At 37.0% G+C, this 144,179-nt stretch overlaps 2 long non-coding RNA genes across 3 annotated transcripts; one reads left to right on the top strand and one right to left on the bottom strand.

Annotated features, from left to right (window-relative positions):
* Positions 1-57,081: 57,081 nt before the first annotated feature.
* LOC147655518 (uncharacterized) lies at positions 57,082-119,863 on the top strand. 2 transcript variants are annotated; one of them, XR_015288251.1, is made up of 3 exons: positions 57,082-57,469; positions 59,422-59,536; positions 119,817-119,863. It is a non-coding gene; the product is annotated as an uncharacterized LOC147655518 (long non-coding RNA). The 2 variants fall into 2 exon arrangements; XR_015288250.1 differs by lacking the exon at positions 119,817-119,863 and adding an exon at positions 60,667-62,532.
* LOC147655519 (uncharacterized) lies at positions 69,089-81,804 on the bottom strand. The gene is made up of 3 exons (XR_015279475.1): positions 81,654-81,804; positions 79,642-79,767; positions 69,089-69,460 (listed from the first exon to the last, which is right to left on the bottom strand). It is a non-coding gene; the product is annotated as an uncharacterized LOC147655519 (long non-coding RNA).
* Positions 119,864-144,179: the final 24,316 nt, after the last annotated feature.

The following is a 144,179-nucleotide window of genomic DNA, read 5'->3' as shown; positions in this document are numbered from 1 at the left end:
GGGGTCCAGCCTGGTGCAGCTATGCTACCATGCAGCTATGCATTCGTGCAGCCATGCAGCAGAGCTGTGTGCAAATGGCTGAGAGGCAAGGTCCTCCCTTTCTTCACCCTGATCTACCCTGATCTTGCCCTTAGTCTTGCCAGAGCTGGGTGCCAGATATCCCTGAGCTCTTATTCTTCACTCTTGACCCTGACCACAGCCCCAGCCTAGCTTCAGCTCATCCCTGTCCCCGTGTCCCTGCCAGCCCATCCTGTGGCTGTGACCCTGCTCAGGCCCTGCTCTGCCCTCCCTTCTCAGGAGCCATGGGAGCAGATCCCCTGCTGATGAGGTCCCTGCCCTGCTGGCAGCACTGTCACACTCGGCTCTCAGCTTCCCCCGTGGAGCAGCTTCCTGAAAAGCGAGCTGACCTCCAGTCAGAATTTTAATTCCTCATATTTTTTTCCTAGGACTGATTTTGCTAAATATTCCTTGGAAAATTTTCTTTTATTTCAGACCTGATATTGTGTGGGACAATGGGACAACCTGCTAATGCCTAAGATGTCTTTCTTCCTTGACTAATTCCCAGCTTGACATGGTTCTTACAGATATCAGTGTCCAAAGTCCTGCTGTATTCAGTGGAGCAGGAAGAAACCTGTAGAATTTTACGGGATGAGCACTGTGTCTAGAAAGGGCATATTAAATCTAATCAGAATGTTTGATCACCTGAAAATTGTATTCTAAGTATTATAGTAGTAATTTATTACCTATATTTCAGCCAGGTTTTCATAATACCTTTTTTTTTCCATTAGCAATTTATCACCTTCTTCATTAGTAATATATCATGTGCATAATAAGTATTTATTACAGTTTCTCTTTGGGCTAAAATTATGCTTGAGAATGAAAATATAAATAATTTATTGACACAGAAGAATACTAATTACTGACAAAATCCATGGAAAATTGGGATAATATAGAGCTTTGGCATTGAGATGTTAACATCTCTGTCTCCAGTAAATTTTCAACCTTAACGTGTTCCTGTGAAGAACAAAGGCCACTAGAGAAAATGGGTCTCAAGGAAAAAAATTTGTAATGGAACTTTTGGAAGGATGAACTTGAGGTAAAATAAGAAGTCGATTTTATACTTTACGCGATCAAAAAACATTTTCTGTTGAAGAAGTTATCTGCTTGAAAGGCAGAAGTTCTTAAATAAACCTTGTTTCCTCTTCCTCATAACTTTATTCTATAATTTGCCTTTTAAAGTGTGAACTATTTGATACTTCTTATGGCTGTATCAATAGTGATTATTATTATTATTAATTATTTAGTAAAAATTATTATTAATTACTATGATCCTGCTTTTTAGGCCCCCAATGTACAGTATAAATAACTTACAGAAACCAGCAAGAGAAAGGGAAGACCCTTTCCAGTTAGACAGATTGCCTCAGTGCTGAATTTTTAGTGTTCAGATCCCCCAAATATAACCAAACACACCAATAAATATAAATTCCCACACAGTGAACAAAGGAAATTGTCTGACTCAAAATTATCCTATCCAACTCACCATGGTAAAGTACTCTGGAACTGTCTAGAGCAGGGAGTATGGATCAGAAGAACAAATTATGGAGGGCTGTAGGTGACTCAGGCTGAGAAACAGTATGATTTCACAGTATAGATGTTTTATACAGTACAGACCAGAAGGTGGAGGGAGCATTGATTCTAAGTACCACATCTATATTTTACCCAGTAACTGAAAAAGTGTCTAAGAAAACAAAAACCAGAAGATAATTTCGGAGTGCAGAGAGGAAAACAGGTTTTCTCTTCCTAGGCTAATACCTTAAACATTCAACTGCTCAGATGTTCTCATCACTTCTCTGTAGCTCAAAAATTTCATGACCTGTACACTTCTCTCAGTTCAGCAACAGAGATTCTAACTGAGAAGTGAAAGATATGTTAGATATGTTGTACAAAATAGCCTAGGATGAAGTGGTATATTATTTTGCTATTTGAGGATATTTCCCTCTCCTGTGAGGATGAGCTATTCAACAATCTGTAGAGTACAAGAGCTAACATCATCTCCTCCCCCTTAAAAGAAAACAGAAGCTGCACTTTACAGGAATATCAATGCTATCAGTGCCAAGTGTGTTAAAGAATGTTTAGCTTGTGGATCTTGACCTGGCTTTGGTACAAATCAGCTGCTCATGCTGCTAAGAGGGTACAAGTGGGATGTGCAAGATCCAAAGTTTGACTAGTTTGAAGAAATAAACTGGGGCACATACGGAATTACAGTGCCTCCAAGCAGAAGTCCTCAGAACTCTGCATGTATGTGCCTGCATTTGTCAGTGTCTCACTTTATGAACTTTAACCCACTGTGAAATACACCTTTATTTCATAAAAAAAATAACAAATGCTAAGGTGAATTCTGATGATGCGAGGTACCTGTGTATTTTCTTACTTATGCAGGAAATAGTATCTGGATTGTGAAATAACACAGTTAATTAGATTTTTTTAATATGTGAAAAATTCACAGATTTCTTGCTTCTTTTTTTAAGCCATAGATACATATGCTGGCATTGCTTTTTAACATTTCTTCATAACATGCAGTCTATGTGATATGCTTTTTTACTTCATATTTCAGTTGTTTTCTTCAAGCAGATTATTTTCATTTTGCTATAAGTAGCATGGTATTCATTTTAGCTGATATCTCCTTGGAGTGCACTCCAAATGGCTGAAGGATGATGACATTTATTTAGTTAGTTTAGGTCTGCATAAGATGGCACTACTACCTGAAATTCTTGTCAGTGTTTTCTTGACCCAAATACTGTCCCTTGTGCTGTAAAAAATAAAATAAAACCCAGCACTACCAGGCAGCTGAAGAAGGTTCTTTAAAAAACACCCAGCTGTAAGAAGGAGGTTTAAATACAGTTGATTTTTTTTTTTTTTTTTTTTTTTTCTGTTGGATTTTTTTCCCCAGGTTAATTATCTCAGATGACTTCCCTGAGGTAGTTCATGGCAAGGCCATATGACTCCATGTGCCTGCGGTCATGGGTGGAGAAATAATCACCCAGGAATGAGGGGGTGGTGGGATGACTCTGATGAGTGAGCTAGCTTATGGCATATTAAACTGGTTATGAAACTGCAGTGTAAAGCTACTCCATTTAAACACGATAGGCAGGATCTTTATAATTTATAGAAATTCTCTGTAAGTTCTGTAATTTGCACAGTAGTAATGAGTAAAATCAGGAAAGGTAGGGGAAAGCATTTAGATGAACATAGTTGCTATTAAAATGTTCCCACTATTACTTATTTCTGAATGGATTTTGGCAAATAGACATATATACATGAGGAGATGAAACAAAATGAAACTCAGGGGGGCAAATAATTGCACTCTTTTGATTTCTGTGACTTCAACAGAACTTCTCATTCAAACTTAGAGCTTTAATTTTTTGCTGGCAGGATACCTATGGAGTTAGTTACAGTCCCTCTTCATGAAGATAATTTTATTGGTAGTGCCTCCTCTGTGCTTTGGAGAGTCTACAGGGTGTGTTTACCACCATAAAATGTATCTGAACATTCCTCTGAGTCTAGTTATTTTTACCCAAACTGTACAGGAGATTTCCTTACAAAAATAAGAAATACAAAGCCATTCTCCCCCTCGAGGAATTACAAATAAGAGGTTTCATTGCAAATATGAGTATGTAAACTTATATACCTGTTTTACTGCATAGAATGTACAAAACCATCAAAAATGTTTTTGAAAACTCAGAAAAAAATCAGAAGTGCTTATTTTCTCTGTGCTCAGGCAAGTAGTCAGACTAATCTGAATGCTTTTGCTAACAAAATGCATAGAACAAGTGAGAGCAGGAAGTATTTGCAAATGTTTATTTGAATAAGTGAGTCTGAGTCACTTGGATAACATTTGCAACCATTTTCCTTAAACAAATACAGAAAGAAAGGGGGAAAAAAAATCAACAATGCAAGCAAATTTTAATCCCTGCTGTTTTTTCAGAAGAACTTGTTTGTGAATGTCCCTGTCATTAAGAACTTAGTCCAGATGTCTGTGTGTCCATCTTTGAATCTTTCCAATGTCCTTCCTCTGCTAATAAAAATTGTAGTTGCCCAGTACAGGAAAAATGCTATTTAATTAAGACAAATAAAGAATACGCATAACAGTAAGACAAAAATTACTCAAACTACTTTACTGAAACATGTTTATGTAATTTTGAATTAAAAAAAAAAACAAAACCAAGGAATAAAATGACTGATGCTTTACATTCTTCCTTTTCCAGGTAAACCTGTACTGGAGTATCAGGAAATAGGAGCTGCCTTCTAAGAGGCAGTCTAGCCTCCCTACTTCTGAAAAAGCTTCACTGAATACAGTACATATGGACCATGTTTTTGTGCCCACTAACTTTCCACTTGGCTCTTAAAAGTATGCCTGTGTGGAAATGCAAGTGAAATGGTAAAGTTGAGCAGTTGATGCTGAGAATCCAATATCCCAAAAACATGTGCTTCAATAGTATATGTGAATGGGTGGAGCTGATTTTCCAGGTCATCTTGCACAAAAGAAATGTTGTTCATGTGTTCCAAGACGACTTTGAAATATAAAGCAAAGTGCGTAATGGAGATTTGAGAGGTTTGCTTTAAAAGCACATCTCTGTCTCGTAATTCTAGTGCAAATACACACACTGTAAGCATAGGTGTACGTGTCACACAGTGATCTTGTACTTCTGAGCACTGTGCTCACTCCTGAACACTACATTCCTGAAGGCTTCTGCCCAGTCAGCTGGGCTGTTCTTTTTCTGTGCTTGGTTTCACTGTCCCTTTCACATGTAAAATATGAGATGAATGAAATATATCATTCCATGAATGCTTTCCAGGTTCTTCCCCTGCCTGCAACTGCAGAAGCAATTGTTTGTGATTGCTTGAATAGGCATGATTTTTCCTTATCAATTCCTTACATACCAGACTATGCCATGCTGCGTCCTCTCAGTGTGTAGTGGAAAAATGATACAAACTTATTCATTCACCAACTGGAAACACCGCATATGCCGTGCATTGAACTCACACTCCAGCCAGAAAAGATAATTTCAGTCAAGTTAAGGGCCTATCAATCACAATAGTTCCCGAGACACACAAACCTGTGTGATTTTTGTCAAGATTAATTCCTTACCCTAACTGAATTTTAGGAGAAAGAACCTGAAATAACCTAAGTATTTCATATATACACCATTTTACTGCAAACCTGGAAAAACCCATATGGCTTACATTTCTTTACCACTTAAACCTATACAATTAGGTCAAAAAACTATTAAGGTCAAGATCACATATCTAAGTCACTGGGAACTCCCTGTCAACACATAAACAATCCATGCCAAAAATCCCCTTCATGCTTCACCAGAAAGGCACAGCTGGAGTTAATATAGCTTTCCCAGGGAAGTTTATAAGCATCAGGAATTACAGGGTATAGCGTCACCCTAAATATTTCCATTTTATGGACATGACATATATTAAGAGTCTTCTCTTTTGGAATGTAAATACCACTGAGACTGGCAGCTCAGTTGAATCATCAAACAGGAGATCATCTACAATTGCAGAGAAACTGAACCTACTGCATGTCCTGCTTTGAGTATAATGTCATGCCAAGAGAAGGTGAGGGTGGAAGCATGATGGAAGGAAAAAGGTGTTATGTTGTATTCTCATTTTTTGCCTTTCCATGTATATAGGAAAAATCTATTTCCAATCCTCTTAAAACAGTTCCCACATTTATCATGTTCATCCCTGATTTTCTAGATATTTCAGCCTAAGACCAATGTAGATTTTAAAGCACCTTTAAACAGAGCAGTTTGCACAGATGTGAAATGATATGAAAATATATTTTGCAATTAATGGAGTAAAATGGATTTGATACACCCCAAAATTATGTAATTTGCTGTAGATTTTTTCTTCCAGTAAAAGCATATTTTTTTTCTCCATTAAATCAGTGGCAGAGTAAAAAAAGGCATGGAGACAACAAATGGTTATTAATCCCAATGCACCCAGTGGAACTTAACAGGGTTTGGCATGATGATGGTTAAGCTACAAAATGAGGGAGAGTATCTCCTCTAGCTGGCTGCAGCCAAGGTGCTTAACAGAGCATGGAGAGAAGGTGAAAGAAAAGCAATGAAACATAAAGCATCAGGGAAGAATTGAGACAGGATGACATGACAGCAGGTAATGACTGGGAAGGGGAAGGAAAGCAACGAAACAAATGATGTGTTTAAAGCATAAAATGAAGACAAGCAATGCTTCACATTCCCTGCTGACGGGCAATCCGTGTTTCATTAGGATACCTGGTATTTAACAGAGGGAGAAGGACTGGGGAGCGTGCAGTGTGGGACTGAGTTGGCAGGAAGGCTGCTAACAAGGTCACCTGAGGGTGTGAGGACCCAGCTGGGAGCTCTGGAATTGGCTTCTCTCTTGTGTTTTGTGAGAAATGGGGTTTACACACCACAGAGTGCACAATTGCACATGCAATCTGTATGTGTTTGTTCTGCGGTGCTATAAATTGGTTTCATTTCAAGAATATATGCTAATTTTGAAAAGCAACTCCACCTAGTAAACACACAGGACTTGATCTTTCAGCTTACCCAATAATGAAAAAACATAGATCTGTTTTTTACATAAACCAGGCTGTTGGTCCAGATCAAATAGACTTCCTGTGTTCTGTAACTGACAGAACCCTCCAAATGTCAGCATATAAATATCCAGGTTTTACTATGGAAACTTTTAATTATGGAAGCTTTAACTGTGGAAACTTCCCTCCTATAATTCTGATCCTAAAATCTCCTTTTCTTCTGATGAAGGAACAGATTAAATTTGCTTCTGCAGCCCTTCCCTTCTGTGCACTTTATCTTCTCATGCTGACAAATGCTGCTATGTGAACAGAAAGGAAAAGAATGACTGAGCTGGGACAATGGGTAGCTAAGGCACCATGACAGATGTTTGCCTACCATCTGTAACAGCTTTATATATCTAACTGTTCAACAAGGTGGGAGTACATTCCTCTTGGCACTAGGTGGGAACTTTTTGCTACATATTGGCTAATATTAAAGTGAGTTAGGTGACAATACATTACCCTCTCCTTTATAATGTCCATATGCTTTCTACAGGTTAGTAGTGGAGTTTGTCTTTTTAGCCACAGCTGCCATGCCGTTCTCAACCAAAAATTGCATGATTGGCCAAATGTAGGACAAATGTATAAACAAATTGTTGCAGATGGGGAAAATAAAATTAAAAAAAAAAAAAATTCTGAGAAGTACTAAGAGTTTTGGGTCTGCATTCCAAAAACATTTAATTAGGACTAAAATAAATCCTGCAAGAAGGTCTTTAGGGTCTGTTGTGGTTGTCCAGTTCAGATGAAAGATCTGCAGTGTTGTTTAGGACATTTCTATATTTCCTATTCTCATTCCTATAGCTCACACCAGCTGGCAGATTCAGGAAGGCGCTGCTCATCAGCCAGAGAAAGCCTGAATTCCATGCTTCCGTTCTCCAATACGCTTGCAGTATTACTCATGCATCCCTTGTAATAAGGAGGTCAGATGAGTTATTCTGCATCTGTTAAGATTTCCCCCCTTGCTGGGGCCACTCAGTATGGCCTTAATCAACAGATTTCTATCCCTGTGAAGCTTTAAATCAGTAAAATACTGTGGGATAAACAAGAACATCTGCTCAGATAGTTATTCAGGGTTTAGCTGAGTTTTTCAAAGTGCAATAGTCCCGGTGTTCACTGCATTTCTGCACAGTTGGTGTGAAGGGAAGGCCTTGGTGGAATATAGCTAAGAATGGAATTGAAATGGCTGATTTAACCTGGGTGTTTTTAACAATGATGGTGATTTAACCATGGTGTTTTTGTGATAATGTGATTTGTAGGAGTCTTACTCATTTCTTCAGCTTGGAATTTCTGACTGTTGATATATGTTGTTGTTTTAATGTAGTAGTAAGCAAGAGCTTTTTATTTGTACTGAATAATAATATTGTTTAAGCTGATACGGTATTTGATATAGGAACCAGAAGTTGTAATATGAGATCCTTTTATATTCTGTCTTTTCTACATACTTCTGTGGGGTGAGGAAGCTAACAGACAGCTAACACACCTAACAGAATAATTTGAAGTCAAAGCTAACTGGACTTTCAATCCTTGTAAAATGTTCATTTTTTTTTTTTTTTTTTTTTTTATTTTAAATACACGACATTCAAAAGTATATTGCTTTAATAGTAGGGTATTAAAGGTGAAGCCTTTTACACTTGTCTAAAAATCTTATATTCTTTTTGTATACCATTTAGTTTCAGAATTTTTAGACATATATCATACTGTGTATGACTCGTTGCTTGACTTTTTCCCTTAGAGATTAATTCTAACATTCAGTTACAAAGGATGGCCACGTTTGCAGTGTCTCTGCTGGTGCCAGGCTGTACCTCCTGAGGTGAATGACTGAGAACAGAGATAAGCCTTTTCCTCAGGAAGTCTTGGATGATGCTTTTGGAGGCTGGGATTTCCACAAAGTGTAACCCACAAATAAGAATCACAAATATTGTGTCTGACTTTTGCAGGGGACCATACTTGGCCATCCAGGAGTACTGAAAGATACCCTACAGAAATACCTTGAGGAATAGGCATATCCCAAATAAACCTTTATGAATTTTTATGTTGTATTTCATATCTCAAATGATAGCTTTTAAACAATATGGAGGCATAGTTGTTTTCTTTTTTTGCTTTTGTTTGATTTTTTTTCCCAATAAGAAGACAATAACAAGTTTACCTTACAGCTCTGCACAATTAGCTGCTCTCATTCACCTATTATGCCATGTGTGTTTTCCAAATGGTGTTGCTTATTCTGGAATTCTGGAATTTTTATTTTTTTTTTTTGTCCAAACTGCAGCATCCAAAATACCCTGTGTCCAGCCTAGAGAGGGTGTCACCTGACTACCTGACTGTACAGAAATCCACGTATCCCAAAAGATCTCACAGCAATCAGTTCACCCCGCCTTGACTGTGCTGCACACATCTTGTGATTTCCACCTCCTCCTCACACTCACTTGTAAATATATAAGGTAATATCCAGAGTTTTGGAGGCATCAGAGGTTCTAATTGCCCTGAATGGTCTGCAATGTCGTTCTTTTGAAGTCCCTGCCTCTGCAGCCTCTCCCAAAACCCCTTAGGGAGTTTGAAGCCTGTATACAAACTGGGCTCAGAGATGATACAGCTGTAACCTTGGAACATCTGAATGGTGCAGAAGAAAAGGGAGTGGGGGTTCTGGATAGCTCATCACACATTGCTTTTGCTCCTCCTAGGGGAGGACTCCTCACACTCCTCTCCTGCTCCAACATGGGATCATTCCCATGAGACAATTACCTCCACGAACTGCTCTGGTGTGGGTCTCTTTCATGGGTACAGTCCTTCAGGAACAGTGTGGATTCTCCATGGGGTCACAAGCCCTGCCACCAAACCTGGTCTAGCATGGCCTTCTCTCTCTAAGAGGCCAAGGTCCTAACAGAAGTCTTCTCCAGTCCAGGCTTCCCACGGGGCTACAGCCTCCTCCTAATGCCCACCTGCTCTGGTGTGGGTTTATCCATGGGCTGCAGGTGAATCTCTGAATCCCTGTTGTCCTCCATGGGCTGCAGGGGCACAGCTGCCTCACCATGGTCTCCATGGGCTGGAGCAGATTCTCTGCTCTGGTGCCTGAAGCAGCTCCTTCCCCTCCTTCTTCACTGGCCTTGGTGCCTGCAGAGCTGTTCCTCTCACGTACCCTGATTCTTCTCTTTGGCCCCAGTTATTGCTGCACTGCATCTTTTTTCCCCCTCTTATCTATGTTATCCCAGAGACATTACCGCTGATGTTGGCTGGCCTTGCCAAGTGGTGGGCCTGTCTTGGAGCTGGCTGGCATTGGTTCCATTGGGCAAGGGGAAGCTTCTGCCAGCTTCCCACAGAAGCCAGCTCTTTAGCCCTCCCCAGCCCCACAACTGGAACTTTGTCATGCAAACCCAATATATCCATGGAGATGGGGTAGCTCCGGCCTTGCTCTGGGAATGTCTCCTGGAAAAGCCGTGTTTACTTCACATCATCCAAGGCGGCTGAACTGCTGGCTGTCTACAGTCCATGGGGATAACGTCTGGCAGACACTCAGTTCCACACAGGCATTATCCACCTTCTTTCTCATGGTGAGTTTCTGCTTCAGGGCTCTGTCTCAGGTCCATGTTGGCTGGTGTGCTCTCTCTGCTGCCCCTTACAGTGCCTGTCTGGTGGTCCTTGCCAAGCAGTGTCACTTTCCTGGCTAGTGGAGGTCATTTTTGTCCCAATCAATAGTCAGTGACAATAAAAGCTCACAGTTCTGACTGTGTCATTGGCATTCACTGTCAGCATGTTCCAGGCATAAGACCAAGAGGTTTTCTTCCCCTTTCTCATATGGATCTTCTCAGACAAAATCTGCATGGTAACTTTAGCTCACACAAATAAATACATGCATTTGCCAGGAGCCTTTCACACCTCAATTGCAAGGACATTAGGAAGTAAATTGCAGCCAACATTATTATAATATGTTAAGTAATACAGGAATATTGTTTTAAATGTGGCACCTATCTGATGACACAAAGACTGTAGGGCCTCATACATGCATGGAAAAGTCTGCAGCCACTTGCAATGTTCTCAGGACCTGGTATGGTTTCTCTCTCGTTCTCTTTCTTCCTTAGTACAGTGCTTGAATTGGTTCCCCATTGAAATGAAAAGACAGTGGAAAAAAAACACATTGTAAAGGAAAAAAAATAATAGTAACTATAGCTGTTGTTCTTGCTGTGCTTTGAAATAGTGCATTTTCTATCAGCTATTTACAAGAAAAATATTAAGAGAAGCCTCAGTATATTATTCATCATGTTTGGACAGTGGTGGCAAAACTCTCACACATACTGAACTTTTCGGGACCCAGAGCTCATCAACGTACATAAAAGAAGTTTAAATTCTGAAGGCAACAAAATGTCTATTCTGCAAACAGTGAGCAAGCATAACGTACTGACACTGGCCTTGGCAAATGACCACAATGTGTTTGTAGACCTTACCACATCATTCACACTGCACTGCTCAAGTGCTTGGTCTCTTGGCAATGACTTTATGAGTCAAAGTGAATCGGTCCTGTAGTGAATCCAAGTCCTATCATTATCAGGGCAGTAACTCCTCTCAAGTTTGAGGGCTTCCTCACTTGATTTCTCCACTTTTGTGCCACGTTGTGTCCTGAATTTTACTTTATCTTCTCATGTGGCTTCCTTCTTCATGTTGCCCTTACTATAATAGTTTGCTATTTTCTTTCAAGCTTTCTGTTTTCAAGAAAGGATAAGAATTGCCTACTCCTTTCACTTGGTTCATCATATTTGCACTTAGGTTTTTTATTTTTTGTTTTACGTTGTTTTTTAAGATCACCTTTTACTCATATGTATAAGTACATAAAATCTGTGTATAGCAACTCATTTTTTTTAATGTATACTGCTGTGATTTTGCTGAAAGACTGAGAAGTAAATGAGATGAAAACCACTGAAGATTTAGGGTAAGCCAGTGCAGAAAATTTTACCTCTGTGCAACAATGTGACTAGATTCAGATCCTTTTTGCCTGGCAGGAAATAGGAAAACATTGTCTTTTTGTGCAGTTGTGGATGATCTCTGGCATTTCTCTTATTGCTGCTTTCATTGTTTCTAAAGGTCTTTTTAAATATGCTGGCACAGGTAGGTGGCAGTAGAGACACACATTTAATGACATAGCTGGTAGAGCACGTAACTACTATTTGAGTAGAAAAGTTGTGTATTTAGGCATCATGAATGACTTTTGATAAACCAATGTCCACCAGCAAATGTCACACCACACTGCAGATGCCAAACACTGTTAGTAATAGGTTGGCATTAAAGATTCTTGCAAATCTCAGATATTGACATAGGCCTGTAATCACTTAAACAGACTTCCTACCTCCCTGGAGTCTGTCTTAGCTGTTTCTTCCTTGGAAAAGGTAGAAATTCACTGTGAGGCTTTGGATTTCAAATCCAGATCCAATATTTTTTTTTGTTTTTTTAGTCAGTATCAAGGCCTGAGCTTTTTGCTCAGGAACATGAATAACAGAAGCATGTAGTGTTTTCACTCTAAAATACTGGACATATTTAAACTCAGAAGTGTGGAGCTGTTCATCATAGCTATAAATGAGCTTATTTTTCAAAATAAAAATAGAAGTATGTCTTTTTTGTTAATTCTTATGAAAATAGAAGTTTATAAAATTTCCCCATTTTAGAACCTTACTCTTGCTTCTCAGATACAAATTTATTGTGAGATAGTTTGTAAGAAGACATACATCTCATCTGCTTAAAAAAAAATCATCATGATGTCTGAATTCAGAATTCCATGTCTACAGACAAGGAAATGCATACTACACGAGTGAGTTCACTGTAATTACAATACATATGCAGAACCACAGTATTTTTTTTTCATTCTGTCTTTTAGTTTTAGTACTTATTTGAAAGCAATGAAATATTTGTATAGAATAGAAAGGCTACTCAAACAGTGGCTAATTTTCTAAAATGAAGTTCTGTCAAGAAAGAAAAAAGACGATATGGCAGTAAAAAAAATAGTAACAAAAGCAAATGTAAAACCATCTGCCAGCCTAGTTTGCCAAAGTGCCAGATGCTGCCTCTAGTAGACTCTGTTCCAGTGCTTTGGCATCTGGATGGTCCTTTGTAATTAGGCAAAACTTTGACAGTTACTGAATTTTGTGGATATATGTGTGCTTGGTTTAGCAATGATGGTATTTTCAGAAATTAAGCTTCAGCAGAAGCCATCTCATGCAAAGTAGATAGGTCCAAGCCTTCAAAAATAAACACAAAAAACCAAACCAATAGAAAATAAGAGTATTTATACATTATTTATAATTCTCTAGAGAAGAGATTGATGTAATTTTTGTCTCCTTGTAATAAGTGTCTATGAAAGTTATATGTAAACTATTCTTTAAAGAAATGTGTTAAATAAACAGGCAGGCAAAGAACAGAAGTAAACAATATTTGTTATTCTATTTATGTGATTTAGAGGACAAATAATAAGAAAAAAATTTAGGAAACAGTTATAATATTCTGCTTGTTCTGAATAAGAATAGCCGTAGGAAAAAAAATCATTAAAATGCATAAATAGTTTCACACAGACTAATTTTAAGAGTTAATCAAAAAACAATATGATAAGCATATTATTTTACTCTAATAAAAAGCAAAAACTTTGTTCCATGAGTTCCTTACAGATCACAATTCTTTTTGTGAATACATTTTTTTAGAGGATATTCATACCATGATTAAAGGCAATATTACACCATTATATATATATATATATAATATTATAATATAATAATATATTATATATTATATATATATTATATATGTGTGTGTTTATGTATATATATATATATATATACATTTTGTAGGTAAAGATATATTATTGAAGGAAAAATAATGCTGAGATTTAATATGTTGTAATATCATCCAAATTTTCGGAGCTTAAAATTCTGCAAGATCATGTGGAGATCCAAATAGCTGACTATATACCTTAGAACAGCTTTAAGGAAAATTTTTAAGGGAGAATCATGAAAATTTGTTTCTTGGTTGTCAAGTTGATAACCTTGAAAATCAACGGCATTAGCTACTTGAAAAATCTAGATATCAGTGTTTTTCATAAATGTGATTGCATCAATTCTTCTTACCAGTAAATGTGCTTCCACTGAAAATCTGAGCTGAAAAACAAAAAATAGAAAAGTTCTCAAATACTCTTTGGAAGTAATGCTGTAACTTTAAAATTTTCCAGAACTGGCCACAGTGGACCAAAGCCATCTCAGTGAAAAGATGTAGAACAATATTCTTTTGTGTAGTGTTACCTAATTTTTAACAGTTGAAATTTCCAAAATATACCATAGTTTGTGAAAGCCAGGCGTGCAGGTGCTCATGAAGCCTGAGAAGAGGGAAATTTCCCTACTGCCAAAAGGATGAGGAATCAACGCCTAGATTGTAGCTGAAAACACTTAAAAATGCTCTCTGAAAATAGCACTGCAGACTCTGAAAACCTTTCATATTCTCTTTCCATTTTCATTTTGCAAGACTTTCTATGACAAATAGAAAAAAGTTGTATTATTTCCTCTTCATGAAGAATGACTCAAGATGGACAGTCAATGTTGTGCATTATAAAAAAAAGCCAGGAGCAATGTATGGGAGCAGAGGCACCTGTTATTAAAACTGGGTGTGAGTGTCTCTGTGTACATATGTGTGAGATGTTTTTATCTTTTTTCAGTTCTGTTGTTCATCAGGTCTGGGTTATAATCATGTGGCACAGAATATGTTTCCCTACTAACAAACAAACAAACAAACAAGCAAACAAAAAAACCCAAAACAAAACAAAAAACAAAACAAAAAACAAAACAAAAAACTAAAACCCCCTGTCCTCTTTCTTATTTGTCTTCTTTTTTTTGTCCTGCTTATCAACACTGAAAAGTATGTGTTTAGCTTTGTTCATCATGCTCTAAGTAGAAATGAAAGGCTTTAACTCATGCAGAAGGTGGCATGCTATAAGAAATAAGTTGTTACATGTGAAAATGCAGAACCTGGACTCATTTTAGGGTAGTCAAAGTGAGTGTTAATGGAGAATTGAAGGACTGGAGTAAACAGCAAGAGTAAGGGAATCAATGGAAGCTATGAGGAATTTCACTATTTGGTGGCTGCAGATAGTCAAGCAAGCGTAGGACAGCTAAGGTGAAGGACAGCTGTTATGACATTTGTAATTAAAACATCTGCAATTTGTGTTAAGACAATTAAAGGGCAACAGTGGCATGTCAGCTTTTAAAACAAAATTACAACTAATTCAATCAGCAGGTCATTTAGCAGCTAACCTGGTCATTAGCAAATAAGGATGACTTGTACTGTTAGTCAGCAGGACATCATAAAACTTTAAAGAATTGTTTTAACTTTATGTTCTGTGTGTGGGTGAATATACCTTTTCAAAACAGTGCATCAAGGAGTAATTCTGATACCAAAAAGACTACTAATACTAGAAGCTATGTACCAAAAGACAATACTATTATGTTTCTATAGCCAAGGTTATGTTTTATGTTGGTTATATCCAGAGAATGCCTGGCTGCCCTTTTCATGGCAATATGTCAGGTTTTTTGCACTCAGTGTGTGATGTAGGGAACAAGCTGGTTAAACAGCAATTGACTGGCAAACAACCTTTTAGTGCATCTGTACAGTACTTTAGCTTAAAAGCACACCTTGTCCCTTTAAGGCTTAAATGTTAGCACAACAGCGTTTCTCTCCGAAGTAGCTCAAAGTAAATTCAGTCAGGGGTAAATTGCTTTGGTTATGCTCAGTTCTGCTAATCCTTCTTCTTCACCTCCTTTGCTCTGGTTTATGTATAAATCCTTCCCTCTCTGCTCAGGTGTCTGTTTCCAAGGAAGCTCATCAACATTTTTTGCAAAGAAATCTATTTCTTCCAAATGCTAGCAGGGCCCCAGGATAGCAGGGAGCAGGTTTTTTACTTGTTTATTTGCTTTTCTACATTTCTGTTGCCATTCAGATGTCTTGTTTTCCTGGATGAGAAAACAAGCACGTACATTGCACTGTACTGCACTGCACAGCATTAAAAAATGTTCCTTCAGAAATCACAATTGCAGTGCACTCTTCCCTTTCACCTCTGCCCTCTCTTGATGTATGTTAACACCTATGGAAATCAAAAAGTAAAGGGAGAGAAACTGAACTAATTCAATGAAATTTAACATTACACATGAAATTTGGAAAACAACCAACCTTTTCCAGAAGCTGGACTTTTACTGACATTAGTTATCCTGTGGTCAAGACTGGTTTAAAGGCACCTGCTTAGGAAACATTTTGTTCCTTTAAAGGCTCTCATGCTCTTGTTAAGCATCCAAAACTATCTAATTTCTTCTCAGAGTCTATGCCTTTGCAGGTCTAGTACTACCTTCTCTTCTTCAATTATTTAGTAAGCATATAAAATAAAGTCAGTAGTTTGGTCTTTTTTTCTTATATACATATTTATCTTACAGAATCTGCTATTTTCTCATTATTTCAGTCCTAAAACTCTGAGAAATAAATGCAGGGGTGAAAGGTCTAAAATGTTTTTGTGGCTGTTTGTGCCAAAGGGAATTTAATGATGGTGTCTTAATCCCCCAAAGCAACACCTCCAAAACTGACCTATATGGCCAAAAGTATGGTTTTACATTTTAAAAATATAACAAGGAATTCTCTTCTAGACTGTCAAGGCAGACACGGGTAAGCAAAAAGGGAATCATTTCCAAGCACACTAAGTTACTCACTAAGGAGCATAGAGTAGGATTAATTCTAATTGTAGAGGAAAGGTGGGTGTTGAAATCAATCATAATTACTGTAGTTAATTGGCAGGTTAAACATAGGACAGAGGTATGGTCTGCAACAATAGATATTTATTGCTTATATACAGCAAAACATTCAATTTAGTCTTTATTGTTGGAATTAATGAGTCTTTTCATCGATAACAATTTTAGTCTGGTAATTAACAGCAGACTATGTACAGGAATATAAAAGGCTTCTTGATTTTAAATTTGAGTGTGAAAAGTAGAGGTTTTTGTACACCAGGAGAGGTGTTGGAATGAAGTTAACATGGGGGAGTCAGACAAAGGATTTTTCCCTAAGCATTTGTTTAATTGTTTGAGTTTTTCTTAATACCAAAATAAATCATCAAAAGTTTGTTCTAACTGTAAGTATATTAAATTAAGTAAATTTCCTTTGTTGTCCCTAAAGACAACAGAAAAGATAGGACCCAAAGGAAAAATGCCACAAAAGATGCCAATAGTTTCTCCGTTAAAAAAGCTGAGTTAATTTGTCTAGTTAGTTTTTATCTGTCCCTGTGACGAAGCAGGATTTAGTGTGCTTTCTCTAAGGGTTGCACTTTGACCCTCACGAGCCTCTTCTGTGTCACCACAGACCCCTTGGAACCGTCCTAGCATCTGGCAGAACAAGGTGTTTGTGGCCAACAACTGCTCTGATTACTTCAACAGATGTTTTTCTCTCCAGCAAAGGCATGTTGTGACATAATCTTCCCATTTTGCCTCTCCTCATTTCTTACCACTTAGCCTGTTTCATCTACCGTTTCTTTTTTTTTTTTTTTATCCTCAATTCTCTTCTCTACCTGCAGATTTCTACCCCTTGATCTGTACCACCTATAATCTTTCTGTTCCCTCCTTCTCAGCTCGTCCACCAATTCCTCTTTCTCATATCTGTTGAAATGAAGCCCCCCCCTTTTTTTTCTGTACCTTCATTATCAGTCTTTTCATTTTCTTAGACATCTCAAATACTTCTTAGCTGAAAATGGGACAGGTGCAGCTCATCATGAGCCATTCAAAAGGGATACAGTGATTGCTGAACCTGCTCTTAATAATTTGTCTTGCTCCTTATTCCTTCTTCTTTCTCCTTCTCTCTATTTTTTTTTTTTTTTTTTTTGTCCCAGTGAATCTCTGTGATTTCTAAAGAAATAAAGGCAGAAATCACAGTCTTACACCTTTCTTATCTATCTGGGTTGACTAGAAGGATTTTAATATGTAAAGTACCTGTCAACCAGTAAAATCAGAGGGAAAAAGGATGTGAAATACAGATCTAGAGGAGGTTCCACTGTCTGCCTTCCTGGAGAAAATAAGCATTTTGACCTTGGTTAGTCACTTCACATGAATGTGTGACTTCTTGGATGACTTCTGTTGCTGTGGCCAGTTTCTGGGTCTCACTGAGTTGCCTCAGGCAGGGGTAGTGCCTGAAAACTAACACTCTCTGTGCTGGTTTTAAACCATTACATGCTCCAACCAGCAGAACTTGGATCCTGTCTGCCCTCTAATTACCTAGCTGCATCTACAGAGCTTCATTTTGTATTTTCTCAGTGGTCAGATTTCATCTTCCTAGACTTTCTTTCTTTTTAGAAGGAATAATAACCATGTAAATATTTTATTTTTTTTTTTTAAATGGAGTGATGTTATTTTCACCTGTTTTTGGTTTTTTGTTGGGTTTTTTTGTGTTTCTGATTAGACATGTTCAACCATAAAATGTTGGGATTATCCCAACCAGAATTGTCCCTACATCACTGGGGAAAAGAAAACCCCAGAGAAATATGGCCTTGCTGTCATTGTAAGTAATTGTTTTGCAAATCAACAACAGCTGTGAATGCCCCAGTGCAGTGTGTCCTAGTAAAGCAAACTGAGCCAGTGGAGGATGCTTCCACACAAAAAACTGTGGTGTCAGGACAATAAAATCAAGTGAAAATGTGATTCTTCTGTGAGGCTGCTTTCATAAAGCAGGTGCTAAAAAAACTGATTAAGCACTAGAGTATGAGTCTTACTTTCCACCAACTCAGTGAAAGGGTTTTTTTTAAGTTGTGAAGGCCCTGAGCTGACACCTGATGTTGATTTAAAGAGACAGGTGATTATCCACAAAGTGAAAAATAATGTGGCATTATTCCCTGAGGTATAAACTGCAATAGCAATCCAGAAGGAGATAGAAGGGTACTGTAATAATGGAGGGAGTGCAGTGCTGACTCTGGTGGAGATGAAATGAAGTTGACAGGAGTTTCATTTCGGAGTTGGCTGCACTGATGTGGCTTGGGTATTTCTCAGTCCCCATGTCAGTTGTCAGTACCACCAGTCACACCTGAGCCCCTCTCTCTCCTCCATCTTCTCCCCTGCTTCAAACTCCAAATTACAATTAATATTTTAAATTATCCTGCTAGTGCTTACTACACCCTATTTCAAAAGGTCAACAAATGGGCTACAAGACCCATCATTATTACATGGCTTGTGCTTTCTCCCTTAGCTTGAGAAGAATGACTGGTTTTATTGCAGGCTGCCATTCACTTTTCTGTGTTTCTGTTCTCTCTCTCTCTTTCCCTCACCCTTCCTCTTCCTCTTTTCTTTCTCTCCGTACCTTCCAATCCCAATAGAATATAAATTATGAACAATATTCCTGCTTCAAGGAAGCTAGCTAGTGCATATCTTCTGGGCTGGCAGGGAGAAAAGTTGTACAAGGAAATGAATGTGAGGAAAAAACGAGGAGAAGAAGAAATACTGTCAGAAAAAGGGGAAAATGCAAAAAGTGAGCATATTAAAATTATTCCTGTCTTTGCTCTCCTCCTTACATCTTATTTGTTACAAATATGTGGATAGGTGTACTAGTTTGAAATCAAACCAGTGAGAAATCGCAAGTCAGAATTATAATTTAATAGGAAAATGATAAAAAGAATAAATGCAATAATATCAAAAACACTGACAGAGTCAGAATACAGCCTGGAACCCTGTTAGGGTGATGGTAGTCGTCCAGATGAGGTGGTCTTGTTGAAGCGTGATCCTCTGGAAGAAAGGGGGTCTGGTCTTCAGCTGAAAGTCCAGCAGTAGCTCCTGTCCTCTGGAAGTCCCGTAGGTAAGGGCTGCTGTGGTGTTCGAATTCTCAGCTTATATCCAGTATGGAATGCTTGGCTCCTCCCAAGGGGAGGAGCATCTCACAATGGGATGGTGAGTCATGAGATAAGGCCTTGATGAGCCATTAACAGAAAACAGTCCAGGAGGAAGTTATCTCTGAATCATGCAGCAAGGCAGTGGTGGGCCCATTAACAGGGGACAATACAGGGGGAAGTTATCTATGAGTCATGGGGCAGGGCATTGATGGGCCCATTAACAGAAGGTAGCCCGGGGTGGGGGGGGGAGGCAGGGAGCACTGCCTCACCTGGTTTCAACAGTACATGAGGATGGTGATAGAATATACTGCAACCCAGGACATAATCCACCCCTTATTCTATTACCATCTACATAATTCCAAATCAGTACCTTCCTTAAACTCCACACACACACACACACATATATATATATATATACAATGGAACCTTACACACAGTTCTCACTTAAAATGAGGTCTCCTTGTGGCACACATCGTGTTTCCCCATCTTTCCGCATTACCCACCAAGTGCAACCAGGTCCTTGAGCGAAGACAATCCCACGGATAGGTTTGCTCTTGCCTGAGGTGGGATTAATCCAAACAGTCTTTCCTAACATACCTCTCATGTGTACCACAGGGACTTTATCTCCATCCACCGTGTGCAAGGGTTCAGACTGGGCAGGACCAGCTCGATTGATGGATCCTCTGGTGTTAACCATCCAGGTGGCCTTTGCTAAGTTCACTTCCCAATTTTTGAAGGTTCCTCCACCAAGTGCTTTTAGGGTAGTCTTGAGTAGTCCATTGCACCGTTCAACTTTCCCAGCAGCTGGTGCATGATAAGGGATATGATAGATCCATTCAATTCCATGTTCTCTGGCCCAAGTACTTACGAGGCTGTTCTTGAAATGCGTCCCGTTGTCTGACTCGATTCTCTCAGGGGTGCCATGTCTCCAAAGGACTTGCTTTTCCAGGCCCAAGATGGTGTTCCGGGCAGTAGCATGAGGCACAGGGTATGTCTCCAGCCATCCAGTGGTTGCTTCCACCATGGTCAACACGTAGCGCTTGCCTTGGCGGGTTTGGGGAAGGGTGATGTAGTCAATTTGCCAGGCTTCCCCATACCTGTACTTGGACCATCTTCCACCGTACCACAGAGGCTTCACCCGCTTGGCCTGTTTGATTGCAGCGCAGGTCTCGCAGTTGTGGATAACCTGTGAGATGCTGTCCATAGTAAGGTCCACCCCTCGCTCACGAGCCCATCGGTACGTTGCATCTCGTCCCTGATGACCAGAGGCATCATGGGCCCAACGAGCTAAAAATAATTCTCCTTTGTGCTGCCAGTCCAGATCCACCTGTGATATTTTCACCTTGGCAGCTCGATCCACCTGCTCATTGTTACGGTGCTCTTCATTAGCCCGACTTTTGGGTACATGAGCATCCACGTGTCGAACCTTCACGATCAGCTTCTCCACCCGAGCGGCGATGTCCTGCCAAATCTCAGCGGCCCAGATGGGTTTCCCTCTGCGCTGCCAGTTGGCTTTTCTCCAGCGATCCAGCCATCCCCACAGAGCATTAGCTACCATCCAGGAGTCAGTGTAGAGATAGAGCCTCGGCCACTTCTCTCTTTCAGCAATATCTAAAGCCAGCTGGACAGCTTTAAGTTCTGCGACCTGACTCGATCCACCCTCTCCCTCGGTAGCTTGTGCAACTCGTCGTGTGGGGCTCCATACAGCAGCTTTCTATTTCCGGTTAGTGCTTACAATTCGGCAGGAACCATCGGTGAAGAGGGCATATCGTCTTTCACTCTCCGGTAGCTCATTATATGGTGGGGCTTCCTCAGCACGTGTCACTTGCTCCTCTTCTTCAGAAGATAATCCAAAAGTCTCACCTTCAGGCCAGTTTGTTATAATTTCCAGAATCCCAGGGCGGTTCAGGTTTCTAATACGGGCACGCTGTGTAATGAGGGCAATCCATTTGCTCCAAGTAGCATCGGTGGCATGATGCGTGGAAGGAATCTTTCCCTTGAACATCCACCCCAGCACCGGCAGTCGGGGTGCCAGAAGCAGCTGCGCTTCAGTACCAATGACCTCTGAGGCAGCTTGGACTCTTTCATAGGCGGCCAAAATTTCCTTCTCTGTTGGGGTGTAGTTGGCCTCGGATCCTCTGTAGCTTCGGCTCCAGAATCCCAGTGGTCGACCCCGAGTCTCACCAGGCACCTTCTGCCAAAGGCTCCAGGACAGACCATTGTTCCCGGCTGCAGAGTAGAGCACGTTTTTCACTTCTGGCCCCGTTCTGACTGGACCAAGGGCTACCGCATGAGCGATTTCCTGCTTGATCTGGGCGAAAGCTTGTTGCTGTTCAGGGCCCCAATGGAAATTGTTCTTCTTGCGGGTAACCAGGTAGAGAGGGCTCACAATCTGGCTATATTCAGGAATGTGCATTCTCCAAAAGCCTATGGCACCTAGGAAAGCTTGTGTTTCCTTCTTGTTGGTCGGTGGAGACATCGCAGTGATCTTATTGATGACTTCAGTGGGAATCTGACGCCGTCCATCTTGCCACTTTACCCCCAGGAACTGGATCTCCCGGGCAGGTCCCTTGACTTTGCTCCTCTTGATGGCAAAACCAGCCTTCAGGAGAATCTGGATGATCTTCTGTCCCTTCTCAAATACTTCTGCTGCCGTGTTCCCCCACACAATGATGTCATCAATGTACTGCAGGTGTTCTGGAGCCTCACCCTTTTCTAGCACAGTCTGGATCAGTCCATGGCAGATAGTAGGACTGTGCTTCCACCCCTGGGGCAATCGGTTCCAGGTATACTGCACACCCCTCCAGGTGAAGGCAAACTGAGGCCTGCACTCTGCTGCCAGAGGAATGGAGAAAAACGCATTTGCAATATCAATGGTCGCGTACCACTTTGCTGCCTTGGATTCCAGCTCATACTGAAGCTCCAGCATGTCTGGTACGGCTGCACTCAGTGGTGGCGTGACTTCATTCAGTCCACGGTAATCCACCGTCAGTCTCCATTCTCCACTGGACTTACGCACTGGCCATATGGGGCTGTTAAAGGGTGAACGAGCCTTGCTGACCACCCCTTGGCTCTCCAGCTCACGAATCATCGTATGGATGGGGACCACAGAGTCTCTGTCGGTGCGGTATTGCCGACGGTGCACTGTTGCTCTGGCAATTGGTACCTGTTGTTCTTCAACTCTCAGTAGTCCCACAGCAGAAGGGTTGTCTGAGAGACCAGGCAAGGTACTCAGTTGTCTGATGCCTTCTGTCTCTAGAGCAGCTATCCCAAAAGCCCAGCGATAACCTTTTGGGTCTTTGAAGTACCCGTTCCTGAGGTAATCTATGCCGAGGATGCATGGGGCTTCTGGACCAGTCACGATGGGGTGTTTCTGCCACTCATTCCCAGTTAAACTCACTTCAGCTTCCAGTACCGTGAGCTCCTGGGATCCCCCTGTCACCCCAGAAATAGAAATGGGTTCCGCTCCCACATACCTTGATGGCATTAGAGTGCATTGAGCGCCGGTATCAACCAAAGCCGTATATCTTTGTGGGTCAGATGTGCCAGGCCATCGGATCCACACTGTCCAATAGATCCGGTTGTCCCTCTCCTCTACCTGGCTAGAGGCAGGGACCCTCTAATCCTGGTCATGGTGCACGTTGCTCTCCTCCGGTGAATATGCTCTTGATGTCCCTTCAAGAGGATCACTCATATCATCATTTCTATACCTTCTGATGTTCTGGCCACGAGAGACCGGAGCGGCGCTGGCTCTAGATGAGCTCCTTGTGGTAGTTGTCCCTCTTTTTAGTTCACGTACCCGGGCTGCTAAGGAGGAGGTGGGTTTTCCATCCCACTTCCTCATGTCTTCTCCATGCTCCTGGAGAAAAAACCAGAGGTTACCTCGTGGAGTGTATCCTTTCTCCCTGGCTGGGGAATGCCTACTCCTAATAGCAGAGACTCTTGTTGGTTCTGGGGAGACGTGGTAAATTTCTTCCTTAAGTTCCTTTTTTAGTTTCTGATGGCCCTCTTCAATCAAGCTCCGGACTTGCTCAGCCAGCCTTGTTTCCACAGATGAGACATGGGTGCGAAACGGGGCAGTGACAGTGTCCTCGTAGATTCTTAGTTTATTGGCCAGGACACCCACCCTGTCCTCACCTTCCCTCCATTGCAGTGTTGCCAGGTAACGGGAGTACATCTCTGGTCCAAGCCGTGCAAATCTCAGCCACATCTGTGACGTGCACTGGACACCATCTGGGCTCTTAGGAAATCTCTCATCTTCTGCAAAAATGATCTCCAGCACAGCCAACTCCCTCAGGCATCGGATACCCTGTTCCATTGTGCTCCATTTTCCCTGGTGCACCTGGAGGTCTTCTTTGCAGAGGTATCTGTCCCTTACACTTGTCAGCAGTCGCCTCCAGAGGCTGAGAGTTTCTTGGGTTCTCCCAATCCCCTGGTCAATGACCACATCCCGGGACAGCGATCCCAGTTGCCTGGCCTCACTTCCATCCAGGATGGTGTCGTTTGCTGCAGCGTCCCAGATGCGGAGCAGCCAGGTTAGGATGGACTCGTTCGTCTGGCGGGTGAATTCCCTCCGCAGGTCACGCAGCTCACCTAGGGATAGAGAGCGAGTGATAATCTCTGGTTCTGTCTCCTCCGCTGCGTGTGAAGGTCCTGCCTCACCCTCATCAGTCACTATGCGGACTGATTTGCTTTTTGATTTCTTTTTCTGAATGGGGGCAACTTCTACCGGTTTAGGCTGCTCTGGTTCGGTGACTGTTTGTGTGGAGGTGCTCGTGGCCCTTTTGGTTCCTTTCTCCTCTGTGGTAGTCTGCGTAGACATGGACGCTGTTGTTTTGCTCTTGGTTCCTTTCTCCTCTGTGGCAGTCTGAGTGGACACGGATGCTGTTGCTTTGCTCTTGGTTTCTTTCTCCTCTGTGGCAGTCTGCGTAGACACGGACGCTGTGGCTTTGCTCTTGGTTCCTTTCTCCTCTGTGGCAGTCTGTGTGGTCATGGATGCTGTTGCTCTGCTTTTGGTTCTTTTCTCTTCCTCCTCAAGAAGACGCTGTACCACACCAAACAGTGCTTTGTTTCTAAGCATGGTGTACATGGTGCAGGCCATGCAGAGAAAACAAAACAGCAAGACTAGGCTGTCCTTGGCATCCAGAGAGAACTCAATATTTTTAAAAACTGCTGTGCCTGACCTGAAAGGCTGGAAGAAACCACTCTCCACTCTTCCCACCAAGGGCAGGGTGCGATTGTTGAGAAGGTCCCAGATGTAGCAGCCCAGACTAGGACAAGCAAACAAAATTGAGTATATATTCCGAATGGTATTCATTGCCTCACAGGTTATCATGCCATAAGCATAATAAACCAATAAAGCAATTCTCATACCATTCCCTGGTCTCAACAGGAGCAATACAACAGGCAAGTAGTTCCCCATGTGAGGGAAAATATAGAGAGCAAGATACAGTACCCATATAGACAAGCCAACCACCATGGTGGATAGGTTTCTGTTAATATGAAATTGCAATTCTGACTTTCTCTCAGGTTAATGCCCCACGTTGGGCGCCAAAATATGTACTAGTTTGAAATCAAACCAGTGAGAAATCGCAAGTCAGAATTATAATTTAATAGGAAAATGATAAAAAGAATAAATGCAATAATATCAAAAACACTGACAGAGTCAGAATACAGCCTGGAACCCTGTTAGGGTGATGGTAGTCGTCCAGATGAGGTGGTCTTGTTGAAGCGTGATCCTCTGGAAGAAAGGGGGTCTGGTCTTCAGCTGAAAGTCCAGCAGTAGCTCCTGTCCTCTGGAAGTCCCGTAGGTAAGGGCTGCTGTGGTGTTCGAATTCTCAGCTTATATCCAGTATGGAATGCTTGGCTCCTCCCAAGGGGAGGAGCATCTCACAATGGGATGGTGAGTCATGAGATAAGGCCTTGATGAGCCATTAACAGAAAACAGTCCAGGAGGAAGTTATCTCTGAATCATGCAGCAAGGCAGTGGTGGGCCCATTAACAGGGGACAATACAGGGGGAAGTTATCTATGAGTCATGGGGCAGGGCATTGATGGGCCCATTAACAGAAGGTAGCCCGGGGTGGGGGGGGGAGGCAGGGAGCACTGCCTCACCTGGTTTCAACAGTACATGAGGATGGTGATAGAATATACTGCAACCCAGGACAATAGGATGCAACAAGAATTTTTGGAATAGATATTCATTACAGTTACAGTTAACTACAGACCTTTGTGTCTATATTTTCATTAAAAAATTGCTCAAGAATTCCATGAGATTCTATCAGTTGTAGTAACCTCGTATTTTTTTTGTTGCCACAGGTATCAGTATTTTGCCAGAAAAAAAAAAAAGGCTTTTGTTTTACATATCAAAGGAAATTTAAATATACAAAGATTAATATTCTTGCCTTTAATTCAGACCCTTTGTGAATCACCATGATTGCAGACTTTTCCACAGATCCATATAAGGTGGAGATCTCTTGTATTTTAGGTTTGAGCTCTAGAGTGTATGTAAAAAAAAAGGAATAATATTCCTTTAATTAATTTTTCATGTAATTCATATAAACATGACCTGCTGTGCTAAAAAAAAGCAGTTTTCTTATCCAGACAAGAAATACACATTTTCTTGTAATTGTATTATGTGAAATGTATATTATTATTTCATCAGTTCAAGGGAGGTATAAACTAAACTCTGTCTTCAAAAGGGGGGCCATAAGCATGTAGGATTCTGAAGATACCTGCCTCAATTTCAGGTATACAATTTATGTTTTCCCTTTTTATTTTGAATCATTTAACCTGCAAATTTCATCCAGTTATACACCTCTTACATATTTACCACTCTCATTCATAAGAAGTGTTACAGAAAGACTAATAATAATTTTGGCTTCCTCTAGTTTTCTTGTACCCTTGAAAGGCTTCGGATTTTCCCTTGGCATTCTTAATGTATGAGATATGTTGAGACACTGTGCAACAAAGGGTTATTGTTATTAGCAAATACAACTTCTGTTGCCCAGGTTTTGGGTATTTGCTAGGAACACTTTTTAACCAGTGTTGCCAAGGAGTGAATTTGACCTGTTTCATAGTCTTCTCACCTGTTATAGACAGAATTCTCATTAAGTTCTTGATATTTTTATTCCTGAAACATCTTGGTGTTGCTGGAAGCATATCAATTGATAACAGAACACCTTTTTAATAAATTCAGTACTGAATAAACACCTGTTCATGAAATCTGTAGCTCTCTCTGTGCAGTGTGAGAGCAGATGCTCTTGATGAGTATGATACAGACTGACAGGAGAGTTAGGTACTAAGGAACTGATGAGTCTGGATGCTCTGAAAAATTACGTGACAAAAAACTCTATTTCTCTCTGAAATAAAAAAAATCCTTTCTGCATGGAGGACTGAAAAATCCTTTTTAGTTTAAGACCATACTAAGAGTCAAAGTATTTTCTGGTATTTGAACCAAACTGAATTCTCCAAGGATTCTGGCTTTTCCTGTGCCTTTTATTCTCAGATGTGTATTCTTGCAGAAAAGGATTTCTGGTCAAGGGAAATGAAATTTCGGAAGCACAGGTAGGAAATTGAGTTTGTGCTGATAATACTGAGCTCTCTAGATAAACTGAGAGACACAGTTCATCTTCTGAAAAGTCTGACATGAGATGTTGAGACAGGTTTGTACAAATGCCTAAAGTGATCACAGAGTCAATCTTTCCTTTTTTTTTTGTTTTTGTTTCTTTGTGGGTTTTTTTGTTTGTTTTGTTTGTTTGTTTGTTTGTTTTTGTTTTCCTGTGGCCTAAGAAGTAGCTTGAAAGTCATAGGAAGGTTCAGTAAAATTAAATTTTTATGCCAAAGAATTTGTCATCAGCGTTTTGCTGCACTGATACAAAAATGTGTGGTGCAACCACTAAGGGAGAATAGAATAGAATAGAATAGAATAGAATAGAATAGAATAGAATAGAATAGAATAGAATAGAATAGAATAGAATAGAATAGAATAGAATAGAATAGAATAGAATAGAATAATTTCAGTGGAAGAAACCTACAAGGATCCTCTAGTCCAGCTGTGTGTGGGACCTCTAAGAGATGAATCAGAAGAAATCTCAGAGCAATGTATCCCTGGCATGAATTATACTGCCACTGAGAGACAGATCTATTGCTCCTATACCGACACAGTTTCTGTTCTTTTCTGGCACTGCCTCAGCAGCCTGTGATGGCAGCCACCACCTGCTGTGCTTCCAGCTTTTTGCTCTTAGTGAAAGTGAGCTAGGTCTGGTGACAAACACAGTTCATTACTTCAGCTGTGTCTACAGCCGGTCCTGAAAGCATTTTAAATGTCCAAACCCTCTTCTGTGCATAAAGCTTAAGAACGGATTACTCTTAATAAAGAGAGTAAAGTAATGTAAAGTTGTCTTGGTGGGAGCTACTAACAGCTACAAACATGAGATTCTTGGATTGGAAGTAAAGGTTCTTACCTGTGTGAATAATAGCATGCAAACCTGTGAAATAGGAATAAATGCATAGGAATAAATGTTCATGTTTCCCAAGAGAGAGATTTGCACTGAGCCTATGCTTTTCAGGATATTCAGCTATTATTTGGGAAATATGGCAAAAAAGGTGAAAAGGTATCATAACAATGTAAAGTATTCAAAGTGGGAGTAAGACTGTGAGAACCAATGAAAGGTCTACCTGAGTTAGCTGGGGACAAAATGGCAGAAGAAAGTCAATGTAGATGAGTGTGAAATGATGTAAAGAGAACTCCAATCCCAAAACCTAGCTTCAGCTGTGCAATGATGCAGTTTAACCAGCCATTTGAGACTCTGATCTTAGAATTGTAATCAATAGTTTTTGTAAAAGTCCATTTCCAGCAGCCCTCAGAAGCAGATAAGAGATTAAAAATTATTAGGAAAAGAATCAAGATAAAAACACCCCCATGTCTTCATTTCAAAACACTGAAATATATTAAACTGTGCCTTTCTTGTATTTTTATCTCCTGAAAAGTATTACACTTTCAAAGTGTTCAGGAAAGGGCAGTAATAATGATCAAAGGAATGAAATAGCTTCAAGTGAGTAAAGAACTACTTTCTGTCCTATAATTATGCCCTTCCCAAGGCATTTCCTATGGGCTTCTGTTGGGGACAGGATGCTGGGCTGTGAGGAGCTTTGATGTGGCCTGGTACTGCAGTGCTTTGGCTCTGCTGTGTCTGTTGTGGAGGGAGGAGGATGATACCAGGGCAAACCAGCAGTTAAATTTCACTGAAACACAGTACTCCCCACTGCTTTCCTTTGAAGAAGTGCTGCTTTCCTTTGACAAGGGAAATGTAAGAGTGAGTAAGGCTGCAAAGGAATTCAGATTAAATACTGCCTCATCTTGAGTAGTTCAAACACACACCTTCCATCTCTAAGGGGATTTCCTCCCTAAAAGGCTGGAATTAAAGCTATTCTCCAAATAAATATTTAATCTGGCTTTTGAGTTGCATTTGGCTATGTCTTCATTAGCAAGCAGCACAGCAGAACAGGAGCAGATCTTTAGAGTGACTCAAAAGGAGCCCAGCTCATGTGCCAGGGATGGCTCCAGGGATGAACCTAAGAGACTAAGGGAGTCAGTGGAGGGTTTCACTTCACAGCCATAACCCTGATACAGCACTACATGCTAACATGGGTGTTCTCTCTGGGAATCTAGTTCTTAGCCCTGTGTGTAATCAGGCTAGATATTAAAAAGACTGATGTACCTTGTGCTCCTTTCTTCTGATACAATATTTATCCTTTTACAGTTTATTTTTATTTTTAATTTTTAATATTTATTTATTTATTTGTTTGTTTATTTATTTATTTATTTATTCAATACAGCAAAATTTGAATGGAACAGAGAAGAAGAATCATCCATAAACAGGAGTCTAGGACTGTCACCAGAGGATGATAATATGGGTCTGAGTGCCTTTGGGTTGAGAATAGTGCTGCTCAGTAGAATCCTTGTGAGGTACTGCACTATTTACATCAAACTCTCCTCTCAACTGCTTTATAAATGAAGGTACAATCTCATCTCTTCTGCCAAAAAAAACATTTGAAGCAAAAATGACTAGGTGTTTATGAATCTTAAAGTGGTGTATGAAGCCCTCTAATGTTCATCCTAAAAGAGTGAAGAAATGCAAGTCGCTTCAGTTTCTTCAGTGCTTTTAAAAAATCTAATGCTTGGTTAATCTTCTTAGAGGTGCACAACTTTTTCTAAAATTACAGATGAACTCAATAGTTACACACAGCATAAGAACCCAAATTGTGAATTTCGCCTTATGGTTGTAAAATGGAGCCTTGTTTTGTCTTTAACAAAAAGGGAAAAAAAAACAAGAAATGAAAATAGCATTCTGTTGAGGGCTTTCTGTCATATTTGACATATTAAGATCTTCCAAACTCTTACATTATGCTTCAGATTATTCTTTCAGTTTATCAGACAATGAACTGCTAGAAAGAGATTTTTCCTAAAGAAAATGTAAGCAGTAACTTGTTTATCTTCACTTGTATCTGGCCTACTACATGTTGGATTTCAATGCTGACAGAAGCTGCACATGACCAAGGGCCATTTCAGTTTCCAGTAGCCAGAATATTACCATGTGATACTTTCTTCACTGACTTGGGTTTTGTTGCAAGGTGTTAAACCTAAAAGCCATTTTCACCTCTGTGAAAAAGTAATATCTTCTTCTGCTATTATTTTTGCACTGCTTATGCTGTAGTCTAAAGATTCATTTGGGGTTAAGCCCCTATGGACCCTATAGCCTTTAGACACCAAACAAATTCCTCTGACCAGTAACCCCTATCACATTTGTGGACATAGGTGCTGTCTAAATTGCAATAATTTCCTGAGAAAGAATGTGAAAGCAAGAGCTTTAGCCAAGAACACAAGGGATTTTTCAGCTTCTCATGTTTGGGGCTTTTTTAGTTGGTTGATTGGTTTGGTTTGGTCAGGGTTTTTATTTATTTTATTTTTATCTCACAGCAATTTTCAGACTGTTTTTCATATCACGGTTTATTAACTAGCTCCTTTAAAAAGTATCTCTCAAGAGTACTACAAACATCTTTTGGCTTAGCCATTTTGTGGCCAGGAATGGTGGATGGTTAACTGCAGCCAGAGAATGCCCCAAGTTCCTAACATATCCACAGGAGTAACAAGGGTTTGTTGCCTAGCAAAATACTCATTGCATTAAAAGGGAAATGGGTCTAACATTTTCTGAAGCCTTCCCACTCTAGGCAGCCATCTATCCTGTCTTATTACCTATTTTTTATCTGCTACTACTTTCTCCCTTGAGAGAGGAAGTTGTCTGGCTGACATGATAATGCAATCCTCAGCTTTGATTTCAGTGGAGAAATATTTCCCATTGATAAGTGCATGAAAGAACTCAAAGAATTTGCCTTTAATTGCTTTGTAATAATAGTTTTGAATGACCTGTAATTGAAAATACTATTCTCTCAGGTTTCCCCTTAATTAAAAGCAGCATTAGCTTTTTCCTCACAGTATAACCATGCGAAACAAGGACAAATGCTGGATTCTGCACCTGAGACAGTGTAATTCTGGTAATATATAAGTATGTTTTTATATATATATATATATATATATATATATATATAATTTATACATGATATATCATCATATATGATATATGATATATGATGTGTGATGTGTGATGTATGATATATAATATTATCTATATCTACATCTGTGTATCTATATGTCTATGTCTATATCTCTATCTCTATCTATCTATCTATCTATCTATCTATCTGTCTATCTATCTATCTATAAAAGTCTCTAAGTATACTTATATGGATATAAATTTAGACTGAGGGACATGAGGCATGCATGCAGCCCTGTAGAAAGTGATCTGGAGATTTTTGCTTGATGGGAATTTCATTATGAATCGTGAGCCTTCCCTGGTAGCCAGAATGGCCAACTGTACCCTGAAGATACAGAGAATGGGTCAAAAGAAGTGGCTGTCCTGCTAAGCCACAGCACTGCTGTGGCCTCAGCTGGAGTACTCTGTACAGTTTTGGCTCCACAATCCAAGTAGGATATAAGAATATAATGTGGTGACCCCATGTGGGCAGCAATGGTGAAAGGAGTGGAGGACATTGTACGGGTGGTTGAGGATGCTGGGTTTCTTCACTTTGGAGGGGATGGAGGGGTGACCTTGTTGTTGACAATTCCCTCATGATGGGGAAGTGGGGTGCTGATCTCTACTGTCTGGTCACATGATGGAATGGCCTAAATTTGCAGTTAGTAGTTCAGATTAGATACAAGATCACTATTCTTTACTGAGAGGATGGAACAAATTCCTCTGGAGCGTGGTTATGGCCCCAAGCCTAACAGTGTTCAAGAAGCAATTGGGAGATGCTCTTAGACACATGTTTTAACTTTTATTTTACCCTTTTTGAAGTTAGAAGTTGGACATGTTTATCCTTGTGGGTCTCTTCCAGCTCAGGATATTCTGTGGTTCTGTGATCCTTGTACAAAGGTCAACCTACCTTTAAACCCATCAGAAGGGAATGCAGCTCTTCTGTGTATTTTTTTTTACAGTTTTGCTTAATTATATCATTAAAATAGATATACATACTAATTACTGCATTTCCCGTTCTTTACAGAATTTTGGAATTTGGTAAATAAACATATTCGTAAAAACTTATGATAAGGAAAATGAAAATAAAACAATACAAAATGTACTTTTTCAACTTTGTGTTTACTTACAAGAAATACTTCTCTGTGTATTACTACTTATAGCACTTTCCCATAAGCCTTATTTACAGAGAAGCTTGTTCTAATAATTAACATAAGCCCTAAACACACTGAAGAACAAGCTAATGCTATTCAAGTTTGAATTATAAAAAGCTAAATGAATGTTGAGATAAATACTTTCTAATTTATAACATATTTTGCAACTTAAATCTTACTCATTTTAACTCTGTCCTATTTTAAAAACATTTGTATAATAAATAACTACTTTAAAATTCAACTGTTGTGAAAAATAAATTCTATTATACATATGGCTGTAGACACAGATCTTTAAAATTTGCATATTTCCATTGAAAACTCTCTGATATTAAACAGCTGAGAACTGGACCCTTGAAGTCCCTTTAAATTAGTCTACAGTAAATGAAAATGTACCCAATTAGATTATTCTAAAGCAGGTCATGCTCCTATTCAAAAACAGCTGTTTGTGTAGCAAAAGACAAAGAAGTATAAATCCTCAGAGTCCAGTGGATAAGATAAATTAGTAGTTTATGGATAAAACTAGCCTTTACATTGCAAGCCAGCATGTGAACTCCTTTGAAGTCCAAAAAATTAAATCCTTGTAGTGTCAAAGTCAAACTGTTCACAAAGAAAAGGTTCTTACATGAAAGATTTTTAATTAGATATGAAAGGACAGAGAAGGAAGACTGACAAGTGAATGCTTTTAAAACTTGCTTGAATTTAGGCAGTTGGTACCTTTAGCTGTGTCCAGATTCTCTTTCCAGTCAATCTCCAAAGGCAAGAGGAAAAATGGCTTTATTGTGTGTAATTCATGCTGGTTTGGAGAAAGCTGGACATATTTTGACTGCCATAGATATTTTTTAAATTTTTTTCTTAAAAAAATATTATTTCCTTTAGTTCTAGTCTGCCTGTTTTCTTGGTTGTCAGTTTTCCCCTCCACACTTGCATGATTGGACTTGGATCAGGGAAGACAAAAATCCTGCTATCTTTGTGTGTCACCTCTTTCTTCTTTCTCATTGTTGTTGACAATTTATCTTGCCTCTGAATATGAGATATCGTTGCAGTCATTGTGATTTTTCCATTCTAGACAGTCTGTTTAGTCCCACTGGGTACTTTTTAAATTATGTCTTTAAAGAAAGGTCTTTCTTTTCACTAACATCAGGCAGAAGAGACAGTAAAGAACAATTCAAAACAAGGGATGCTCAGGTCCTTGGTGTCAGCTAAGTGTCTTAGGAAAGGCAGAACTGTATCTGTTAATTTTAACCTGATTTATCTTCATACCTCATCTAACCATTTAACTACTCTATTCACATTTAATTTAATTATGTTCTTAAGGACAGCAATCTTTAGCCAGAGCAGCATTATGGTACTTCAGCACTCACCCACTGTGGAAGATTTGATATTTTTGATAGCTGAGTTTGCTTAAATAGTCTTTTATACTTGCAAACAGCAGAGAAGTCTGAGCATAACAAAGAGCTTAAAATTCCTTTATTACTGCAGCAATATTGCTATGAAAGCAAGGTCTGAATTTTATCTCCATTCTCATAGTTTTCTTTCCATGTTACTTGGATGTGCATTTAAAAAAAAAACAAACCCTTTTATAGTTTAAATTGTGACCTATTACCAAGCACATATCTAGAAATACCCTTTTTGAAAATCATTTCCATACATGTAATTCTAAATCAGGAGAAGATGACTTTTAGAAAGCCTAAAAATACACTTCATTTTTGCATTCCTTGTATATATTGGGTGAGTATTATGGTATGAACATACTAAAACTGAGTGTGGAATTAATGCTATTGAACTCTTGGGAGGCTTGTAACCTGATTTTATGAGTATGAAGGATTTCTTTATTGATTTAAAAGTACTTTTTTAGATGCTTGAGGACTGAACTGCATTCAAGAAAACTCAGGAAGAAAGGTCTTATTTTATTGCTTCTTGTTGCAAAGTAATTTTTAACAGTGGATTTTTCTCCTGTTGCTTGCAGCTGGGGTAATCTTTCAGAATATAAAAGCATGTATTAATAAAAGGAATAAACTGTATTTAAAATTTTGGATCTTCTGACTTATCACTCTCGTGTAAAGTTCATACACTCCTTTAGTTAAACTCTGGGAGCTACTGAAACAAAATGAGGTTCTAGTCAATTTGTGTTTTTTTGCAGAAGGGGAGAGAAATGAAGAGAGTTGTCAACCTACTGGTCATCTGGAAACTATGCCATCTTAAATCTTTTTAATCCTTTTTGATTCTGAATTCCTGAGCAAACCCAAAATATTTTTTAAAAAAAGGAATTTGAAGTGTCTGTTGGTAAAGATGGTCTACTTAATTATTGGTTCAGGGAAAGCATCCAGTGGAATTAGGATGATATCATACTGTTTTTCAGAAAGAGCTAACTGTTTTACAGACTCTGCTACATAGAGCCAAATGTTCCCTAGCCCTGCCTTTTCAGGGAAAAAAAACACACAGAGTCCACACAGCTGAACCCATTCAGCTTCACATCAGTGGTTACAAATACATATAATTAAGGAGAGGAGCTCCTCAGAGGATGCTATTGAAGTGCTGCCTCTATCTGATTTACGTGTAAGTGTAGGTATTAATGTTATATAGCAAGTAGAGTAGCACACAGGCTTTTGGTATTACTCTAGAGCCTTTCAGATCTTTACTTGAGAAAAAAAAAGAATACAAAACAGTAAAGAAAAATCAGTGTTTTCAGCCTATTAGGACATCCCTGTTACAGCATCCTAACTATTTAATTTGGAATTCTGTAGATAAAGTCAAATTCCCAGCTTCATAGTATCAGTTTCTAGAGACCATTTTAGTTATTAATAGCTAGATAATTAGACATCTGGAAGAAACCTGAATATATTAGACATTAGATTTTTATTTTTTTTTCCTATATCTGTGTAGGAAAATAAAAAGAAAAACTTTTATCTGAATCATGTTCTGTGTCACAGCATTTCAGCATGTCCTATACACACAACCTTTTGGGATGTCATCATGAAATCTGGATGTTCTATATAAATATCACCAGTTTTTTTAGAGTATTTCTGTCTGATGTAATTTTAAAAAATCACATTTTAAATTTTTTTTTAATATAAATATTTGTTGATTATTTCATGTGTGACTCAGATGTTCAGAAAGAACAGAAAATAAGAGTGAATTCTCTACCTTTCAATGGTTCCTTCCCATCAGACTGACTTCAAATTATTTGCTTCTGATTATGAGTGAAACACATAAGTATGCATGCTTCCTAGAGCACTGGAATATTCTGTTTACCTCTAATTCAAAAATCTATGAGACTGAACAACTGTTGTGATCCTGTTAGATATTACACTTCTACTTTTTTTTTTCTTCATTTGGTTTTTGTCTTTTCTTTTAAATTGATGCTAGTATTATCAGATACAACAGTAAGTTTTTCTTACAGGACTTCAGTACTACAGAGCTGATAATTTTTTGTCTTTGGCTTTTTTCTTTCGCTGGACATCTGGTGGCCATTAACAACCAAGCATTCTGATGTGTTATTCATCTGTGCTGATATTGCACAAAGGATTTTGCCACCTGTTCAATTTTTATTCACTGAATAAAATGATTATATTTAGATGAGAAGATTTAACTGCTTTGAAGGGCATAGGATCAGAATGTGAAGTTCAGCAGCCAGTGCTCACAGAACATACTAAATCCCATAATGCTGAATCTCAAGAAGTTTAATTCCTCAGGGAAGGTTTTCTTGCAGTTGTTTGGAGCTGCACATGTGTTTACAGACATTGCGTGCTGTGTTGAGCAAATTTCTGTCTCAGAAAGTATAGCTGAAATTTTTCCCACTGATTTTTCAGACCTTGCATTTTCAGAATAGAAGGGATCCCACACTCTGGCCCTACCATTGACAGTCTATGAGGGGACACTGATTGTTTCTTATTAATCTGAGATCATGATTACAAACACTGAAGATAACGAAGGAACAAGCCCACTATCAAATTTACAGGAAACAGAGTTACAGAGCTAATCTCTCTTTATCACCTGTATGGCGATAAATGGAACAAAAAGAGATTTTCTAAAATGTGTTTCAGGCATTTATAATGGAAATCTAGTCTACATAGCTCAAGTAAAGAGATGTCATTGTGAATTTCAAGGATCCAGTGTTATATCCAAAATAATGCTGAAATTTCCTAAGTAGTTACTAGATGTGAATGCCTTTGGAAGCTTCCAGAAGGTGATCATGCCCAACTAATTTTATGTTTCTAAATTAAAAGTTAGTCACACAGGAGGTAATGCTCCTTTCTGATCAATGCTAATCAAGAAAAGCTAGAAGTGGTTTAGAATGTACAAAGTAAGGTTTAAAGTATACAAATGCAAAAGGAGATGAGACGCACGCAGGTTTGTGCACAAAATGAGGTGTCACTGCTCTGCTTAAGGCTTGTGGCTATTCTGAGGTGCTCAGCATCAGAAGGACTAATGTCCTGGGAGAATGTAGGTCATGTCACCCTGTGTAGAGAGGGAAAACTATTTTGTGGGTTTGGAATAACATTGACTGCATGTGATACAATTGAACAAGCTTCTCTTGCCAGTGAGTTTTCTACAGCTGTAAATACGTTTGTGTATGTGTGGAATCAGGACATAGATGAAGATATTTCTTAGGTATTTAAAGCAAAGCAAACATCCCTGCCCCCTCCAAACTCTCAAATAACTATAATCTCAGAAGCCTAGATTTTTGCATTAAATTCTCATTTCAGTTAAATATATCTTAATTAATTTACTTTGAGCTCGTCTTTAGCTTTAAGATGAGGTGTAAGAACAATATGTATCTCAGTGAGATACATAATTTCACTTGGGTTTTGGGGTATGTTCTTCCTGCATGCTTACAGAAATTCCTTACAATTAAACATTATTTCCTGTAGGGACATGGCTGAAAGCTTTAGAGCCTATGGCATTTAAGATCTGTGTTACCCATTTAAAAAGTTCTAATTTTCTTTTAAATGTCACAGAATCATCAAGTTCAGCTGTCAGCCTAAGACCATCCTAATCACCCCTTAACCTATCCCCATATATAAGTAAAATAATAATACCAAATATTCTGTTCCATCTGAAAAAAGTAACCTCACTCTTTAAGTCACCTATGCAATAAAAAGGACACTTTTAGATTAAAATGGCTTCAGATGTTGTAAATGTGAAAGTTGTCTTCCATCTCCTGTTATATTCTTTGCTGCGTCTGTTCATAGGAAAAAAAGAGTTCAAAGAGGGGAAAGAGATATTATGGATCATCTAGTCCAAACTTGTCTAACTTCAAAGGTAAATTAGGATGCTCAAGGCCATAGCCACATAATAAGTGATTCCACTGTTACATTTCTTTGATGTTTCTATGTACAAAATATAACTCAAATTTACTGAGAATTTTTCAAAACCTGTTTGATATTTTAAAGGTATGAAGAAGGTGTGTTGGCTTCCTAAGATCTTGTTCTATTTTCCCTCTAACTGATTTCAAAATCCCACACAATAATATTCTTTGATTTGTAAAGATAGAACCATATTGTTATGACAAAAAAAAGAAAAAAAAACCCCAATAAACCAATCTTTCTAAAACAAATGATCAAGCACATAACAAAGTCCATAAGAAGTATAGTTCACCAAGGCAGCCAAAATTTGGTTAACTTTTGTTAACTTTGTCAAAAGTACAATAGGAATGTATCTTCTTTCTTTCAGGGTAAAATGGTAAAAGGTAAAATTTTATATTTCTTAGAACTGGAAAACAGCTATGTCAGTACAGACCTAAAATAGTGGAACACTCTTTAACTTATGAATGAGATAGAGAAGATACTATGAGGAATATAGATACAAAGTCTCCCTCTCTACCAACAGATGCATTTTATTTCTCTAAAGTGATTTTCACATGGCTCTTTATGTGCAGAATTAATTTTAATGTATTTTTGCCTCACATGCAATCTCTTGATCAGCTTCTAGCACAGAGCATATTTTCAAGCTTTGTGTCTGGCATCCCAAAATTTTCCATTTCCATATTGTCACACTGTCCTTCAAACACTCCTGTTTGTATATTAATAGGGCTCCTTAGATGCTTTCTTCCACTTCCTGGAACTTATGCTAAATCAGATATGTACTCATTTCTGGAGGAAAAACAAAGTTTCTCTGATCTTTTTTAACCTTTGAAATTTTAAGTGCTACTCAAAATTGCATTATTACTATTTGGTACAAGAATCAGTAGAATTTAAAGAGTTGCCTGGCAAATAATTTAGAATTTGTTTGAAAGGCTGGACCACTCCCATTTTTAATTTTCTTTCATGGTATTAACTTGGAGCAGGGGTACAGCTCTATTCACTCCACAGAACTGCATGGGACAAAATACTTTAAATTGGTAGCTAATTCTTTAAATTTCGAAGTATTTTGAAATCTAAATGTGGTTTTAGATTTCATTTTCTCTTCTCAGCAACCTACAGAGAGAACAATCTATTTATTCCACTTGAGAATGCAGGGATCTTACAAGGTATTCAAACTTGGATCATTGCATAACAGTACCTAGTTTTTCTCTCTCTGGAGCAAAACAAACTAAAACAAAAATTTTATTTGAAATAATAATTAATTACCTTTCAAGTGAAATGAAACATGAACTAACAGACTAAGATATCATAGAAGCGTTTTTATTTGAGATGACAATACTAGCATATAACGAGTTTTGATATGTAAAATAAAGATGGTATTCTTAAATAAAGGTGGCAGAAGATATTTATTTTAAAAAGTAATGCATTGACTATGAGAACAATACAATACAATACAGTACAATACAATACAATAAAAAACAATTGTTTTTTAATATTGCTTCTTAACTGGAAGGGATAATTCAGTGTGTGACACCTGAAGTTTTTTTTCCAGAAATTTGCTTTATACCACTGTATGTACTGTAACATAAACGTGGTCACTCTGGAGATACAGTGTCCAGAATCTTCTCCCAGTAACAACTACTTTGAGGAGCAACAGTGGCACTGGTGTGTTCTAAGGTCACATATTGGTCTGGGATTTTCTGATTATTTCTATTTAAATATTATATCTTCATTCATTTGAACTGTTGCACTGAATTGTAACCTCTGTCAACAAAATACATCTATCCTTGGTTTATATTTATTTTAAAAACAATTGGTTTACTTTTTTTTTTTCATTTATAGATAATATTAAACTTTTTAGTCTGTCCTGGATTCATAAGACTGAGTATGTTTTCTTAACTCATGTATTCCCTCAAGGATTTAGACTCCAACCAAGGAAAAATTAGTGCGGACTTCACTTGGAAAATTTGAACTTTAATAAAAATATTCCCTATGGATTTCACTAGCTTTAGCCTGGACTTTATCCAAGATCTTTCAAGTTCCCATGCAGTGAGTTTGGATGATAAAAGGACAGGCCACATGAGACCGTGCATCTCATTACAAGGCAACACAAATTCAACACAAAAACAATTTCAAAATAACTAATTTCTCCTTAGATGGCAAAATACCTTATTGAAAAGTTATTTCAATGATTTTGTATATAATAAAAAAAAATAGTATATTTACAGACAGATTATATTTATAATGCTTTCTTTGGCTTCATGGCTCTGCACCTTCAATTTCTGGGCTGAGAATGTCTTAAATATACATTCATGCTCTACCTCTTCAGAAATCAGCATTGATCTTCCTTTAAATGTTGTTGAGACTTGTTGGGGACAGGTACAAATAAATATATGATAATGGCACATGTCGGAGCAATTGTAGTTTCATCCATAGGGAGATTCACAACATCTATATTAAGTTTTCGATCCAGAACCCCACTCCCAAGGGCCACTGTCTCCACGATCTGAAGTTTTTACATTAGCTTGTCAACACAGATCCTCACTCCAGGACTCTCAGATCTGGTAAAAACCTCCTAAAAGGGTGTAAAACTTTGGAAGGGGAGTTGAAGTGGTGCAGAGGTATAGCTGCAGACTGTAACTCATTCCTCATATGGAGGTCAGCTACCATGCTCTCATGGCATAACTCTGATTTAAACCTACTTCTGGGTCCTGAAGAACCCTCTCTCTTCCTGTGCTCATTTTCACAGGTACAGTGAGGGTTTAGAAAGTAGAAAACAGAAGAGGAAGCTCTGTTTTTCATGTGATTGCATCTATTTTTTATTTTTTTTAATGGTTTTTGGCACCAGAAAGGCTAATTTTATAGCAGCTATATTTCTTTAAATCTTTCGTGACTTAAACTAGCGTTTTTTGGGTTTTTTTTTTCAAAAGTTGCTTATCACCGCCAGCTTTTCATTTGCTAAAGAAATCAAATTTGTTCTGCTTTCATAACAGTACATTATGAATACCACATGGTGTCTCTGGCATTTGCTATTTCGTAAATTAGTTTAGAAATACCTGTGGTGTTTCTTAGCAAAATGGTTGTCAATAAAAGAATTAGCAGTGATGACATTTAGATATTTATAGAACCCTCTGCCGTTCAATAAGATAAGATTATAGTAAAAAGAAACCCCTGTGGATTAAATGCAACGTGCAACTGATCTGTTATGTTCTAAAATGTCCCATTATTCCATAATATATATTCTGTTAGTATGTTCTGTCTTGCTAATCTATGACTAGCTGCCAAAGCATTTCATTAGCTAAATGAACCATAATAGAGAGTAGATGACGTGCATGTGTTGGTAATCATTTATGTGGTTTGAAGTGAGACGTGCTACCTTCCGAATGACCACATTGTTACGTGACTTTTCCTTAACACTTCTAATCTTTCCGAAAGCTGCTAAAAAATTTCAGCGCTTTTGGTAACAGCCTGATTACTTCCAGCATGTGGGACATCAATTAGTGCTCCACTTCGAATGAGGAGGGGAGGAATGAGCATGGCATTCTCTGGTAACTCAGCTAAGAGCATTGAATTTCCTACCCTGCCTGTGAGGCTGCACTCAGATAACTCTGCTTAAGGCATAAAGAGGAAGTTCTCTGGCCCTCAGCAGAAGCAGGGGATAATCTGCCCTGCCAAACCATTTAAGCATAGCCTGTTTTATTCTTCCCAGATACATGGAAAGTCTAGGGCTGAGCAGGAGCTGGGGACAGGAACCCAATAAAGTATTGGTCAGACATGCAGCAGTAATCCCAGAGAAAGAATCAACAGGAAAATTATCAATATTGAATACCAAAGATGACAAGACATCTGCCTAACTCCAAAGACTAAGATTTAGTAATACTTTACCATTTCAATCTATGTCAACACGAGCATATTCTAGTTTTCTGTTGTCAGTGTAAGAGGCAGTCCATTTTGTTAATTGAATGGAACTTTATGAACTATGTAAAACAAATGAACTTTGCTCAGATTTGAAATATACCACTGCAGTCTACCTTCTTTGTTCTTAATAAATTCTCAAGAGTTGCACTGCCTTCATGAAAAGTTTATATAGACAAAATTAAAATACCACAGAGTTGTTTGCTTTCCCCTCTTGGCTCATGGAAAACTGTCACTTTTAATAAATTCCTAACATGCAAAAATTTGGGACAAAGTTTATTATTTGCTGCTGATCGTATTTCTACCTAATATAACAGGAAAGTAACTCCCAGGTTGATACTTGTTTGTTATCTGACCATTTCTAATATATCAAGGTGTATATGAATTGTTTAAAGTTTATATCTGAATTTTTCTGATACTCTCTATGGATATCTGTTCTCAGTTCCTTACAACTTTATGACAGTTTAATCAATTCAAGCAGACATTTTGAAGAGGACATTTCTAAAATTTGCAGAACATTTCAAGGAATAGTTCAGATTAAAATAATTGACATTTCTGAGGAGCAGGTTAAGAGAAAAGTGTTCTTATATTCAAGTCTGAAAAAACAAAAAATAGTTCACATTTAAAACTTACATTTACATTAAAAAAGTTTTTTTTTAACTCAAAAATAAACAGTGTTTTATTAGCAATAATGTGACTTTCCCAACTTTAGTCACATTATAAAAATACAATTTTTATTTGTTACCTATAGAAAGATCTTTTTATAACTTATCTGAATTACAAGAAAATATAATTTTATAAGTGCTGATAGGAATGTAGAAGACTTGCATGGTATTTCCAGGCCTTTTTGTTCCTTTTCCTTCTAGTTCTTCATCTGACCTCTTAACATCTAAGCTGGGGAGGAAAAGAGCTGAAAAGGCTTGGTAAGAGTCTGTCTTCGTTAACCATTACATCTGCTGTTGATAGCTACCAAGCACGAAGAATAAGAGGATGGATGTGATAGAAAAGGTGATAAAGGAGTAAGGGACAGATTTGAGAGTAAAAGGGAGAAAAAAATTGCAAGGAAAAGAGTCAGGAAGTAAATGAGCATAAATGGTGAAGTGTGGTATAAAACAGTGCGAGGCTGAGAGCTGACCAGACTTAAAGCAGAGAAGACTCAGGACCTTGGGTGGGGTTGTGGGAGGAGGAAAGCAAATCTGCTGCATGAGGGCAAGTGCTAGAGACAGAGCAGAGACAAAGGGCAGTGCAGAAGGCTGTAGGGTAGGTTGAAGCATTGTTGATCTCTGCAGAAAATTCACCTTCAAAACCCAGAAATGAATGCACAACTGATTATATCTACACTTTGCTGCTCCTTGCATTGAATGATAGAAGGAAAATAGGAAGTGCACAAAATAGGATTTCAGGCTACAGTTGCAAATGCTTTAAAAACTTATGAATTTAAGAACTCTATCCCTATCAGTTCTGACAATTCTTAACAAAGGTCTTAATTTTGACCCCTATGTTCTTTTTTACTGTTTTTTAACTCTTCCTCTTAGTTTTAATGTAAAATACAGATTTGTATTTTGCCCATTTAGAACCACAGACTGAGATTTAGGTCTCTTGCTGTTCCTATGACAACACACCCAGCTCAGTGTTTCTGATGTTTTCTAGACTAATCAGAAGGTCCTTTTTCTTCCTTTGGTGGTTTACCTGTTACACAGTAAAATCAGTTGACATGTACAGATAGCCAGCAGGGGCTGTTCACTTCTTAAACATAGAACTCATAACATCAACAAGAAATATTAAATAATGTAGATGTAAATTAAATGCCATGGATGCTTGAGGATTTTGGTATCACACCATTCTTGTACAAGAAGTACCTTACACCAGTCAATTCTGACCAGTGGGGAAGCAGGTTGTATTGACTCAGTGTTCATCGGGTTTACTTGATGCTTCTCTGAAAAACCTGAAGTAGTGTTACTCAGTTATGGCCAGCTGGTATTTCAGAGTTGAAACCTTGGCTGAGTGTTCCTATTTTGATTTTAGAAATTAGGAGTAACACCTGTCAGGATAACACAATCATTAATTAAATAAAGAACATCAGGATGACATAATCTCCAAGCAACAGATAAATATGAAAAAATCTCATAGATCAATAAGGCTTCTGTAACTGATCTTTTCAGGGATGAGATAGAGATAATTCACCTGTAACATTTTTACAGGAAAAAAAATTTGCTTTAAAAAAGCACTATACTGCAAAACTGATATTATAGCATCCTGAAATAAAGTACTGAAATTTCCTTCTGTTTCTAGATTCAGGATCTATTTCTGTAGTGGAATAAGCAGTATAACATACTTAACAGATTCTGTCATTTCTATTGCAATAGAAATTATAATGGAAAATGTAAATATTGCTACTTTGATTTTTTCAGAATACAGGCCAGCAGAAAGGATTTTTTGTCTGCTCAGAACAATACATATTTAGCCTGATTAGGTTTAGATCTACATGAAGCAATCATATTCCTTCCTACCTTTTAATATATTTTTATCTCATATAAATGCAATTGAGTTGCAAGTGAATGCCATTTAGTGAATGCAAAAATCTTTGTACTGTAAGGACCTCAGCTTCAAGGGCTTCACCTTCTTGCTTTTTCAGGAACAATGCAGATTTTCCTCAAAAGCTAGTGGGACTAAAGGCCAATTTGTAACTCAGTCTCCTAAAGACAAAATTCTGCTAAAATGCTGTAGAAAGAACATTTAGAAGTCTAAAAAATAGTAAACCGATAAAAACCTCAATAATTAAGATGTCTTACCTTTACCTTTTTTTTTTTTTTTTTTTTTTTTAAAATTTAAAGTTCATATTACAAATCTGTTTTCCTAGACAGCTCATGACATAGCTGTGGTGTCTCATAACTAGTTTTTATTTGATCATCCAGGTTTTATTTTCATCTCTGTTACTGAGTTCTTTGTTACCTGGGTTAGGGAGAAAATTAAAAATGAAGAGATATTTGTCATCTCCCAGATTGGCAGCATTTTAATGGGTTTCGGCCTGATTGACAAAAGATAAATTACAAGAGTGCAGAGAAGTGGAAGTTGCCTTCTAATTCAGGCTATCTTTTCTGATGTTGTATTAATGATGTAGTACAGTGTTCCTGTCACCTGAAATATATTCTGGGAGTATCTCTATTTTTCACTTTTAAAATCCTAAACCAATTATCATCCAATGTCTTATCTAGGCCAAAGACTACCTGTATTACTTTTTCATTTGCAGGAATTTACTTTATCACTTCCAAATACCTTCTATTTCTGCACTGGTTACACATAAAGGTGTTGTCACACTATCTCTCAAAACAAAATCTGAGTGCTAGTTGGAGAATACATCTTAATTCCAGTCATCCTTGTAATTTACATATCACACATCCCGTTGTTATCTGTTACTGTTTCATCCCAGGTTATTATTAGGCTCTATCACTTTTGCCTTGGATATAGAATAGTAAGCTGCAAATTCTTCTTGTCAGCTGTTGAGAAACAAAAATATAGTTTGAAACTGGTTTTACTAAATAAAAAGAGCCTCAACTAAGTTTTGACTAACTTTTTTCTTATATTGGCATTAATTTCAATGTTATTATGGGCAGAATAATGACTCTTGGCTACATCAAGGTAATTACCCCATGCTTTGGCATATTCAGTTTTCCACTGTTTTAATTGAATTCTGTGTAGAGGTATTTAATGTGTGCTAAAGAATGCATCATAAAAAAGCCATTACGTGTTCTAACATCTGTTGATATCTAAAGATCTCATTTTTACTGCCCTCAGGGCAGTTCCATTTCACTCTTTCTAATTCTAATATAGACTAGAAATATTGCTTGACTGAGATCTTTATCTCCTTGTTTGTATTCTCTTAAATCTTCCTTAGGCAGTTGAGGTTCTTATCTTTAGACATACTGCAAACGAAACAATATCAGCTTACTTGGGATACAGTTGCAACCAGTTTTATGGGCTCTCTTGGGTTTGTCTCATTAGGTCTACATTTTGGAGGCACCAGTCCTAGTTTTTGATATGTGCCAATGTGGCTCCAGGCTAGCCATTTCTGGAATGCACCAACAACTGTGATCCCCAGGGAACACACCCTGATGGTACCAATTCCATCACCACTTCTGTTTTAACCAAAAATATTGCAATGAAGAGGTAATATATGAGCTAAGCATAATGGATTGTCATCGTCCATTTGTGAGTCAGTCACAAGCTTTTCCAGCCTCCTTCTCATGGGATTGCAAACTACAAATGATTTCAGTTGTGTCTCACTCTTCAAGACCCAGTTAGATGAGCCATTGCTGCATGATCAGGTCCTTCATTCTGGTAGAAAGAGTAAACCAGAACTTTCAGAATACAGAAATGCATTTCACAGATATGAACCCATGTGTCTGTGCATCATAAAGGATTGTATTTGCATTTGGATCTTGAAAGTAGTGATTTAAAATAATTCATATTTCATATTGGATCGTATGTTTGCTATGGCCATCAGTAGTTCTGGAAGTTTAGGGGAATAGAGAAACATTTGAGATCTTTCTGCATCTATTACTCAATACAGGTGTACCCTGTCACTGGGGAGTCTGTTCTAGTAGCAGGAGCACAGTTTGGGACAAGAAAGGCCACTATAGGCAGGACTGTGTATCCCCCACATATAGTTTATGGCTCTTGGATTGATGATAACCGATCTAAGTAGCTGGCACCCTGAAAATGGGATTTGTGATGTGAGTAAACTGGAAAAAAAAATATTAAAGAAAAAATAGGACAAAAAATGTGACAACACTTGGCATCAGTTCTGGCTTCTATTTATGCCAGTATATCTTCTTTACGAGAACTTTCATTTTTTCCCTTCAATAGCTTTACAGATTGCTCAAAGTAAAGAAAGGCATTATTATTCCAAAATGTATTTACTATATTTTAAAGTAAATCTGTGATTTAACAGTTCCAGATGCTTTACTTTTCTGGATGCTTGGTTTCCCAACTACATAGTTCCCCACAGTCTTTTATCTTCTATTCCATACCCACTGTTTGCTTGGATTTTCTATTGAATGCATCCTTCCTCAAGATGATTCATAATGACTGAGTGTCATCATCGATGTGAGATTGTGAAATTTAGATGGAGTTTAACACTGGTCTATCACTATTAATTTATATTTTTATTAAAATGTTTGAAAAAATGTATATATTCAGTGTAATATAAAAAATATTAAAATATTCATACATTCATAAATATTATTGTAAATATATCACCAGATGAAGAGTGAATATGTGTTTGGGAAATATATAGAGATGAGATGGCTTCCAAGGCAAAAACTGAAAGATTCACATGATCCAAATTTGGATATTGAAGTGTGGTGTAAGAAATAAAGAATCGTACTTTTTTAAAGTAGAAAACTCACAGCACAGCTGTGAACAATCATTGTGACAAGAAAATTGCCATACATTGCAAAGCTGAGAGGATATCTCACGAAACTATTGAGCATACAGAATATTTCTCATGATTTTTTGTTAATAGTAACTATTTCCTTTGCAAAGGTTCTTTGGATGAAGATGTTTCTGAAAATAAAATTATTTTTTTATATATTATTATGGTTTTAATAATTTGCAATGTACACATTTATATTCTCTTTGATTGACAAGCTTACTGTCTAGAAACACAGGTTTTCAAAATACATGAAGTGTATCTTAAGGGAAGTTTTTACAGCCTTTATTATATTTGTGAACTACTTAATCCAGTGTTCTGGAGTTGCTGTTAATGGTGTATGTTTGCCTGGATGAGCCAATGTCTTCAAATATGACGATAACAAATGGTGTTTATATGATTTATAATTTCAGAAATCTGAAACTTTGCTGACCTACTAAAATTTTCTAAAATGAGAAGAAATCAACCAGAGAAGAATAATTGCCACTACAGTGAAGAGTAATTTTCTGAATTATAGGAATGTTCTGAAGTGAGAGAACTGACAATTGCAGTAATTGCAAAAGAACCAAAGAAACACCGAAGACAAATGATAGAACAAGAAAAAAGGAAAATATAAGTAATTGCCATTTTATAGGGGTTTTTTTTGTCTTTTTTTTTTTTTTTTTTTTTTACTAAAAAATTATACTTTTTGAGCACTAGATTAAAGCTGTAATTAGTAAGACTTTTTCAGAAAAAGTGGACCTTAACCAAATTTGATAACTTCATGGATCAACTCGTTACAAAATGATAGCAATCTGTAACTTCTAAAAGAAGTAAAACAACAAAAATTATCCTCATAAAAACTTACCACATGTTATCTGATTTTCCTGGCTGCACTGATTCAATTTTGTTTTCTGAATATAGCAATGCTTATATTTTTTCAGCCTACTGCAGGATAACTGGGGTTCAAAGTATGTGGTAGCAGATGACCTTTGTAGCAATCGCAACAGACAATATATTGTCAAATGTGTTCTTGTGATAAGAAAAACCTTTAACAGCAGACTTCCCTTTCCATAGATCTGATTTTAGCACTTTCAGAAAGAAAACAGCTGCTTAAATTTAGAGATAAAATAGAATAGAAGATATATTATGAAACAGGATGCATGGTAGTAAATCATTTGTGCTTTATTTGACCAAAGAATATTTAGCATTCTCATTCTCCTGGTTTTCTTTCTGCTTTTTTGTCTGTATTTTTCTGAGGTGAATTCTGTAGATTTGAGACTATGTGCATTAACAATTGCAGATTTAGTAAAATAATTAAATCTAGACTACACACCGGAATCATTGTTTCCCTTTTCCTTGGTTAAGAGGCAATCTTTCACTTTAATGATGAAGCAAACACATGTTTCTGACCATGAATAAGAAAACAACATGAGTAGGATAGGGAAGCACACAGGGTGCATTATATTATCTGACCATCAGTATACACTACTGAAACACTACAGGCAAGCCCTTGGACATGTTGTTCTAGGCCATTAACACACAGTCAAACTGCTAATGAGTTATTCTGTCCTAAAAAGCACATGATGAATGTCAATACTGAAAACCTAAGTCACTTACCTCTTTGATGTGAGACTTTTTTATTGCTGGATTTCACATAATGTGTAACATAATATGAAGCTGTTCAATGTTTGGGGCCTGATTCTTTTAGGAGCAAATAAGTCCCAGAGCTTGGTTAGAATGAGCTGGAGGTATCTTTTTATACAAGTTGGATATCTTACCTAGAGTTAATTTTGCTCAGATTGCTTGTGGAAATTTAAGAGAATTGGACATTTAAAAAATACTAGATCTTGATGAAATCCCAAATAGACTTTGTCCAAATGCTTTAAAAATTATTTGTGACAGTCTACTGAGTCTGTCTGGGTGAAGCAGATTTTCTTCATAGCCATCTGTTTGGTGCTGTAGTTCCATGTTTTTAATTTGGGATTAATACAGTTATGATAACACACTGCTGTTTTTGCTGTTGCTGGATAGTGCTTGCACAGCACCAAGGCATTCTTTTGTTTATTTGTTTGTTTGTTTTTCTCACTCTGTCCCAATATCAGGTAGGTGGTCCCAACATCACAGAGGCTGGAAATATGATTTCAGTACAACCAGCTTGAGCTGACCAAAGGGATATTCCATATCACATGATATGCTTCATGACAGGCTTGGCCAAAGGAAGAGGAAATGAAGGCATTTGAAGATATGAAGTTTGTCTTTGCAAGTAACCATGATAGGTGCTGGGGCCCTGCTCTACAGAAAGTGTTTGAGCATCTTTCTGCCAATGTGAACTTACTTTGCTTTGTCTGGGTTTACAGCTTCACTTAACTTATTAAACTATCCTCTTGAAAACATTTGCAAGTAGCAAAAAATTAATTCATTCTTAGGCATTATGTCAAGTCCTACTCTCTCTTACAATTGAGTTGAATAATCAAATCAAACATTAAGGATGCATATCTTTGTCCATAAGGATTAGTTTTATGGGTATTTAAAGTATGGATTAAAAAAAAATAGTTTGCTACTTGTCAGATGCTGATTTTCACTTTTGAGAAGTCTGACTGAAGCTTCAGAAGGTATTCTTAGATTTACTGAAACAAGGACTCTGGTCTTTGGTCTTACAGTCCATTCAGGGCAAGAAAGGGAAATTCGGCTTCCCTGGTAAACTTTCCCTCAACTGGCTTGGCTGAATTCAGAAAGTATATTGTGTCAGGAAGGAGCTGAAGCTTTATTTTATTTGTCTGAATAGCTTATAATTAAGTTCTTCAAATAAACAAGATATTCCTTTAAAAAAAGAAAACAAACAAGAAACAACTCTGCAGTAAAGGGAATTCCACAGCTTCTCTATTATTTATTCTTATTTTAATAATTAGGAAGTTATTAAAAAATCTAGTAAAATCTTCACCATAAATTACCTTATACAAAACTAATTTACTACTGGACACAGAGATGTGGAACAAAAATAACAGCTTTTTTATCCACTATGTTTGGGGCTTATTTTGTGAAATCATATTTCACTCTTTTTTTTTGCTAGATCGCTTGTGAAATAGCCATCACAAAAAAATCAAACAACCTGATAATATCCCTGCATTTTGTTCTCTTACATTTTTGTGGCTCATGTAGATGTTTATCACCTCCTCTAGATCTTCCTTTAAGTGGATATGTAGTTCTCATGCTGAAGTATTAATTAGCAGGTTTAGAAAAGGGGATGATAGTGACTTTCCTCTGTCACTCATTACAACAATAGCTTCTTTCCTGCTGTGCTGCTTCCTCCTTACCTATGCTTTGGTTTTCACCTCCTACCTTAGGTAAAACACGGTAACTTTATCAAAGTTTATCTCATTGATCACTCTGTTGTGTATCAAGACAACTTTGAATTCTGATGCTGTCCTTGTAGTTGACACTTTATTACATTACCAAGGTTGTTAATAAGGCACTAAATGGCGCTGGTCCAAGGCAGGTTGTACACGATAGTTCTTAGTTTAAGGCATTGGAGGTCAGTTGAGATTCTTCCTCCAAGCAAGTAAAACAGTTAATACCTTGAAACTAAAATTCCAAGTATCTGTCATTTGATTTTTTTATAATGAAAAAACAGAGCCTTATATTGGAGTCACTATTGGCTTTTTCTTCTTGATGATGAAATTAAGATTGAAAATTTCATCCTGGACAGATTTAATCTTAAAACAACATATCATCAATGTAACTGGGAAGGACAAGTTCAAAGGTATGATATTTGTTCCAAATCAATTCATTACCATGGACTTTGTATTTACCTGTGAACAATATTGGAACAAATACAGAAACAGATGTCCCATTTTTGATCAGTATGTGCAGAAATCAGCATGTCAGGAATATGGATGCACTGCCCATTTCCTCCACTGAAATGGTTGACTAAAAAGCATACTTCTGTCTCGCTGGACCCCGAACATAATTTTCCAACTGAACAGCTTTGCAAAGAGATTGTTTACAGCAACAACAAATGTATAGTAAAATATTCTGTGCAGGATTTGTATCTGACATCAGGGCCTTCTAGGACTTATTTTTCTTTCTCCTTTCAACTAAGTGGTCCACATTTTAAACAGATTACTTCGATTTTATTTTATCTGTAATGAGATTTAATGCCATCCCCTACAGCTGAGCAGCAGTAATACAACACAAAATCAATTTATTGTTTTCTTAGGCATTTAGAACATAAAATGCCAAAGGTGTTAATGTGTTTGGAAAATGTCTTATGGTTTCACTACTAACAAAGTGCAACAATTCCTGTTTCAGTTTTTTTTTTCTCAAATAGTCAATTTCTCATGTTCCTGTTCTCTCCTCTGAGGAGAAGATAACCTTTTCTTTAAAAAAAACTAGACCTTTTGTTTTTAGCTTTTTCAAGTACTCCGAAGATCCTGACATTTAGATATTTACTTAAGAAATTAAGACTTTTTTAGTAATTTAGCATATGTACAAAAAATATCGTAGTATTAAAATCTGACAGCTGTGGTGACTGTTAGACTCATCTTCTCAGTGCCAAACAGAAAAACTCCTTTTCTGACTGTGTTACTTTCTATGAAATCGTCTACAAATGTGAAGAAAATACTTGCACTGATCCCTGTGCAGTTTTCTTCCCATTCATATCTCAAATTACCAAAGGATTCTGATGTTGAAATGGGTGATAGTTAGATACCAGGGTACTTGTAAAAGGCTGGCTCTGAGCATTTTGAAGTTGCAAGCCTCTGTTATACAACAAAAAAGACAGATCACCTTAGCCACTATCCTCTTTGGGAGTGTTGACATTGTAAAGTCACAGTTCAGGAATCTCAGATGAGAGTGATATAAATATAGCTCTTTTGTTTCATTAACCAAGGGCTGAATTTGTAAATAAAACTTCACAGGGTACCCTGGTCAGCAAAGAGGGATCACTGTCTCCTTCCTAGCAAAAGGAAACAGATGGTTTTGTCAATGACACAAATAGGTACTTCACACTGAAATTACTGCTGATGAGTGACGACAATGAGATGTCTGCCTCTCTGTCCAAGGAGGTAAATGCTTCAATGTGATAAATATAAGGGTAGCAAGTATGAAGACAATCTGTCTAAGATTAGGCGTGAATTTCCCATAAGAAATAGGGAGATTCTGAATTATACTAATATACTTTATGGACTGGTGATTTTATTTTCAGTTTCCAAGTATTTGATGTTACATCACCATCTTAAAAATGGCAAACAAAAAAAGAACAAAACAAAACAAATATTATCTATTAATTTGGGCAAATTTAAATATTCTGAAATATTTTTCAAAATTTACCAATCAATACCATTTTTCTTCCCAATCTTCACAAGTAATTTAGGGCCCCAAGTTCAGAATTCTTACCATACAGAAACATACAATTACCAGGCATCCACATGTAGGTGATTTTTTTATCCGGTAACACAGTGTATTTCAGTGGTAGATTTAGAGAAAAAGATGCAGCTTTTCAGGGCAGCACTTAACTTAATAATGTGTAAGACTATGGCTTCTTTACTTGTAATTCCTGCTTCATTCTGTATGCTCTTGCCACCTTTGGTGACATATAGTTCCACCCCAAAGCACAGTCCAATCTAAGTGTTGAATGAAGAAGCAATCACTGCTTCTGGAAAATTAGTGTTTGAGCACATAAAAGCAGGAAGAGCATCAGATACAGTACACTTAATTTTGATTGCATTGGAAATGCATTGAGAAAACATGTCTAATTCTCAGTTCATTTAAATATCTGCTTTTAATGTTTCCTCTGAAACATTGTGGCTGGAAAAAAGTAATATGCCTAGTCTTTGTCTTTGGTTTTTATGTACAAATTCAATTTTACATCTTTTCATACTCCCCTTGCAGCCAAGCAAAATTTCTTTGATGGAAGTATTTAAAAAGAAAGAGTTTCTTTCCATTTCCCCCCTTCCTTATTTCCTTAGGGGGTAATTCTACTGCTAGGCAATACTTTAAATCACCTTGACTAGCAAACCAATAGATTTTTGCACACCATTACAAACAAATTTTATAGTCACAGAAGAATGAGTCATAACAAGCCAAGGGGCTAAGAAGGCTGCTCATGAACTCACCATAACCTTTCATTCCTTTCATTGATTTCATGGAAAATGTCTAAAATATCTGTACCAGCACAGCAGCAAATACTGAGGACCATCAGTGTTGCAATTAAATAGAACAAATCACATTAATTGATTAAAACATTAGTTTTTACTTGCCTAGTGTTTCAAAATAATGTTAGACTAGCTCAATTTGACACTGTTAAGTATATATAAAAGATACAGGCAATTTTTATTTTTATTCCCATTTTTGGATAGAGCAATGCATTGGCATACAATAATAAAATCTGATTTCAATGAATATTGATTAATCTGTAACTTCTCAGGAGAAGCAAAGGAATTTGAATAACCAATTTAATAGCCCTTTTTTTACTCTCATAATTTATTTGAACAAAATTTTATCTACAAATTGTCTCTGTTTCAAAATCAGAAGTTTAGAAATGGAATAAGAATGTATTTCAGTGTGGAATATATTTACACACGTACTTGCTGTCTGACATTCAGAATCACAGAATCTCAGAAAATGAGAAGGCATTATTGAATCGAACACTCAGCCCTGCACAGCACCATCCCCACGAGTTACACCATGTGCCTGAGAGCATTGCCAAACACTTGTTGAACTCTGTCAGGCTTGGTGTGACCAACTCCCTGGGGAGCATGTTCCAGCACCCAACACCACTCTTGGTGAAGGACCCTTGCCTAATTACCAAACTGAAACTCCCCTGACACTTCAGGCCATACCCTTGAGTCTTATCCCTGGGCACCACAGAGAAAAGATCAGTATTTTTCAGTATCAGTATCTGCTCTTCCTCTTCCCCTTGTGAGGCACCTTTAGTGTGCAATGAGGTCTCCCTTCAGGCTCCTCTACTCCATGCTGAACAGACCAAATTAAGTCATTCCTCATACGACTTCCCCTCAAGGCCCCTCACCATATTTGTTGCCCTCCTTTGAATACTCTCTAATAGTTTCATGTCTTTCTTATTTTGTGGTGGCCTGTGCACACAGGACTGAAGGTAAGGGTGCACCAGTGAAGAGCAGAGTGGCACAAGAATCACTGTTAGAATTTTTTTCTCAATATTTTAACCCAAATGAAAATTCAATTTCCCTCCAGCTAATGAGAGTCGTGTGACATTAAGTGTTTTTTTTTGTGTGGCAAGGTTTTGATAGCAGAAGGCTGCAGTGGTGGCTTCTGTGAGAAGGCACCAGGGGCTGCCCTCATGTTGGACAGGGCCTGTTCTAGTTGGCTGAAGCTCCAGGACAGACCCACACTGGCCAGAGTTGAGCCCTTCAGTGATGGGCATAAGGCCACTGTAATAACATATATAAGAAAGTGTAAAAACTACTGTGAAACAGCAAATGGGAGAGAGGAGAGAGAATATGTGAGACAAATAACACTGCAGACAAGATCAGTGAAGAAGGAGGTGGAGGAGCTGCTTCTGGTATAGAGCAGAGGTTCCCCTGCAGCCCATGGGGCAGTCTGTGGTGAGGCAGCTGTGCCCCTGTGGCCCATGGAGGTCCATGCTGCAGCATATTTCCACCTGCAGTCCAGGGAAAACCCCACCCTGGAACAGGTGGATGCCTGACAAAGCCAGTGATGGAGCAGGGTCCTGGCAGGACCTACAGCCCTGTGATGAGGCACCCATGCTGGAGAAGGCTTGCTGGCAGGACCTGGGATCCTGTAAGAAGTCATTCTAGAGCAGACAGTTCCTGAGGGGTTGTACCCCTAGAAGATGACCCACATGGGGATGGACAGTTTGTAAAGAACTGTCTCCTGTGGCTGGGATGCCACACTCAAGGAAGGGAAGAGTAGGAGGAGAAAGGAGTGGCTGAGAAAACATTATAAACTGTCCCTGCTCACCATCCCCCTGCATTCTTTGGGGAGAGGAGGTAGGAAATCTTGGAGAGAATTTGAGCCTGGAAAGAAGTAAAGATTTAGTAAAGATTTTTTAGATTTGATCTTAGTTCTTATTATCATACCTTTTTAAATCGGGAATTAATTACATTAATCTTATCATATAATCATATAATTATTTGTGTTGGAATGGACCCCTAAAATGAACAGGGATATGTTCAACTAGATCAAGTTATTCTGAGTCCTGTTCAACCTTGGTTTTTTCCAGGAATGGGGCATCCACCACCTCCCAGGGCAATCTGTACCAGCGTTTCACTGAGTTTTCTCCAAGGCAAGACTGTTTTGCTGTAACAGTAACTGGTAAGGTATCTCCCTACTCTTATTTCAACTCATGAGCTTTACATAATATTTTTCCCCCTGTCCTGTAAAGAAGCAGTAGTAATAGAGTTACCTGGTATGCACCTGGGAGCCAGAAAAGATCGGCCCACCACCTAGGAAATGTTTAATGGTAAGTATTTTCATTTCTGCACAATAAAAAGTGAGGAGTAAGAGATGATATGGGGAGCTATGGCCTAAATCACAGAAGACTGGAGCATTCTTCTGTCTGGGAAAATCAAATATGAAGATTATTCTGTATTTTCTCTTCTTTTTTTTTTTTTTTTTTTTCATTTATCAAATCCCTTTCCAACAAAAGAATCACTGACACCATGTTGAAACTAAGAGAAACAATACCACTAAAATTTGCATTACAAAGACATTTTTCAATTGGACTTCACATTGGATTGTGAACTGGACCATAAAGACTAACTCCTCACTCCTGTAGCATGTATCCCAGAATATTTACTGAAAATTTTAGTACTACAGGTACCACTTGCAAGAGAATTTCTAAACTCTTGATGTTATCCAGTACATTCAAGACAAGCTTTTCCACTTTCTCTTCATTCATATTTGATAGTCTTAACAGAAAGAAGTAAAGTCTTCCTTGGTTTCAGCAAATGGATTTTGCCCACTAAGGTAACAGATGGGGATATTACCATACCCAACATATAAATACATAATGACTCATGCTTATTGTTGGTCTTTTTTTTTAGTTTCTTTGCAAATTCTATATGGACTATCTGACAAAACTCACAAAAGCAATAGAGCTTAGAGGAGATACTTCAATTTATCTTAATTAAATTATTCTACAAAATGTTTTGCAGTCCATATGGTGGCCTCCTGCTCTTTTCCATACACTATGGAGAGAGACTTGTGTCTTTATTTTCCTATTTGTCAGGTTTGAAATTAACCCCATTCTGTTACATTTTTTTTCCTCCATTTTTTTTTTGTAAGTTTCTTAAAGTATGTGAGAGACAGCCAACTACCTGAGATTGTGGATTCAGCCAACCAAGAGTAGAGAAAACTGCCCATGATGAACATTCACTTCCTGATGGTTTGCATCCTGATTTCAACTGGGAAAGATACTACACAAACAAACAGCTGTTTTTTAAGGGGAAAATAAGTGCATCATTTTACATACTGATTGTATCATTACATCCATTTGTACAATATCATAAAACTTAGTGGCACTGTTAGTTTATTTTTTTTCTCTTCTAGTCACTTTTAAACTAAATCACTCCTTCCCTTCCCTTCCCTTCCCTTCCCTTCCCTTCCCTTCCCTTCCCTTCCCTTCCCTTCCCTTCCCTTCCCTTCCCTTCCCTTCCCTTCCCTTCCCTTCCCTTCCCTTCCCTTCCCTTCCCTTCCCTTCCCTTCCCTTCCCTTCCCTTCCCTTCCCTTCCCTTCCCTTCCCTTCCCTTCCCTTCCCTTCCCTTCCCTTCCCTTCCCTTCCCTTCCCTTCCCTTCCCTTCCCTTCCCTTCCCTTCCCTTCCCTTCTCTTCCTTTTTTTATTTTAAGTCTGTTTCACAAATCATATTTGTCTGTATTTTTGAAGACTGTGAAAAATCTCTTGGCAAAAGCCTACAGAATCCATTGGATAACACTATGTTTCAGAACAAATCTTGTGATGTCTATCCTAATGTATACTGATGGTGATGTACTTAAAATTTACTGTTTCAACTCATAGCTCTAGATGGTGCAAATTTGTGACAGTTGTCATGACACATAATTGCTTTTCCCTAGTGTTCTGTATTATGGACATCAGCTCAGCTTATGATCTTACTTCACAGGTGATACCAGAGCTCCTACATTTCTAATTAACTCCTGGACTCTGAACTGCAGTCATTACTTAAGCAGCAGAATGGAAACAACTGGTGACAGACAACAGTCATTTCCTGACCAGGTTCTGGCTCTCTGTTGCCCTCCTCTTGTCATGCTCTGCTGGAGCAAGGATGTGGGAGCAGTGACAACAGTGATGGCCTCTTCAAGTTAATTGCAGCTGCTGCTGAACAGGGTAAGGATTGAAGAGTTCAGGAAGCACACTGAGTTTCCACTCAGAACAGTTTTTTTAAACACAGTTTGGGAATGTTCTGTAAAACAGAGAAGCAAATAGAAGCTGAAAATCTCATTAAGTTTGAAAGATGGAAATGGAAACTGTCTGCTAACTCCTGAATTGTTGTATGGCCAGGATTTGTTCCTGCAAACTGGTATGGATGTTTCTAAGAGATTGGATGAGCAGCTCCTGCTCCATGACTTTTTGAACAGAACAGGTAAGACAAAGCATTTATAGACAGGATTAAATGTTCTCAACTTTCTTCAGAATCTGAAAATGGATGACTTACTAGGGAGAGTGGGAGGAAAGGAAGATCCCTGAAATTACTAGCTGATTGAGCTATGTCTCACAGGCTTAATACCATGGACATATTTTCTAAAAGAGGGTTAAGCTTTAAAAAATTATTTTACATTCGTACTCAATCTTTACATTTATCTCAGTTTGAAGTTTTGAATGCTCAGCAAGCATGTAGCTCTGAATTTAGTGGTCTGAATATGAGTGCAAATGTGACATTTTTGTCCTTTATTTTTATCCCAGCTTTTGCTCCATTTGACTCCAATTTTAACATTTATGTCCTTTCATTTCATCCATTTATGATCAATTAGAGCTTTCAAGCCCCCAACTTTAATGAAGAACTCTTAACCCTCGGTCTGTGATATTCAAAAACATTTCTTCATCTTGTTCCATTTTTCACTCATAGTACATAGCATGAGAATCCAAAAATCTTCAAGGTAGAAAGAGTCAATAATACCTAGCTGCAAAAGTGATTTTTGTTTGACAATTTTCCTGAAGACTCGAGTGATATATAAATATACTGCAGAAAAATGGGATCCACAGGGACCCCTTTAAGATCTTTATGAATATTTGAAAGGGCACCTGGAGCCATGGCTACACAGGGCAATCAATTGCTATGAATTTTGATTTCCCCAAGCACTCAAAGGGAATGGCATGATAGGTATATGTATTATCAGTAAGACTCATTTAAAGAAACATGGGGCTTATTTTGATAGAACCAAGGGGGGAAAAAACTGCCGCTCATAACTAATCTCCTTTAAATTGAGGTTGGCAAAGCTTATTACTTAATTACTGGAATTGTTATAAAACTGAATGCTTTCTATTATTTTTAGACGCTGTATAGTCTTTTTTCTTAGAAATCTGAAAAGCAATCTCAGGAGCCCACAGAGATGAATAATGAAAAGAAACACTTTTTAAAATAAAAACTGAAAATCAAATTAGAAGTTGGAATTTTGGAGATGTCCTTCTTTCCTTTCTTGTTGGAGACTACTTTTCATAAAACCTTCTCCTCCTTCTGAAGGAGAAGAGTTCAGACTTTTAAGTTTATTTTGACAGTCATCAAGTATTTTTAAATTACATATTATATCAGAAACAATTATAAATACTGTTGTGTCACTGGAAATTCCATTGCCACTGTCATTTATGTATGTCTTTCGTGATACACGTATCAATAAGTGAAACCACAAAAATAATTATTCACGCTTGTTTTAAAGCTGTAAGAAGAAACATTATATCTATTTAAACTAAACTATAGCACCACCTATTTCTGTTTGGATTTTTTTAGAGGTCTGGCCAGGTCCCAAATGTTATTCTTAACAAAGCCCAAGTTCAAATGTTGCAGAACTAAGCACAGTAAGAAAATGTAAAAAAAGAGTAGATATACTGCAGAGGTACAATGGTGTACACCTGGTATAGAAATGAAAACTCGGGTTTGCTCGTGTGGGGACTCAACCTAATGTATAATCATAAAAGTGGTGTGTAGGCACCTTGCTCCTTTGAGAACTTAAATTCATTCTCAGAAACCCAACTATTTAATCTTTGATGACATTACTGGCTCCTGAAATTATTTGAAGAAGAACAATTTGAAGGATTTGAGACAGAAGGTGTCACTGCTATTTTAAGTTACTCTATGATATATGCTCCTTAGTTTTGACATATTTCAGTTAGCTCAAACTTTCAGGAAGAATAAAATCTAAATCAGGTAGCTATTGTATAATTTGCAAATAGTGTAAAAGTGATGGTAAATTCTAAGAAGCCAGTAGTCAGGGATTAATACATGAAATAAAATATTTGCTTGGTGATTACTCAGGGTCCTCAGGGCATAGAGTTTTTTCTGAAAAATCAGTCCTAGAGAGAACTGTTTTCTCTTTACAGTATTTCATATCCAGAGGCCACTGGTCATAAAAGGTGTTGAATCCATCATAAGCTTGCAGGATTTCGGAAAATCATGTCACAGCTGAGTTTCTTGCCATTTCCTCAGATCAATTCTGTAAGTACTAGTTCTGTAAAAGTAATTTTTAAAAAATGCCTAAAGCTAAAATACAGCTAATATATGCACAGTTCAGTGATCTTTGGTTAATGAGAGAAGAAGATTTAGTTTGGTGATTGTTTCTGAATATTGTGTACTGAGGTGTCAGCTCAAGCTATTTTTGATCTACAGAGAGTCATTGAAAGATTGTTGACCTATGTACACATGAAAACCCTGTTCAATAGTCAGATATATGACTGACTCAGAGGTCCTCCTGATTAAATAACAAATGAACTAAAAAACCCTCAATATCAACAACAGAAACTTTTAAACACCTATTCTCCTTCCCCTGTAGGCGACAGTCATTTAAACAGGAACTTGACTACCAGCCTTATTACTTGAATCTCTCTACACTCTTCTCCTTACTGTAGTTGACAACTTCATCTCCTTGTTATTTTCAGATCCTTACTTTCTGCTTTCTATTCTACATTCAGCCTGTGATTAGAAACATGTTTAACCCTCCATTTTCAATTATATTGATGTATGCCAATGATTCAAATAGCCATATTGCAATTACTCTGTGTGGGCAGAATTTCCCTTCATGGCTTCAATTAAATCTTATGCTATAGAGCTGAACAAGGAAATTTCTTCATTTCAGTGTATGTAGGGGACAGCTACAGATAACAGTGACTTATGCATATTATTCTCTGGAGGCTATATGTATATAAGATTCAGGCCTTAGGACAGTGCTCTCAGTTAAAGGACATGGAAGGAGAAGGTTGTTAATATTATTAACGTGAACAGAAAAAGTAAAAACAGTGTAAAATGTCAAACTTTTTGAAAGTTTGAACACTGGTGAAAAATATGGTCATGGTGGTCTCATCATTTTAAGTATTCAGAACTAGGCAATAAACTCATAGACTAAAAGCAGACTACGCATTTTTCTGTCATGTCATACAGATGGCAAGACTGGAGATGCCTTTCCAGTGTCCTTTATCTCACTGTTTTTACTTTAGACCCTTAGTTCCAGTTTCATGCAAGATGCCACTGATTTGCCAACCTTTCAGTATTCTCAGCATTTAGTCTGTTTCCTGATCCCTTCATTGATCTGTCTTTTCTGATACAGCTTTTCTTTATCCTCTCTTCCAAAGGACAACATGAACAATAGAATGCTGGTCTAGCCTGGAGGATTTGACTAGAAGGTTCCCCGTGGTAAAATATACTTGAATACAGAAGATATTTTTTCTTAATTTAAAATGCCAGTAGAATAAATAAAAAAATAGTGTAAAGGCAATGGATTGACATCTTCACTAACTAAAGTCAAATCCATTCACACTTTAGAAATGAGCAGTACCTAAAGTAAACATATCTGAAGTTTTCCTGGCTCATACTGAAATCTGTGATTCGCTATAACTGACAGATACTCAGACAAACAAAAGAGTCACAAGGATAAAAGAAACCACAGTGATACAGGGGAGTGACCAGTCCTCCTTGTAAGTAAGATGTTCTGGCTAGAAGTAACAGAATTTTACAGAAATTTTTAACAGAAATTTTATGAGTTGAATTTTCATTCCCGAGTGCATGTATAGTAATAAAAAGTTACTACATGGTCTGGTTCCTCTTTAAAAATATTCCATTTTTATAATTGTGATTTAGCTTCATTTGGTGAAGGCAGTTATCTAAAAGCCGCAGTAAAATCCTTGTTGTGGGACTGTAATAACACTACTTCTTCATTTATTTAAGTAAGACAAATGTACTATGTGCTTGTGTAATTAAGGACATCAGTAAATAGGATCCACCTGTCTTAACAACAGGCATTCTAGAAGAAGCTAGTTTAGGAGCTGCAGCACAGCAAGGAGGCTCAGTGGAAAAACAATACATTTAAATAAATTTGCAATCCAGAAAATATGAAGAAAAATATTTTCAGGGAGAAGTTCCTCAAAAATGGGTAGGAATGCAGGGTACTTGCTAGTTAAACAGGTGGATTGTTTTTCATACACTTGAACTGATAATGTAGCACGCCTTGCCAGAACATAGAGGGGCTTTTCATTAGATTTTCCCTTGCTCATCAAGTGGACATGTCCTGTCTTTTTGTTAGAGTAAACACAGAGAAATGTTGTACTGATATGGCTGTAATACTGAGTAGTCCTGACTGGGAGAAAGATGAAGATCCTAGGATTTCTGTTTGTTTTCAGTCTACATTTCTTTGCTGCAATTTGAACCTTCCTGAGAGTGTGTCTGGTCTTTCAAGGCCTTGGAAATCCCTCTCCTGCAAATCACCACTCTTTTCATACTGTGAAGTTTTATGCTCAGGCTTCAAGACTGTTTTCCTTGTCCTCTTTTTCTCTAAAATAGTTAATGGGAATCCATGCTGTATTTGATCTGACTGCTAATAACATCTCTGGAGTAAACAGAGGAAAGAAAAAATTTGTTTGCCCTGCTGAGTAACCATCTTCTGCCTCCAAGTCCATTCTGTTAAAGCAGACAGTCTTCTGCTGTCAGCTCTGTACATTCCTCATCATTCCCCCCAGGTTTCTGTCTTAAAAAATGAGCAGCAGAGAAGCGCTGCAGCAGTCAGGTGCAAATGCCAGGGAGGATCTGTGCCAAACCATACGTGTAAGCTCCACATAGACAAACTCTGCAGTTCAGGAGTGTGTCTGTGTATATGTATACACATGCACATGTGTCATATTTATGCACACCAAAAGATAGGGTGGTAGAAATGAAGCACAAGAAACAGGGAAATCCCCTTAGGATCTGCACATGATAAACACAACACATCACTAACTTCTTTACATATCATGGCAACAGCAGCCAAGTCACTACATTGACACTATACCAAACAAACCAGTGAAGATTTAGATAATAATTACCTAAATATATAAGATATGTTTTTGGTGATTTTTTTTTAATCCACAAAAAAAAGATGGTTTTGGTGTATTTATTAACACTTTAATTGTATCAGTTATTTTTTATTTATAATTAGTCTCCAATAAATTATTTTGTTTAAGAGGACACAATTAAGTCTGCAACAAACCATTAATTTCCATGTACAAAAGCTGACAATCTACAGAAATAATTTACAAGTCTAATGTAAGTTCTAGATTTGTTTTCTCTTTTCTAACCCCCTACCCTGTTTTTGACTTATCTCCAAACATTTTTCTTGAATTAATAATAAATAAACAATGGCTGAAATCTTGCATATTAATTAGCATAAAATGGCATGTGTTATAGAAACATTTAGCAAAGCGATCTGATGCGGAGGATTAGCACTGAAGCTAAGAAGTGAATAAATACATGGTAATTGAAACCAAATTCAGTAACCACACATAGGATCACACTTTTAGATAAAAGGTCTTGCATTTAATATGAGATAGTATAACTCTGCTGTGTGGATGATGATAAATTCCTCAATGCGTGTCTGCTGAGATGTGAGACGACAAGGTATTATTCTTAACCCTGGAACTGTCAAACACGATTATTTCCACAGAAGCTTGACAGCATTGGGAATGATAAAAGGAAACCTCTGTAGAAGAGGGCAGGAAGGAGACTAGAGGAACATTCTGCAGGTGTTTTTCATTGAATCATAGAATCATTCAAGTTGGAAAAGACCTGTTGAGCTCATCAAGTCCAACTGTTAACACAGCACTGTCAAGTCCATCACTAAAACCATGTCCCTAAATGTCACATCTATATGTGTTTTGAATATCTCTAGGGATTCTGATTCAATCACTTCCCTGAGCAGCTGGTTCCAATGTCTGACTAACTTTCAGGTGTAGAAATTTCTCCTAAAACCTCCCCAGTCCAACTTGAAGGCATTTCCTCTTAGCGTATTACCTGTTATTGGGGAGAAGAGACAAACCCCCACCTCACTACAACCTCCTTTATGTAACTCTACAATGTGATAAGGCTCCCCCGGAGCCTCCTTTCCTCCAAGCTAAACAACCCCAGCTTCTCCTCATCAGACTTGTGCTCCTGATCCTTCACCAACATCATTGCCCTCCAGACACACTAGCACCTCAGTGTCTTTCCTGTAGTGAGGGACACAAAACTGAGCACATGATTTGAGGTATGTCCTTACCACTGCTGAGTAAAGAGGGGCAATCACTGCTCTGGCCATATTACTACTTGAAAGAAGCCAGGATGCCATTGGCTTTCTTGGCCACCTAAGCCCACTGCTGGCTCATGTTCAGCCCTGTCAACCAGCTTCCCCAAATCCTTTCCTGTGGGCAGCTTTCCAGCTACTCTGCTCCCAGCCTTTTGTGCTGCTTAGGGTTGTTATGACCCAAGAACCAGACACTTTGCCTCATTGAAACACATGCAATTGACCTCAGCCCATTGATCCAGCCTGTCCAGGTCCCTCTCTTGAGCCCTCCTACCCTCCAAGCAGATCAACACTCCTTCCCAGCTTGCAAACTTACTGCAGGTACCCTTGATCCTCTGGTCCAGATCATTGATAAAGATATTGAGCAGGGTGACTCCAACAGTGAGATATGGGAATGAATGACTGTTATTAGAAGAGAAGTCTCAATTTCTGTGTGACAATTCACAGGCAGTTCTGTTGTTTCTAGCACATCAAAAACCCTTGTGTGTTTGCTGCCACATGAATCTTCAACCACTAATTTCATTGAGACATTCCTGTTGAGAAGAATGCAGAGCCTGTAATAATAGTGGTTTGATTTGTTCTGGGTTTTTTTTGCTCATGGAAAACAAATTTAGAAAAAATGGTATTGGCTACAGAAAGTGGCTTTTACAATTAACACCCATCCTATATCTGTAAAAGTGAAGAAAGAAACAGTTAATTCATAGCAGGGCTAAGTCCAGAAGCCTTTATATATAGACCACTTGTGATCTCAACAGATTTGTCATTGCCAAACACCATGTCTGTGAGATCCCTGCGGTAGAGCTTGTTTTACAATTGCTACAGTTGCTCTTGGATGTTGAATGTTGAGCAGGCTTTTCAGGAGCTTTCTGCCCAAGCTGGCAAAGGGGGTTTGTGGGCTGCTGGGAGAACTGAGAGTTCCCAGTTGCCAAGCTCTTGGAGGGGATGGAATGGGTAGAGGGTGGTGGCAGTCTGGTCTCAGACCCAGTGGCTGAGACAAAATTAGACCTTGAAAGACTTTGTTGCTGTGTGACATATGGTAGGAAATGTACAAAATGTTATGAGAAGAGCAAGAACAGGCCATGTCTCTATTAGGCTGGCTCAGCTTATTTTAACATAATACTAGAGGGAGCAGATGCTTGTTATGATCCACCTTTGAAGACAAGGGTAACCCAGGTTCTTATAAATAGATCCCTTGGGGTAGATGAGAGTGAAACAACACAGAAGTTGTTTCAGTGTTTATAAATAAATGAATAAATAAAGGTAGGTTTTATTTTAGAATAATTTGATTGCAATGCAAAGCAGGTATGGGACCTTTTTTTGTTTTATTATTAGGCCTACATGTGAATGTCCTGATGTCTGGTGTGAATGTGACCTTCCCAGAGGGTGGGGTGTAAGAGAGGACAATTGGCATGGTTAAGAGCACTATCCTGTCTCTTCAGGGCCTGCTTCTTATTTGTGTCTAAGCCTGGCTCGTGTCACTCTCTCTGTTTTACGCACATCAGAGGTTTTGCCACCACACACCAAAAATCTCACCTCCTCCCCCTTGGAGCAAACTTGAAATTTCTGGTTTTACAAATATTAACTCTCCTGGAGAGTCAATGCCAAAATTTTACCTTGTGCTCTTCTTGTTAGAATTTTGTTGGCTGTTGTAGTTGTCAGGAAAATGAAAGTTGACTGAGGACATTCTGTGCTGTGTGCCAAAGTACACCAGAAATTTAAGTTCACTATTTAGTGAAACTCAGTGGAGGGTTTAACAGAGCAGCAAGCAGCAAAAGGACCTTCAGAAGCATACAAAAAGGCCAGGAAAGGGCTGTTAATTGGGGCTTTATCACGTAGTGCAGAAAAAAGACTATAAGAGCCTGAATTCTTTGAAGCTAGTTGAAGATGAGTAAAAGGGAAGAGAGCCACCCATAGGATCCTGTCCTAGGTGTATTGTGACACTAGAAGATAAGAATTACCCAAGTATACATTTAGTCCTGAAAAGCATTAGCCACTGGTGAAAATTTTGGCTAATTTTTTTTTTGCTTTTCAGAAGAAACCCACCACTAATTACGTGATGCTCTTGTTGCAGTTACCTGCCATTACATAAAAATGGTCTAGTAAAAATTTTTGTTGTCAATTAATTAAAATGTAGAGAGAAATCAAACTTCCTCAAGATTGAATGATTTCCAGTTGCTAGTTGGAGAAAGCACTTCTCCTCTCTTACATAGCTAAATAAAGATTTCTTTTATTTTTGATGTGCAAGAATTACAGTAAAATTGAGCTATATTGTGCTCTTTCCTCTGGGGCTTCCTGGCAGATAGAACAACCCAAACACTGTTGTAAAACAGTATTAAGAATAAATGAGATAAAATGAATAAACCTAACATGACTTAGAGGAAAACCTGTGGGAGGAAAGTAAAGATGCAGTGGAAGTGCTAATGGCTATGAATTGGAGAAGAGGGTCCCAGGTAACATCTTTTATACTGCATCAGTGCTCTAGTCCAGGGAAGTCTGTCTGTACAAGGGAAATAGAGTCTGAGGAGAAATACAACCAATAAAGGAGAAGAGATGCATGAAGAATACAGCCACAGAAATACATCAAGAAACATATTTGAATAATGACATTTAATTTTTTGACTGAAAAATTAATTTAAACTTCGATAAGGAAAGTCGTATACTATTTTAATGCATTTATATGTTCGTGCTTGCCATGAAGAGAGCAATATAACACCTTTATTTCCCCTGTTCTTCTAATACTGAGTTGCCCAGGCTGATTATGTGTCTTTAGCTCTGGACAGAGATACCCTGCCTGAAGAAATCTCTGGCCTTACCTTCTACAGTATGCCTAATTTTACTAGCTAATTTTAAAAAGTTTGGATTTCTTTTTTTTCTGCAGAAATAGGAAATTTATGAGGAAGATGTACTGTTCTTGATTTTAGAGGTCAAGGAACAAATCCGTTAGATACGTGAATATGTTCCTTCACTGCAAAAAACAAAACTCAGCAAAAAAATCATGCTCTGTTTCCTAGCTTTTATGGGATCAGTTTTAATGAATCTTAGTTTAGTTTAATGAATTTAGTTTTTATTCCACGTGTAAAATTATGTTTGTGTGGTGCTTGCACAAGATGACTTAGACCTCTGCAAATGTAGACAATCACTAAATACACCCATATTCCCTTCACTTGGTAGGAAGTCTAGCTCTTTACTCTTCCAAGAATATAAATATTTTTTTCAGCTTTGTTTTAAACAGCTCTTCAACTGAGAAGCTGCAAAAGAGAAAAATATAATTTGACATGACACTGTTGGTTTGGGTTTTTGTTCTTCTATGCACTTTTCAAATATTTTTTAATGAGAACTGATATATCAAATAAGGAATTTCAAACATTTCATAACTATTATATGTAACCAATATATTTAATGCATATATACAATTATTTAATGAATCTTGAGGACTATGGGTATTAAAATTAGTATGATTGTTAGAACATGTAAAGATGTATGTGCCTTCAGGTTAATTTAGATGCAGAAAACATTTATGATGATTAAGACTTGAATTTCTGTGGATCTTTATTTATGGTGTATTTTACAGTGAATGGACCAAATTATTCTATGCATCTTTTTTTTTTGTTGTTCATTCTATTACATCACAGTAATTGCTGAACTATTTATATTTCAGATTTCAGAAAGCACAGCTGATTGAAACAGTCCTAAAACTGCAAAATATTTCCACCCCATCATATTTCTCTATTTCCAAATGTCATATTTTAATAGAATATTGTAGAAATTTAACCAAGAAATTTTGATCATTCTTGGGATAGAATCATAGAATCAAACCCATAGAAACCTATAGACTCAAATGGGATTGGAAGGATAAAAGGACAAATGTCATTCCTATGAAATTTGGGTCAGTTAATGTGTAACTGAACAAAAATTAAAAGTATCACCAATACTGAGATATTGAGTGCTTTCCCTAAAACTCAGTTATTTTCACTTTTCATTTGAAAACTGGAATATAATTTCATTAAAACTATCTTTCTTGGAAAAAAAAAAAAAAAAAAGTAGAGAAATCTCTCAAGCACCTTCATTTGTGCTATAATGATGCACTGGTTCAAGATGGCTGCTTTTATTGCAGCTTTCTATTTTATTGTTTGAATCCCTCATTGCTCTGGAAAGGATTGCAACATAAATCCTCCGAAGGTTGGCAGCAAATAGAAATCTGGAGTGCCAGATTTAGGGTTGTGGACATGGATCACACACTTCAGATTGATTTTGACTTAAAGAATTAGCAACACTAAGAATGATATTGTAGTCCTTAAAAGTTCAGCTCAGGGTAACATAAGAGCTAAGCTTCTAGATCCCTTAAATTTTAGAAAGGGAAGGCTGTTTAGAACCAGATTTGATTTCTAGATTTTTTTTAGAGATGCCAAAAACTCAGGCTTTGATGTAAAGGAGTCTTTGACCTTGGTCTGAAGGTTATCTTAGCCTTCTTATCCTTCTTTCACTCGTTCTTTCAGTTTTTCACCCCTTTGCTCTCTTGCTTTTTCCTACTCAGATTTGTTGTGTTTATTCCCAGATTAAAATGGAAGAGTGTGAGTACAAAATACATAGACATTTTGCCAAAATTTTGCGAGTGTGGAGGGGAATTATCCCTGCTGTAACATCCATGATGATACATGAAGATACAAGATGACTGCAAGAAATTAAGTTAATGAAGACTTAAGGAGCAAAACATAATGTCATATGTTTTACATAAAATAAATGTTGTAAAAATAACATGATATCTTTATTGTAGAAATTCAAATAATATGATGATGAAACACTGATGATAACAGTTACTACACAGGCTTCTGCTAATATTAGTATTGCATTACAATCATGATTTGGAAAACTGAATGATACAGCACCACAGAGTCACATAGATGTTAACAGACTAAAAAAAATGTTAAAAACATTTTTTGGAATGTATTCTCAAAAAGAAACACTCCATCTAATCCATGTCCATTGCAATTGCACTAGGAACTAATTAAGGAACATTTCAGATAATAAATGTTTTTAAAATCCGAGAGTTTTCTTTTTTGGATCACGTCTTATGCTGTAGGAGTTTGCATTTTAAAATCTATCTTTTGAAGAGTTAGAGGGTTTTATCTTCAGAAAACCTTTTGAAGTCTGGTCATCATCCATCTTCTGAAACAAATGTAGCATTTGCTTGATGCCATTGAATAATGGCTTCCTTTGAGCTTCCCAGTGACAATGTTTTTAATGATTTTGCTCCTGCATTTTGTCCTCTATGGAAAATTTCAAAAGTGGACTGCCTTCTCTATGAAAGTTTCAAAACTTTGAAGGGAAAGGTAATTTGAAGGTTGACTTAATAAAAAGTATGAAAGCACCTGACAAAGTGTCCAAGATGAAGGAAACAGCTGCAACTTCAAAAGCAAAGCTAAAAAGATTCAATGTACATGAAGAGGAAAAAGGTTCCCTTTTTTGCTGTCATAAAGCATCTTTTGTAGCAGGAAGCAATAAGAACAAGACTGAGAACTAAGCATTACCACAGAGTATACTCATACTTCTCAGTCACTGGAAGATTGCTGCAGTGGAACTGAAAAAACTTGTCTTTGGGCAGCCATATGGTCCAATAGAGGGAGGTTAAAAGAAAGAGCAAGCAAACCAAAACACAAACACACATCAACAGAAAACCAAACAAGTTATGTCAACGACAAATTGTGGTAGTTCTCTTACCTCTGAAAAATAAAACGTATCATCTGTCTTGTTCATCCTATGCTAACATAGTTCAACATGAAATGAAGACAGCAAATTTGACCTGATTCTCTCAACATCCAGTCAGTCACTATCCACTATACCTGGTTATAAAAAAAAAATACTTTAAAACTGACCAGGTGTTAGAAGAAATGGTAAATTTGAAAAAAAAGATGGAGAAAGAGAATTTAAAAGGTAGCGTAAAACTGGCCTGACTGGAATAGCTCTCAACTAAGTTATAATCGTTATAGTTTGAAGTATTTTCTAAAAACTATAAGAAAGTGCTACTATTAAATATGTTAGTGGACACTTGATCAACCAGTGAATTTATGAAATGTCAACTATGATTTCAGGTAATTCCCATATCATGAGTAATTCAGCTATTAATTCAAGTAAATTAACTTTTGAAGGAAAGCCCAGACTGTTGTTCATGTCCAACTGGTTGTTTTGCAAACAACACAAACTTGTTTTTCTCTTCCTGTGATGTAAGGATATAGCACTTGCATTGAACATCTTGGTCTACAGAGAATATTCTGCTGAATGTTATTGTAACTATTGATACCACTGTATCTCATTAGTTATTTTTAAAATAAGTGATTAGAATAATTTCTTTTTCTAAAATAAATCTATTTTCTACTTGGACTAGAGTTTTCTTGTTAAGCTCCTTCTCTTTTAATTGTTTTTTTCTGTAGCCTTCTAGCAATGTTACTTTCATTCTTTGGCAGAGATCTTTACATATACTGAGGAATTCATGTAATGAAGCTGTGATTGAATATCAAAATCTGAAGCCAAATGGCAAATTGAGTTCTTTGGAGCTGGGCTGAGACAAGTGGGTGAATGCTTTATTTATTAATGCAGGTACAGGTTCTTGCTTTGCAGAGCTATTTATGGGCACTTTTTCTACTCCTAGGAGGGGTGCAGATGCCCATAAAGCCACCAATTAGTACACCAGCAAGACCTTGGTGACTTTGCAAAACTAATTTTGTAAGGAGCTACGTGCTCAGAGTTCCCAAGAAAGAGTCCTCCTATAAACAGTTTAATATACAGCTTAAATGAAGCCAGGAAAAGAGAAAACCACGAATTATTACAAAACTCAAATAGCATTTTTGTAGTACCAAATGAGGAGATAATATATTCTGAAAATGTCTTTCAGTTTTATTGACTATTTTTGGTTAATGGCTTGACAATGGAATAGGGTGGAATGGGGTGTAGCCTCATAAAATTAGCTGATGATTCTCTTGTGGGATGAGCTGCACTTACTTTGAAGGTCAGTATGAGAACATAGAAGAAGAAAACAAGTTTCTTTTTTATATACCTAATTCCCTGATATGTATAAGTATCCTGTTCCAGATGGTTTGCTGTTCTTGGGTGAGAGAAAAGACAAATTCCTGATATTTTTTTAATTTTTCTGACCATAATGGTAAATGTTCTCCAGCTCTCAAGTGTGTAGAAATATTTGTAGTTTAGAATACATCAGATACTGGATGAATAAGCTTTTAGAGACCTACATTTTTTAATGCAATTATAAAATGTAATTAATGATCATTTTAGATACATATTTGGCTTTCTCCTTCATCCTTAATAATGAATGTTATAGTGCTTCAGTTTAGTAAATCTATACCTGCTTTTTCTTCCTCTTCACCTTAGTTATGTTACCATAATTAATTGTTTTCTTTTTAATATTGTAAATTTGACTGCAGTGAAACAAATGCAACATCATACTCACATCAACTCACACCTTCAGGAAAAACCTCCCTTAAAAATTAATGGGAGACAATGCTTCAGAGTAGGGAAAAGAATCCAATATTTTGAGAAACCTTTTAGTATAAATAATTTGAATGTATATTCATGCACATCATTGTGGCAAACTGAGGAAAGGATGTAATCTGAAAATATTTTCCATAGTCCATAAATTTTAAATTTTCTACAGTCCATAAATTTTAATAGTGCTGAAACCAAATGCCATAGAGAAGATGAAGAATCTAAGCAAAAGATGCAAGAAAAAGTGTAGTCAGGATGCACATATTAGGGAGACAGAGAAATTAGGGAGACAAGGAGGGGAAATTGATCATAGAGAATTATTATCCACATAAAATAAAAAGTGATTGGAACACTCTGCTCTATTTATCATGTGCTAAATCTGTAGGCAGGATTTTGCTAAAAATCTTGTACTTATTCTCTGAAGAGAGGGTTTAAATTTAAATTCTCAGGTCAATAGTTTTGCAGTATTAAATATGCCTTCAGCTAAATTTAACAAGTTATATTTTCAATTTCATTTAGAAGGCAAGGATGGAAAGTCTATAGATACAAATGGCAGGAATATATCTAGAGGCTCTAAGGACCAATTCAAATAAGTTAGCCCCAAAGTAGATTTTTTATTACATTACTCTCATGAGAATGTACAGTAAAAGCCACTTCTCTAGTATATGTCAGGAAAGTGAACACGACACATAATTTCAGTTTTTGTATTTGAAGAAGATGAATGAATAATATAATTCTTCTTCTACAAAGAAAGTAGATACCTGAAAGAGACATGGGCCAGAAAAAAAAAAAAAAAAAAAGAAAAAAAAGTTTGATCTCCCTGAAAAGTATTTGTGTTATTAATGTGCTTGTTAAGAATAGGTGAATGTCTAGTGAAGCACTGAGCACTGAGATAAGATCTGAATGAGCTGGACCAAACTGAAGAAGAAAGCAAAGAAATTTTAAAGTTAAGGCTTAAGTATAAAGAATATAGTGAGTAAGCTACAATAACAGCCTGTCCTTACACTGTGGTGGTCAGAGATACAGATGAGAGAAGGTTGTCTAGCCAGGATTTGCAGCCACTGTCAAATTGTAGGTTTTTCCAGGAGCCTTTAGCCTTTTGGGGGTATGCACCCCAAAGCATGTGACCAGGGGTGATATTTTTGAAATAATACCCAGAACTTCCCCTATGGACATTGATATTATGGACTTAGGCTTAAAAGAACCCACAATTCTAAGCATCTTGTTCACCTGATTCATTTGTATGTGTGATTAACCACTTTGATAATGAGAATCAGCCATTCAAACTCCTCAAAACAATGGAATTTTTTCAGGATACTAAGCAACAAAGCTAGGTATTTACAATACTTTCCCTACAAAAACCACTATTGCTTATTACTCTAATGCTGCGTTAGACTCTCCTAGCAAAGAGTTTTGGTAAATTGGACAGTATAACCAATACACAAATGGTATTAAAGTGCTCTTGTTTTAATTAGTTGCACTTAAAATATGAATTTTAGTGGTAGAATATTTTGTTTTTTCATTTCTTATGTGCAAATCCTGCTTACTTTCATAATACATGGGGTGTACCATGATGGGGTTAGTGCAGTAAATACTGCTTTTGACTAGACTAGAGCTTAGCGCAGCAAAGATGTCTAGATGTCTCTTACAATGAAAGAAAGATTAATCTCTAACATACTGTTCCTGGTCCTTAAGACTCTGAAATGGGTACATAATATTTGAAGTGTTTTTTCCCCTCAGTATAATTTATTTAGTGGTTTTCAGAGCAAGCTGTGGAAATGACAAAATGGGCAGGTGGTGCAACTGCTTAAACCCTACGCTGTCTAGAAATACACGAGCTTTTCAAGGGTTGTTTGTGGCTCTTTAGCTTAGGAGGAGAATGGCAATAATCAGAAGGGTAGCAGGCACAAGTAAAATGTTGTTGAGTGCTTCATAATAACAATTTCCATGAAACAGCCTTAAAATAAGTCCCTGATGAATTAAAGAAGCTTAATATTTACTCTAAATTATCCGCAAATACATAAATGGTTTTGAAGTTACTATATTTAAATCTGTAAAATGGAGTCTCTTTGCAGCTGTTTAGGGTTTTTTCCTAAATATGGCACATTAGGGACTTTATTTTTATTCTTTCTTTTTTTGTTATCCTTCAGGAGTGAGGACCTGCCTGCAGAGGCTAGATTATTACTTTGACTCAAAAAATCAATTGAGAACCTTTTCTTCTTGTCAATAGCTACACTGTACACCACAGATTTAGAAAAACCTCTCAGGTTTTTATTTCCCGATTTCTAAACATAATTATAAACAATCCAATTAATTATGAAATCTTTCCTGTCTTCAAGAGTCGTGCTTTACTCTATTTAGTATTTCTGAAATTATCTCCTTCCTGCAATATCAGACTAAACAAGCCAAAAACATACTGCAGACCTAAGAATTGCTAAATGTCTGTATGAGTAATGGGGTGGAAAGTGGAACAAAAGTATTCAGTTTTGCCTACATTTACATGCTTTACCCCTGTTCTAATTTGATATCTACTAAATTTTAGAGTATGCATGGCACAAGGCAAGTTTTAATCCATTTGTAAGGATAATTCACCTATGAGTACACAACCTTTAATGCTGTATTTCAGCAACAGCTTTCCAATGTATAAGCCTTAACATCAGGGACACTGACAGTCTTGAGAAGGGGGCCTGTGAAAACCACAAGAAGGACAAGTTTGAGGTCCTCCACCTGGATGGATGCAAAACTCATGTAAAAATACAGGTTGGGCAGAGAACGGATCGAGAGGAGCCCTGAGGAGAAGGAAGTGTTGGCTGGTGAGAAGCTTAACATGGCCCAGAGAGTTGTGTCCTGGCCTGCATCAAAAGCCATGTCCAGCAGGATAAGCAAGGTGATTCTTTCCCTCTGCCCTGCTCTGCTCTGCTCTGCCCTGCTCTGCCCTGGTGAGATCCCACCTGGAGTGTTGCACTGAGACCTGGGGTGCCCAGCACAGGAAGGACATTGACCTGTTGGAGTGAGTACAGAAGAGCCCAAGCACAGCAGGCCAGGAAAAGCACTCTTCTAACAAATCTTGAAAAGATATTTAGGTAATATTAGATAACAGAAGGACAATAAGGATGGTCCAGCAGAAGCCCACTGGCACACTGGAGAGAAGGTTAAAGTATATCAACATTGAGAATATCAGAGGGATCAGAGGATGGAGTGTCTCTGCTATGAAGACAGGTTGAGAGAGCTGGGGTTGTTCAGCCTGGAGAAGAGAAGGCTTTTGGAACACCTTATAGCAGCTTTCCAGTACCTGAAGGAACCTATAAGAAAGGTGGAAAAGGGCCTTTTTCAAGGGCATGACGTGAGGGATCAAGGGGAATGGCTTTAAGCTGAAAGAGATTTTTATAAAATATCAGGAGAAAATTCTTTACTGTGGCAGTGGTGATATATTGGAACAGGTTGCCCAGAAAACTTGTTGATGTCTCATCTCTGGAAGTGTTCAAGGCCAGGCTGGATGGGGCTTTGAGCAACTTGGTCTAATAGAAAGTGTCCCTCGTCCATGACAGAGGGTTGGAATGAGGTAATTTTTAAGGATCGTTTCCAACAAAAACTATTCTGTAATTCTGTGAATCTAAGGTTTTCTAAGGTTAAAGAAATTCAGAGGTAATACAGTAGGCCAGGAAAAGCACTCTTCTAACAAATCTAGAAAAGATTTTTAGGTAATATTCAATAACAGGAGGACAATAAGGATGGTCCAGAAGAAGCCCACTGGCACACTGGAGAGAAGGTTAAATTATATAAATATATTGTATCACATAAAGCAAGGGAAAGAGAAACTATCAACCATAAAGAAATTATTAGTGACTCTGGCATCTTCAGAGTACTGAATTCTCATTTTTGTTAGCCATTTATTCATTCACTATAAATTCTTCATCTTGTGCATTATGCACACTCTATTTCGATTTCAGCTGGGATGCAAATCCTTTGGATTTAGTGATTCTGTATTTATCTACTTCCAGATTACTTATAAATATACTGGTGTAAAAACTGGATTCATACATATATTTTAACTACAGTGCTCTTAAAGAAACTGCTCATATTAGAAAAAACTAGACATGCAATCAATGTAGCCAAAAGTAATTAAAGTGCATTCTGTTTTTTTTCTCTCTAATCCTGTATTTATAAAGGTAAAAAAGCTCTTATGTTTAGGGAGAAAAACCTTTTTATCTGTAGCTGGGTTCGAGTTGTTTAAATTTTTATCCAGTAGTTGTTTCCACTGACTTATTTAGCTTTTCTTATATTTGCAATAAACACATATTTACATAACTTTATGAAAAATAAACTATAAGTTACTCTTATAGTAAGCCTCTTCCTAAGGCTGATTTGCCTCTTACAGATATCTCTGCTTTGTATCATCCCTTGAATAGCTCTTCTATTAAATTACAGATAAATTCTGCCTAACAGGCAATTTACACTTCTCTATAGAATGCTTGTCTCATGTGTTATTAGCATTTGTCATGATGAGACTTTTCAATTGAAATGTTCTCTTTTGTCCTAAGATTCTTGATCTGAGCAGTATTTACAGGCTGATGAGCATTTGTATGGATTATTTTGGACTGATTAAAGTGATGCCACAAAGTACAATAGGGTGTTGTACTGAATGGAATTTTACTTGTCAATTTTATTGCAGTTCATTTGAACCAACCTTTGAACGGCCAGATTTATGATAACATTGAAATGTCTTATCAATAAAATCATGGTTTTGATTTTATTTTTCCTTTTTTCATATACTAGACAGCTCTCGAACTACTAAGCCCACGTGATTTATGAAGAGATTGGAAACTTGGTAAATAAAACAGTGAGAAGATATCGATGTTATTGAAAGAAGAGTTCTTAGAAATGTCTTACTGGCAGGCCCTTCCATCTGTCAATATTTCTGTTTCTTTAGCCATGTGTTTATTAACAAAATAAATAATTTTCTTTTGGGAAAAAATACCCCAAACCTTAGGAATCAAAAAATAAAAATACAGTTTTAAAATATGTTTATGGAAAATCAGAAAATAGTTCATTATAACTCAGACAGAAATCTTCTTTACATAAAAGAAAATATTTTGATGGAATGAGATCTAAATGAGGAGCCCATAAAATATTTCTGCTATATTAAATAATGTGGTAGTTGTATTATCATTATTTCACTTTCATTGCATACTACATATTTTCCAAGGGTCTTTCAGTGTAGTTAGCATTCTTCTCATGAGACAGAACATTAACTAGAGGGGCAAAGGTTTATGGGACGAGTATTTGTACCTTGGCCATGCTTGGGTGTGCAGGATGCTAGCCTAATTATTATAGAGACCTCATAAATGCCTGTAACAGTGTGGAAGACAGACAGACAGACACTCTTTTGGGTTCCCAAACATCAATGAATTCCATCAGTGTAACCTATTCTCTCAGTCCTTGGCACGGACAGCTTGGGAAGAGCTACTGTTGTTGAATGGAGAAACTCCTTTAAAATGGACATCGGCTTCTAATGTCTCATTATGAAGGATGAGTTGAGCATGAATTTCACCTGTCACATCTCCCATCACTCCTAAAAATCCTTCATGCAGTGTGTCTCTCAGAGCCCAGAGTGACACTTCTGAGTGAAAAATTGCCCCTCAACAGAGCATTGAGTATTTTGAGTGCAAAATTATGCAACACATAAAAAGTAAGGGTTTGGGGACAGTCTTTAGTAAGCAGAATTTAATAAGAAATTAAATCAAGTGTTGTGCTGATTATGTTACTCATTTGCATATGTAATTCAGTAAGCCTTCTTCACTCTCAAGAGTTTTCATCCTCCTCCAGTGACATACAGCACAAGGGCTTATTATTGGCTTCCTCCAGTCACCTACCAGTCAAACTAATCCTTTACACCATCATGTATTCCAGTTATGGCACATTTTGCAAAGAAAGGAAATTAATGACTTGGATAATATTTAATAGATGGAAAAAAATATTACTGTTTAAGGCAAGAGTCAAATTTTTCTTTAGTCTGTTTATTTTTAAACATCAATTTTTGAAACACTGCACAGGTTGACTAATGAAAAATAATTCATTTTTGATGCTATTCTGATGGTTTTGCCAGCCAAACCAAGCCTCGGGACTCTTAATCTTGTATTCAACAAGGCTTAAAGATCCTAAAAATATTTATGGGTTTCTATAAGCTTTGTTGCCAATGATTTATTGCAGATTAGATTTATTCACCAAATTTTTGGAATATATTTTCATATATGATTTTACCTGCAGGAGGAGGTAAGAGTCCTCATCTAGGAAAAAGGAAATTTAACTATCATTCCATTTTCTGTTAAGGAAAAAACTGTAACTTCAAAGTGATTTTACTGATCTGTGGAATCATTCTAGATATTTCAATGACTATGGATATGTTTTATATGCAAAGGATTATTTTTTAGAAGAGAAAGCTCTGTCTGTGAAGCTCAGTTGAAGGTATTTATTATGAGCAGTGAATAGACTTTTCTACTGCATGAGATAGGAACAGCTAGAACAAATTACATTGATCATCTATTTATTTTCATTTTCATTCAGCACACTAGTCTACCTTCTGAAGAGTGAGTAGTGGAGATGCTTGTCTCATCATCCTTGTTTTCAGTTCTCTCTTTGGTGAGAGAATCTTGGGTAATTATCTTAACTAATGATAATAATGATAATAAAAATTTATCACTAAGAAGAGAACCGGTACATTACTAGATGAAGCAGAGGTTGTTTCTTCTACAAAAATCTGTGTGTTTTTCACTCCTCACAGAATTCCCAAGTACATTTGTACTTGTTTAGATTTTTCATGTCATATGAAATGTTTCTTTCTGACAAAAATCAGTAAGGGAAGAAATGTTTCCACCAGGATAAGCTACATATAATTTGATTTAGGTCATCATTCTGTTTGGTTGTGTGGAGTTTTGTTTTCAGTTGTTTTTTGTTTTGTTTTTTGTTTTGAGTATGTGCCCTTTGGTTTAGTGTGGTCTCAGAAGGCAGATGGAAAATCATCTGAATTTTGTCTATTTAGTATTCTTCTCACATAAGACTACGGAGGGGAAGTTTTTGTGCACAGGAATATCTCTCCAAAAGACTTTTTTGAGGCTTGTTAGAAAGTTCACATAAACCAGACCTAGCTTTAGGGAGATGGATTGGTGGGCAGGGTGAAGGTTAGGAGACATACATGATGAACCTAATTTGTCTCATGGCTGTCCTTATCATAGATGCATACAACAAAATGTATTCACTGAGCATAATAAAACGCAGTCACCTTTGCAACGTTCCCCATGCAACAGCTGTTTAATTGTGCACAACAACGTAGCAGTAATGCACAACCACTTTAGTGGCAAAATATTCCCTTCACTATTAGAAAATTATGCAGAGAGTTAATAATGAGGGGCACAATGCAATTAGGAACATTCTATTTGAGTGCATGAAGCACAGAGCATCCAACCGAAAATATGCGTTGGGACATATAATGGCCATAATGGCCAGGACACCAATTTGTCTGAAAGAGCAGCCCTGAATGTGGTTACCTTAGGTAGTGTGAAGAACTCTTAAAATGGGCAGAATTCAGAGCACAAACACCCACACATTAAAAAAATGGGCAAAATGTCACATTGTGGAAATGCAGACCTTTCCCAAATTTTCGTATATATGCAATTAGGAAAAAACATTCTTAAACATGCACTTTTATATGACATTTTAGTTATATAAAAGGAAGTAGAATCTCAAATTCCCAGTGTAAAGCAGCTAAAAAAGATCAAAGTATTTGAGGTTATGCAACAGTGAGGTTTGCAAAATTAAGTAGCAGTTTGAACTTTGACAGCTTAATTTTTCAAATCAGCCTAAACTTCAAAGGATTTATCTTCTTTTAGAAATATATTTGAGGGGAAAGAAAAAAAAGCCACAGCCTGACATCTACTTATTGTCCCCATATTGGAAATTCCTTTTCTTTGACATGCCTTGTCTCTGAGGCTTGGATTTACAAGCAACTAGACACTGCTACGCAGCAATTTTCAAACCCATAAAACTTCCTTTGAGGGGAAACAAGTATGTTAGCCTAAAGTTTGTGCTTTCAAATGGACTTTCATCCTTAACTGTTTCTTTTCATTATTTGAGGGTAAGTACCTGACCTTGCTTTTCTGGAATGTGAATCAGGACTAAAATGATACAAATTGTTCAGGAGGTAATTGTCCAATTCATCGTAAGAATGCAATTATTAAATAAAACTGCTGTCTTAGAGTGTAAAATAGGTAGGTGTTATCAATGCTAAAAGTCATCGAGGATAGAAATTTCTTTGCATTTGTATCACTGTAACAAATATCTGGGGGAAAAAATATTCTCATATAATTCCAGAGAGCATCCTGTAAGCATAAAACCTAGAAACTAAAAAGTTACTTTTGGCAAATGTTAAATAAAGTCCTCAAGCTGACAGAAGGCACTTGATAAAACTGAAATTGGAGCTATTATTTACATTTACTTGCAAAAAAAAAGTAAACTGAATTCTACTTACAGTGTTACCAGCTTTTAGGGGCTTTGTGTCACCTCTGCTCAGGTCCCACTTCATCTTTGCTTTTACACTTTCAGCATTCTGAAAGCATTTTCTTTTGATGGGTTTGGGTTTTATTTAAAAACCTGACTAGAAGCAAGGAACAAAAAATATGCTGATTAAACATTCAAAAGAAGAAGTAATTGAAAGACTGTAGATTTCTTGCTGTGGAAAAGTTGGTAATCACTTAAGCTTAATGCCAAAAGCAAATTTGTGTGTTTATGTGGTGTCAGTGCACATTTATTTTTGTTTGCTACTCTCTGCAATCTCTAAACTTGAATTTTTGAATTAATTATTAATAAGAAGCTAAAAACCTTAGGTAATTCTGATGGCATCAGAAAAAGACAGGATCCAGCACTTAGTGCCATGGTGTAGTTGACAAGGTTGTGTTAGGTCATAGGCTGGACTTGACCTCAAAGGCTTTTTCCAGCCTAACTGATTCTATGATCTGTGATAGTGGATGGCAGAGGTGAGACCTGGCTCATAAGAATGAAAGAAAGGGATATTTGTGACTCTGACTGCATCCTTAAATAAATATCGGAGAGTAACAGGAGCAAAACTGTAGAGTGAGCTCTCGGTGTTGAGGATCCAAATTCCACGGTGCCTGTTGGGGACTTCAGATCTAGTATAACCTTGTCTGGCCTGTTGGATTTACCAGGAGTTGAAGCACAATAAATGAATTTCTGCAGTGTATCTTCCCTCTGAAAGGAAACCTGTTTATATGTCTCAGTTGGTATGATGTGAACCACAGAGAAGGAATAGGAAAATTCAGGATTCAAGAAAAAAAATCAAATTTGAACTGGAAATGGTGTATCTCTTCCACATTAGTTGAGTGCTGTTCCTTGAATTTGTAATACAGACATTTCATGGTTTTTCAATTCGGATTAGTTTTAGTTTGAATACCCTTTTGCATGTTCAGTCTATTAAGATGGACCCCTGCTGTGCATCTTCCAGTTTCATTTTATCCATAAGGAATTACAAATCAACGGACATCAAGTCAGAGAAGTCTGAAAAATAAGATTTAAAAGTGCAGCCCAAGTAGAACATCAATGGAGTAGCCTCTCTTATATGCATAACTCTATGAATGAAAACCAAATATATTTCCTGTTTGTAAACAAATTTCAAGTTTATACTGAATAAATAGAACTAGTTGCATTAAATGAATGACTTAAGTCTTGCACATATGGTTCCTTGATATTTGTTTCCTACTGATCTTTCTGTATTTTCTAAAATGTCACATTTGAAATATTGGCTAATAGTCTTAGCCTGATTGTAAAATGATAACAATTAAAATACACTTAATAGAAATACTTTATCAGATAAAATGAAGGCAGAACTGGGTATGTTGGTTTAAAGCTGAGAGGAATGCTGGAAAAATAAGAATGTTTTTAAGGGTGTCTGCTCTCAGCATAAGCTTTATTTCAGTGGATTTCTCTTCTCATTGTGTGAGCAATTTTTATGGCTTTCATACTCTCTAGTGAAAGCACCAGGGCTGAAAACCAGAACTGACTTTTGTAATCTCTATAAATTTTCAGTTCTGTAATATTGTCATGCATGATTTAGCAATTTATAAATTCCAATTTGCATTAACAAGTAGATTTCTTATATCAGTATAGAAGTAGGATTTCAGTAAGATTGTGCATAATTATTATATGCTTCCACTGATTCAACTGCAAAACATACTTATATATATATGTGTGTATATATACACATATATATTTGTATATATGTATAAATTTACCTTCGTTAACCTCTAAATTTATTTTAATATTTTAATCTTGTTTTCATCAGGAAACAATAATTTCTTAATTATTTTTAATTCCTAAAGAAGAAAGGAGGCTTCTCTTATACATATAGATATCAAATGTGTTTTTCACCTTGTAAATTGATTGCATGGATGTATTTTTTCATTTCAAGTATCTCTCATCTAAGAGAAAATATGGCAATTTTTTTTCAGGTGATTAGCCTGGACATACTTGCTTTTCACTTAGCTCTCAGTTGATACATGGGACCTGAACATAAATGTTCTCTTGCTGATTTCCAGACATTAGCTGTAAATTCTGTTCATTCCAAGTAAATTTTCATATCAACTTTGCCTGAGGACTTTGATACAGCAGTATTAAAGATAGATTTCTGAAAAAAAAAAAATCATTATAATGATGAAAGGCTCTTGTGTCTGATTTCTATTATACACTTAGCCTTTGTTCAGTTTCTACTGTTCATTAATAAACTTAGATTGATTCAAAGTATTTTTCAGATAAGAAACTAAACCCAAAAATTTTAATCCGGAATATAATATGTTGATGATAATCAGCATGATTGCTTTCTAACAGAGTATCCATGTTGAAAAGACAGATTAAACCAAAATCAGAACTCTTTTCTTTTTACTATCAACAGAAAGAGATTTGATAATTTTTGTTGTGCGGTTTAACATTTTGATTTTATATTAAACGTGAACATTCTGGATATAAGCCTTAAGGCAATATTAAAATAGAATACATTCTGATTTACATTTCCCATAAATCTGATTTCAGTGGCTTTTTTGTTATCCTTTCTCATTATTCTTATCACTTTGTAAGACTGAAATTCTCTGTCAGAAGCCTCAAGGGCCTTACTGGAGACATTTTCCCCTTCATTAAAATATTCCAGAATTTTTAAAGCCATCCTCTTAGATTAAAACTGGCAGAAGAAAGTCTAGATTAATTTAGGAAAATATTTATTTGAGGCTTGAATCTAATAAAAGAAAAAAAAAAGAAACTCTTTCTTTTTAACTTTTTTTTTAATCCTGTGGTAAATGCTAGTTACTGTTACTAGGAAAAAAAAAAAAGAAAGAATATGTAGATGAAACCTCCTATTGTCACTGATATAGTTTTTATGTTATTTTCCTTTCTTATTTTTTTAGGGCCCTTCTTTATAATCATTTTGCTTCTCACAACAGATGTTGCTGTTATTTAAAGGCAATAATTTCTATTTCAAAGAAGTATTGCAGAACATATTTTATTAAAAACTTGATTTGGTTTTGAAAGACACAGCTTTCTATTGGAGATTCCACTCTTGGCTGGAATATGGCCTTGGAAAAACCATGCCATGCCTTGTGTATAACATGTCAGAATTTGTCTGCCGTCTCTCCTAACAAATACAAGGGCTAAGATTTGATTATAAACATGAATGAACTTTTTGACTTCACTGGAGTGTGATAAAATACTGGAAGGGAAGAGCTGAGAAGAACAGTAATGATTCAGTCTGTTATTCTGTGCCAAATATTTTAAGGTCTCTCTCTTAATCATTTCTAAAATTGCCTACTGATGGAATTACTCAGAAGGAGTAGCAGTGAAATTCTAACTTACTGGTATATTAGTCAAGCTACTTCAACATGGCAAGATTTTCTTCACTTTGATTAGCTTCTTTGATGCCTCAATCAGTGGTTTTCCTCTGGAAGAAAATGGAAAATGTGAATGTAGATTAAAAAAAAATAATCCAGAAAGGAAAAAGAGGTCATTCACCATAAAAAACCCCCTCTATTGATTAGCTGGCATTAATGTATTTGAAAGTAAATAAGTCAGAATATTTAGAATATTTTATAATAAATGCTTCTTTTTAAAGGAGCTAATTCTGTAGAAAATATAATATTTTATATTTATAATTATTATATTATGTAAGAATAATTATAAACAATTGGATCTAATTGTTCACAGTGAGACACACCCCTTATTAGTCCCTCTGTATGTGCTGATCATGCTAATGTGAATATCAGTCCTGCACTGTGACACTGCCTGGAACGTAACCAATCAGCATGATACTCTCAGTCAACCTGATAGTGTTATATAATATATAAAAAGCACATCTTGACCATTGCCCATTAAAAAAATTGTACCATTAGCAGCCATCCTATCTCTCTTTTGACTATAATCTGAAATCTAATGATGATGAGAGATGATAGATTTACAGCTTCGTGTTGCAGCTTCTTGCTCTGGTACTGAATAACCAAAATAATATCTTTAAATTCTGATCTCTATATATGCTTATCCCAAAAATCACACATTGTTATTTGCACTTCTTATCAAGATATCAGGAAAAATAGTTTTTTCTCAGTAAGAGTTTTATACAATAAATTAAATAGGTTTTTTTTTTTGTATAAGTGAGTTAGATAGATCAGTCTACCTTATAGGCAATCATATTTTTTAAAATTCAGCCTCAGATTACATCTTCAAGGTTAGGTCTTGTCCAAATGTTCTTTACATTTGGCAGCTAGATATCTTCTCTGGGATGGATAAAAAGACAGAAATGGCTGTACATGGCCCTAAGGAAATGCTAATAAAACATACTAATGCTAAAATAAAAGACACTAATGGCCTCAGTTCAGAGTGATCATTATGAGATACTATAGTTTAGTCATTCAAATTTTGTTAATTGCTTCAGAAAGATGTACTCTTGTATTGAAAAAATACTGTTTTCTTCCTAACAAAGAAGACTATTATTTCTGGTGAAAAAAAAAAATTATTTTCACCTATGTCATATGAAGGACAAAAAGTAAAAGTATAAAGGGATTGCATGATGATCTGTTTCCAACCTCACCTCAAGAAAACACACTTTTCCATATACATTAAAAATGCCTGTAGACAAGGGAAATTACCTGTGAGCACTGAGTAGTAAACATTCTCTGGTAGAAGATGTTAAAAATTATGTTATGTTTTTGCATATTTTCACTTAAAGTTCATTATGTAATCAAGAAAAAAGAGCCACAGGGGCATTAACTTTGTCAGAGTTGCTATTGTGAAGCTGTCTAAGTGTTTTTTCAGATCATATTTTTTACTGTAAGAAAAATTGATCTGCACTTTTGCTGTCAGTAGAGGGTTGTGCATACTTTATTATTTTAGGGTGAATTGATTTCATGTAATACACAAGAAAAGAAATACCAGACATATGCAGTCATTCTGGTCCTCCTTTCAAATACACACTGTACTTAGACATTAGCCTTCCTTAGTTTTGTGTATATGGCCAGTTTATTTTTCACTAATCTATGGATATTAAATACAGATGAAATGATAAAGCAGTTGTATTTTTACAGTCTTAGGATCATACCCATCCAGTTAATGAATAATTTAATTTCCTTAACTGACTAACATTTGAATATCTTCTGCAACATTAGCAAAACATAAAATTGTAATGTCCTTTGCTTATGAAATGTTTTCTCAGTTTTAAAGTACTGCATTGTATCAAGCTTTAAACTATTCCCAGGCATTTTTCATGAACTGGAAGACTTGACCTCTAGAGGATGTAGAATTCTAGGCTTCTAGCCAATTTAAAGTACTTTTCCAATATACTAATATACTTCCTGAACACTTTTGGGTTTCTCATACATTGTGTGGGAAATAGGGAATCAGAACGGATTTCAGGCCCGAAACTGATTGACTGAATAATTTCAAGCAGCAAAGCAGTAGCCTATTTTTATTCCATAACACAGGCTCAGTAATAACCTTGCTCTAATTTTATTAAAATACTTAAAGGAGCTGAAGGTTCTCATTGCATGGCATAATTCTGTCCCCAGAATTTGTACATGAACCTTGGAAAAATTTCTACTGCCAGCAGGCTGACGTAATGTACAGTTGCCAGTTCCTCTATATTTTCCATCACAGAGGGAAAAGTAAATAACAGAGAAGCTCCAAGATAATATTTGTGTGATGAAACCTGTATTGTTGTCTTAGGTGTATTTTGAAACAACTTAAAAATATTATTTGAATATACTTTATTTTTTATCTTTAAGGTTTTGAGAGGAGAGAATTTTCACAATATTGTACTGCTATTAGTTAAAAAAGCAGGGAAAATTTCGTGTAGTTTTGCATCAGAGATACTACTTCATTTCCCAGTTAGGACTACTATTTCTCTTTCCCCAAATCCATCTTTCTCTTTAACTGATATTACAGAACCAAGTAGGCTTTCAAGAGAGTGATTGCTTAAAATAATCTATTTCGACAAAGGGACTATGAGCCCATAATTAGTAAACAATACATATATGAAAAAAATCTACTTAATGAAATTATCCCTTGCTGTTTTGTGTTTGTGGTGCAAAGTTATGGTAGTAGAGGAGGGTCTACAGGTTCTTCTGTGAGCAGCTGTCAGAAACTACCTCTATGTCCAGCAGAGCCAATGCCAAGCAGCTCTAAGATGGACCGGCCACTGACCAAGGCCAAACCCAGCAGTAACAGTTGTAATACTTCTGGGATGATGTACTTAAGAAAGAGAAAAATCTGCTGTACAATAGTAAAAGCCTCTGGAGAATACGAAGAGGAGTGAGACTATGTGGGAGAAGCACCTTTGCAGAGACACCAGGGTCAGTGAAGGAGGAGGAGCAGGAGGGCTCCAGGGTCCAGAGCAGAGGTCCCCCTGCAGCCCGTGGGGCAGACTGTGGTGAGGCAGCTGTGCCCCTGCAGCCTGTGGAGATCCACAGAGGAGCAAAGATCCACCTACAGCCTGTGGAGAACCTCTGGAGCAGGTAGATGTTTGATGGAGTCTATAACCCCATGGGAAGCCTGCCCTCAAACAGGATCCTGGCAGGACCTGTGGCTCTGTGGAGAGAAGACCCTGTGCTAGAGCAGGATCCTGGCAAGAATTTTGATACTCGTAGAAAGGGTCCACTCTGATTCGTGAACTGCATCCCATGGAAAGGACTTACATGGGAAAAGTTCATGGAGAACTGTCTTCTGTAGGAGGAACCCCATACTGGAGCGGGAGAATAATTGAACATTGCCTGTCCTGTAAGTTTCCCTTCGGAATCTGTTTCCAGAACCTAAGCAGCGACATCAAGACATCATAACCCAAATATGTAAACAAATATGTACACATCAACAGAGGAATCTTCAGTTTTCTGGACTGGAATCACTTGTGAATACAGAAACATTTGAGAATGCACAAAACACATCTTTTATATATATGTGGTCTATATTTTACCTCTTTACTACACACTAATGAGTTAAATTTTCCCTTCTAGCACCCCATGCAATATGCAATTATCATTCATTTAAGAGCTGTAAAATGAAAACTGTGTCCTGAAGAGAAGAAGACAGTTGGATTTCTTAGTCAGGAGATTTCATATATTTAATAAGACTCAGTGGAAAAATTATTGTAAATGGAGGAATAAAAACATCTGGAGGAACCAGCAGTTGGAACAATTGGAAGTCCTGGGGTTTGCTTTCAACTAATGTTCATTTACAGCATGAATCTGGCTTCTGACAGTCATCAGAAAAATAAAAATTAATTATTTTTCTATTTTTTTTTCCACTAACTGGTTCTAGGGCTTTTTTTCTTCATAAATCATCTTAAATTTTCCAAACCATGTGAAGTACCTAAACAGAAGAAGAAATATATGGAAAGATGATCTGTTTTGTTAAGAGGATATTTTTTTCTGGCTTTCAAGATCTTGTAAGCAATATGCAGTCAATCCATGCATCCAGTCATAGATTCATATTTTCAAAGTCAAATAAACAGAAAATCTAAAAAGAGTACTTGACAGAAAAGTCAAGATCCCAAATAAGCAGGGAAAGAATCCTCTCAAGGGATGTTTGAGGAAAATAGCATCTGCAGTAACTGGATTTTCAGGCAATAAAGACAAAAGTGACAGCTATCATTGTTTGATCTTACACAATGCTGTCAGAGCATTTCAGTCCAAAATTTCTATTTTGACCTATGCCTTTATAAAGGCCTTCAGACCTGATCAAAATGCTGATTTCATCATTAACACTTGACAGACATGTCAAGTGCTTTATTAGCAAAAACTTACAGTAAAATGAAAAAAAGTGAGCTAAGCCAAAATCCAATAAAGTCTGATGTCTAGGAGGTAAGTATAAATAAGTTTTGGAAATTTTTTTTCTACATAGTGCACCTCAGCTTCTTAAGTAGTTTGGTTGACTCAGAATGTTGAGCTGAGCAGTGCAAAACCATTCAGTAGAAAATGTGAGCAGGCTTATATCCTAAGATTCATCCTTCTCTAAAGTTTAGATGCTTAAAGGATTTCAGAAAATACTTTCATCCATTCAAGATCCTGACCTGAATGCAGCTAGTTATAACATTTGAAAAAGTGAGCAAACATCACTGCACCCATAGGGGGTGAAGAAATGGAACTTTGAGGCAGGAAATAGAATATTTTAAAATCTTTTTTTATCTTGAGCAAATTTACACTCTGTGCTGGTTAAGATTTGGATAGAATTAATTTTCTTATTAATAGGTCATATGGGGCTGTGTTTTGTGTTTGTGCTGAAAACAGTGCTGATAACACAGGAATGTTTTCATTATTGCTGAGCTGTTCTTAAATAGTCATGGCCTTTTCTGACCTCATCATCCCTGCCCTGTGAGGAGGAGGACAAGGAGCTGGGAGGGGACACAGCCAGGACAGCTGACCCCAAGTGACCATAAGGATATTCCATACCATGTGGTGCCATGCTCAGCTGCCAGGAAAAAAAGAAGGAAGGGACAACTTTTGGAGGGATGGCATTTGTCTTCCTAAGTCATTGCTACATGTGACAGAACCCTGCTGTCCTGCAGGTGGCCGAACACCTGGCTGGCAACGGGAAGTGGTGGATGAATTCTTTGTGTTGCTTTGCTTGTGTGTGTGGCTTTTGCTTTATCCATTAAACTGCCTTTATCTCAACCTATGGATTTTACTATTTTTGTCAATTCCTCCTCCTATCCCTGTGGGGTGGGGAGTGAGTGAGCAGTTGTGTTGTGCGAAGCTGCTGACTGGGGTTCAACCATGACACTTTCATGTCTGCTATATGTCAGGGTTCAGATGAAGACAGGATAAAACATAACTGTGACTGGTGAGATACTCATTGTTTTAATAACAGGTCCTGAAATAGTCACAGGTTGATATATTATCTTATATAGATATATATAAGATAAGATATATATATATATATATATATAAGATATATATATATGTAATATATATATATCTATATCTATATAAATCTATATATCTATATATATAATAGATCTATATATAATAATATAATATAATATAATATAATATAATATAATATAATAATATAATATAATATAATATAATATAATATAATATAATATAATATAATATAATATAATATAATATAATATAATATAATATAATATAATATAATATAATATAATATAATATAATATAATATAATATAATATAATATAATATAATATAATATAATATAATATAATATAATATAATATATATATATATAATAGATCCTTATCTATTGAGTTACTGATCTGCAGAATCACACTTTTCCCTGTATTGCTTTAGTCTCTTAACATCTGACTGAGTTTTCTGACTGAAAAAGGGTTAGAGTTTGGAACAGGTGAAGCCTCATTTTATCCTGATGGTCGCTTTCTAAATATTTCTATTATTTATAGTATTTCTACATTTTTAATAATTTTACAAATATTAACCATTAGAAGTCTGAGGCACTTCCAAAGGAAGTTGCAATGATCCACAAAGAATTTTTCAGCTGTATAGCGAATCTTTGCACATATATATTGTTGTAATTACTTTAATAAAGAGATACCTACTTTAAAAACCATGTATTGATTTCATCTGCCAAAGCACGAGAAAATTTTCAAATTTCAAATTGAAGAGGCAATGTATATCTCACTTTTCCTTAATTAATTCTTTAGTAGGACTGGGACAATTTAACATTTTATAACGGTTCTTCATTGATTGCTTCAACGTGTGTCCATCCCACAGGCAACTGTTCTCCACAAAATACTGCAATATGGGTCACCCTTCCACGAGGTGCAGGCTTTCAGGCTGTTCCAATGTGGGTCCCCTACAGCATCACAATTCCTACTAGGAAACCTCCGCTGTAGACTCCTCTCTCCATGAGTCTGCAGGTCCCTGCCAGGATCCTGTTCCAGCATAGGCCTTCCACAAGATCCCAGACTCCTCTCAGGCATCCCCCTGCTTCAGTGTGGGTCTCCTGCACGGGCTGCAGGCAGATCTCTGTATTCCAGTAGTCTTCTGTGGGCTGTAGGGGCACAGCCGCCTCACCACGGGCTGCACCATGGACTGCAGGGGAACCTCAGCTCCAGTGCTTGAAGCACCTCCTCCCTTCCTTTTCCAGTGATCTTGGTGTCTGCAGAGTTGTCTCTCCCACGTATTCTCACCCTGCTCTTCTCTGGCTGCAGTTACATCTCTGCAATACTATTTTTTAATCTTCTGTTTTCCTTAAATATTGCCACAGAGACATTGCCATAATTTCTTATTGTTCCAGCCTTGGCCAGTTGCATGTCCATCTTTGAGCCAGCTGACACCAGCTTTGCTGGGCATGGAGGAAGCTTCTGGCACCTTCTCACAGAAGCCACCGCTATAGCCCCCAGACTACCAAAACCTGGCTATGTGTCCTGGGTTTGCCTTAACTAAATTATTTGGTAAGGAAGAAAAATGACAGAGAATCCACAAAACACGATACACCATTAAATACAAAGAAGAAAGTTTTAAATTTACCTGTAAATGCATTCCCTTTATTTAAAATGTTCAAAAAGGTCTAATTTCTTTTTTACTGCATTGTTTTTAGGATGTTGTTTTAAAAAAATAGTGCCATGATGCTTACTGTTTTCTCACTACCTAGACTGATACTAGTAGACCTCATTTGCCTGCTGTGGGGAATTAACTATACATATATATTTTTGCTTCAAACTTTGCCCAAAAGATAAGTCTAGAGACTCTTGCAGATGAGGATATTCACTAACTCTTCTGCTTCGGCTCTGTGTCTATGGAGGAAAGAATTTAATGGTCAGTGGCCAAAGTGAGTAGCTGATGTTCAGTGGACCAAACAAACCTGGATCCTCTTTGCCCTGTTGGCCTCCTGTTTTTTCATCTGGGTTTGATTTGGATGTCCTGCAGGGAGACTATAACTGCAGTTGTCCCCACTTCTCCCACTTCTGACTTTACTGTATTTCCTAGACTTTCCCATGGCAGTAGAGGGAGAATATACCTCCCCCTGAGACATGGAGCTTTAACAAGCCTGTGGGATATGCCAGCTTGATCCATAGTTTCTGTTCTCCAGAAGGAAAACTTGGTGGACACTGAAGAATGAAAAAGGCTTATTGATACACTTGGGGGCACTCAACTAAAGTATGAGTGATTCAGTGACATCGACTTGCATATATATTTGTACAATCTGATGTACTACTTACATGTCTCTCAGTAAGGCTATGTGCTTAACTTCATCATGCCATAACTCTCACTAGTATATTTGTGCTATGGTATAAGCCTTTAGATTTCAATACTGTAATAACTGAGTTTCCTCCTTGAAGGGAAAATCAGGCCATGATGTTCCCACTATACAGACATGCTAAATTTGTGTAACACTGAAGTTAGGAGAGGACTCAAAGAAACAGCTGCTTTACAGGCACCCGAATCATGAAAGAACTTTCTAACTCATGAACATGCTATTTTTGCTGTACTCTCTTAGTAAATTTAGTAAATTGATGGTGTTGTACAAGTGTAATGTGATGCTTCATACTTTATATAACAAAGCAGTAGCAGTCATTTCATGCAATCTTTTTGTTATTAGAGACCATTTAGGGAATAAGACCACATTCAAATATGAGAAGTGTGCATTTTATGAAAAGAGAAAAAAATAATGTTAGTAACCAAATGCCCAGTTATTCTCAGGTTGATGCATTAATGCTGTTTGATGCATCAGTCTGTGTAGAATTTTTTGATTAGTTGGTGAGACCTCTATAGCACTTAATGCATGTATATGACAGGATTTTTTTATGTTTTCTCCTCTTTTTCATAGGAGCAATTTCAATCTCTAGTTACGTACTTTAGAAAAATGTTTACTTCTCCCCAGTGATTTTTCATACTGGTTTCGTTTCAAGTCTGTAAAGTATTGTTGCAACTTGTGACTTTCCTGTGCAGAAGTTCTGCTGTTGGCAGGTTTCTGCCTTAAATCACTTCCATCTGAATAGATGGTCCCCAAAGTTATTTTCCTTAGATGTTCTTAGAGGCATCTGACTGGAATGATTTTCAGTTTTCATAAAAGCAGGAATTCATTGCCACTATTGCCATTTCTTGCTATATGGATATCCAACACAAGCACACTGATGAAACAGGGCTCCAGGGACCATTATGAAGATTGAAGAGTCTGAATGAAAAACAAGTCTGGGGTTTGGGCTTGTTTTTTTGTTTTTTTGGGTTTTTTTTGTATCTCTGTGACTGTTCTTAAAAGCTAATTTGAATACTTTGGAAAACTGTATTTTATTGTCATCTCTCATTCAAAAAATATAAAGCCAAAGTTTAGTGTAATCCTTTAGATAATCCTACATAGACTTTAAATAATTACTATACAGGCTTTAATGGAAGCTGCAAAAGATGAAAGTGAAAAGTTAGGATACATTAGGATTGTAGCAGATATGTATGCAAGCTTAACACTTTAAATTTGATAAGAAAATTTTATTAAATATCTTAAAACTTTCTGTAAAAAAGTTTGGTTGAGGAATTTTCCAACAGAATAGCTGATACAAAAATTTCATCCTTAACAAATAGTTTATATTTTGCTGAGGTATCTGTTTGAACAAACTGCATAATTTAAATACAATATTTCAATTTTCCATTTGGAATTACTTTTGGCAGCTGCAAAAAAAGATCATTGTACAAGCATGTAAGAGGACATGTTTTATTCACTGAAGATTTTTTAAACATATCTTCCAGAATAAAGATCTAAATATTTTTTTTGGTTTTTTTTTCAAAATTAGAACAATGGGACAATTTTGATACAGGAATCTCTTTGAAAAATGGAACTTTTGATCTCAATAATTTGTTTAGGAATTCTTAGTTATTTTAAAGTTTTATCTAAAGCATTACAGAATATCACTTTCAGGGATAAGGAAATCTAAAAGATGTCTTCTTATACCCTACTTAACTCTTCCTTTATGTAGGAATTAGAAGACACTAGATTTCACTCAGATTTACATTATAGTCAGAGAGATGAAGTGTATAAATCCATTCAGCATAAATTTCACAGCTCCAGAAACAAGGTTGTGGTTGATGCAGTGATTTAAAACCCCATCCAGCAATTCTTCATCATAATTAACATAACATTTTAATTGTAGGGTACTAGAATTTTGAGACTTCCCCTCTGTTAACAGTCATTCACTGGTGTAATGAAAAGATGATCTTTGCCTCAAACAGCATAACAGTCACATAAATATAACGCAAGAACTGCTGAAGGGGGATGCAGAGAAACCCTGGGACCACACTGGTCAGCACAGTCTTCAGTATCACCCTGGGGTAACCACAGCTGTACAATATGATGACTTTTTTAAAGCACTGCTTCAAGGAGAGGAACAATGAAAGGAGAAAACAAAACATTTTGAACTGGCCTATCTGGGCTGAAGCATATAGCAGGATGAAAACAGAAATCTGGTCGTAAATTCTATGGTATGGTAAAATTCAGTGTGTATGAAACGCCTGTGTTTTCCTACAGTTTTCAACTTTCTTGTAATAAAACAAATCCCTTTCTGTGGCATGCCAGTACAGTAAAATTAAACTAATACAAAGAACTATTACACTAGACTTGCCTTCAAGTATTATCCAAGTTTTTGGGGTTTGTTTGTTTGCTTTAATAATTTCTTTGTACAAAAATAAATTTCAGGTGGCTCAGTTATAGAAAAAAGAAAATTTTCTAAATTGGGGTTTTAATGCCATAAACCCAAAAAATTTCTTGGAAAACTGAAATAATGTAGTGTGGGATTTCTTGGACATGTAACTTCTATGAGAGTTAGTTATTTCTTTGAAATAAATGTCAATATACTCTTATGAGTATAATTCTTGCTATTTAATTTAGTTAAGATGCTTGCAAGTATAACCAGGCATAGAGAAATTTTTAACAGAAGCATTTAGTCATGCAGGAAAGTTTAATGATTAAAAATTTCACCATTTCCAAGGTTTTGAGCATCAGAAACATCAGAATAACTATATTTCAGAGCTAAGCACCCAAGCTCCACTGAATTTTTGCTCCACAATTTAGGGTTTTTTCAGGTCTGGGGATATGAGAAATGTCTGTGAGAACTGAAAGGTTTCCTTTCATCCTTTAAATCTTGGTAAAATTACAACCTGTTCCTACCACGTGAATGTTGATTTAATTGATCAGCAGGGAGATGGCTGGCCCATCTTTCACATGACTGCTGTTCAAAGCTGGGTCTGAGACAGCAGAGAGAGGATTTAAAAGTTCATTCCTGACTCTGTTGTGATGTGAATGACTTATAACCGTAAGTACTTTAGTGATTCAGTTTCTAGTGAAGCCTCCTAAACAAATAGTTACATTGGCACAGCTAAGAAGAGACTGGCTGAAGGCAAGAAAAGAAATGGGAATGAGTGTTTGGGAGTGGTTGCCAAACCAGCTTTTTCATAGAACAGAAAGTTTATGCAACAGCTTGAGTTATTCAGTACTCTCAGGACTCAATACAAATGTGAAAAAAAAATGTCAGCCTGGAAATGAGAAGACTCCAAGATGACCTAATTTAGGAGATCTGGAGAGACCTTTTTACAGGACCATGTAGTGACAGGACAAGAGAGAATGGCTTCAGACTGAGAACATGTTTAGTTTAAATATTAGGATGAAATTCTTTACTGTGAGGGTGGTGAGATACTGGAACAGGCTGCCCAGAGAAGCTGCGGGTGCCCCATCCCTGGAAATGTTCAAGGATGGGTTGGATGGAGCTCTGAATAGTCTGGTTAAGAGGAAGGTATCCCTGACCAGGGCAGAAGGGTTGGAAGTATGTGATCTTCAAATTCCTTTCCAACACAGGCCATTCTGCCATTCTATGCTATGAAAAATAGACCTTACAGCAAGAATTTAGGCCTTGGACTTCTAAGGAAATTACTAGCATGTGAATTAATATGAATACTTGGCAATGAATAGAAAATACATTTAATCTTTCCAAAGAAGAGAAATGTGCATATTTTAATGGAGTCCGACGCTTTGGACATTCTGGATGGGTTTAATTTAATTTCTTCTTTTTCCTTTTTGTAGACCTTTTTGTCCTTGGTAGTCCAAGCTTTACCCATTGTTAAATCTACATCTAACTTCAATTTTTATTAAAAAAACCAACCAAACAAACAAACAAATGAAAACAAAAACCAACCAAAAAAAACCCCCAAAGAAACTCCACAACTCACTGTGTAATCTTTGTTTCTTCTTTTTTTCTTTTGTCTTTGCTCCAGAATGGAGAGCAGCTGTTAGCCAGTCACTGCACTACCAGCAACTATCTTAAGCCACATATTTCTATTTGATATTTTTATTAGCATTAAGACTGGGGGCTCTTTAGAACTGAATAGACTGTGACTGATTTGGTGCTGCATAGCATCAATAAGAACACATTCATCATTAATCTGAAAGAAATTCTCAGACCAAAGTGAGCAAGATATCTTCTCAAGACAATTGCAATTTCCTTTGAAAAAAGGAATGCACCATTTATTCTTTGTTTTTGCATTTCTTTCTTAATATAGTTTCTATATATTTCCTTTTGTCTTTCCAAACCTTAAATGAATATTGGACAAGTAACGTTAGAAATAGACAACTTTGTATGGAAAGGTAAGTACAATATAATTGAAGGCAAATTCAAGACTGTAGGACAAAAAACAAAGGAAAACCACCCACCAAAATAACTCCACTCTCTCCTGAGAAGAAAGTTTTGCTCTGAGGATAGGGGTTTCTAATGTGAAGTCAAGAGGTATCATTTTAAAAAGATAACTTTTGTGTAAAGAGAATTGTGTTAGTTTATTGATATTTTTCTGTTTTGACTGTGCCTGAAACCAAACTGCACATACCATCTGCTAGCATATGCTAGTTGTAAAGTGATGTGTGATATATAGTGGTAGTGAAAAGGCTTTATTCCACACCAATTAGGCATGCCTGGTTAAAGATACGCATGCAGTAAAAGTAATAATGGGTTCACAACAAAGACTGCTGTGTTCATCCAAATCAGACACCTGAAGTTCAAGGAGCTACTACTTAGAGGAAAGAAGTGGGGGGACTCAAAGAGAAACTGTTATAATGGGACAGTAATTATATTGCATCTCTGTGATCTGCCTGAGACATGGTTTTAGGATAAGTTAGCAAAATGTCATACATGCTATGGAGTAGAATATGCAGTTGAAAATTAATAGGAGGAAAAAAAAATATGTACTGAATATTTGACCTGGAAATGTATGAAAGCAGAGGGTTTAAAGAGAAATAAATGCTGAAACATCTGCTGTCTTTGTAATTTAGTACATACTTTTGTTTTTCAGATCATACAAATTCTTTCTGATTATTTTAGCCTTCTCTAATGTATAGCAGTAGCTGAAATGGTGAATAAATGTTTGTAAAATGTCAGCTTGTTTTCTATTTAAAAGAAGAATCCTTTTATGTTTCCTCAGCAGCTGCTACATTTAATAACTCTACCAGATGTCACATTTAAATTGTGTTTTGCATTTAAGGCTTTGAAAAGCACTGGAACAGAGAGAGCCTTTAGAATTCCAGCAGCTATACCACAGTTTCTTACAGTTATCCAACTTTGTAATTATAGGAAAAAAAAACCTTAATGGTAAAAAAAAATGTAAGGCTTAAATAAAATGTAAATATGCAACAGCATACTACAGATATGTTACAGGGTGCAATTTAGTTGAATCTAGTTTTCTGAACAACAGAATTCCCACTTTATCTGCAACTTTGGTAACGGCAGCAAGGCTAAATACTATTACAAAATTAGCTGGTGTAAGGGATTGGTAGTATTCAAAGGATTTTTCTATAAAAAGACATCACTCACAAAGTCAACCCCAGCTGGGTACCATTTTATAAACCCACTGAATACAATTGAAAATGGGGCAGACCACCATCTCATCCCACAGAATTTTTCTAAATAAACTTCAGTGGACTTCAAACTCCTTAGCAAGTGCCACAAAAAAGTAGAATTTTTAATTTTGATTAGAGAGATTTTTTACTGGGGTTTTTTTTTGGTTAATTGTATACATTCTCATGCCCCCCCAAAAAAATTCACACTCGAATTTTATACCTATTTTTGTGACATACTTCATGATTGGTGATGGGAACACTACTCCAAGTGTGAGAGAAGGGTAGCACAGTGCTAGAAGTGGACTGTTTACTATCTATTATTGTATGTGGCTCCCAAGTTGATGCCAATCCTTGTATGAGATCTCATTGTGACAGAAAGATGAGGTTAATTTCTTGCAGCCTGGGTGTTTGTTGTGTCCTGTCACACTCTACTGGCTGAGTGGACAAGCTGAGCCTACTGAAAGTTTTATAAATGTATTAATATATATAAAATACATGGATATGGCCATTTTACATGTGTGTGTGTACATATGTGTGTTGAATTACAATTGGATGAGTAACCTCATCTACGCTTGTGATGTCACAGTCCCCAGTGCTGCAGCAAAGGAGGGTGGCTTGTCCTACAGGTCCTCTTGAGTGATCTGGAATCAGTGCTGGCCAAAAACAAGACTGTACCACAGGGAAAAAGAAAGTAACTCTATGAAGAGAAGTGAGAAAATGCTTATTTTGTTTCTCAGCACTATAAATGCACACTGTGCCAGAGCAGAGATAAATACTATTTATGTATTATATGGTTCTTTATCCAAATTCCGAATAAACTGTCTGAAAGATTTCTTTGCGGGTGTCCAACTGCCAAAGCTCTGGATACCTAATTCAGTCTATGAAGTTCTGAGTCCAGAAATAAAGTTTAATATTTAAAATACATCAAGTGGTACACCTGGAGCATAAAATTCTGGTTACATTTTACTTGAACTTTACTACTATCATCAGTAAAGAAAGGGTATTGTCCTATTTTTTTGTTTTTAAACTGTCTCTTGTTTATTGGCAGAAACAAAATCTACCCATGAAACAATATCTATTTATATGATCAGCCAGAGGGGACAAGCTTGTCTCTGCTTGTTTTGAAGACCAGAACCTCTTGAATTTCCCCACAGAATTTCAGAGTTGGGAGAGAATTGCTAGGTTGTTTGGTTTATTTTGCTCTGGTTAAATGAATGTTTACTTTGCAGAGGTACAGCTCTGGATCTGGTAATGAAAAACTACTTTTACTTTTATGAAGCAGAGGAGCCTAGTCTGGTTTGTATCATCTGAATGCAGAACATCAAGACAAGCCAAAGTAGTTATGCTATGAAAGTGGTTAGATACAAGAACCTGGGGAAATTTCTTCATACACCTGTGCTTTATATATCTTAAGTCAGGGGAGAGTAATCCACTCAATAAAAAGAAAAGCTTTCATTTCATGAAGTACAAAATGTTTGAAATGTGTTCATAAGTTTTGAAGCATTTTAATGTATTTAAATTTGGGATGACTGTTCAAAATGCTTATGTTGAGAAACAAGGCCTTCCTCCAGTCTCCTTTATTTTCTCCTCAGTAGTAATAATATAAAATTAATTTACAATTCATATTAATTTGAATGTCTTTTAGAGTACATACTTTTACATCTGTGGAAAAAAAAATATGTACACATTTTTCTCCAGCTGGAGTTTACAGTTTTTAACACTTCTCCACATGGTGGCCAAAAAGAACTTATTTTAAGACTACTGCTGCTAGCTTTTCATGTTCACTGTCAAGATGCTATTTTGCTGTTACCTGAGAAGTTGTACATGTATATCACAAATGTGCTGGAAGATAACGAGTATAGACTGGATATGGAAAAATACATTTAATCAAACCTGTTACTCTGGTGTATGAGCACCAAGCTAGTCAGGTTCTGGCAGCTCCCATGGTTTTGGAATACATTTGACAATATGAAATCTCACAAACTTTGAGACTTCAGAACATTTTTCATAATAGAGTATTGAAACATTAATTTTCATTCATATGCTTAATTCCGTAACTTCAGTATTTATCTGAAAACAAATAATAAAATTTGCAGCCTATGAACTTAATTGGGTTTTTTAATCCTAACAGATGTTGGATAAGCACTTCAAATATTCTTCTTCTAGTGAGAAAGTAGGCAATGTATTTGTACTAGTTTGAAATCAAACTAGTGAGAGATCGCAAGTCAGAATTATAATTTAATAGGAAAATGATAAAAAGAATAAATGCAATAATATCAAAAACACTGACAGAGTCAGAATACAGCCTGGAACCCTGTTAGGGTGATGGTAGTCGTCCAGATGAGGTGGTCTTGTTGAAGCGTGATCCTCTGGAAGAAAGGGGGTCTGGTCTTCAGCTGAAAGTCCAGCAGTAGCTCCTGTCCTCTGGAAGTCCCGTAGGTAAGGGCTGCTGTGGTGTTCGAATTCTCAGCTTATATCCAGTATGGAATGCTTGGCTCCTCCCTCGGGGAGGAGCATCTCACAATGGGATGGTGAGTCATGAGATAAGGCCTTGATGAGCCATTAACAGAAAACAGTCCAGGAGGAAGTTATCTCTGAGTCATGCAGCAAGGCAGTGGTGGGCCCATTAACAGGGGACAATACAGGGGGAAGTTATCTATGAGTCATGGGGCAGGGCATTGATGGGCCCATTAACAGAAGGTAGCCCGGGGGGGGGGGGGGAGGCAGGGAGCACTGCCTCACCTGGTTTCAACAGTACATGAGGATGGTGATAGAATATACTGCAACCCAGGACATAATCCACCCCTTATTCTATTACCATCTACATAATTCCAAATCAGTACCTTCCTTAAACTCCACACACATACACACACATATATATATATATACAATGGAACCTTACACACAGTTCTCACTTAAAATGAGGTCTCCTTGTGGCACACATCGGGTTTCTCCATCTTTCCGCATTACCCACCAAGTGCAACCAGGTCTTTGAGCGAAGACAATCTCACGGATAGGTTTGCTCTTGCCTGGGGTGGGATTAATCCAAACAGTCTTTCCTAACATACTTCTCATGTGTACCACAGGGACTTTATCTCTATCCACTGTGTGCAAGGGTTCAGACTGGGCAGGACCAGCTCGATTGATGGATCTTCTGGTGTTAACCATCCAGGTGGCCTTTGCTAAGTTCACTTCTCAATTTTTGAAGGTTCTTCTACTAAGTGCTTTTAGGGTAGTCTTGAGTAGTCCATTGCACCGTTCAACTTTCTTAGCAGCTGGTGCATGATAAGGGATATGATAGATCCATTCAATTCCATGTTCTCTGGCTCAAGTACTTACGAGGCTGTTCTTGAAATGCGTCTCGTTGTCTGACTCGATTCTCTCAGGGGTGTCATGTCTCTAAAGGACTTGCTTTTCCAGGCCCAAGATGGTGTTCCGGGCAGTAGCATGAGGCACAGGGTATGTCTCCAGCTATCTAGTGGTTGCTTTCACCATGGTCAACACGTAGCGCTTGCTTTGGCGGGTTTGGGGAAGGGTGATGTACTCAATTTGTCAGGCTTCCCCATACCTGTACTTGGACCATCTTCCACCGTACCACAGAGGCTTCACCCGCTTGGCCTGTTTGATTGCAGCGCAGGTCTCGCAGTTGTGGATAACTTGTGAGATGCTGTCCATAGTAAGGTCTACCCTTCGCTCACGAGCCCATCGGTACGTTGCATCTCGTCCCTGATGACCAGAGGCATCATGGGCCCAACGAGCTAAAAATAATTCTCTCTTGTGCTGCCAGTCCAGATCCACCTGTGATATTTTCACCTTGGCAGTTCGATCCACCTGCTCATTGTTACGGTGCTCTTCATTAGCCCGACTTTTGGGTACATGAGCATCCACGTGTCGAACCTTCACGATCAGCTTCTCCACCCGAGCGGCGATGTCCTGCCAAATCTCAGCGGCCCAGATGGGTTTCCCTCTGCGCTTGCCAGTTGGCTTTTCTCCATCGATCCAGCCATCCTCACAGAGCATTAGCTACCATCCAGGAGTCAGTGTAGAGATAGAGCCTCGGCCACTTCTCTCTTTCAGCAATATCTAAAGCCACCTGGACAGCTTTAAGTTCTGCGACCTGACTCGATCCACCCTCTCCCTCGGTAGCTTGTGCAACTCGTCGTGTGGGGCTCCATACAGCAGCTTTCTATTTCCGGTTAGTGCTTACAATTCGGCAGGAACCATCGGTGAAGAGGGCATATCGTCTTTCACTCTCCGGTAGCTCATTATATGGTGGGGCTTCCTCAGCACGTGTCACTTGCTCTTCTTCTTCAGAAGATAATCTAAAAGTCTCACCTTCAGGCCAGTTTGTTATAATTTCCAGAATCCCAGGGCGGTTCAGGTTTCCAATACGGGCACGCTGTGTAATGAGGGCAATCCATTTGCTCTAAGTAGCATCGGTGGCATGATGCGTGGAAGGAATCTTTCCCTTGAACATCCACCCCAGCACCGGCAGTCGGGGTGCCAGAAGCAGCTGCGCTTCAGTACCAATGACCTCTGAGGCAGCTTGGACTCCTTCATAGGCGGCTAAAATTTCCTTCTCTGTTGGGGTGTAGTTGGCCTCGGATCTTCTGTAGCTTCGGCTCCAGAATCCCAGTGGTCGACCCCGAGTCTCACCAGGCACCTTCTGCCAAAGGCTCCAGGACAGACCATTGTTCCCGGCTGCAGAGTAGAGCACGTTTTTCACTTCTGGCCCCGTTCTGACTGGACCAAGGGCTACCGCATGAGCGATTTCCTGCTTGATCTGGGCGAAAGCTTGTTGTTGTTCAGGGCCTCAATGGAAATTGTTCTTCTTGCGGGTAACCAGGTAGAGAGGGCTTACAATCTGGCTATATTCAGGAATGTGCATTCTCTAAAAGCCTATGGCACCTAGGAAAGCTTGTGTTTCTTTCTTGTTGGTCGGTGGAGACATCGCAGTGATCTTATTGATGACTTCAGTGGGAATCTGACGCCGTCCATCTTGCCACTTTACCCCCAGGAACTGGATCTCCCGGGCAGGTCCCTTGACTTTGCTCTTCTTGATGGCAAAACCAGCCTTCAGGAGAATCTGGATGATCTTCTGTCCCTTTTCAAATACTTCTGCTGCCGTGTTCCCCCACACAATGATGTCATCAATGTACTGCAGGTGTTCTGGAGCCTCACCCTTTTCTAGCACAGTCTGGATCAGTCCATGGCAGATAGTAGGACTGTGCTTCCACCCCTGGGGCAATCGGTTCCAGGTACACTGCACACCCCTCCAGGTGAAGGCAAACTGAGGCCTGCACTCTGCTGCCAGAGGAATGGAGAAAAACGCATTTGCAATATCAATGGTCGCGTACCACTTTGCTGCCTTGGATTCCAGCTCATACTGAAGCTCCAGCATGTCTGGTATGGCTGCACTCAGTGGTGGCGTGACTTCATTCAGTCCACGGTAATTCACCGTCAGTCTCCATTCTCCACTGGATTTACGCACTGGCCATATGGGGCTGTTAAAGGGTGAACGAGCCTTGCTGACCACCCCTTGGCTCTCCAGCTCACGAATCATCGTATGGATGGGGACCACAGAGTCTCTGTCGGTGCGGTATTGCCGACGGTGCACTGTTGCTCTGGCAATTGGTACCTGTTGTTCTTCAACTCTCAGTAGTCCCACAGCAGAAGGGTTGTCTGAGAGACCAGGCAAGGTACTCAGTTGTCTGATGCCTTCTGTCTCTAGAGCAGCTATCCCAAAAGCCCAGCGATAACCTTTTGGGTCTTTGAAGTACCCGTTCCTGAGGTAATCTATGCTGAGGATGCATGGGGCCTCTGGACCAGTCACGATGGGGTGTTTCTGCTACTCATTCCCAGTTAAACTCACTTCAGCTTTCAGTACCGTGAGCTCCTGGGATCCCCCTGTCACCCCAGAAATAGAAATGGGTTCCGCTCCCACATACCTTGATGGCATTAGAGTGCATTGAGCGCCGGTATCAACCAAAGCCGTATATCTTTGTGGGTCAGATGTGCCAGGCCATCGGATCCACACTGTCCAATAGATCCGGTTGTCCCTCTCCTCTACCTGGCTAGAGGCAGGGACCCTCTAATCCTGGTCATGGTGCACGTTGCTCTCCTCCGGTGAATATGCTCTTGATGTCTCTTCAAGAGGATCACTCATATCATCATTTCTATACCTTCTGATGTTCTGGCCACGAGAGACCGGAGCGGCGCTGGCTCTAGATGAGCTCCTTGTGGTAGTTGTCCCTCTTTTTAGTTCACGTACCCGGGCTGCTAAGGAGGAGGTGGGTTTTCCATCCCACTTCCTCATGTCTTCTCCATGCTCCTGGAGAAAAAACCAGAGGTTACCTCGTGGAGTGTATCTTTTCTCCCTGGCTGGGGAATGCCTGCTCCTAATAGCAGAGACTCTTGTTGGTTCTGGGGAGACGTGGTAAATTTCTTCTTTAAGTTCCTTTTTTAGTTTCTGATGGCCCTCTTCAATCAAGCTCCGGACTTGCTCAGCCAGCCTTGTTTCCACAGATGAGACATGGGTGCGAAATGGGGCAGTGACAGTGTCCTCGTAGATTCTTAGTTTATTGGCCAGGACACCCACCCTGTCCTCACCTTCCCTCCATTGCAGTGTTGCCAGGTAACGGGAGTACATCTCTGGTCCAAGCCGTGCAAATCTCAGCCACATCTGTGACGTGCACTGGACACCATCTGGGCTCTTAGGAAATCTCTCATCTTCTGCAAAAATGATCTCCAGCACAGCCAACTCCCTCAGGCATCGGATACCCTGTTCCATTGTGCTCCATTTTCCCTGGTGCACCTGGAGGTCTTCTTTGCAGAGGTATCTGTCCCTTACACTTGTCAGCAGTCGCCTCCAGAGGCTGAGAGTTTCTTGGGTTCTCCCAATCTCCTGGTCAATGACCACATCCCGGGACAGCGATCCCAGTTGCCTGGCCTCACTTCCATCCAGGATGGTGTCGTTTGCTGCAGCGTCTCAGATGCGGAGCAGCTAGGTTAGGATGGACTCGTTCGTCTGGCGGGTGAATTCCCTCCGCAGGTCACGCAGCTCACCTAGGGATAGAGAGCGAGTGATAATCTCTGGTTCTGTCTCCTCCGCTGCGTGTGAAGGTCCTGCCTCACCCTCATCAGTCACTATGCGGACTGATTTGCTTTTTGATTTCTTTTTCTGAATGGGGGCAACTTCTACCGGTTTAGGCTGCTCTGGTTCGGTGACTGTTTGTGTGGAGGTGCTCATGGCCCTTTTGGTTCCTTTCTCCTCTGTGGTAGTCTGCGTAGACATGGAGGCTGTTGTTTTGCTCTTGGTTCCTTTCTCCTCTGTGGCAGTCTGAGTGGACACGGATGCTGTTGCTTTGCTCTTGGTTTCTTTCTCCTCTGTGGCAGTCTGCGTAGACACGGACGCTGTGGCTTTGCTCTTGGTTCCTTTCTCCTCTGTGGCAGTCTGTGTGGTCATGGATGCTGTTGCTCTGCTCTTGGTTCTTTTCTCTTCCTCTTCAAGAAGACGCTGTACCACACCAAACAGTGCTTTGTTTCTAAGCATGGTGTACATGGTGCAGGCCATGCAGAGAAAACAAAACAGCAAGACTAGGCTGTCCTTGGCATCCAGAGAGAACTCAATATTTTTAAAAACTGCTGTGCCTGACCTGAAAGGCTGGAAGAAACCACTCTCCACTCTTCCCACCAAGGGCAGGGTGCGATTGTTGAGAAGGTCCCAGATGTAGCAGCCCAGACTAGGACAAGCAAACAAAATTGAGTATATATTCCGAATGGTATTCATTGCCTCACAGGTTATCATGCCATAAGCATAATAAACCAATAAAGCAATTCTCATACCATTCCCTGGTCTCAACAGGAGCAATACAACAGGCAAGTAGTTCCCCATGTGAGGGAAAATATAGAGAGCAAGATACAGTACCCATATAGACAAGCCAACCACCATGGTGGATAGGTTTCTGTTAATATGAAATTGCAATTCTGACTTTCTCTCAGGTTAATGCCCCACGTTGGGCGCCAAAATATGTACTAGTTTGAAATCAAACTAGTGAGAGATCGCAAGTCAGAATTATAATTTAATAGGAAAATGATAAAAAGAATAAATGCAATAATATCAAAAACACTGACAGAGTCAGAATACAGCCTGGAACCCTGTTAGGGTGATGGTAGTCGTCCAGATGAGGTGGTCTTGTTGAAGCGTGATCTTCTGGAAGAAAGGGGGTCTGGTCTTCAGCTGAAAGTCCAGCAGTAGCTCCTGTCCTCTGGAAGTCCCGTAGGTAAGGGCTGCTGTGGTGTTCGAATTCTCAGCTTATATCCAGTATGGAATGCTTGGCTCCTCCCTCGGGGAGGAGCATCTCACAATGGGATGGTGAGTCATGAGATAAGGCCTTGATGAGCCATTAACAGAAAACAGTCCAGGAGGAAGTTATCTCTGAGTCATGCAGCAAGGCAGTGGTGGGCCCATTAACAGGGGACAATACAGGGGGAAGTTATCTATGAGTCATGGGGCAGGGCATTGATGGGCCCATTAACAGAAGGTAGCCCGGGGGGGGGGGGGGAGGCAGGGAGCACTGCCTCACCTGGTTTCAACAGTACATGAGGATGGTGATAGAATATACTGCAACCCAGGACAGTATTGTATTCATTAGCATGCAAAGAAAATACTAGTTTTAGTTTGTTTACTGCAAGTCGAAGTGTTAGCATTGGAGTCTTGGGCATATTTTCCCTGACAAAGAATGTATTACATGCTTCTAAGTTCAATACTAACACTAATTTCAATAGAAATTCTGCTTTGCTAAAGCTGTGATTTTCCCCTAACTATGTTTCTGTTGGTGAAAAGATATTGCTTTATATATATTCCAAAGACCTTATGAAGAATCATAAAAAATACTTTATACTCAAAGTACAAGCCAAGACAGAATGATTCCATCTGTGTTCTGCCTCTGTGCATGGAAAAAGTGAAAATTATTGGAAGAAATGCCATTGGACGAAAAGCTGGGAAACTGAATTCTCCAAAGTGTGCAGCACATAAACCATGTCAGCTAGGACCCTTACGATGTTTCTTTGTGTTCTGATATCTTTGAAGATTAGGTCTGGGCATCTCCAATCTCCTAAAAATGATAAAACTTTACCATATACAGGATTTTGTCAACTACATCTCTACCCATGCAGAGTGCAACTCTCTGAGGACTAAGCCACACAGGGGGAATAGCAACAAGTCTTATTAGCTGATTAACTGGTAATAAATAACTATAGATATCTCCGTAAAAGTTAACATTGTGAGAGTCCATCAGGAAAGTCCTTCTTTGTTGTTATTTTTACTAGAGAAAACAGTGTATTCAGACTTGTGTGGGATTTTTGAAAATTATGATTTTGCTGCCTAGCTTCACTTTAAGGTCGGTTTGGTTTGCCTTATCCTTAACAAGAAAAGCTAAGACACATGAACAACAATAATTGCATAAGGATATAAATAAGCAAATACATGTGAGTTGAAGAGAGGAAACAAATATTCATTGGATATTTATACCTGCACACACTAGCAATGTACTCCAGCTATGCACACATCAGCGCTGCTGCAGTACTCCTAGAAACATAGACTTCATGTTATACAAGCCACAGTTTCTAGAAAGGAATCCTATAATCTTCTCCCAGTAGCCAGCCATATGCTAATATGGTTAGGATTTTCCTTGTTTTTATAATAATTGTGAGAAGCATCCTGTGTATCTGAATTATGAGGTCTCTTGAACTTGAAGATTATTGCAAATCTATCAAGAACTTCTGAGGCACCAAATAATGCAGTGCTGCTTGATAGGTCTGGTGGGGTTTGCAATCCAACAAGGTGTTTAAAATGAAGAATTGTGTCTGGGGAGCTGTCATTGTAACACTACCTGGACCATTACACATATGCCTAGAGCATAGGTCATAAATTTATATGTAATGTAGAGAACGAAGGATGCATTTTATTGGATGTGTTTTATATAATTTTAGTAGGTGATTTTAAAATTGTTTCTTTTTCAAACTTCTAACCATGTGCTGCAACAACAAATGATAAAACAGGTACCATATTCTATATTTGTACTTTTTTGGGTTTAGCTGGTTCAATAGACTTTTTTTTAGGAGCTTGGATTTAACATTTGGCTTTCAGTATCCATATGGGAGCTTTCCACAAAACAACGTTAGTGGATTTTTTTTTTCTCCTCAGTTTTTTCATAATTCCATGCATTTAAGTGCTCTTACAGTGTGCATAAAATTAAAAGCACATGGAACGCATCATATAAAGTTTACACAAATTGCTCAGGACAGCTGAATAAACTTCTAATATTCACTTCCTAGATGCTAGTGCTTATGATTACAGAAAAGCCAGAAACATCAAAAATATTATGCAGAGAACAAGAAGATAGCTGAGTTTGTTAAAGCTAAAAAAAAAAAAAGATGCATTAGCAGTAAACAGACAGCAGTTCAATATGTCTTTTTTAAAAATTTTTTTAATTTCTTAATTTTTTTTTTTTTTTTTATTTTGTGATATCCTCTGCTTAAATGTAGCCATATGTTTTTTCACTCTTGGATTGTAGTGGAGAGATGAGCTTTCTGGTTAGGAATGTGCTCAGACCATGCATATCACAACACACTTTGCATTAACAAAGGGAGCTACTACCAAGGGTGCCAAGAAATTAGTATAGCTTTAAAATCTGGATAGTAAAATAAATCAACATATTATTATTGCATCTGCAAACAGAAGAAATGGGTTAGTAAGAAATAGCATAGGACTTTACATCCCATTTTGTGCTGGTATCTGGTATCCACGAAAGGAAACCTCTTGAAGGTGGCATTTAGCAAATGTGATATATATGAGGGTCTTCCTCCTCAGCTTCCAAAAGTGTACTAGGAACAGTGGTGTAAACTGCCCACCTGGCATGCTGGTCACTGTAGTGATTATCCAATCCTGGCATTGACTTCAGTCACTCCCATTTTTGTGTAGTCTGGAAAGGAGATCATGAAATTTTCCTGTACAATATTTTAACCACTTGGGCTTTTTTTTTTTCCCCCATAAATGGTGACATAGCAAGAAGATAAACAGCAAAGTTAGGATCAAATATAATTTCTTATATAAAAGATATATAATTTTTATTATTAAAATGATAATGAGACTACAAAACTAAGAAAAAAATATTTTAAAAAAATCAGAATTAAGCAAAACAGGTTATAGAGCCTTAATTTAAAGAGAATGAAAGATATATATGCAATAAAATATAAATATCATTAAAACTAAAAGGTATTTTTTAAAATTAAGTTATTCATAAACATGTATTCCAAGTATTATCTCAATAGAAGCTATCTGGAAGAATCAGGAGCCTTAGTTACATGGGTGTTTGTCTTATGGAAGGTTTGAAGTTAATGATATCATCTGTGATGTAAATTAAATCAGGGTAAATTAAATCAGGGTTTTAGTATCCCATTTATAAAACTACAAGAAAAAAATCCTCACAAAGACATGGCCTTCCCTGGTGACAATGCTTCTTAGTAATGTCATATTTTATGAGTGCCTTGAACACTCAATGATTCTCTCTGCTGCATTTCATTCTCTGTATTTTTAGCTATCTGTCCACCAGTAATACGGATAAATAAAATTAACTTTAAAGCTGAATAGAAGCAGAAAGAGACTTCTCTGTTCAATTTAGAAGCCTTCCAAAAATTTTCATAACACCCATTTCAGGTTAAATGCATCTGAAATTTGTCAACACAGCTCCACACTGAGTTAATCCATGTAACATTTTCATTAATATTTTGTCGGTTTTATGTGTATTTAAAACACTGGGGATTTTGTGGATGAACCTTCCCAGACAAACTCTTCAGTAGTTCCTTAATTTTTCACTTTTCTAATCCGTTTTCTGAAATTTGCTTTTGATTCCATCTGTCACTATAAGTAATTGAAGTTCTGTTGCAAGAAAGTACAAATGTTGTTTACAAAGTGATATTCTGGCTGTCATTACAGTATTTCCATTTGATTTTTAAAGAAAAGCTTTGAGTAATATTTTAAAAAGTATCTTCTTTCTCCTTTAGATAAACCATTTTTGAGTTTGATAAATAAACAACTTGGCTATTCCCAGTGCCTATTTTGATAGATATTTTGTATTGCAGCTGTATTGTTGTTTTTAATTAGTAACTAATTTAGCAACATCGCTGCAATTTTACATGGTAATTTTTAGCATTAACATTAGGGAGTTATTATATTACAAATTTTCATTTAGATAAAATACGTACAATTACATCTTTACCAGAAGAGAAATATTCTGTAATTGTATTCCTGAACTGAAAAATGAGTGGCATATGCTGTGGTATCTGTAGTTTAATTAAACTTTTTAGTAGCAATGGTGCTGTAGGCATAGCGATGAAATACAACTAGGCTTTTGAAAAGCCTAGCAAATATCTCTGCTTTTCTGGGTCTACTTTAACTGGTAATGGCATCAGCATTTAAGTTGTCATGGAAAGAGAACCCAGACTATTTTAGTCTTATTTCTGTGTCAATATAAGTATTTAATCTTATAAAATCATAATTAATGCATAAATAACCACATTTGTGTTTAATGTTGTGCACTTTGGGGCAGGACTGGAGAGGAATTATTTGGATTCTTGGGGGTTTGGTTTATTTTTCTGCCTAGATCATCCTTAGGCAGAAGCTTCTTGAGAAATTTTTTGGTAATTTGCATAGGGGAATAGGAAACTCCAATGTAGTGATCACATCTAATACATAGGATTACTTATATTAATTTATTTGGTTCTTGACTCAAGGGAAACAATTTTTTTCCCTTTGTTCTTTCTCCCCTGGAGCTTTTAGCAGATCTTTATTATTTAAGTACTACTAATAATGAACAAATGTCCTTGTCAGTATTTTGAAGACATCCAAAGAGCAAATCACCCTTCCAGCATCTCTCCCTCTCCTTCTGTGCCAGTGCAATAGTGGTTAATGCCCACCATTCATGCCTCACAAACTTCATTACAAGGCATAAAACACCTTGACATGTCAATGGATTTTTAAGAAAATGTTGAGGTAAAGGTGAAATATCCCAAATATTTAACACTGTTGGCTTGTTATGACTGATCAAAAAAAGGATATATCAAAACTTCCTGACTGGATTTACATTTTATTTCTTTTCCATTTGCATTCCAGTTTGATTGTAACTCAGCTGTAAATTCAAATTCACCATTAATACACCCTTCTATAAACCTTTGTCTCAGACAAATGTTTTGGATTTTACAGTTACTTTATGCCTTGAATAAGTTTATTTAATTCAGGTTAATTTATCTTTTCCATTTTGTTTTGCCACTTCAGTTTCCTTCCTTTACTTTTCCCAGCTGTTTTATTAATTTTACTCCATTTCTCCCCAAACCTCAGAACAAATGCACAGTACTGAATGTGTTACAAATTCAGTAAGTAGTCACAGAATATTCTGAGTTGGCAGGGACCAACAAGAATAATCAAAGTCCAACTCCTGGTCCTGTGCAGGACACACTCAGAATCACACCATGTACCTGAGAACATTGTCCAAATATTTCAAATATTTTTCTGACAGGCTCCTGCTGTGACCATTTCCATGGGGAGCCTGTTCCAGTGCCCAACCACCCTCTGGGTGAAGAACCTTTTCCTAATATCCAAACCTCATTTGACACAGTTTCAGGGCATTCCCTCGGGTCCTGTCCCTGGTCACCAGAGAGAAGAGATCAGTGCCTGTCCCTCCTCTTCCACTCATGAGGAAGTTGCAGACCACAGTGAGCTCTCCCCTAAGTCTCCTCCAGGCTGAACAGAACAAGTTAGCTCAGCCACTCCTCATATGGCTTCCCCTCCAGGCCCTTCAGAATCTTTTCTGCCTTCCTTAGAATACTCTTAGAAGTTTTATGTCCTTCTTACATTGTGGCACCCAAAGCTGCCCCCAGCACTGGAGGTGAGGCTGCCCCAGCTCAGAGCAGAGCAGGACAATCCCCTCCCTTGCCCAGCTGACCATGCTGTGCCTGATGCCCCCAGGACAGGGCTGGCCCTCCTGGCTGCCAGGGCACTGCTGACTTTGTTCAACTTGCCTTCAACCTTCTCTGCAGGGCCTCCCTGCCTTCGAGGGACTCAATGGCCCATTGATTCTCTATATGGTCAAATGCAAAGAAACTAACTTCCTTATTTTGTTGAGATAGGTGCAATCAATTTTAAAATATAGACTGATGTGATGTAAGTCAAGCAATAAATGAACAGATTATCTCTTTATTAGGAGAAGAAATACATCATCAACTCTAGGAAATAGATGGTTCTCCCAATAATTCTATATTAGGGGAGGAAAAAAGGAAAAAAAGAAAACAAACCCACAAAACCCACCCTACCAAATCATTAAATGAAATTTTTACCATTGTTACAGAAGCATCAAAATGAGATTACTGTTACATGGCGTGTCCTCTGGTGCAATGTAGTTAGTCATAGCTAAATAAGTTCTTGAACAAAGTGAAGTGCCTTTTCCAGATGGTATCTACTACCCTGACCTAATCTTATACTTAGGAGGTGTTTCCCATAACTGTGTAAAGAATAGGTAATTTCCCTTGTCTCTTTTTCAGACAGACACATACAAAAGAATGATTAAACTAGGAGCATTTTTACTGCTTTGTCACACAATGTTACAGCTGTTACTGTGCTGTGAGCAAAGAAAGCAATGTAGGAAACTTCTGCATCTGCATTACATCTGAATAATGTGAACAACCTGTAGGAAACTGATGAAGAGAGAAAGGATTTCTGTTTCACTTGGAATGGCAGCAAAGAATAACAGCTGTAAGTTGATTTGGTGCAATGTTTCCATGGCAGTGGTATGTTTTGGTGTTTTTTTCTGTATTTGTAAGATTTTATTTTTAATTAGAGTTTATTTCTGTCATCAAGATTGGAGATGTATGTTAGTGGAATCTTCAAAAAGTGCAATTCCTTAAAAAATAATTTAAAATGTACCTGGAATACAGTTCTCATGTTAAAATTATTCCCTCTGGTATTACCTGGTTTAGAGTTATATTTCTTCTTCACATCAAAGTAAAAAATGTTCTTTGTGATATGGCCCCCATTCAATAATTACTAATTTCTTGCAACAGGTGCACCTTCTGACTGGATTAATTTACATTAATCAATGTTGATTATTTATCCCGCAGTTATCCATCTCATTACCAGTAGTTAAATCTGCCACTGTACTCAGAAAGGCTTTGACCTGTGTTTTCATTGCCTCCTTAGATTACATCTGAGACAGCTTTTCTAACATATCTTTTCTTTTGGCCACACGTGGCTCCCTTAATTTTTTTCAACTCAAATAGCACATATTCTGCTCCTGTGCTGAAGGTTTGCAGCTTAGAGCCCAGCAGGAGCAGATTGCTCTCATTTTAACCAAATTGAAGGTTTCAGTCACCTCTAAGTTGAGTTTGGTTGAGTTTAGCAGCTCAAGTACCTGCTGAAAAGGTGGACGTGCCAAGCATTCACTAAACTGGAAAATGTACTTTGCTGTTTGTAAAGGAGTGAGGAAAGGCACAATGATATCATAACCTTCAAACTAAGGAAATGGAAAGAGAAATACAGTTCTGGCAGCTCACCTAGACTTTCTTAATGTGTCAGTGTCACTCGTTGGAGGCAGAGATCTCTGCTGGAACCAGTTTTCTGACACAAGTGCAGAAAACAGTCCTGCCCTTCCAAGGCAGGATGTTTCACATGTCCCTGTCCTCATCAGCATTTCAGAAGAGCCAGAAGTGTCAACAAACACAGACAAAGCTATTGTCTGTGACCAAAAGCTTCTTATTCACATTTCAGACTTATTCACGAGTCTGAAAACAAACAGCATGAAAACCTTTAGATAACATTGCTTGACATGCAAGGAAGCTTCTTCTCTTAGTGTTTATCTGCAAAGTGCTGCTTCTGAGCATGCTTGTCTTACGTTCCACAAATCAGATAATCTCTTGAGTAACTTTAGTGATAATAAGATTAGTAAGACATTACATTAAGGGTGAATTTGACCCAGAAGAACACAGAGCAGCCTGTCCTGAAACTGCATTCTCTAATTATGTTTTGCTTTTCTTGTATGGGTGTTGCTCAGTAAGCAGTTATAAGATAACATGTTCTTGCAGCTCTGTATATTTCACAGTCCTTTCCATTTGCACATCATAGATGAATATGCAGTCAAAATAGCATATGAACATTAAAAACAAGAACATTAATTTTTTGAGTATTTTTCTAAAAACATGAATCATGGAAATATAAAATTATAAAATGGAAATTTATTGGAATGGAACACAATGTAGTCACTAAGTATTAGTCTAATGATTATATTTAAATCAATCAAAATGTGACAGTACATTGTATGGCTAATCTAATTTTAACACTGCTGCACACTGGAGGTAATCAGGATATCTCTAAAGCATTTACTAATTCTTCAATTAGTTTTGTTTCCATTTCTTTTTAGATAGGAAAGACACTGGCTTTTTTTATGTTCTCTGGATAAAGAATAAGAAAAATAAACACCAGGAGAAAACAAAGATCTCAGTATAAGCACTTAAAATTTCCCCCACTCTCACCCATTCATTCCACCCTGAAAGGTGATACAATGACGGGGGGGAATATGTATATATTTTATTGTAGTATTTTTTTAGTAAGTTTATTAATCCACTTCATTAGTCACACTTCCCTCCGTCTCTGATTGTAGGGGTATATCAGTGTAGATGCCAAAATTGATGCTGCTGGTGTGTGTAAAATGACACTTCTTGTCTCTCAGATCACTGTTTCTATTTCACGATCTGCATCAGGTCATTAGGCTATTCTCTGAGATATTTATGATTCTTTATCCTTACATGCAGTGATTTTATAGCAGTTATTCTTAATTTGACCAGTGTACAATATTGCATTTAACAGAAAAGCTTTCATTAGTATTGGCATTATGTTTTTCTTAGTTTTATAAATTTAATGGACCATGTTTTCAGGATTTATTTTATCATTAAATGAACACTTTCATTTTCATAGAGTTGGATCCAGAGATATATTTGCAATGTCTTTAATAATCCATTTCTGCCTCTTGACTAGTTGCTGCTTCCTTTTCTGCTCAATTTCCATGTTTGATTCCCTCTTCTATGGGACTGAGTTTTCATTGCTGTTTTTTGCTCAGGAATTTCAACCTCCTATCACCAAATAGGCTTGTTAATGGTTTATCCCAGGATTCTTCAAACACAAATATTTATGGTTCTTTGTAGGTCTCTCATCATTTTCTGTTCCCTAGTTCTGCCCTGCCCAGATCAGAACCATTTTGTGCTGTATCCTGGCAACTTGAATCAGGTTTGGATTTAGTTTAGCAAAAAATTTAGTTACAGATGGGTGTTTAAAGGCACACATTCTGCTTATTTTTCTTACTCTGAGAGGAAGATATTTGATCTGCTGGTGGAACAGGTGATGTGAATTGCTTTCCAAGATTCCCCAGCTGGTGTACCTGATTGCTCTTTTTTTTGACACCTTTCTACCCCAATATTTGAAGTTACTGAAGCCTGAGGGGATGCACAGAATAGTATATTTTTATATATCACTGTATCAAGCAATTTTGAATATGCTTTTACATACCTGACTGAGCATTAGATCTATAGATTGGCTTCTGAGTAGAACAAATGACTGTGGGCTTTACTACAGTAGCATATAATGAGGAAGAGCTGCATGTATAATCCTCCTAACTAATCTCCTTGACTGTGGGGTTCACAGTCAATAATTTGTCTAGTCAAACATAATTTTTACCATTTGTTGAATGTCTAGAGTCTTACATAAAATACAAACTTCTATGAACTCTACTTATAAGTTACTCAATTAAGTAACCAAAAAATACATTATATATTGTTATAAAAACAATTTAACTTTAATGTACAATGATAGATTATTAAAATGTAGCACACAGTTCTGCAGTTACAATGCCCTGTGAGCATAATGTGTCTCTTAAAAGTCATTAATATTTTAAGCCATCTGAAATCTTGAAACCTATATGCAAATAAAGCCTTACTTTACAGTGTGACCTAGATTTCTGTTTGTATAAAGAAACTGAGCACCTTGCATATTCAGATAGTCTTTTAGAGAGTTTGTTTTATCTTTGCTGTTTTGGGTTTTTTTTTTTTACTTTTCTTCTTCCACTCAACTTGGATGATGCAGGAAATGAGAATTTAAAGAAAATGATGAACTGTTGATAGGATAATTTTTATGTTAATTTCCAGGACAGCATTTAGTAATGTGGAATACACTGAACACAGCTGAGAGTGTAGGTGCCTTTGTTTTTGCTTTTATCCTCATCATATGTTTGACCTCTTTCTCTGCTTTGAAGACTTTATGTCCCAGCTTTCAGAATTGCAAGTTCTTAGTCCTTTGTGTGAATAGGAATGCTTTGTCTTATGGTAGCATAAATGGGAAATGTAACAAAACCCAGCAGCTTTCCTTTCTGCTTTTAAAACAGAGAAGTTTAACCTTGTTTCTTGTATCACATTTCCCTCTTTGTATGCAGCTTTATAGGAGTCTTGTGATTTCTCTTTTATAAAAAAAAATTAGCTTCTGCTCTCTGTATTTGGCATGCCCTCATTCAGTTCAAAATTAATGCTCTGAAGAGCTCTAAGTAAAACCATTAGCATACTCCTCATTAAGGTTATGCTCACATCTGGCATGCTGGTTGTGTTGTGCCTGGTGAAGGCATAAAATATGTAACAGGTTTTTCAGTAAAAATGTTTGTCTTTAAAAGGTAAAGAGATTCTCAGAATTGTGATTTTTTTTTTTTTTAATTCTGCATGTATGTGTTTTGTGAATCAGAATACTTTGACCTTTCCAGCATGTTGTGCACATTTCTGCACTTCATATTATCACAAAACTAAGAGTGAAAGAAAGAGATCAAAATTGTGAAGGCACAAAATGTTCCTCTATTTAACAGGTTTCTCAAAAAGCCAATAATGGTAGCTCACATTCCTCTTCTGTTTTCAAAACACAGACGTCAAAATCAAGAGACATTGTGCTATGGTATTCTTTCCTTAAGAGTAAATCTTGCTTTTCATGTTTTATTTTTCTTTTCTCAGATGAGTGAAAAAAGAATTCAATCCTAAAAACATGGTATTGGAAAGGATTTCCCATGAGCTGAAGTGTAGCCATGGGCGCTCATAAGCAGCACCTTGGGTAACACACAGCATTGCTTTATAAACTTCCATTTAGAAGTACTGTTTTTATTGCACTTTTACCATCTCTTCTGTCTTTTGTAAGCCTGTAAGAGGTTTGTTGTCAGATTAAATTTATTTATGGTCAATCTGTACACATTTGTTTCTGTTCCAGTATTGTTGTCTAGTTAAATAGTTTATCTCCCCTGCAGCTCTTGTGTGTTCTCAGCTGAAGCACTTATAAAACCGTAATCATATTCCCTCACATCTTTTTGCTGAACTAAGCAAGAGCTTTTAGTACATTGAGAAAGTAGGTCCATGACTCTCCTTATCGTGATTAACCCTTTGCTGCTGCTTTAAAAAACATAATTTATATAACCATATTCAAAAGTGGTTGTTTTGATTTTATTCAACATGTGCTAGAGCAACAATATTGCACAGGAAGGTGAACTATGAAAGTGAAAAGTGCATTTGGATTACAGTCTCTCTGCACAGGTTTTTCATCTGTTTGAGGAGACAAGGACACCTGCTTACTTGTTTGCATTTTCCCTCTCTCAGGTTTTCCCTTCCTTTTGTAGCTGCTTAGACCCTCTGAATGGCACCATGGTGCAGTTCTATAAGGATTTCTACATCCCACCCCTCTAATAACCTTTTTCCCCTCGCTCCAGAAATATGATCACTGGTGAAATGCTGGTCAACACTCATAGTTTTCCCTTCTCCTGCTTCTATGACATACTAAAAGCAGCTAATGATACATGTTATTAGTAAAAATCAAACTGTCCAATTGTTGTAATACTTTTACCTTTTCTTTTTTTTTTTTTTCTTTAAGGGGTAGAAATCAGTTACTAAGAAGATATTTCTTATTTAGTCTTTGTTTTTTGAGTTCTCTTTGTTTTTGGTTTATTTTTTTCCTAGCGTGTAGTAGTGGAAGGCTAAACTAAGTGTGAACTATAATCACATTTTATGTCAGGTTTTATTTTGAAGATAAACGCTCTAGCTTTTGCTACAAATCACAAAACTGCATGTTTGGTGAAGTACAGAATTAGATACAGTTATAGAATATTAGATGTATTAGAAGAAATGTACAGGAAAATTTTAAAATTTTAGTACAATGTCTTATTTTGTTATAAATTAGTTGTCCTGGTAGATAAGTATCACAAACCTGGGTCTTGTGAGATTTCTTTTGATGGTCCCTGCTGGTTTATAATTATACAGTCAGAAGTTAATGCAAGAAAGTGCCATAATAGCACTTTTTAACAAGGAAAGGAGGAAGCTGAGCTGCAAAATATGCATAAAAAAGATTTTTTCCCAACCAGCAGAATATTTATATTCATGACTAAATTAGTTCCTAATAAATTATGCATAGCCTTTATAAAGTTAAATGAAATCCTGAACCATACTGCTATAGATATGTTACCAGAACCAACTGCTTTGCAGCAGTTTCCACAAACCACGATTTTTGTTTCTTTTGATAATGGTAATATAAGCATTTATTTGTATTCTCAATGCTTTCTTTCTCAATTTTACCTTAATATTTTTAATAACCTAATTCAAATGCTTTGCATTCCTCTTTTTTTCATTTGAGAGTAAGACTTTCAGATATTCAAATTCCAAGACAGTGTTTAATACATCTTATAAATTATTTTTTTATGAGATTTTAATAAAAACAGCAAACCAACCAAATTAGGTTATATCTTAATTACTTTAAAAAATCAAAAGGGCCAGGGGAAAGAGGGCCAAAAGCCCTTTATCCTCTTTTACTACAAGTGGTTGATTTTTATTTTTTTTTTAAGTTACATCTTTTCTCGTCAGAGTTTACTAATAATTTATTCATTAATTAGATAATGCTGTCTATTCTCTATATAACTAAATTAGAGCATATCTCTCCCCTTTCATTATCTCAATGGAATGCAAAAATACAATTACATTCTGCACAGATATACCCTGATTCATCACAGTGTTTTATGGGGAAATAGTTGTGGCTTTACAACTAATGGCTTTTCACCTTTACAGCATGACCACTTCTTGAGTACTGAGAATGAATCCAAGTACTGTATTCTTATTTTTAAATTTCTAAATAAATATTTCTTCTAATTTCAATGATTCTACCAAGCTATTATTTTCCATTATGTGCTTTTCCTTTTAAAAAAAAATGCTTTTATAAAACTTTCATTGAGAAATGACTTACTCTTGATTGTAATAATTCAGCTTTGAATAGTATGTATCAGGCAAAAGTATTAAATATTATTAAAACTGTTATGTAGGGTTTTTTTGTTGTTATTTTTTCGGTTTTAGGGGGCTTTGTGGGATTTTGGGTTTCTTTGTCTCTCTTTAGTTTCTTATTTGGTTGCATCTGATGATAATATCAAATTTCAAAAGCAGTTTTGTCACAGTTCAGTTTGTTGGTTAAATTTGCTAGGACAGAAGCCACCTCTCTTGAAGTCACTTTTTGTTCTTGAAACTGAATACAGAGAATTCTCCTTCATTAAAACAGCTCATTTTGGCTTGTGGAGATGACATTGATACATATGGAGCATATGCACAGAAAGTTAGAAAATTCTTCTAATAATGACACCAGGCCATGTCCTCTGGTCTAAAATTCTGCTTTTTATTTTCGTTGCTGTTAGCACAGAACTGATGTTCCTAACATAGAGGGGATCTTCATAATGTTGTAACTTCATTATTGCTTAAAAGCTGTATGAAACAGGACTTTGCAATAAGATATATGTTTCAGCACTGGGTAAAATAAAAGTTCACAGTTTTTGGCAATTTTTGGTAATTTTTTACAAGTTTTGGTAATTTTTTTAAAAAAAATTTAGATACTGAAGTGATGGGGTTTGGCTCTTCTACTGCTGAATTATGAGAATCCTTTCTGTACTTATACATAGTTTTTAAAAAAATGTCAGAGAAGATTCTAGGGATAAAATTACTGCCTCCTCAGAATTTTATATTTAATTAACTCCCTTTTTACTGTTGCTATGTAATGCTGCACTTCCATTTAAAATACAAATAAATACCAGTTATGTAAGTGAACATAAAAACAAGAGATATACTATAACAATGATTTTGGCTAAACAATGCAAGGAATAAGAGGAGAAGGAACTTGGGGAGGTAAAGGAAGGACTTAGTAATCAAAACTTTCATGGAATTGTTAACCAATATATTTTACTAAGAAAAATATCTATGATGGGGAGAACACAGCCAACATTTGTCAAACTGAAGGGACTGAAGAATGCTCACCCTGATTTTGCAGCAAGTCTTTAGACAGAACAGTATGCAGCACATAACTCTGCCTGTTTTAATGTAGTTGATCTTTGACACTTTCAGTGATAATGTTGCTAGCTCAAAATAACCATACTGCACTGCCTGCTCTAACAGCAGTTCCACTGGATTATAGAGCACGTTTCACAGAACAAATGGAACCATGGTTTCCCCCAGGCAGAAACAGTATTTGCAGGTCACTACCTTTTTTGCAAAGGAGATACTTTGTGGAACTTTGTACTTGTTCTTGCTGTCACTCCATTATTTAAAGTGATGTTAAGAAAAATATGTAAGATGTATTACTCTCTTCTGCTAGATATCTAGTGAGAAAAAGTTAATGAGAGATTAAGAATTCAGGTTTTTGGAAAGGATAAAATGTTCTTATTTTGGTGAAAGAGGGAGTAAATTTAAGAAGTATCATAGAATCAATATCAGAGGAGTTATGCTTTTTCTTATGAAAAATTAAGTAAATTTACAAGTTATTAGTTTAAAGCACAAATGAGAGTAAATACTGTGATAATTTCAAGACAGTATTTTTCAATTAATCTCTTTTAATAGATCTCTATTACTCTTCTACTGCTTCCAGAAAACCTTTGTGTACATCTGTAAAATGGGATACTAATGTATAAAAATCAGATTTCTAACCTTGATCATTTATGTATTTTAAGGTTTTGGTAACAGGAAAAAAAAAGTCTGAAAGCAGTCCTTCTTGTGTGTCTGGGCATAACTGAGAAAGATTAGATATTTCTCCTGAAATAGGATTCACATAAGAAAAATTTATGAATTTTCAGTGTCTGAATATTTGACTCAGGCCCAGTTAAGGAAAAACACTTTCAGGACGTAAGTACTGTCTGATTAACTCCTTGTATTTCTCTTTTTGTTTCTCAGATCTAACCTCGAAACTAGTAAAACAATATTTTCAAGGTTCTAGGAGGAAAAAAGTAAATGATATGATGATCATGATGATGATTGATGATGATGATTGAGGATGATGATGATGATGATGGTGATAATGATGAAATGCTATACAGGATGTGTTTTTCTTCTTCCCCCAGAAGAACCTTTTGCTCTTTCATTCTGCTCTTGCTCTGGTAATTATCTGAACTAATGCAAAGGACGTTCTGTATGTAGACTGAAACATCTATAATAATGAGCCTTCTAGTTATGATATGCATATATGTATACATGTATCATATGATATCTAGTTATGATATATAAAGTCTGCTTGCTTAAAATGAGTTAGTGCAATATATGAATTGCTGTTGTGCAGAAAGTGGTGCTCCTATGTACACTGCTGGGTGCACACAACAAAATGTGTCTCAGTTCTTGTTATCCAGTAGTCTGGACTTCTACAAACAAAATTAAAATAAGAATATTGAATAATGAAGATAAAAATTAACGCTCCCCACCTGAATCTAGTCCATTCCTATTTATACTATTTGAATTCAAAGTAACTTCACTAAACACTAAAATTCTAAAATTGTAGCAGTATGAAACTCATGTCCAGTAAGCTCTGGCTAACCAGCTAAATATTGACATCTGAGTAAAAAGCTCTGTGTGCTTACAAATGTAGAGCAAGACCATTTGTCAAAGGAAAGGAAACCAGGAGACAGTGTCCTTAGAAATTGCTTCTTTTTCCCTGCTAATTACAATCATTAGTTGGTTAAAGATGGTGAAAAGCACCAAGTTTTTAAAATGTTAATGTGTCTTAAAGGGTGTTTCAATTTTGGGGGAATCTGGGGCTTTCTTTTTTAGAGGTTGGTGTGTTTTGTTGTGGGGTGGGGTTGGGTTTGGTTGTTTTTTTGGTAGCTATGATTTTTCACAAACTGAAAATTGCCTTGTGGTTTTCCTGTCACTACATGGAGAATTCTCTGAGGTGACCTTCTTCTGAGTAGACTGAGGGTAGAATATAAATTGCATATAAAAATGACAGGACTCTTTAAGTGATACATTATGATACATCTGGTATATTTACTTATTTAAATTAAAGCCTGTCACTTAAAATTCAGTCCTAATTGTCACCTATTTATTTGGATCAGTCTGATTTAGGGGATTTAAAGTTCTGTCTTTCAAAGATATTGAGTGACAAGTAATCAAGAATATAGAAAAAAAGGAAAATTATATCTAGGAATAAACATAAACGTGATTGTTAATGTTTAATAATTAATACTGAATTTTCGTGATACTTACATGAATATTTAAAATGTTACAGAATATTTTAAATTAGACTATTGATTACTGTTTTTTATGGTAATAAGCCTCATGCAATGTTATGTAATATTTGACAGGCAGGGAAACATACAACAGGAGGGAAACTGATTTTTTTTTAAAGTAAAATATTTAACTTGTAGCATAAGTCATAAATTGTATTCAACTTTATTAGTTGAAATATTAAGCAGCAAAATGAACTCAAGATTCACAAAAGATGACAAATTAGGCTCACTGCTTAAAGAATGAACAAGGGAATAATGCGTCACCAAAACAACAATTTCCTGTGAAGTTCTTAAGGATAAAATATAATTAAAACAAGGCTTGATTTACTGTCTTTAAAGATTTAAGATAATGAGAATGAGCAGTTTCAATAAATAATGAGAATCAACAGCATGGTATTAATTACCCAAAACATTACACACATCTCCAAGGAATAAGGTACTTTTCTGTTATGCTAGTTGAGCTTCTTCAACATGATATTGCAGCAATAGTATAAAAAAAATAAATACTCTGAATGTGACTAATGTAATATTTAAATTCAATTTCATGCTAGATTTTTACCAGTAGAAAAAGGCTTTTCATTCAGCTAATATTTTAAAGTTTTATTTTTAGTTTCAGAAAAAAAGTGGTATCTGAGAATTTGTCATATGCAATTGCAGTTGATTGGGCAACTACAAAATGCCCAGAATTTTAAATAAAATATCGTGGACTTTTTTCTTAACATAAAAATGGTACAAAATATCAGTCAATAAATGGCAAGGAGCGCTTTGTTGTGTATGAAGCTGAACTGCATGTTTTGAAACAGACTAACAATTGGTTTAAGAAATGTATATTAATTTGTCAAAGAGCCTCTTAGAGCAGACTACCAGTGAAAGAACACTGAAAAATATCTAAACTATAGAAGAAACTATAAATCGAAAGTACATGAAGGAACTCCCAGTTAGAATATAAGAGAGAGACTAAATAATAAAATCAAAGTCTATGAAAGTCAAGTTAAAAGTATTGTTGTAAAATTATTATTATTTTGGTTAAAATTTTGATTGAATAAAAAAAGGAATTTCAAAGTACCTAGTTTTTATCAAACACATGCAGCATGAATTAAATTTTCAAGAATAATATAATGTCTATATTTCAGAGATTGTTTACCACAGATTTTACAACAACAAAAAATCTTTAAAGGAAATGGTTCACATTGATAAGATCTCCACCTGATAAGTCCTAAAGACGATAAATTTGAACACAGCAAACCTAATAATTTGTCTGAAGGTCACAGATTGTCATTCATTTAATATACATTATTTATATTATATATAAAACTCAAAATATTTTCTTGATGCATTAACTTGATAATTTCTAAGTTAGAAATCAAAATAACATATTTGGTGATCAAATTGCCCCATGGATTCTGCAGATTAAAGGTCTGAATTATTCACAGAAGGAATCAAGTTTTATGCCGTAAATTGAATATTTGTTTAACTCATGTTTTTGTGTTTAGATTTTGCATGTGCTTGACAAGCAGGAGAAATGCACTGTGCTAGACTGTAGACTTGGTCAGATGGAACGTGTTTGTCTCTCCAAGATTCACCTGGGTTTTGTACATCATTTGTAATGCTCTGTCACAGAATGCAAACTCCTTTGGGATTTGCTGTAAATTATGAATGCCTGTACAGAGATTGATAGTAAGCTCTTGCGGGGCAGAAAAAAAGTGAATATGACAAAACTTTTTTTTTTTTTTTCCCATTGTGAACAAAATCCTGGCATGCATCTCATTTTTGTCATGTGTTTTTATTTTTTCACTGCAACAGTAGCAGAAAGACAAGCACTTTCTTCCACATATTTTTTTCTAAGCAGCTTCAGTGTATCTTAATGAAGAAACTTTAGATAATGAAACTATGTATGTAACCTCCACAATTTCATTATTTGGAGGCTGTGCCCAATCAGGAAGGCTCCTGATTAATATGATGCTGAAAAATAACATTTTCCATGTAAAATGAGACATGCCAGGATTACACTGCAGGAGTGCAATAGAAACTTCTTGCCAAAAACAATTGCAAAACCATGAAATCAAATGACAGTGGCAACCTTATCTAAAATTCTTGATGGAGCTTCTTATTACTGAGTCTGATTACTACAGATAGTTATATCATTAAGTGTAGAAAAACAGTATTATTGCAGCAAAGAATAAAAATATTATTACTCACAGTAAATTACAAGGATGTGGTATATGTGTCCTTTAATGATATCTTTTTTATTGTTTTCAGCTCAACAAACTAAGGAAGTATATTTTCATTTGTAGCCTGTGGAGGGTTAACCACAGACAGATGATAAGTCCCCACACACACCTGTGCACTCAGGTCCTCAAAGATTGGCATGGAGGAGAGAATAAGAAAAGCAAAAAACAAGAAAATTTTTGGGTAAGGACAGTTGAGTCCAATAAGGAAATAAAAAGAATAACTGGTACAAAAGCAATCCCTCTCCATCTTTCACAAGTGGACCAATGCCCAGACAGTCTAAGTAGCAGTCACTTTGGGAAACAATCCCTGCTGGTTTGGTTATTTTTTAAAAAAAATAATTATTTAATTCCTGAGCATGATATATGGAATATCCCTGTGGCCAATTCAGATCAGCTGCCGTGATTGTGCTCCCTCCCAATCTCTTGTCTACCCACAGCCTATTTGCTGGGCAGGGGAGAAGAGTGAGAAAAGTAAAGGTGGAAGGGTGGTACTTCTGCTTAGAGAAATTGCAGATAATGGCATCAAAACCTTAATAAATACACTTTTTCTCCTGAGCACGTGCTTAAGCTTGAGGGAAAATGGTCTCCAGGTGTGTTATACCCTTTTTGTAAGGAAAATGAAGATTCATTTTTGGGAAAATGAGAGCTCATATATTGGATTCCAATGGTAATGGGAAACTCTCCCAGGAGCTGGGAAGCCAGATTGTTCCTAACTTTAGGAAATAACTATGTCAAGCCTTCCAATGCAGATTGATAACAACATGACTGCTGTCTTAGGGGTATTTTCCCTAAATGCACCTTTTGTGCATTAGTTATACTTCACTTTCAGGAAGGTGACGCTGGTTACCTGTCCACTCCCAAAGAGGATGCTTGCCTTTCCAGCACCTCCAGAGGCAGTGGTGGCTCTCACATAGAAAATGAAGAAGGACTTACTTTGAGAGAGTGAAAGTCTTGACAGATATGAATGAAAACTCCATGACAATACTTCAAACCAGAAGAGACTCTCTGAAGGGACTGAAAGTACTAATTTATGATGACTGTCTATCTTCCATTAGATAATTTTGAAATTATCCTGTCCTGAATCTAACATATCTTTATTTCTGAAAATGGTGTGTTTGCCTCCTAGTGTTCTTTAACCATTTCAGGTCAGAAGATACACTTAAATAGTTGTCGGCAGTGGTTTGATTTCTGTTTGCCTTAAATTAACTCCTACAGAATTGTGCCTGGGTTGGTTTTGGATGGATTTACCATGTGAATGACAAATCAGTAGCCTTTCTCCTGTCTTAGTTAGGAAAGAAGCATATTGTTTCTATGATACCAGTTGGGAATGGTGACTTTTTAGTGGTGATTCCTCTGGAAAGGATCCAGAACAGTAATTTGCAGACAGTAAACTGCAGACAATTTTCTGAGCTGCCCTCTCTTTTTCTATCTCTGCTTTATTTTTTATAAAGATATGTGGTCAGAATGAATAACTTATTTTAGACCAGTCAAGAATGACTTATTTGTCCAATATGCATTTTCACATATTAAGCTTTTTATTTTTTCTATCCTTGTATTTTCATTTAGTCTTTTCTTATTTTATATTTTTTTATTATTTTTTTAATTCTCAGAAATGTCATTTGTCTTTGTTTATGCTGGTTTAGTTTGATTATTTAAAACCTAAATTTTAATCCAAGCATTAGAAGCCTCCAGAGGTTGGATTTTCAGCTAATAGCATATTTTGTGTTAATGGGGTAGTGGTGGAGAATCAGTTTTCAGATTCATTTAAATATTCTATTCTTGTTTGCACCCTGTTGCTCTTTTTGAGATAGCCATAATTTAAATAATTGAATCGATGAAAAAAATCCAGCAGTGTAAAGCTTAACAGTCTATTCCAAAAAGGTCAGATACCAATTACTGTAATTTTGCATAAAATGAAATAAGAAAGCCTGTTCCTTTCACTTCCAGAGAAAATGTTAGGATAATCAGAATTCTCATGGGGCCTTTCAATCAATAAATGTTTCAGTGAATGATTGCACCAGCAAAATTGAAAAGCATTGTTCTCCCTCCTGCAATTATAATAATAACCCCCTCCCTTGATCTGATTGGGAGGGGTGAAAGATGGGCAGCACAAGAGAGGAAAGAAGAAAAGACAATGGCTTATCTAGTTTATCCCTAAGAAAGACTGTTTTTTTGTTGCCAACAATGCTAGTCATTTTGCTTTTCTAACATTGTATTATAGTTGTTTTTAACTTTTGTAAGTTCACTTATCTTTGAACTTGTGGTTTCACATTTTCAAAATATTTTTGTATGGTTTGGCAGGCAATCTTTACCTAGTTTGGGTACCTGAAACATAAACAGGAGATAATATGTTTTGTAAATTTTATTTTAATCCTTCATGCCATTCAAGTCCAACTATACATCACAAGGCAGTGCCATCTGGAGACAGCATAGCAAGCTTGGAGCCAGCTTGTTTTAGTGTCAGGAGCAGTCTGGTCATGCCAGCGTGGCATTCTGCCTGGTTCATTAGCCTGCTGAGTCGTTAAGCGTGTTGTTCAGGTAAAGCACGGTGCTAAGATAACTACACAACTTCATGCAAAGCACTTCCAGCATCTCAGAGAAGTGCAGGATTGTGACATTAACATATTCTGTGCTCGCCCCTTGGCTGGGGATGGTCTTCATCAGTTCATGTCATACAACTGGCTCTCTGGCAATGTTTTTACCTGGTCCAGAAATCCTACCACGGAGGAAGTTGAATTTGGTCATCATTTGGTTTGTTCCATTAAGAGCACCTGGAATTTATCTGCATCCCACAGACCTCCAGTAAAAGAAGCTTACTTGTAGCCTTCCTACTGTTCCTTCCTCCTGCCTGCCTCTGTTTCCACTCTCTTTCCAGAAACCTGAATAGAAGATTGGGTAATTAATGCATGGGTCTATTTGCTTTGCAAATAAGATATACTGGTAGGAAGATTTAGCAGTGACAGCTGCATAAAATATAGCCAAAGAAGATGCCATATGTAGTTTTAGGCTAACCAAGGATTATCTAAATATCTAAATAAAGAGTACTTTTCTTTGTACAACCTGTTCTGCCTGATTCTTTCTGAGTGCTGTTTTTCAAGTAGTTTTTTTCAAGCTGATTGTCCTACATGCTGCACAGTATTTGTTGCAGAGAGCTGCCAGGACCTTGACACTAGCATGTAAATGTGGCTGAGAGCATTTTGTGGACAGTTTCTCTTCAACTGTGTAGAACACAGGAAGTTCATGGGCTTTTAAACAAAGGCCAAATAATTCCTATCAATAACTGGTATGTTGCAAAATATTCTGATCAAATGCACTACAGGATGACAATTCATACACTGTCTTGTGGAAAGAGCACAAAAGAAAATTTTTTCCTTCAAAATATTTGACTCTTCATACCTTTCTTTCTCAAGCCTTTTTTCCAAGGCCACTGTTACAGAGTCAAAGTATTTCTCTAGTTGAAAGTGACGCATAAGGATCACTAAGTCAAACTATCAGTTGGATTTCCAGTCCAGTCCTCACAGGACTGTGTAAAACTAAACCACAGGGCTAAGAACATCATTTGGGTACTCCTTGGACTCTGATAGACTTGATGCCACAACCACATTCCTAGGGAGCCAATTCCAGTGACTGAGCAACTTCTTGGTGAAGAATCTTTCCCCAGTGTCCATTCTGAACTTTCTCTGATACAGCTTCATTCCATTTCCTCACAGATATCCTACTGCCTCATGGATATCCTACTATCCAAATTCAAAGGAATTTGATCCTAAACAAAGTGGTATTTTTAAGAACTTGTTAGTAGCATTATTTTTTCTTGCACGGTGGCTATACTGCTTGGTTTTATGAATTATCTTTGATTCAGCATGTTGTGTTTTCAACACCATGTCTTCACTCAAATTCTTATTGATCTCAAATGAACTTCTGAAAGTTATCTGGAACCACCTGATCAATCATGTGTGTTCTAATCATTTTATAAGGTCTTTTTTTCAGGTCTGATTGTGGTTTTCCATAGGTGTTTCCTCATCTTCATATCAGTTTTGCTCTTCTCCTCACTTTACTGGGATTCAGATCTGAGAGAGAAATAAGGAGAAAGTTTCTGATTAAACAGCTCTAATGCAGCTCATTGAATGTACAGATAGGTCCATCAATGAAATTTCTATTTTACACAAAAATATGTATGACTTTCTGTAGCCTATTCAGCCAACAATTTCTGGTCATTTCTAATATATTTTTTTCACACTTTTCATTACTCCTGTTCTAATGTACTGACATTTTTCTTATGCACTGATCAGATAACATTTTCCTTTTCCTTTTCATTATTTCTGGATAGCTAACATGTCTGCTTAAAAACCCCCACCAAAATCAGATTGTCTGAAAATGTCTATTATTAGGGATCCACTGATATCAGGAAATATTATGGAAAATAATGAAGCAATAGCCATTTACTCTAGCTGTGCCTCATTAAACTTGTTTAACATGGATTTTTCATTCACTTTATTTTGTGAAATCACATCAGTGTCAGTGATAGCAGAATGTAAAGAATGGTTTTGATTAATAATTTTTAAACTGGGAAAAAGAATTATAATTCTTAAAATAAAACAAAGTTATAATAAATATAATGTCAAAAGTTCTCCCCTCTCTAAGCAATGAATTTTTGGAAAGAATTTAAGTCTTGAACCAGAGCCACCGGGTGTGGAGTTGAAATTGGTAATGTGGTAACTACACCTCATTTAATTAAACAAATATCCCCATGAAGAGCCTGCAGTACATCTTTATATTTACAAGTAGTTTTGCCTGAAGAGATTTTTGTGTGTGTTTCTTTTTGCTAACCCACAGTGCCCCTGTTCAGTTTCATTCAACTGCCTTTTTTTTTTTCTTTCTCCTGTTTCTACCTAAATCTTGGAAACTTTTACAGTATTCTTAGTTTTGTTATTGATACCCACTTCGTTTCTTGTTGCAGCAAAACACTTCTTTTCTGCAGTGTGTGAGTGAATGGAAAAACATCCCATGAAAGAGCAGGGATAGGAAAAAAAATTGGAATTAAAATGCTACTTAAAGAATATAAAAAATAGCACATGAGTCTTGTCTCAATGCAGAATGATTCTGCATGTATATTTAAAGCAAGCCAGATGGAGGAAAAAACCCAAACCAACAATGGAGAAAACTAATCAACCAAAATAACACCAGCCAAGGAAAAAAAAATCCCCCAATATTTTCTTGAAATTTTAAGTTGTAGATTCTTTCTTTGTTTTTAAATATTTTGTCTTATTTTCTAATTCTATAAAGAAAAAAAAAATCCCCAAATATCTGAAACAACCTAAAACTAACAAATGAGACTGTAACATATTTTCTGCATTTCTTGATTTGATGACCTGTCAGTATCTGAATTCATAATTTCATTTGCTTAGGAGGATGGTGTTTGCTTGTCACCTTCAAATATTAGCTTACAATTAGTTATATATATATATATATATATATATATATATATATATATATATATTGCTAATTTTGCTAAGAATTACACAACTCAGATGCTGTTAGTTTAAGCAGCAATACATTTACTATAAGTGTACTCAAATATTAATTATAGTGAATTTGGAAATCTGTTTTAAGAAATGGATCCATAAAAAAATTTGTAGTTGAATATACAAGTTGATATGTGTTTTTTTGCAAGGTGCAGTGTCACTAATTATTTAGCTTGCCTACATGTAAAATAACAATCATATATTCCTACCACAGACATAGCTGTAATAATTCGTTAAACTTGAAGAAAATATTTGTGTCTCTGTGTAGAAAAAGGCAAAGTCCTTTGCCTCTTCAGACATCCCATGTGGAAGAACTTATTAGAAAATATCCTGTCCATGCCAGGGAGGGAATTGTAAGAATGAAAATGTGAAGTCTGTGGCTTGAGATCAAGACAGTTTAATAGGGAAATCAAAGGCCACATACAGGCAAAGAAAAACAAGAAATTCATTCACCACTTCCCATGACAGGTAGGTGTTCAGCCATTCCCTGGAAAGCAGGGCTTCATCACCTGAAAAAGTGACTTGGAAAGAAAAACAGCATCCTCTGAACACTGTTCCTTTTCTCCCTCCTCCCCAGCTCTATACGATGAGCACAACACCATACAGTAAGGAATGTCCATACGGTCATGGTCAGTCGGGGTCAGCTGTCCTGGCTGTGTCCCCTCCCAGCCCCGTGTGCACCTTGAGCCATCTCATTGGAGGGGTGAGGGACAGAAAAAACCTCTGTGTGAGCACTGCAGTAATGGAAATAATTCTCTCCTAACTCCAAAAGGCATTGCTGTACTCACTGCAAGGAATAAAACTATCCTAGCCAGAACCAGCATAGCCTTTTCTAAGGATGATGGCAGTATGACTTCCATCAGGCTGCTTTTTCCTTTCAGAGGCAGAAAACCCCTGTTGGCCTTATGATTTACCAAATATCTTCAGTGCTAATTAAACCCATGTCTCTTAAAATCTTAAGGAAATTCTCCTAATTTACTGTCATTTTAATAGATTTGCTTTTTCTAAAATTTTTGTCTTCTTCTGGAATTTATTTCTAAATTTGCCTTAAATTGGTGATATCACAATAGTAATGCATGATGATACTATGACAAATACTTCGACTTTGACAGAAAACAAAGAGTGCTAGTGAGACTTTTGTCTGAAAACCAAAATAATGAACAAATATTTATACAGGTACAAAGCCAGAAGAAGCATGTACTTTTGCAATCAAGAAAATACTTTAAAACCTTTTGCAGAGTAATTATTTGATGGAGAACACTGGAAACCAGACAGCTGAAAATTTTTATTGTCACTTTTTCTAAGCAAACATTAATGTTTCTAGTCACTAACCCTGCAAGCTCTTAAAGGGACACATAATAAGTTGCAGTTCCTTCTTTCTTAGATATCATCATAAATTCAAAGGACTGATAATAATTCAACTCCTGTTTTTTGCTTTTACTTATTTGGCTAACTGGAGGATTCTTCAGGAAGCACAGGACTAGAGAAAGAAAAAGTGTGAAAACTTTTTCTTCTCAGGAAAACATTTCTTGATGTCAATACTTAATACCAGTAAGACTTGGCTGTATGGTCATAGTTGGTGACTTTTCTGTACACTTCCTACACTCAGGAACCTACTTCCTGGGATAATTTTCCAGTCTGCATTTTTGAGGTCAATGAATTGGAATTGCTAGATCAATTTTTAAAAAGAGAAATTCCCTGGTGAATTCAAGTTTTCTCTTTTCCTTAGTTTGCGAGAAGGATGTGTCATCTCTGTGCTCATGTGGTCTGTGTGAGTCACAGAAATGCTTAATTATGTTAAGATATGAATTCCTTGGGCTCTGATACAGTCTTATTAGCATGCTGAAACTATTATGAAGCCCTAAATAATAAATTTGCTGATTTTTTGGTAATGTAGAGGGTTATGAATGTCTCTATGATTGCCTTGGGGATTCTTGCTTTGTGTTTCTAGGATGGGGAGACATATCTCAGGCCAGCAAGTTGTGCAGACCAATCACATCATAGGTACCAGTGAGTAATGGGCATTAAGAATATTAACAACTTTGTAGGATATTGTTGTTGTGCTTTGATTTCTTAATGTTGCTTTGTTTAAAATGTTATCACTTATCACGAGGCTGTACACACCAGTCTGAGATGTCCTGCCATGATAAAATACCGCCCTGGCCTATGCAGGTGTGCAGAGACAAAAGACATTCTGTGTAATCTGCAGAGCTGGCTATATTTAGAATCTCTTTCTTCTTGGCATTCAGAAAATTTCTAATTAACATCACAGTATGTGCTGCACTGCAGCTGTACATGTTGCAATGGTTATGATTTTCCCCAAAACCATGAGGTATGCTGCTTCTCCAAGAAAGATCTATAAAAGCAGTACAATTGTAGGTCAGGTGGCAGGTATCATACCTAAAAGTTTTTGTTTTGTTGCTTGGTTTTTCAGTCCTAGACACGCTTCTTAGGATGTTGGGGGTCTTATACAGGTTTACACACTGTAACTGATGCCATTATCTGGCAAACAAAATCATAAGATGGGTGTTTGTTAATTTGTGACAAATAATACCTTTTTATTTTTAATTTAATTTAATTTAATTTAATTTAATTTAATTTAATTTAATTTTCAGGAAAAAGAGATTTTGCATCTGGTTATTTGCATCCCTAAACCTTTTGTATTTGAAGATTCTTTTACTTATATGTAAGTGAGGGACAACACATACTATGCAGTGTCCTGTTCATAACTGACTGCAAAAATATATTTTCACTTCTTCTGACCGTTTGAAGTCCAACAGGAAAACTATCAAACTATTCCAGAATCTTCTGCTTCTGTAGTTTGAAAGGAACATGGAAGCCTGTGGACTCACTTCTATTTCTAAATAGAAAACAGCACTTTCAGTGAAAGCACTTTTGTCCTCCAACAACACTGGGTGTTCAAGATTCTGAGCTCTTTGCTTTTTGTGATTCAGCAGGACCTGCAGAATCATGATGGATGGCTGAAGCACTGTTCAGTCTTTCCTCCATATGTCTTGTTGATTGCATTGAGGTTCAGTTAGCACAGTCAGGAACTAGATACATAATACACTAGGATACAGCTGAACATATAGCTATGATGATGAATCGTTATTTTTACCTTCTCTTAATAAGACAAATGAGTGAAATCTTCCTGGTTTGTACCTATTAGTTGACACTTTTTGATCCAGTACAAAAGACTGCATAGCATGCGGTCTTTTCAACAACAGTCTGATTTATCTTATTTTGCAGAAAAGTGATACAATGGGCTCCTGCAATGTAGAAGGATGACTGGCCAGGAATGAACTATAAGTGCCCTGCACAGGCAACACAAATATTGATGTATGTATGAAATTGTATCCCTATAATATGGAAACTGTACTCAGTTTAATAGAAAAAAATGACACCAGTAAAAATGCTCTTCTGCTTATTTTTTTGTTAATCAGAATAGTCTAAGCAGATGAAAGCTTTGTGAATGGTGATAATGTGAAACAGTGACTCAACACTGTATTTTTTTGAACACCTCAGTTTTTCATGAAAAATTAAATTTATATTGTACTTTTTTGTTTGTTTATTAATTTGGGTTTTATTTGTTCTTAAATCTACTCATATAAAACTCAGGAATCATTGCCAAGACTAAACAGCTGCAATTCACAGACTCACAGGATATTCTGAAAGTCACTTGCAAGAATCAAGCTTCCTGGCCCTGCAGAGGAACACCCCAAGGATCACACCATGTTCCTGGGAGCATTTTACAAATCCTTATTAAACCCTGGTGGGCTTGGTGCTGTGACCACATCCCTGGGGAACCTGTCTCAGTGCCCCACCACCCTCTAGGGGAAGAACCTTTTCCTAATATCCCACCTAAATCTCCTCTGTTGAAAGTTCAGGATATTTCCTCAGGTCCCATCACAGGTTTTCAGACAGATCAGTGTCTCCCTCTCCTCCTCCCCTCATGAGAAAGTTACGGACTGCAATGAGGTTTCCCCTCAGTCTCCTCTCCTCCAGGCTGAACAGATGCAGTGACCTCAACCACTCCTCATACATCTTTCCCTCAAAACTTTTCAGTATCCTCATTGTTGAGGATGATGTTGAGCATCCTTTGGATGCTCTATAATAGTTTAATGTTTTCTACTGTAGCACCTAAAGCTGCCCCCAGCACTGGAGTTGAGGCTGCCCCAGCTCAGAGCAGAGCTGGACAATCCCCTCCCTTGTCTGGCTGGCCATGCTGTGCCTGATGCCCCCCAGGACAAGGCTGTCTCTCCTGGCTGCCCGGGCACTGCTGACTCAGGTTCAGCTTGCCATCGACTATGTCCCCCAGGTCCCTTTCTGTGACACTGCTTTCCAGCTTCTCATTCCCCAGCCTGTATGCACATCCAGGCTTGCCCTTCCCAGCTGCAGTCAGGCACTTGCCCTTGTTAAATTTTGTACAACGGGGGATTGCCCAGCCCTCTATTTTGTCAAGGCTTTTCTGGAGGACCTCTCTTCCTTCAAAGGAGTCAACAGCTCCCAGTTTTGTATCATCTGAAATCCTGCTTAGTATTCTTTGGAGTTCTGTGTCCAAGTCGTTAATGAAGATGTTGAAAGAAGCACAGGGCTGAGGATGGAGCCCTGCAGAGCCCCACTAGTGAGAGGTTCCCATCAGATATCACCCCATTCACCAGAATCTTTGTTCCTGACCCATGATCCACTTTCTCACCTATCACATGCTGTGATAATCCAGCTGTGTGCTGGACATTTTGTCCTGAAATATCCTGTGAGAGATGGTACCAAAAGCTTTCCTGAAATCCAAACAGATTTCATCAATTGGCTTCACTTGGTCAACTGGGTGGCTTACCTTGTCAGAAAAGTAAATCAAATTTGACAAGCAGGACTTTCTCTTTGTGAAGCTGTACTGGCTGTATTTTCCTTCAGATGTTTCTCAATATCTCCCACAATAATCTTCTCCATGACTTAACCAGCCACTGAGGTGAGACTGACAGGCCTGTAGTTTCCTGGGTCATCCTTCTTGCCCTTTTGAAAATTGGGATGTTATTCAGCTTCCAGTCAACTGGGACCTCTCCAGATTCCAAATAAATCCTTTTGAATGAGGGAGGAAAGGAAAAAAAAAATTTTTCCCCTCAAGTCCTCTAAGCTGAAAGCCTGATGTCTTGTTTAAAAGGCTCTCACATTTTGAAAGCAGCAGCTGCTTGTTTCTTAATCCATTGGTAGATCAGGTAAATTGTTGAGAATAAGTGAAAGTTCTGAAGTCAACAACTTTACTCCCAGGTAAATGGGGTATCAGCATTATCTACTCACTTCCTGTGTCTTCACAGCCATCCTCCTTCTTTTTCCATGATGCACTGAAGCTTGTGCTTTTTTCTGCAAGTTGCTTCATTTCCCCAAGGGCAATGGAGCGTGACTCTGGCTGAAATTAGATGATGCTTAGGGAACTGTTGTCAAAGGCATGAAGCATCTTAGGTGAAAACAGATTTGAAACAGAGCTGCTCACCTTAGGATAAGTGTTCTGACAAATAGATCTATCCTCCTGCTTTCAAAAGTTACATTTGGAAGGTCAAAAAATTCAGATGTTTGCTAAGGAAAACATAAAGCTCAAAAGATCTTACAGAGGACTTAAGTCATCCTGCCAGTGTGCAGATAATAAATAATGTGCTGATTTAAAAACAAACAAAACTAACAAAAACTATTTTTTTCCTAAATCAATTTTACTGTATAACTCCTTAGATGGCATGGAAAATGTGGGGGTTTTTTTTTGATTTGTTTTAAAAATTATTATCTCTAAATTGTCTGTAATGTCTCATTTTCATTTCATAATATTTACATCAGTGGCTACAATATCAAACTAAAAAAGGAAATGCATGCAACAAATTTTTAGATATGAGAACTGAAAAGAAAAAACACCTTTTTTTTATACCGATCTTTGTTACTTATATAAATACATTTACACTTTTTTTCAGTGGGTATAATACTCTCATTAGTATACTAAGCCTTGAAATATAATACCTGCTAGGAGCTTTTCAAAACCAGAATAAAGACTACCAGCTGCTGACTTGGAATTGTTTTATATCACTGTTGAATCTGGAAGACTATTTTCTTCTTATTTTTATTTTTTCCTATGTGTTAGGGGCATATCTCTAGTTCCACTGGAGTGTGGAATACACAAAGAACTGTATGACTTCTGGAACTTGTACTTTAAACAGGAGGTTTGTGTTAAACAAGAAATAATAATTCAGTCAGATACATATACGAAGACATTACAATATAGTGAATCTGTATTTATAATTATAAACCCTTTGAAATAAATTAGGCTTAATTAGAACTTCCACTCAAAATTGCTGCAACGATATTGCTTGTCTAAAGGGCTGTTTACTAAAATGTAGCTCATTTTGTAAATTGAATTGTAGATGACATTAGGTCCCATTAAAATCCCTTTAATAGTTGCTTTCAGACCACTTTTTAGTGTGAAGATTTCTGGCACTAGCTTTACAGTGAAAAGAGAGATTTACTCTGAATTGACTCTCAATTCATTCAAAGATTTATTTATTTTTTTAATTACACTGTAATTGAAAGCTGCTGCAATTTTCTAATACTTAAGTCAAGGTTGATATTAATTCTGCATGAAAAGTCACAATGCAATTGAAGCTTGAGGGGTTTAAAATTTCAGATACTGACTTTTAGAGACTAAAACCCAAAAGACTTGACAGCAAAATTGCAGCAACAAAAATGAATCATGCTATTTACAGTGTTTGAAGAGTCAGAAAAATTCTATATTGGATTTTCTGTGATGGTTAGAATTCTAAAGACAGAATGAATCCCTTAATGCTTGTGAAATTTAGTGTTAAACATTAATATAGATTCTTCCATGCTCTTGCAAAATTTTATTCAAACAATATTTTTCTCTATCCAAACTAGAAAAGACAGACTTCTATGATTTCAATAGTTGTAGATTTCTTTATTTGTTTGGACTGCAACTGGGTTGTTTTGGATCTACTGCTTTTAAGTGCCTAGTTTATTTCTCCCCAACCAAAAAAAAGATTGCATATGAAACTGCTTAAAGAGTATTCAGTTTCACCTGGACGTGTTATGATTTGGAGGGGATGTAGCAATCAGATGTGTTGAGTCAGCTTGTTCTGGAGTTTGTCAAAAGCCATTTCTAATTTTTCTGTTAGGTTCTGTTTACAAAGTAGAGTATGTAATCTTGATATTCTCCCTCTGTGCTTCGTGTGGCTAACATGCTAGAGGATGGTATGGGCAGTGCAGGTCCGTGACACATGTGGGAGCTTATAATGTTCATTCTTTAAGATTCACAGTGAGGATTTGAATTGCGTCCACTGAATTTGGGATCTATGGAATCTCTAAGCTTTTTCAAGTTGTATATGTGTGATTTGCTTTTCATAAGATTGCCTTGAAACCCACATACAAATCTGTACGGTCTCAGAGAGGATAACATGTTGATGCTGACAGGCTAAGTGAGTGCATTTTTTTCTGAAAAATAGGTTGTGAATCATTTAAAACACTACAAAAAATGGATGTCAGCAGAGCTGGCTTGAGATAAGCCATGCTGAATGCTTAACTTATGATCCTGATACTTTTCACATGTATTCAGGTGGAGAGTGTGTCCTGAAGAGTAGAATGGAGAGCAGCTCCCTTTGTCTATTGATGTGAATGAAGTAAAATTGCATTAAATACTTGATAATGTATTGTTACAACATGCTGAGACAAAGAACTGTGCTTGATGAGTGATTTCTCTTATGGCATTTATACTCAGGCCTACAATTGCTGCACTGCAGCTCAATTGATTTTCTGTATCTCTAGAAAGCTGAAGATCAAATAAAGGACACTGCATTAGTTTGCTTAACTGCCAGCTAATTTCTTAGGGAGTGATTAGACATAGCAAATGTGCCTATAGCATTTGTTGAAGCTGTCCCCAAACTAGCATGAGCACCAGATTTTCCTGTTTTTCCCTGAATGCTTCAGCTGTGATCTTAGCCAATGATTGAATTGCATCAGGTTTTTGTGCAGCCCAGTACGTGTGTGCAGCAGCTCTGACAGGTTCAAGACGGTTCAGGGGAAGCGAGCCAAACAGGTTGGACAGAAGGCAGATGTCAGCCTATTGCACCTTGACTACACCTGGTGTGTTTGCATGTGGCACAGCAAGGATGTGAGTGAACCAGAGCCGGGGAAGCCACAGCCTCCTCTCTGCCTTAAGGCAGTAACCTCTTGGTGGAGATCACTGGAGAAATGCTCCAAGGAAATCTCTCTTAATTGTAGTGGTGTTACATGCTTGGGCCAGCAGTGGGAAAAGCTCTTCAATCAGGTAGCCATATCACTCATAACCTGAGGATTTATAAGGGTTTAAGCTATCATCGAGTTCTTAACTCTTTCACTACTAAATTCATGCTTGAAGTGCCTTAAAATATCTCTACCAGTGCAGACAGAAGGAGAAATCATTCTAAGCATCTGCATCTATTAATTTTTTACTTATGTTTACTATTACTTGTTGGCTGAAGAAGAATTTTCAGTGCTTTTGAATCACTGACTGACACCATGTCTATAGTCTTTAATGTTGCAAAAAAAAAAAATTAAAAAAATCAATAGGACTAAATGCATCTGTACAGCTTCCTTAGAAACTTTAATAGGAATTTGTGCAGTCTGATGTAGTTGCAGGAAGATCTACAAAGCCAAAGGAGAGGTGATATACCTTTCAAAAGATCTCTTGGAGGAATTGTATTGGGGTTTTTCCTGTTTTCTAGAGAATTATTTTCTTAGGATTAGGAAACTAAGTAGCTCTTAGAAATGAAAAGCTATAAATGAACTCAGTACGTACTTGAATACCAGTCAGTTATTTGGTGTTTTATTCTGCTATATTTTTCATTGAGTCATCCTTGGTAAGGGGTAGACTTTTACAGTCAAATTGATTTTTTTTATAGCATAGCATCAATAACTCAGTGCTTTTTAAGAGGGGGAAAAATAGTCTAAGCAAATCCCACTGTACATGTCAGTCTTTCTTAGTGCCTATTTTTCTTTTTCCCCCCTGGGATTGTAAAATACAATAAATGGCTACAGTGTGCCTTTGCTGCTCCTAGGGAGCAAACAGTGCATGTACTGACAAGTCCCCAGTCATCTCTGAGAGATGGTTTGAATTCCAGGAGCAGATAGAAAATATGAAGCGTGGAGTCATTTCCAATGTCTTGGTCGATAAACTGCATAAGCGGTTGAGAGAGGGGAGTTTGAAAAAGATTTTAATATCTCCAAGCATAAACATGAAAACAGATCTAGATTTGAATTAAAAAAAAAAACAAAAAACAAACAACAGAAACCCCAGTTTTAACCTAACCAGCCTTCCAGGTAACAGTTTGAACACCATAGGTGCGGTAGGTGAGGCAGGCTGAGGTTTAGTGATTCCAGCTGCTCTGTAACTTTGGATATTTGGACCAAAACTCTCATTGTTGAGTGAAATTTGCCTGATTTCGATCAAGAACAAGAAGAAAGAACCATTGCATAGTATGAATATTTTTTTTTAATTAACCAAGTTGCATATAGAAAGAATGCCTTTTCTAACAGTTTCAAGAATGTCTTTTTCACAGTCTCTTAGAAGTGTCACAATAATACTTAGTGAATGTCAATGTAGGCAGATTACTCTTTGTGGGTGTTAACCTGATGAATGCTACCCCAAGTTAATTAACCCATAGGCACCCTAAACATCTGTGGGAGCAAAGTTAATTACCCAAGTTGAATTGATGGGTTTGACACCAATAGTCTTGAATCATACTGACATGATCAGTGGAGCAGCTGATACACCGTAAGACACCATCATCCTACATCCCTGTAAATTGTCTATGAGCTTTCTATAAGGAGAAGAATAAATGAGAAAATATTTCATAATTGCTTCTCCTTCTCTTAGACACAGCTTATGTTACTGAAGAACATATGAAACTGCCCTAAATCACTGTGCTTGAAGGAATAGAGATGGGATTTTGTATTAGCAGAGTGGAAGATAAAATGGAATTTACCAAATATTGTGGATATGACTGCCTCAACAACAATATTGGTAGAGGACAATAGGAATCTCTGACAAGTTTATAATTATAAATAAAGCTAAGTGTATTTGCAACTTAACTATTTTCTAATGCATTTAGGCCTTTGACATTTAACTTCCTATACTGATCCAGTTTCTGGTGTCCTAAATGTCCTTCATCATTTTCACTGGGAGAAATTTCTTCATTACATTTCATAACTGTAATATGGATTTTAAAAAACCCCACAACCCTGAAAACTTACCCAAAAAGACCCTTGAAACCAGGATTTTGAAGCATTTGGAGTGCAATTTATAAAAGACTTGTGAAAGCACAAAATGTACTTATGCAGATTAAACCAGTCCTCAAAGGGATTCTTACACATTAAAAGAACATGTAAAGATAAAATTTAAAAGACTCTGCAGTCCATTTCAAATTAAATTTGAATTGCTTTCAAACTTTTAAAACCCCTTCTTTGTTTCATTTTCTGAAGTCTAGTTATCTCATATACTGTTTAAATTGCAGGTTTTTCCTTCAAGATATAATATATTAAGAATCTGACTTTTTTCACGTGAAATGACCTTTGGATTTGCATTGTCTGTGAAGATGAACAACCTTTGATACTTGCTGTCATGGATCCATTCTAACCACTGCATGGTAAGGTATTAAACCTATTCTTGCTTTAGATCTCTCTTTCCCTTTCCTCACTAATCTAATAACATGTCAGAAGGCCTCCACTGCAGTAAAACATTGAAATAAAGTATTACTCTTTCTTTAGCAAAAGGAAAGTGCTGTATTTTGCCCTTGACTGTCCAAAACAAATAGAAAAGCTGAACAGAATTTGGATTTTGTGACTTGCTTTTGTGCAAAAATCTATTGTATTTTGAGGAAAAAAACAACTAAATCTTGTATGTAATTGGTTTATTTTGAGGTGTTGATGCCTGTTTGTGGGATTTATTATAAGAAGTAGTAGTAGTAGTAAAGAGTCATTAACAATTCTGAAATACTTGAGTGACTTAGAGGACATCCAAAGCAAAGTTCACTCATAAAAGAGTGGGGTTTTTTTACTATTTGCGTATAGGAATGTTGAAACAATGTTAAATGTTAATGTTAAAATATTTTGTTTTATTCATATTTGGGTATTGACAATCACTTAATTTACTTCATATATAACCTCCTACAATAGTCCTTTTCCCATTATGTGTTTCCTGCAAGAGTGTTTTCTGGTCAATAACGAGAATCTCTCTTGATACATCTAATAAAAAACTTTCTACTTAGTCTTTGGGAGAAAATGAGGAAGTGCCATGATGTTTCCCTGTGAGTAGACAGGTATTTTGGTAGTAGAGCAATGGCCAGTCTAAGAGCCACAAGATTTCAAGAAAACGTTGAATAATTGGAAAGTTATTTGGGTTCTTTTGCAGCTGGGGTTGTAATAACAAGATTGGAACTTGTAGTGATGACAGACACAGGATTTTTTCATCTGTTATTTAACAGACTCTTCACATATGAATATCTTATGTAGGTTTACTCACTTATGCATGCCTTATATTCTCTGGGAGGTGGGAGCTTGTATGTCTGACAGATCTTTTGTTTTATTCTCCCAGTGGCAGAGTTTATGCAGATGACAAGAACCAGCTTTCAAGTCTCTCAGAAGAAAAAATGAGTAGTTGTGATGAAGAATCTCTGCACAAAATTACACTCTGCAGGTGGAAAATTGGCCTAAAAGTAATAACTTATAAACACAATCTGGATGATGTGGCATTTTAACCTTTCCAAAGATTAATTTTTGAAAGTGGATGACTTTTTTTTTAGGAAATTGAATCTTGCTGTCAGAAGAAGGCAAAGCAGGTCTTTATTTTGAGAGGAAAATAAATTCATAGATATAAATATATCATAATATGAGTGTCAAACAGAAGATGATTTTACTTTAAATTATTGCCATTCTTATCTAGAAAATTGTGCAAAGAATGAGGAAAACATGAAAAAACACTTTCTGATAATTTGAATTTTACTGTCCAATTTTTATTGTTTCTTTTGAATGAAGAATGACAGATTTTCTTGAATGCATGAAGATATAAAAAGAGATGCAAGAATTTTTCGTGTGTGGTCCTGTTGTGTTCTATTCAGTGTGTTATGCACCTTTGCATTCTTTTATCTATTTTTTTGAGTTAGATTCAAAAATGACAAAAAAGTTCATTGATTTTTTTAAAGACTAGATTTTTCCACTGCACTTATGTTGAATTTCCTATTGAAACAGACCAGTTCCAGATATCTTTTCATTTTGCTGTGAATGGGGGAGTTTTTTTCCTAATCAAACATATTTAATCATTATTACCTTTACTAAGGTACTTTATAATTCTCATTATTATACAAATAATGGATAAAATACATCTGTGATGCAAATACATGCATAACTTGTGAAAATTATAGTAAAGTCCTCTTATCAGCCACTAAAGGTATCCAAGCAAAGTCAGAGTTTAAATAATATTGCAATATACTGCAACTACATATTATAATTGTTTGGGTTTTGGTAAATGAACAGGATGCAACTGTAAAGAAATCTGCAACCTGTGACAATCAGAAAAATTAGAGAAGAGTAGATTTTACAATTTTTTTATTTTAATTTTTCCTTCTCTCTCTCTCACCCACCCAGGATTTGATTTTTTCCTGTGGTTTTAGGATTCCATAATATTAGTTTAATAATAAATTTTAAAAATTGGCAGAAGTTTTTTAAAGACATTATCCTTTCCTTAAAAAAAAAAAATAAAAAATTAACTGATGTTTGCCTGAGGTTTACAACCACTCTTGGCACCGAAGTACATGGTTCTGCACTATATTAAATAGCTTTGTCTACTTGAAAATATAACATCCAAAACCAAAATAAGATTTTAAGTGTGTATAGTCAAGATAAAAGACAGGGAAAACTCAACCAATTTGAAATCTCCCTCACCACCCATCCCCCATAAAAAAGAAAATAATTAAAAATTGGATAGAAGATGATTAATTACATAAGTTGTACACCCATCTGATTGACCAGTATTCCATCCCCTCTATATAGGCAGGCAGAGGAAAGATTCCAAGACTGGATGCACAGAACTAAAAGATAAGGCAGAAATCAGAAGGACCTTGTAGCAATGGTATGAAATGGAGACTTTATACAAGGTTTCCTTTTGCAGCTGCACTAATGAACTGTCAACAAAAATGACCAAAAGGGCTATGGGATGACTATTAACAGTTTAATACCTGGCATGTAACTTAATGACCACACCATACACAAGCTAAGGGTATTCTTGGAGCCAAAAAAAGAAAAGGTGTATTGTTTCCACCTCTTTTTCAGAAATTAGTTTGGAAAAGGAAGAACAAGGAAAGCCTAATAGGGAAAAGATATCACTTATTATGAATGCAAAATGTAAACATTTAAATTAAAAGTTTTGCTTGACTCGGATGCTGTTCATGCTGATTCTGCTTACTCTTTTTCGGGTAGTGCTATGGTGACCTTCCTACACAACTCTCTCTCTTAGCCTCACTGATTGATATGATCATGTACCATCAACTCTAATTATTAATCTTTTTTGGTGAATTGCTCATTGCCTTTCTTCTTTTGCAGATGAATCACATAGCAAAAGCTTTAGGCAGCTGAAAGAGATGTGCAAAATGTGAAAAATGAGCTTACTGCACTGAACATCTATCCAGGAAAGATGAAAAAGGAAATGCAGACCTTTGATTATAAATCAGTATCTCTCAGAAATAAGGGCAGACGTAAATTCTTAACCTAAGGTCTTTTTTTTTGTCCAATTCTTTTGATTATTCAAGTTTTATTTTTACTTAGTCCTTATGAATCTAATTATTCAGCTCAATGCTATTATCACATTACTAAGTCTTGGCAAGTTTTGCCTTACACCATTCTTAACCCTTCTTTCAGAGTAATGTAGATTACACATATATGAGTGATTTTTGTATGCAAGCCTCTACTTCTTTTATACAATTACAGTAAGTTTGGTAGAGTAGCACTGAGGTGATGGTTGTCTTGCCTTCAACTTTATACACCCTCCCCATTTTACCCACTGTGAGATGTGTTTGGTTCTCCTAGGTAGAACATGGAGCACATCACCTCCTCAGAAGACATGCTGAAAGCAGGTGTAACCTTTGTCACACTATGTGGCATTTCAGAGTGTATATTAGGCTTTTGTTCATTGTGGTATTTTTTCTGCTTCAAGAAGTAAAAAATAAATTCCTGATAGTGCTTTCCTTAGCTGTGGAGCTCTGCTGAAAAACTAATTGTGAATGTCTGTGTGAATGAATTTTATACAGTTGTTCTCCTTCCAAAAAATGTGGAAGTTTCCATATGAGAGGTATCATTTACTACTGCTTCTATAGTGGTTGAGAAGTTACCAGGTGTTTGCGTACTGTGTTCTTACTGCTTTAAGGTGGGTTGCAAGAAATTTAGTTCAAGGTATCACTACAGGAAAAACGTTATCAGTCACCAAACAAGCACTAAACTGGTTTTGTCTAGGGTCATATTCAAAACCAAATGGATCATACAACTCTTTTGAAATTGGTAGAGCAAGGTGATTTATATTACCTGAGTAACTGGCTGCTCTGTCCCTGATTTAATTTACTTTCACTGCATTTTGAGAGCATATTTTCTCTCTACATACAAAATGCTTTCATGGATGAGAATAGAGATGATGTTATATATAAATACTAAAAAAGTATATGCAAAATACACGTATTTTTAAATTTATAGGTTTCCTCCTGTGTGTGTACATATGTTATTCCCCAAAAATATTTAGCGTGAAAATCTGCTCAATTTAATGAAAAGCAGAGAAAATTATGAGCTTTATTTCAATGACACTTTGACTACAGTGGAAAAATCTGCAAAGAACACTAAGACAGTACAAAAGCAGCTTGTCTCAAAATCTTCTTAATAACATGTTAGGACTGCTGCTTTCAAGGACGGCACACAACCAAGACCATCACTGTAATTCTGCAGTCCTGTTTTGATAACCGTTGGGATCATGATCAGTTGTCCTGAAATGCATTAACTGAGCAAAGTTTTTATGGGGTAACCAGAAACTTGTGCTACATCACAGGAGGCCTAGCAGTGGAGTGTTAGTACCCACCAGGAATCAGATTGCTGGAAAAGGGTTTTGTGTATACTGGAACTCGTAGGGAAAGTACGTTAATGTTATCATGTGTGCCTCTGTTATAATAAACTCTTTGTTTAACCTTACCCTGGCCCATCTTCTAAAACAGCTATTTGTGTGCCAGG

The sequence above is a fragment of the Cyanistes caeruleus genome, chromosome 1 (genome assembly GCF_971803275.1).
Source record: "Cyanistes caeruleus chromosome 1, bCyaCae1.hap1.1, whole genome shotgun sequence".
Lineage (NCBI taxonomy): Eukaryota > Metazoa > Chordata > Aves > Passeriformes > Paridae > Cyanistes > Cyanistes caeruleus.
Note: the sequence above shows the minus strand (reverse complement) of the source record. Positions and strands in the feature narration are given on the sequence as shown.